At 44.7% G+C, this 144179-nt stretch overlaps 1 protein-coding gene across 1 annotated transcript; it reads right to left on the bottom strand.

Annotated features, from left to right (window-relative positions):
* Positions 1-46103: 46103 nt before the first annotated feature.
* Positions 46104-142926, bottom strand: STK11IP (serine/threonine kinase 11 interacting protein). Its single transcript, XM_082260938.1, has 25 exons — positions 142761-142926; positions 132648-132718; positions 129153-129352; positions 122699-122773; positions 119212-119307; positions 118336-118443; positions 116836-116907; positions 111289-111418; positions 111095-111198; positions 106605-106691; positions 106480-106524; positions 102292-102432; positions 102080-102158; positions 97325-97708; positions 90689-90885; positions 86653-86763; positions 78207-78408; positions 75741-76076; positions 72439-72554; positions 70715-70812; positions 70437-70615; positions 65715-65799; positions 63387-63466; positions 59483-59799; positions 46104-46513 (listed from the first exon to the last, which is right to left on the bottom strand). The coding sequence occupies exons 2-25, from the start codon at positions 132706-132708 to the stop codon at positions 46373-46375; spliced, it is 3444 nt and encodes a 1147-aa protein (XP_082117064.1). The 5' UTR covers positions 132709-132718; positions 142761-142926; the 3' UTR covers positions 46104-46372.
* Positions 142927-144179: the final 1253 nt, after the last annotated feature.

Here is a 144179-nt window from a genome sequence, read left to right as displayed (position 1 = left end):
AGCAGGTAAGGATGCTGGCTGTCTGGCTGGGCCGCTAGCCGGCCGTCTGTCCCAGGAGGGGGAAGGAGGGAGGGGGTGGTAGATTTGATTGCCGACCAGCCAGCTGTCCCGCCACTGGGGGGGGGAGGGGGTTGTGTTGGTTGTGCCGCCCCCCCCCCCCCACAAATTTTCATTCACCAGCCGCCACTGGGCTTGAACTATGCATTAATTCAGTATATCCTGACAGATTATCTACCCAAGGATAATAATCCCATGAGGATGACTGTGCAACATACTCTTTACATGTTATATTTTCAGGATTTGGTTTTGGAGCTGATTTTGGAATTTTACCGAGTTTACGCAACAATTTTCTTTCTCTAAGAACCTTTCTAGGAGGCTTAGGCGGATCTTGGAGTTTCCCCTTACCTAGTGATTTTCCCATCCTTTGGATGCTAAAAAGCGGTTATGCAAGCAGTTCCTAGGGTAGTGATAATCTGACGATACTCTTTGTGCTGGAGTAGCTGACAACACTCACGTAGAGCCTCCGTCAAAAACTTCTCAACAGCACATGCACAGCTATGGCTTAAATCGGACAGAATTCCGTACACCCCTAACACTCCGTCTCTCTCACTTGCCTTCACCTTCTCTGGGTCACGGCCGTTAAACTAGCCAGAGAGATGGTGCGTCTTGAGGAGATCTAGAGTACAAAAAATTCCAACATTTCATTTTAACAACAGCGCAATAAACAATCTAATAAAAGCACAATAAGCAATCTAACAAAAGCACAATAAGCAAAACATTCAAATCACACTTAAAGCGGTTGTAAACCCTATAAAAAAAAAAATAAAAAAAAAACAAAACCTGCAAGACAAAGGCATAATGAGCTAGTATGCATCGCATACTAGCCCATTATGTGTAACTTACCTTAAAACGAAGCCCCGACACGGACCCCCGGACATCGATGCGGGCGCTGCCATGATCCCTCGTCGTCTCTTCCGGGTTCGGCGGCTCCGGCGCGCTGATTGGCCGGAAGAGACGGCTCCGGCGCGCTGATTGGCCGGAGCCGCGATGACGTCACTCCCGCGCATGCGCGCGGGAGTGATTTTTCCGGCAAGCTCCCGGCAAGTTAATTGAAGGTCCCCCCGGACCTTCAGAGCGCATGCGCCGCTCGCGCGAGCGGCTGCATGCACTGTAAATATCTCCTAAACCGTGCCGGTTTAGGAGATATTATTTGTACCTACAGGTAAGCCTTATTATAGGCTTACCTGTAGGTAAAAGTGAAAAAAGCGGGATACTACCGCTTTAACAGGTTGAAGGGAGTATTCCTACCACTATTTTAATTTGCCTAGGCTAATAATCTGTCTGTGAGCTACCTCAGCTCAAACAAACCTATCTCCTGTGCTCCCACAGCACTAGGGTTCTTTGAAATGTGCCCACAATCTGTAAGGAACAACGGTGACATCCCGGGGGCATACAAGAATGTGGATGCGTGAATTCACTTATTCCCGTTTAATGGCAAACTTGCCTTCGCCAATGCGCATGCGCTTGCGCAAACGCACGCACGCATAGCGTCACGATTTGGCGCCATACGTGGCCTATATAAAGGTGACTGACACACTTGTTCCTTGCTGTCTTGTCTGCAGCTTTACCTGTACTCCTCATCCTGAACCTGCTGTATCCTTTTGACTTCCTGATTGACCTCCCCGCTTGTCCATTACTTCGTCTGCTTGCTGCCCGCCCTGACCTTGGCTTGTTCCTGTGACTACTCTCGTGCCTTATCCTTGTCGGCTTATCTGCTTCCGGTTCTGGATTTGTTCACCTCCTGGTGGGGCGACCCTGGGGACCGCGACCTGGTGTTCAGCACGCAGAAAAATCCATCCTCACCATCAGAGGCTCTGGTGAAGGCCTGCTGTCACTTACACTCTGCACCTCGGGCTAGCCCATGTCTACCACCAGTGTGATCTGTCCATGTTCCTGTTTTACCGGATCCTGCTAGGCTACCTCTGCACGTCAGGCTCAGTCACCAGAACCATTACACAATCAGGATGTCATAAGACAAGAAGTCTCACTTACCTCTGATGGCGAAGTCACATCCCACTTCTGATCACCAGTTCTGAAAGGTAATACCCCTTGGTAGGTACACTTCTGCTGGCCAGCCTTCCTTCAACCTGTAAAGAATTTTACGAGCACTCGGAAATAAGACAGGTATGGTTTCAGTCTGTATTGGACTGGATTCAGGTCAGGGCAGCTCATATACATTTCATAAAGGGGATGTGACATTACTTTCCCAGACCAACTAAAAACATACATATAATATTTAAGCACAATGGACATAACATATACATAGTAAGAAACAGATGTATACATAACAGGAAAGCAAACTCAGGAAAGAAACATTTCAGAATAGCAAAGTACTGTGCAACCAAAATATATTCTCACAACTCAGAAACAATGGGAGGAAATTTACATCCTCAACAGCAAAAAAGTCTAAGTTACAAAGAGAGAGATTTTCAGTAAAATAAAAAGTTAAAGCATAACTCCAATCATTCAATTAAGCATGAATATGTAACATTTAAATAAAACATAATTCCAACAGGCTCTGTCTTCCATTCCAGGCTCTTTCCTAGCCACCTCTCCACACGGCGGTGCAGGCTGTGCTCTCTCTCCCCCTACTCTTTCCTGTTAGTGCAGCTCCTGTGTGTCTGCTTGTTAATACTGGAGTGCTGCACTGTCAGGAAGGAGGAGGGGGAATGAGAACACAGCCCGCACCATGCCTCTCTCCTCCTCTCCTTGCTGCTTCCAGTATAAGGCTGACAGGAGTAGTGATGCTGTTGTCACTACTCCTGTCAGCCTTATAACAGAAGGAAAGTGCTCCCGTCCCTACAGTAAACCATTGTGCCCAGGGCAGCTGTCCCTCCCGCTCACCCCTTTCCCCGACCCCTCACTGCACCCCCTGGAGCCCAGCTCCAAACATTACACATTAAACAGTATATAGATCCTAAAACTGATCACCAGCCTTCCCTTCAGGCTTGCATTGCTGTACAGCCTCCTCTCGTGTACTGAAACTGCTAACTCTGATTTACTGCATACTGTGAGCTTATCACAATGTGCTTTAGAAGCTGCAGCAAGTCAAATAGAGCCCACCCCATTTCCTGGCTAGGGGACATCCAGCATCATCATTTCCTCCCCATCCTGATTGTCCATGGCCCACCCATTTCGTTCATTGGATTTCAGTTCATTCAATCATGGAGGCTTAGCATCACATGTGGGCGTTACCTAGAGCTTTTTGGAAGCCCCTCCTAAAAGCCATGATCTGCCTGCATTGCATAGAAAGACAGAGAGTCCCAGTAATGGCATCATTGGGTGTAAAATTAAATATGTAAAGAAAAGGTAAAAATGCCTTTCGCATGTTGATGTGGAAGAGAGGAATGGACCAGGGAAGGCACAATAAAGGTAGAAATAAATCAGGCAATCTTCTGGACAATCACATGACACTACAGGTCCTCCTTCTTCTGGTCCAACGCCTGCAGTGCTGGGTCCTTACTGCTGCATGGATTATTTCCTGCCATGTGATCGCTGCCGTTCTGTGAGCCCAGCTCAGTCCGATGACCCCATAAGGGGGTGTGTCTGTGACAATCTGCACTTACAATAAGTGTCAGAGTAATGGTGCTAATAATTCCAATAACAAACATTTATTATATTGCAGCTTAGCAATTCTTAGATATGATGGCTGCATTCATTTTCTTTATCAGTCTTTCTTTCTTCTATTTCCATCTAGTGATCCAGCCAGGATGTCTGTTGTTTTTCAAAAGAACAAACTCTGCAGCCGAATTCATCAGTTATAGAGATAAGACAAACCATTTATTTCTAGTAGGGGTGCTTTTATTTATTTATATAAAACCTTATATTAAAAAAATTATATAAAAAAAAAACAAAACTGTTTATTTTAACTGCTTATAAAGTGTGAGCTGGAGTTTGGCTTCAGTTTGTTAGTACAGTATATCTAAATTTGCTAGTACATCTAACACTCCCCTCCCCCAGACTGACAATGCTATTTTCATCTAGTAATCCAGCCAGGATGTCTGTTGTTTTTCAAAAGAACAAACTCTGCAGCCGAATGCATCAGTTATAGAGATAAGACAAACCATTTATTTCTAGTAGGGGTGCTTTTATTTATTTATATAAAACCTTATATTTAAAAAAAAAAACTGTTTGTTGTAACTGCTTATAAAGTGTGAGCTGGAGTTTGGCTTCAGTTTGTTAGTATATCGAAATTTGCTAGTACATCTAACACTCCCCCTCCCCCAGACTGACAATGCTGCTGTCTCCTGTGCTCCTTCATCCAGAGTAGGGCACTCTAATACAGGAGGTGTGTTACTGGCCAGATCAGCAGGTGAAAACAGAGGGGGAAAAAACCCTAAAGCCCCGTACACACGTGCAGATTGTCGGCCGAAAAGATTCGGCCGCCGAACGATCGGCCGATTGTAGGCTTGTTAGTATGATGCTCCCGACAGCCGACAGCGCACTTTCGGCCGAACAGAATCTGTCGTGCAAGCATTAAAATTTTTGTATGCCGACACCAGAGCGGCCGATTGTTCACCAGTCAGTACAGAATTCGGCCGACAGACAGCAGATTTGCAAGACTGGGCATGCTCAGAAAAGAAAAAAAGACAAGGAAAGTGAACCATCACATGACATCACTTCTGCAGTCGGCTGTTGTTGGCCGACAAAATTCTTGTGCAGTCTTTTGCAGTTTTCAACAGACAAGACAGCCCTGGACAAAAGACGGCCGATCGGTCGGCCGACGATCAGTACGTGTGTACGGGGCTTAAGAAAACGAATTCAGCCACATCTAATGATTGGTAAGGTGCAATAAACTAATTTTTTGGGTTTAATACGGCTTTCAGAGAGGTGAGTCTATGGGGGACAGCCCCAGAGAGGAGGTGAGTAGTGCAGCAAATGTTGATTTTTTTTTTTTTTTTTTTTTTTACATCTTGAAAATATTTAAAAAAAAAGGTCAGAGTTGAATTCTAAGGAGGAACTCCAACCAAGACAAAACCAAGGCTGATAATAAACGGTCTGATTACAGAAATGGATGACCCCATTTTTGGGCTCCACTGACGGTAATCAGCCTGTTCCTGTTCTCCGGGGTTTCCATCTGCTGTAAGCTCTCAGCTTCACACAGTGAGACTCTTTACCTTCATAGAATATCTCCCTGAAAGTCGGCACAGTCTGCCTCTCTCCTCATCTGGTGGGGGGATCTCAGTGGGTGGTGCTGAACTTTAGGGCAGAATCCTCTGTAACTCTATTATAGATGGATTGGCCATGCGGATGAAGAACGTGGATTTGGCAGACAGGAGCTCATAGAATAATCGCTGCGAGAACTTTGTTGTTCCACCTGACTGTACGTCTGAGAGATGCATTACAGTCTGCTGGCCGATCGCCCGCTAACAGCGCCACGTTTAACTCTTCTTATACCGATTTAAAGTGTAACTCCACTGGGGAAAAAAAAAAATAGCAAATAAAGAAAAAACAATATATCGTATACAATTGCGTCACAAATCATATTGTAATTGAATGTTATTAAAAATGACCTTTCCTTTTCAATCTGCAGCTGCTCTATTTTCTGAAAATGCAATATGGCCGCCTGGAGGTGTTCTGTAATGTATACTGACCACACCCCCCAGAAACATAATTTCCTGCTTTGTGATTGGCTCACCAATTTTCCCAGAAGTCTGCCTAAGGCAGGCCATAGACGATTCGAATTTCGTTCGAAAATCGTAAATGGCAGTGTTATCGAACGATTTTCGTATCGTTAGTGTGGTATGTAAAACGTTCGATTTTCGTACGACAGCAAAAATTCACATATCCAACATGTTGGTTTTTTTTGCGAAAATCGGCCGAATTTCGTATCATTAGTGGGGGAGTTGTATGATTTCGCCTAACAAAACACAGAACAGTAGGGAGTGTGTCCGGTAGAGATGTGGTTAAAAGGCACAAAAAATAGTGTTTTGTCGTACGATTTTCGGCTCACATTGATGGTACACTCGATGATGTGCACGAGTGCCGCTTTCGTTTATTGAACGATAAATCGTACGTAATTCGAATCGTCTATGGCCTGCCTAAGATACAATTCAGATTTCTGGCATCCCCTGCAACAAAAATGTAATTTTTAGTGAGATACTCCCAATAGGAACACGTCTAAAGGGATGCAGGCCCAGCAGATTTCCTCATTAGTGCTCTGCAGGTGCCACAGCTGATAGATAATTATGAAACCACTCCCATTAGACCCACTCAGCACAGAGGCACAAGCTGTGATTTCTTCAATATAATAAAAGGTAGGAATCTGCAACAAAGTTTGTTAAAATCCGTGTAATGTACAGAGATCACCCAGAGGGGAATGTTTTTTTCTCAACAAAAGTGGAGTTACGCTTTAAAGTGGTTGTAAACCTCAGACATGAAATATGAACAAAGCCAATCCCTCTATAGTGTGTACTTGTCTCAGTCCAGAGCATCCACAGCAAGTGTCATTTCTGTCTGCTGCTTTGGTCATCTGCAATCAGCATGAATCACTTCTGACAAGTTTTTCTGACACCAAGAGAAAAATGGTAATACACAATGGTAACAGGCGCTTTAGTCACATATTAGACCAGAGTCCATGGGAATGAAAAAGTCATTAATGGCACAGGGGAAGAAAAATGGTAACTGGGGAGTGAGCTCCAGTGCACAGCCTGTGATTGTCAGCCACAGCTCTGTTTCTGTGCGCTGTGTGAAGGGGGTGTGTTCCTTCCCTCCAATCAGCTCTCAGAGCTCTCCTCACTGAGCTTTGCAGTGTGTAATTTCATCTCTCCACTCCCTGTTTTCTGACAGCTCTGACAAGCTTTAAAAAAACTGAATTTTGAACAGATGTAGAGAAGATAGACAGGTATACCCTACGTACTGTAGGAGGATTTGTTTCATCTCTGTGTATTACCTGAGGCCAAGCACTTCACTGGGTATGTGTAAGAGTTTACCACCACTATAAGAAAAAGTAACAAACAAATTACAATAAAAGTAAATATAATATAATAAATCAGGGTTCGACAATCCCCGGGCGTCAGGTTGCATTTGCGACTAGAATTAGCGGCCTGGCGCCTGGGGTGCCCTGCAGGAGATGTCCTGTCGCTTTGCGCCCCCCCGAGTGCTCAAACTACCGCATCATCCGAAAATTGAGGCCCTGGCTTTTGGGCCTTTTTCACTGAGATGCTGCCAATGGGGAACTGGCGGCCTCTTGTGGTGGCCGGGAGTATGACAACAAGCAGTAACTAGGAATGCAAGGAATTTCCACTGCTTGTTCTCAATGCCTGCCCTTCTCCTTCCCAAGAGGTGGAGAGACGGAAGTTTTTGCAGTCTTCATCTGGCGCCCTTTGCTTAAAGGTAAGTGTGCAGGGAGTGTGGTTATTATTTGATTTTATTTATTTTTTTAAATCCCATTTTACACCGCTCTCTCCTGGAAGTTCAAGGATAATGTGTTCTATATATTTATGCACTTCTGCAAAAAGAGTGTAAGGGCTCTTTCACACGGGCGTTCCGATCAGATCCGCCTGTCAGTTTTTTAGGCGGATCTGATCGGATACCCCATTCAGCCCTATGGAGCAGCGGATGTCAGCGGTGACATGTCGGCTGACACCCGCTGCCATCCGCATCCGATCCTGTCCGTGAAATCCGGACGGATGGAAACCCTATTTTCCATCTGTCCTGGGGATCGGATCGGATGGGTTCGGATGAGAGCGGACAGGCGGTCCGATCTCATCCGATTCCCCATAGAGAGCAGCAGGGCTCTGACACCTCCCTCTCCGCACACAGTGCGGAGACGGAGCTGTCATCCGCCGGCTCAGCGGGGATCGGCGGATCGATCCCCGCAGAGCAGAGCACGGTCCGCAACGGAATGCGGACCGTGTGAGAGGGGCCTTACTTTAAAAATTGCATTTTGTAATCTCCTTGCAATGTGTTGATCTTTTGTTTTGCATTATAATCCCTTATTCACAATAAGAATCTTTTATGGAAAAAAAAAAAAAAAAAATATTATTTTTCATCATCTCCCTGCCCTGCCACACAGCCGATGGCCCCTTTCACACTGGCTTTCTGATCAGGTCCGCCTGTCAGTTTTTCAGGCGGACCTGATCGGACCCTTCAGTCTCTATGGAGTGGCAAGCCGCTGCCATCCAATCCTGTCCGTCAAAAACAGACGGATGGTGGTTCTATTTACCATCCATCCAGTGAATCGGATTGGATGGCATCGGATGGAAACAGGCGGTCCGTTTCCATCTGATTGCCCCATAGAGGGGAATGGGCTGTGTCTGCATAGCAGAGCGGACAGGACCTGTCATCTGCCTGCTCAGCGGGGATCAGCAGAGAGATCCCCACTGAGCATGCGGATTCTGCGTTTGAAAGGGGCCTAAGGTGGCATATGTTACTCTTGGTCACTGGATCTCCTATCGCCCCAACCTTGCTGCACTGTTTAAATTTAAGATCGGTTATTTTCGTTATTGAAAATAAAGCTTTGTTGTTAAAAAAAAAAAAAAAATGGCTCCTAACTTTTTTAGCTGGCTCCTAGATTCCAAACAAATTTGTCAAGCCCTGTAATAAATTATATATATATATACACACACAATATCTCACAAAAGTGAGTACGTCCCTCACATTTTTGTAAATATTTTATTCTATCTTTTCATGTGACAACAGTGTAAATTTGCTGTCCCCTCAAAATAACTCAACACACAGCCATTAATGTCTAAACCACTGGCAACAAAAGTGAGTACACCCCTAAGTGACAATGTCCAACTTGGGCCCAAAGTGTCAACATTTTGTGTGGCCACCATTATTTTCCAGCACTGCCTTAACCCTCTTGGGCATGGAGTTCACCAGAGCTTCACTGCCACTGGAGTCCTCTTCCACTTCTCCATGACGATATCACGGAGCTGATGGATGTTATAGACCTTGCCACAGATGCTCAATAGGGTTTAGGTCTGGAGACATGCTTGGCCAGTCCATCACCTTTACCCTACGCTTCTTTAGCAAGGTAGTGGTCGTCTTGGAGGTGTGTTTGTGGTTGTTATCATGTTGGAATATTACCCTGCGGCCCAGTCTCTGAAGGGAGGGGATCATGTTCTCCTTCAGTATATCACAGTACATGTTGGCATTCATGGTTCCCTCAATGAACTGTAGCTCCCCAGTGCCGGCAGCACTCATGCAGCCCCAGACCATGACATCCCCACCACCATGCTTGACTGTAGGCAAGACACCCTTGTCTTTGTACTCCTCACCTGGTTGACACCATCTGAACCAAATAAGATTATCTTGGTCCTATCAGCACGCGCACACAACTTCTCGAGGCCTGTTCTGAGTGGAACCTGTCCTGGTAAACCACTGTATGTTCTTGGCCATCGTGCTTCAGCTCAGTTTCAGGGTCTTGGCAAACTTCTTATAGCCTAGGCCAGTGATGATGAACCTTGGCACCCCAGATGTTTTTGAACTAAATTTCCCCTGATGCTCAACAACACTGCAGAGTACATAGCATCATGAGAAATGTAGTTCCAGAACATCTGGGGTGCCAAGGTTTGCCAAGGGATCCATGAATGCCGACATGTACTGTGACATACTGAAGTAGAGCATGATCCCCTCCCTTCAGAGACTGGGCCGCAGGGTAATATTCCAACATGATAACAACCCCAAACACATCTTTATGTAGAGCAACAATTCTTTTTTTCGAATCCTCAGAGAGTTATTTGCCATGAGGTGCCATGTTGAACTTCCAGTGACCAGTATGAGAGAGTGAGAGCGATAACACCAGATTTTACACACCTGCTCCTCATTCACACCTGAGACCTTGTAACACTAACAAGTCACATGACACCGGGAGGGAAAATGGCTAATTGGGCCCAATTTGGACATTTTCACTTAGGGGTGTACTCACTTTTGTTGCCAGCGGTTTAGACATTAATGGCTGTGTGTTGGGTTATTTTGAGGGGACAGCAAATTTACACTGTTATACAAGCTGTACACTCACTACTTTACATTGTTGTAGCAGGAAAAAAACAAAAGGTATTTAAAAAAATGTAAGGGGTGTACTCACTTTTGTGAGAGGCTGTGTATGTATGTATATATATATATATATATATATATATATATATATATATATATAGTACAATCAAGGGATCTTTCAGATTTTTTTTTTTTTAAATCAAACAATTTTCGAATTGTTTGGGAGTCAATTGTTCGAAAAACTAAATTTAAAGTGGTTCTCTGAGATCTCTGAAGACGTTATTTTGATGACGAAACGCGTTAAAATTGGAACGCATGCGGTGACGTCTGTCGCCGTAGATGGAACGCACGCCGGAAGTGATTGTGGTTTCGCTCCCCAGCCTTTACACAAGCTTTACGTAAAACAATCTTTTTCTTGCTGTGAATGCCTGTACAATCATCATTTTAATTGTTTTAGCCCAGGCTTGGGCAATAAAAGCATTAACGGAGTTCACAATGAGGAGTTTGGCCTCCTTCTTTATTACTGCCTAAGGTACCTGTTTATGGAATAAGGAGGCAGGAGGATTGCTGTTTGGAGGACATCCCACATCCGGCTACGGTGACTACATAAGCTGTTTTTGATCTTGTTGCTATAAGGCAAGCAGGATTAACAACTTCTGGTGAGTAGGTACTTCACGCACTTTATTTTGATTCACATGGACTATAATTGAGCACTAATTTTATTAATTTAAATTTTTTTATATATTTATATCACATTATTTAACCCATCATGGTTTAATGATTATGTCATATATATGCTTATTTATTTCTCTCTATATATATATGTACTTATATATATTTTGTATGAATTTATATAAATTACTATTTTTGTCACAATTACACGCATGTGATATAGCAAGCGCTATGGGAAGTGTGTTCTAGTCCCACTCAGTGTCTTTGCCTAGGTGGATTAAAGGCCATTAATCTCCTGCAGGCGGGAGGAAGCATTTCCTCAGTCTCCTCTCCCCGAGTGATCAGATTGCAACGTTGTAACTTTGTAGCAAGTCACAAGGTGAGAGACTGACGCAGGGGCTGATACGAGTCAAACATTTGTGTACACAGCCAAGAACTGCACAATCACCAGAATTTACATGACTGTGAAGCAGCATCTAAGTCAAAGAGGGACCCTGGATGATGCCTGAACAAAGAAGGCTCCGTCCTTCTGAAAAGTAAAGCAGATGAAGGCATGGTCAGGGGAGTACTGTGGCCCCTTCTATCACCTAAAATACCTGGCTGATCCTGCCTGACTATGTCCTCCCCTCTGTAAACTGACCATGGTATATCATGGCTGCTGAGCCCTGACACTGTGGTCAGTTTACGTGCCTCAGTCATCCGCAGCTCTCCTGTCCTCCTCTGTCCTCTCTCCCCCCTCCCTCCCAGCCTGTCTACTCCTGTGTCAGTGCCCCTCCCCTCCTGATTCTGTAGTTTCATTTAAAGTTTCATATCCTTTCTAAAGTCTGTTTAATAATCCTGTGTGCCCCTGTGTCTGTGTTTTATAAAAATAAGCCTTTCGTTACCAGTTTTTAGAGTGCCAATAGCCGCTCATGTGACCCTTCGCCTCTCTCCTCCTCTCCCCCTCCCCTCCTCCTCCCCTCGGCCCCGCCCGCTGCAGGCAGCTGTCAGACAGGGAGAGGAGAGAGCCGATGGGGCATGTGAGTGGCGCTCTGCCCTCTGAAAACTGGTAAAGAACGGCTTATTTTTTTAAAACACATACACAGACACATTGGATTAATAAACAGACCGGACAGGATGGTATAAAGTGGCTGAACAAATACTTGAAAGGGGAAGTTTGAGATTCCGCAGGGGGGGGGGGGGGGCACTTGTCTCTACCTGCGGACACCAATGTGTGAAAGTAAGAGAAAATCACAAATTTTGGGTTGTCCTCAGAAAAGTATTAGAAGGGAAATGGGGACACTGGTTCTGGTGACCTGGGGGTTCCCCTTATTTGCAGAGATTTCCTTTCACTTCCTGTTTGGCTATGGGACAGGAAGTGAAGGGAAATCTCCCCAATGGGACACAGATGGAAAAAAAATCTGACAGGGGTTATAACCCTCCTTTACTCCATATAATATGAAAAAAAAAAAGTTTTGCCTGTAGTTCAGATTTAAGTTCATCCATCCTCTGGCACTTACTGAGTGATGAATAGCAGAAGTCAGGGGAGTTCAGAGAGCTGAGCTTTCCTGCAATCTTCCATATCCTGCTCTGTGTTTGTTCAGAGATCCCCTATCAGTCCTCCCGCTGCTCCTCCATCATAACATCCCTTCAAATGAATTATGAAATATGCGTCTGTCTACATTCCACCCTTTACACCCCATTCATCAAGTCTGTATATTGTGAGATCTGTCTTCCGCTAGGACATCTTTATTCCTTTATGACATCGTCCATGGCACTGTACAAAGACGACAGGCACCCCCTTCACATTTTTCACTAGAGCTTACACTCCAATCTGCTTATTGTAATTTAGATACTCAAACTTGGGCAGCTTTGGGTTTAACCACATCTGGACCGGAAGATTTTCCCCCTTAACGACCATGCCATTTTTTTGCGATTCGGCACTGCGTTACTTTAACGGACAATTGCGTGGTCGTGCGACGCTGTACCCAAATTTAAATGAATGCCCTTTTTTCCCACAGATAGCACTTTCTTTTGGCGGTGTTTGATCACCTGTGCGGTTTTTAATAATAATTATTTTTTGTTTCATAAACAAAAAAAGAGCGACAATTCTGAAAAAAAAAAAATACTTTTTACTTTCTGCTATATAACATTCCCCCCAAAAAAATGTAAAAATCAGATTTTTTCATAATTTTAAGCCAATTTGTATTCTGCTACATATTGTTGGTAAAAAAAAAAAACAATAAGCGTATTTTAAATGGTTTTCGTCTACAAACTAGGGGAAAGATTTCTGTCTTTCTTTTTATTTATTTATTTTACTAGTAATGGCGGCGATCTGCGATTTTTTAGTGGGACTGTGACATTGCGGCGGACAGATTGGACCCCTAACTGACATTTTTGACACTTTTGGGGGGACCAGTGACATTACTACAGTTATCAGTGCTAAAAATATGCACTGTTACTGTAATAATGACACTGGCAGGGAATGGGGTTAATCCAGGGGCGATCAAAGGGTTAAGTGTGAGCTTAGAAGAGTGTTTTCTAACTGTATGGGGGAGGGACTTGTGAAATCAACACCGAGACCCAGGAGCGCTCCCGCCTTAGAGGTACGGCGGTTCGCGCAGCCGTGCCAGCCTGCCGCAGTAGATCTGTGGCAGGAGGTCGGCGAGTGGTTAAAGTATAACTAAAGGCAAATCTTTCTTTTAGTATTAGAGTGGAGAGGGATTAGAACCCTTGTCCAGTTTTTATTTCTGTCTGTCCCCCCTTAGGGAGATCCACCCTCTCTATTTGCACTGTTTCACTTTATCACTGAGAATAAAAGTGGAAGGAATTCCTAAATTTTGGATTGTCACCAGAACAGGTATAGAGGGGAAATCTTCCAATGGGGACACTAGTTCTGGTGATAACTAGGGATTCCCTCACTTTGCATGGATTTCCTCTCACGTCCTGTTTTGCCTATAGGCAGGGCCGCCATCAGGGGGGTACAGCCAGTACTCCTGTATGGGGCCCTGGCACATAGGGGGGGCCCAAACAGCAGGAAGATCAGTAGGATGACAGCATACCTCCCAACCTGGGCAGGACTGTCCCGCTGTACAGAGGCTTTGTCCGGCATAATTCTGGTGATAAATGTTAACTTCTAGCTCAGAAGGACCTGCATCAGTGGGAACATTTAGAACAGCCAGGGATTGGCTAACAAACCAGCTGGGTGTGCACTATGCAGCCACAATGAGAGACTGCACCTGTCAAATTCATGCTGTGATGTCGGTAATGGGCGGGACTGCTACTCAGACCCGCCCCCTGTGTCAAGCATTATGTGCATAGGGAAGAAGGAGAAGGAAGATATGGCAGCCAACAACAGAAAGGTATTTTAGAAAGGTAATTATGTGGAAGATGAGGGACCTTTGGGGAAGATAAGGGCAGAGGAGAGGTGTGTGTTTTGCAGAGGTTGTAGCAGCTGGGAAGAGGTGCAGTACAGAGGCATTTACGTACATTCGCTACTATGTACAGCTTGGTATGGCACTACTCCCGATTTTTAACATTGGCCTCAATGGAGAATCTTGGTCAACTTGGTATGGCACTGCTTCCTGTCTAACATTTGCATCTATGGGAAAAATTCTGGTCAGCTTAGTAAGGCACTACTCCCTATCTAGCACTCTCCTGAACCCTGTGCATAATGCACTCCAGAACCCTGCATTCTGTATTTAGCATTCTCCTGAAAGTATTACTGACCCCTGCACTCTGTACGTAATGCATTCCTGACCCCTGCACTCTGTACGGGGATGGGGTTGTGAATTTGTGGAGGGATTTGGGGGGTTGCGCTGTGAGGGGTGATTGGGAGGGATTTCTGCTAGGAAGAGGGATTGGGGGAGGGGGTGATAATATAATTTTGATATTTTCGGTGGAAGGGGGGGCCCTGTCAAGTAGGCTGTATGGGGCCCCAGGATTTCTAGCGACAGCCCTGCCTATAGGACAGGAAGTCAAGCGAGATCATCCCAAGGGGACACAGATAGAATTAAAAACCTGACATTGGTTATAACCCTTCCTATAAAAGTTTTGCCTTTAGTTCTACTTTAAGTCAGTTAAAGTAAAACTCCAGACAGATATACACAAATGATTGCAAGCAGTGTAAGTCCTTAAATGTGTCACTTGATAGCAGCTGTTTGCATTCTCCTGCAGGGCCAGGACAAGGGGTGGGCAGGAGGGATGGCTGCCCTGGATGCAATGGTTGATTGCAGACATTTGGGTGCCCTGAGCCTACCCCTAAGGGGGGGAGGGGGCGCGCAGTTTGGCGTCATTGCCCTGGGTGCTTGGTGGCGTTGTCCCGGCACTGGTTCCCTGTACAGCAGTAGAACATACCTCCCAACTTTTTAAGATAGGAATAAGAGTCACTTATTAGCAAAAGTATGTAGATGTAGGACACACCCCCTGCCGCACCCCCTCAAAGGAGAATTATGCAAGCAAAATGATTAATTAAACCCACAAGTATTTTTTTTTTACCACCACTACTCCTTTATGTTGGCTTTTGAAATTTACAAATGCAGCAATTTAGAAATAGGATGAAAGGTTTAGTGCTGGTGTAGCACCCTCCTAGGTAGGTGCTGGTGAGAAAGTATAGTTTGAGCCCTGTCTGCTTACCAGAAGAGCTGCAGGTAAATCTATATTGTTCTCTGCCTACCAGAGAGCAGGATCTGTTAGTGAGGTCTGCTCATTGTGCTCAGAGTGCAACTCATTCTGTCTAGAGAGTGTTTCACACTGGTCCAACAGGGAGGCATGTTGGACAGTGGGAGGAAACCTGAAAAATGGGTGCATGGGCTTTTGATACAGTCCCGAGGATTGGTAGAGGGAAAGTCACCCCAGTGCATGTTGGGATACTGTACAAAAGACAGGAGCACATGTGCTTGAGGTCTTCCGTTGGGGAGCGGAGAGCGCCAGAGGGAGGGGACGGCTGCCTCCTCCTCTGTAGAGGTGCCATGCGGCCTCAGGGGTCGTCCTGAGGGCTAGAAGAGTAGCAGGTAGGAGCTGAACCCAGAGGTCTAAGGAAGCTGATGGAGAGGGGAGACACTGGAGGACCTGTCTCTGCAGTACAGTGAGTACAGAAATTTGTGTCAAGGGGCCTGACCTGAGGGGGGCCACCCCTACTCCTAGGATAGTCAGTGGACGGGTGTCAGCGGGAAGAGGATGCTAGTGAGAGTGTCCTGAAGATAGATTATCATCCATCAAGTCGTCTTATTAGAGGGCAAAGAGAACAGTTTGGCTGTTCTATATTTTCAAGCAAAACTCTGAAGATAGTAGTCCTCAATGTGAATAGTTCAGTTGGAGTATTCCACTTTTCCCTTCTCCTATCCCAAATTATCAATAAACAACAAAACAAACAACACCCCTAGACTGTTCATTCATGTGACGAGCCATTTGGAACAAGGAGAGATTCAGAGACTTGTTCTAGCAAATATGTGTTGGTAACCAGGGGAGCCCGCAAAGACAATCTTCAGCAGTTCCTACGGGGGCAGTGCTACATTGGGAAACACTTTTTGATAGATAAGTAGTGCATTTTTCTTATACAACTATATAGACCAGAACAAAATGAGGGACAAATGAGGATGAAAGAGGGACGGAGTGACGTTGTTCCAAATTAGGCACAGTCCCTTGAAATCGGGGACAGTTGAGAGCTATGAGAATGCTCCTTACATTGGTCATTGTGAAGAATACTTGTTAAATTGTTGATCAGTGGGATTCATGTTCACTTACATTGGTGATTGGCAGAAGAATTTCCCCTTACATTGGTGGTCAGTGGGAGGAATGTCCCTCGCATTGGTGGTCAGTGGGAAGAATCTTCTTACATTGGTTGTCAGTGGGAAGAATACTCCTTACATTGGTGGTCATTGGAAAGAATGTCCCCTACATTGGAGGTCAATGGGAAGAATGCTCCTGTCACGATCAGGGGTCAAGCTGGAAGACCAGTAGCTATAGCAGTGGAAGCTCACACAGGAACCAGCAGGATAGGAATACAGGCAGGTCACTCTGGCAGATTACACAGGCTCACTTAAAGCGGAGTTCCGGCCTCAGAAACCTTTTTTTAACTAAAAGTACCCCTATAATACTAATCCATCGCCCTTTACAGAACCACTATTCTCATACTTACAAGGTGTACAGTATTGGATTTTAGTCAAAATCTTACTTTTAAAAATGCTATCTGGGCGCGGCCATCTTAGACGTGGGCATCTGAAGCCACAGTGTAATCTGCTGTGTCCTTCTTCCTGATTCCAGGGAGTGTTCTGGGAGTTCTTCCTGATTCCAGCCTCCTGGGAGTGATGACAAACAGCTCCCAGGATGCAATGCAAAGGTGGAAGTGATGTCGGTGGCCATGGCCACAGAGGGGGGAGAAGGAGGAAGTACAATCAAAAATGCCCTGAAAATAAGGTAAGGGACCCCTGAAAAAAAAATTGAAAATGCCCAATTGTTGATCAGCATAGCGAGCACTCCAGGAATCACTAAAGTTGCAAAATAGGCGGGAACTCCACTTTAAGGTTCGGAATCTAAGTACTAACCGGTCTTCACCAGCACTCCTGATGGTGGAGATGGATTTTGCTGCGTGTTAGCACCAGGTCACGGTCTTCAGGATCGCCCCACCAGGAGGTGAGCAAGCCAGGGTCCAGTAGCAGATAGGGATCAAGCAGAAGCATAGTCAAGGAGTAGCCAAAGGTCGTTAACGAGTAGTTGCAGGTTGGGATGAAGCAGAAGCGTAGTCGAGGAACAAGCCAAATGTCAATAACAGATGATAACAAAGATACGGACGGCATCAGGAGAGACAAGCGAGATATTGGCTGGTGAAGGCACAATATTCTGCCAACCAGGAAGTGCAGAGACATGGCTTAAATCAGGAAGTTCATGTGAGGAGCAAAGGGTTCAAGGTAATTAAGATTCACAGCAGGATCATTCAAGGATTTGTCCAGCGAACTGTCCAGCGAACTGTCCAGCGAACTGTCCAGCAAACTGTCCAGCATTCCAGGTAGCTCAGCGAGTAGAGTCATTACCAGACACAGTGGAGGGCCCAGGTTCAAGTCCGGGTCCTGACAGCTCCTTACATTGGTGGTCAGTGGGAGGAATGCTTCTTACATTGGTGGTTAGTGGGAAGAATGCTCCTTACATTGGTGGTCAGTGGGAGGAATGATCCTTACATTGGTGGTCAGTGGGAGGAATGATCCTTACATTGGTGGTCAGTGGGAAGAATGCCCCTTACATTGGTGGGTCAGTGGGACAAATGCACCTTACATTGAATATTAGTGGGAAGAATGCCCCATACATTGGTGGTCAGGGGGAAGAATGCTCCTTACATTGGTGGGTCAGTGGGATGAATGCATCTTACATTGAATATTAGTGGGAAGAATGCTCCTTCACTAAGTGAAGTTGCCCCAAGCAACCTCTGCAGGACGGTGGCTGAGAGGGGCCTCTCTAGGGTTAAGGTCTATGTTGCAGAGTCCGCCAACTCATAAATCTGTTGCAAAAACAAGTGCTAAATTTTCCTTAGAGCAGCTTTACATATTGTAGAGACGGTCAGGACTAGGGTCTTCCATGAAAAAAAAAAATCAACAAATATTCACTCTGGACTTTCACAAACAGGCCCCCAAAACTTTAGAAACTTTACAAAATGGAGAAATAGCAGGTTTCCGTAATGGTAGTGGTAGGAGGATGAATTCAAATTTCTTCTTTGGTCTTCCATTATCTCGCCCCCGTGTTCCTCAACCCACCCTAACCTCCCCCCATCAGCAATCCCTGTGGAGGTATTTCAGGGGGATCAAGGAAAGAAAGATTGATTTTTAAGAGTGCCCAGGGAAGGTTTGGTTTCTCAGTAACACAATCCAGGAATTCGGCTCCCACAAACATCAAGAACAAAGGAATATTTTTAGAATCTAAGAGAAAGCTCTGTGGGATTTTTGTCTTTACGGAGTTGTAAAATAAAGGGATTTGTTACATAAAGTTGGGCTGATACTGTGACACCTGACTCGTCATTCTCACCCAGATCCAGAAGTGTATAGTGCATTGTGCCCCAAGCAGGTATCACCTTACAATGGGGCCATTGTCTCCAAGACTGGAGGAAAACTTACACGGCATGTTCCAATTTTAAGAACTCGAACAACAGACATTTCCCTGTTATCATGGGCCAAAGACTATATGATACTCCTTGTTGAGACATTAAGTATCTGAAAGGTGAGGGATGGCGGGACAATGGCGCTTTTGTCTAGGTACCTCTCAGGTGTTTTGTTTTTTTGTAATGTTGATTTGTAGTGAAATTGGTAACATAACTTTTCCTGATATAGATATATACAAAGATTTGAGTGTTGAGCCGTACAAACAGAAACAATCTGGTGCTGGCTGCAAGGGACATTCCGCTTGTGTGGGATGGAAGGGAGGGCAGTAAATTCACGGAAAAATATTTGGGCTTGATAAAGAAAACAAAGCAATGTTTTTATATAACCCTTTCTAAAGCGCTGTAGAATTGAAAACAAAATAAAATGTGCAAAAATCTCCTAAAAATGTTTTTTTTTTTTTTACCATGCCAGTTGCCGAGTTATGGATTGTATTAGGGATCGACCGATTATCGGAGGTTACCGATATTGTCGTGACGTCATTGCGTATGTTGCGCCACGCACCTCCGCGCACTGTGACAGCTTCTGCCTTCTTAGGCTGCCTCCCTCAGCCTTGTCTGGAGTCAGGGAGTCTCAGGACAGTGAGTGTACAGTGCACACAGTGTGTTTAACACAGCCGCCCCATACATACAACCACCCACAGCTGCACGGTGCCAGCCAGCCAGCTACCCACACACCCACAGGCCTGTACCAGCCAGCCACAGGCCCTGGGCCTGTACCAGCCACCCACCACACAGGGTGCCAGCCAGCCACCCCACCACAGGGTGCCAGCCAGCCAGCCACCACAGGGTGCCTGCCAGCCAGCCACCCACCACAGGGTGCCAGCCAGCCACCCACCAAAGGGTGCCAGCCAGCCACCCACCACAGGGTGCCAGCCAGCCACCCACCAAAGGGTGCCAGACAGCCAGCCACCCACCCACCACAGGGTGCCAGCCAGCCACCACAGTGTGCCAGTCAGCCAGCCACCCACCAAAGGGTGCCAGACAGCCAGCCACCAAAGGGTGCCAGCCAGCCAGCCACCCACCACAGGGTGCCAGCCAACATTAACATGTTCAGTAACAGATTTGAGTCGAAAATTGTGTTTATTTTGCAAAACTTTAAATGTTCAAAATATCGTCCCATATCGGCCGATACTGATATGCAATGGCCAAAATATCGGCATCGGCAGCGAAAAACCGATATCGGTTGATCCCTAGATTGTATGGATTGACATTCTTCTTTAGACCCAGTCTATTCAGAGATTATAGTCACCTGCTGAATCCAACATAATTTTACTTCGGCTACTTGCAGTACACAGGATGTTTGTGTACAGTTGCATGACACTTCTCAGGGAAGTACTAACACTGACTGAGAGAACATGAAAACAATGGGGAGGAGCTAGCTAGGACTGAACTAACTAGCACACAACAGGCTGGGGGGATGATAGAGGGAGATACAAAATAAAATAAGTAAACAAGTTGTGGTGGGCCAAAACCTCCTCTAGATGTCAGAATACTACTAAACAATAATAATCTGATGCTGTTAAATGCAGTTCCTGTGCAATTCACATGCAGTTTTGTGAAGTGCAATTTCAGCCCTATTCATTTTGAATTGGCTGAAATCGCACCACACCAAAAGTAGAGCATGCACTACTTTTTGAAACGCACCACAACTGCATGGCATGGTACTTTAGCACCCTGTGATCCAGTGCAGGCAAACACAGTGCATTTGCAGCCTGCATTTGGGGTGTTGTTAGTTTTGCACTGACCCTCACAGCAGGTCGCAAGGGCAGTGCATTTCTCACAATGCATTCTAGTGTGAACGGGCCCTAAGTCTTAACTAATGAAGATGTGAATCCTAATTAAAGACATTTTGTTTGCTAAAAATTGGTTTTATATTTTTTCATCCTTTGCTACATCTCAGTGACACTGATGATTAACTAGAAGTAACAATTTGGATGGAGTATAGGAGCTATGGGATTCCCAGCTTGACTGAAAGAATGAATGGGACCTCATGTTCTCCTTCCTGGACACCATCAGTCTTTAGTGATCAAAAGCGAAAGTCTCTAGAGGACTAGGAGCTCTCAGCCCCCTTTGGAAAATTGCACAGTATGTTAGCTGCATAGAGTTTCTTCCCAAGCCAGCCCGATTCAAGCCTGAAGGCCGAGTCCCCCCCAGACCCACCGACAGCCTCCTCAGCACTCCATCTTCCATGCTACTCTCTAGCTGGCACGGCTCCACCATATTTAAGGGCTGACTCCGCCACCCTGCTAGGAAAATCTGCCTGGGAATTTGTCAATTTAGACCCTCCTGGTCTCTGCCCACTAGTTTCTAGAAGTTTCTCCAAACTTCTAGATCAGGGGTGTGAAACCTCCGGCCCACGGGCTGCATGTGGCCCGCACGATCCTTCTGTCCGGACCGCACAATCGCTGCGATCCGCCCCCCCCCCCCCGCCGCTGTGTCAGAAGGAGCCGATGGCTCCGTTCTGACACTGTGAACCTCCGAAAAGGGTGGACCCGAGGCACAGAGCAGTGCGCCTCGGGCCCGCCCATTTGTGTGACAATAGTGAATGAAAATTCGCTACTGTCTCACGGATCCTCCTCCTCCTTGGCCAATGTCATTGGCCGAGGAGGAGGCGGGACGCGGGAGGACTCGAAGAGACACGGGGACTGAAGAGAGGAAGCCGCCGCTACAACAGGTAAGTCAAGTGCACTGGGGCTTGGCACGCTGTTCACTCTGCATTGTGGTCAATCACTCCGCATTGAAATTGGGCACGCTATGGTCAATCACTCCGCATTGAAAGGGGGCACGCTGTGGTCAATCACTCCGCATTGAAAGGGGGCACGCTCTGGGCACTCCGCATTGAAAGGGGGCACGCTGTGGCCACTCTGCATTGAAAAGGGGCACGCTGTGGTCACTCCGCATTGAAAAGGGGCACGCTGTGGTCACTCTGCATTGAAAGGGGGCACGTTGTGGTCACTCTGCATTGAAAGGGGGCATGCTGTGGTCACTCTGCATTGAAAGGGGGCACGCTGTGGGCACTCTGCATTGAAAGGGGGCACGCTGTGGTCACTCTGCATTGAAAGGGGGCACACTATACCTTGATTACTGAAGGCCCCTTTCACACTTTTGTGACCTCAAAGTCACGCAGTTTTTTACAGCGTTTTTTGCCGCAAAGCAATGCCTATTACATTTATGCATAAATTTTGTACAGCCCCCGAATGATGTTACAAAAATCCAAATGGCCCTTAGTAGAAAAAAGGTTCCCCACCCCTGTTCTAGATCCTCTGTATTGCCATCCAGCCTGACCTGCAGTAACCCTGACCCAATTTCTGACTCACAAACTAACCATGAGTCATAACTTAAATTTGCCTGCACTAACACTAGTAACACACTAGAGCAGCCTTTTTCAACCAGTGTGCCCAGGCACCCTAGGGTGCCTTGAGGTTTCTTTAGGGGTGCCTTGGTAAAATGGGTAAAAACTGCCCAAAAATTGTTTTCAAAAAAAGGTTTTCATTGTGCACAATTACAACTTTCTAACTGCCAGCATCCTAATGACCATTGGCATAATCAGTTGATAAGGAGGATCTCAGTCACCTGCATAGCATCCTTGTTTGACCCTCCCCTGCCCCTCACATTAGTTGAATGATAGAGAAAAACTGAGGGAGAAGAGAAACATTGGAATACTAGTCAGTACCAGTTTACAAAAGTGTATTTGCTTTGGAAGAATAAATCACCTCTAACGTTGGGTGTCCTACTTGGACTTGTGGACGTTGCTGCATTATGTGAGACTATTTAAATAGTTTTTACATTTTAGAATGGGGTGCCATGAGACTGTCCATAATTTTTAAAGGGTGCCTTGACTGAAAAAAGGTTGAGAAACACTGCTCTAGAGGCTGCTACAGCTGCATGACATTTCTCAGGGCGGGTTTCCTGATGAGGACAACAGTGGACCATGCTTGTGTAATGTGTCTTGAATTGGTCACTTGTAGTCCAATAGGAAGTCTGCGTGACACCTGGGCACAGTTGGGAGATTGGGACAGAGTGCTGTCACTCTAAAACAGGAAGTGTATGAACAAGGACAAACGAGGAAATAAACACAGCTGCCATCTTGTTGACTGGCTGGTCTAGATCCAGGGACCCCACACACATTTTCAATTGATCTCACAAGGGCCAGAAAAGGACAACCAAAGGACCGTTGGTGGCCCGAGGGCCATACAGTGCATAGAGGTTCTTCCCAAGCAAGCCCAAGCCAAACCTGGAGGCAGAGTTCCTCCAGACCCACCGACATCCTCACCAGCACTCCATCTTCCACCTGACTCTCTTGCTGGCATGGCTCCATCATATTAAAGGGCTGACTCAGCCACCCTGCCAGGACATTCTGCCTGGGGATTGGTCAAGTTCTCTTAAGTATGCAGATCAGACCCTCCTGGCCTCTGCCCACTAGCTTCTAGAAGTTTCTCCAAACTTCTAGGTCCAGGGGGGCGGTACCAGAGACCTGCCTCTGTATAGCCATCCAACCTGACCTGCAGTAACCCTGACCCAACTTGTGACTTACAAACTAACCATGAGTCATAACTTAAGTTTGCCTGCACTAACACTAGTAACACACTAGAGGGTGCTACAGCTGCATGACACTTCTCATGGCAGGTTTCCTGATGGGGACAACAACAGTGGACCCTGCTTATTTCCTAAATTGGCCACTTGTAGTCTCAAAAGGAAGTCTGCGTGACTGACACCTGGGCACAATTGGGAGATTGAGAAAGAGCGTTGTCTCTCTAAAACAGGAAATAAATGAACAAAGACCAACAAGGACAGAAGCACAGCTGCCATCTTGTTGACTGGCTGGTCCTGATCCAGGGACCCCACACACATTTTCAATTGATCTCACAAGGGCCAGAAAAGGACAGCCAAAGGACCGTCTGTGGCTCGAGGGCCATACAGTGCCCAGGACTGTCTTTGTAGATAGTCAAACGTCTGTCTGAAAAAAACCATGAGGACTACACATCCACTTAGAGCAGGGGTAAGGAACCTTTTTTCTGCTAAGGGCCATTTGGGTATTTCTAAGATCATTCGGGGGCCGTACAAAATTATCAACTTAAAAATTAGCCTTTTATATTTGGTCAAACATTTAACGTTGGGTGTCCTACTTGGACTTGTGGACGTTGCTGCATTATGTGAGACTATTTAAATAGTTTTTACATTTTAGAATGGGGTGCCATGAGACTGTCCATAATTTTTAAAGGGTGCCTTGACTGAAAAAAGGTTGAGAAACACTGCTCTAGAGGCTGCTACAGCTGCATGACATTTCTCAGGGCGGGTTTCCTGATGAGGACAACAGTGGACCATGCTTGTGTAATGTGTCTTGAATTGGTCACTTGTAGTCCAATAGGAAGTCTGCGTGACACCTGGGCACAGTTGGGAGATTGGGACAGAGTGCTGTCACTCTAAAACAGGAAGTGTATGAACAAGGACAAATGAGGAAATAAACACAGCTGCCATCTTGTTGACTGGCTGGTCTAGATCCAGGGACCCCACACACATTTTCAATTGATCTCACAAGGGCCAGAAAAGGACAGCCAAAGGACCGTCTGTGGCTCGAGGGCCATACAGTGCCCAGGACTGTCTTTGTAGATAGTCAAACGTCTGTCTGAAAAAAACCATGAGGACTACACATCCACTTAGAGCAGGGGTAAGGAACCTTTTTTCTGCTAAGGGCCATTTGGGTATTTCTAAGATCATTCGGGGGCCGTACAAAATTATCAACTTAAAAATTAGCCTTTTATATTTGGTCAAACATTTAACTCACCCCTAATGTGATGGCTGCAACTGCTTCCCTTTGGTGAGGTGTGTGATGTTAGCTGGTATTGATGATGATGCTACTCCCAACTGGTTTTCCATGTCTGGAGCGCACTCGACTATTTGTGGTGGTAAGTTTTGAAAAGAACTGCTGGTGGGTACAGCTGGCTTGTACTGTGCTGTAGGTACTGCTGGCTGGTACTGCTGGCTCAGGCTGGTACTACTGGCTAGTACTGCTGTGGCTACTGCAGGCTCAGGCTGGTACTGCTGGCTGTTACTGCTGCGGGTACTGCTGGCTGGTACTGCTGTGGGTACTGCTGTCTCTGGCTGGTACTGCTGTGGGTACTGCTGTCTCTGGCTGGTACTACTTGTTCTGGCTGGTACTGCTGTGAGTACTGCTGGTTCTGGCTGGTACTGCTGTGTGTGCTGCTGGCAGAAAATGCTGGCTAGCAGCGGTTCTGCGCTGAAGGAAGAGGCGATGTTTCCTGTATTGGTCACAGGCGGAGTGCATTTGATATCACTCCGCCTTTGACTCACTCAGACTGTCAGAACGGAGCCGGAACTATACAGGAAGCATCGGCTCCGTTCTGACAGATCAGCTGAGAGACTCAGCTGCATGGGGGGCCGGACCAAATGACTTTGAGAGCCGCATACGGCCCCCGGGCCTTAGGTTCTCCACCCCTGACTTAGAGGAACATGTCCTCTCCGATGTCTTTACATCTGTTTTTTATTACTCATTTCATTTTTGAAAGCAGGAAAGAAAAAACAGCACAAACCTGTTCTTTTTTTTCCTTTTTTTTTTTATTTGGTAGACATGCAAATCAGCACCAGCATTTCATCATGCTCTTACTTTTTTATTATTACATTAAAATTGCAACATATTTCACCTTCAATCCAGCTCTTACAATGAGTGGAACAAGCGAAAAAAGTGAACTTGGTGCGGATTCCTCAATTTTTTGTACACATCATCCTACCTGTTCTGTTTCAAATGCCGCTTTCTGCATTGACATTCCCATAGACCCAGTCTGTCGGGACAGTATGGTCACCTGCTGACTTGGCACTATCCACAGGCAGCTTAAAGTGGTTGTAAAGTCAGAAGGTTTTTATCTTAAAGTGTAACTCCACTGTTGTTGGGGAAAAAACATTCCCCTCTGGGTGATCTCTGTACATGGAGGGACATACTAAAAGGAAAGACAGAAAATAATGCCCATAGACTTTAACAGGGAGATTGAATGCCCATAGAGAATAATGGAACACAATATTTAAATTAGCGACAGAACCTTTACATAATATCGAAAAAATCTTTAGCAAACATACTTTTCAATATCAGTGGCATTGTTTAATATTGAGATTAGGTGGGATTAATATTGTTTTTTATAGAGTGAGAAGGGTGAATGACAGAAGGGAATGGCTATAGACTATAATGAGAAGCAAAATATAAAACTCATCTACAGGATAACAAACTTTGTTGCAGATTCCTACCTTTTTGTTATTCTGAAGAAATCATTATTTGTTCCTCTCTGCCTCTGTGTTGAGTGGGTCTAATGGGAGTGATTTTATAATATAATTATCAATCAGCTGTGCAGCTGCAGAGCACTAATGAGGAAAGCTGCTGGGCCTGCATCCCTTTAGACGTGTTCCTATTGGGAGTATCTCACCAAAAATTAATTTTTTGTTGTAGGGGATGCCAGAAATCTGACTTGAACCTTAGAGCAGACTTCTGGGAAAAATGGTGAGCCAATCACACAAGCCGGAAATTATGTTTCTGGGGGTGTGGTCAGTATACATTCTGTGTACAGAACAGCCCCAGGCGGCCATATTGCATTTATAGAAAATCACAGTGGCTGCAGATTGAAAAGGAAAGGTCATTTTTTATAACATTTAATTACAATATGACTCGTGTCGCAATTGTATACGCTATATTTTTTGTATTTATTTGCTATCCCCCCCCCCATTAAAGTGGAGTTACCCCTTAATGCATTCTATGCATTTAGATAAAAAGCCTTCTGTGTGCAGCAGCCCCCCTCAGCCCCTTTATTACTTACCTCAGCAACTAATACTGTATGTGTAAAAAAAATTTTTTTTTAAATCTGCCTCCAAGCATTTTTATAATTGCTTTTGTTGTGGTAATCACTTCTCCATCAAAACCATAATCGGCCTTCATCCTCTTTGGGGCAGTGGGCTACTTACAGAGGAAGATGTAAGCACTATTACTATGAAGGTATCTATCCTCAGGACAACCACGCCTCTAGAGTGGCAGATGTTTATCTCCAGGACAACTAAACCTCTAGGAGTGGTGAATGCCTATCTCCAGGCCAACTAAACCTCTAGAAGTGGTGAATGCCTATCTCCAGGCCAACTAAACCTCTAGGAGTGGTGAATGCCTATCTCCAGGGCAACTAAACCTCTAGGAGTGGTGAATGCCTATCTCCAGGCCAACTAAACCTCTAGGAGTGGTGAATGCCTATCTCCAGGGCAACTAAACCTCTAGGAGTGGTGAATGCCTATCTCCAGGCCAACTAAACATCTAGCAGTGGTGAATGCCTATCTCCAGGCCAACTATGCTTTTAAGAGTGGTGAATGCCTATCTCCAGGCCAACTAAACCTCTAGAAGTGGTGAATGCCTATCTCCAGGCCAACTAAACCTCTAGGAGTGGCGAATGCCTATCTCCAGGCCAACTAAACCTCTAGGAGTGGTGAATGCCTATCTCCAGGCCAACTAAACCTCTAGCAGTGGTGAATGCCTATCTCCAGGCCAACTATGCTTTTAAGAGTGGTGAATGCCTATCTCCAGGCCAACTAAACCTCTAGGAGTGGCGAATGCCTATCTCCAGGCCAACTATGCTTTTAAGAGTGGTGAATGCCTATCTCAAGGCCAACTATGCCTCTAAAGTAGCAAATGCCTATCTCCAGGCCAACAAAGTCTCTAGGGTGCTGAATGCCGATCTCCAGGCCAACAACCCTTCTACGGTGCTGAATGCCGATCTCCAGGGCAACTACCCCTTTAGGGTTGTGAATACCTATCTTCAGGCCAACAACTCCTCTAGGGGGGTTAAATGCTGATCTCCAGACCAACTACCCCTCTAGGTCGGTGAATACCTATCCTTGGGCCAACTACCCCTCTAGGGCGGTGAATACCTATCCTCGGGCCAACTACTTCTCTAAGGGAGTGGATACCTATCTTATGGCCATCAATACCTCTAGGGGAGGGGAGGGGGGTGAATGCCTATCTCTATCTCAAGATCAACAATACCTTTAGGGTGATGAATGCCTATCTCCAGGCCAACAATGCCTCTAGGGTGGAGAATGCCATGGAGATGACGTCAACACCTATGGTACTGACAACGCTACTGCAAATTCTTATTATTAGCAACCCACCACGAGAAATAAAGAATTCACACCTTCCCTGGCAGGATCAATGGGTTCAGTATATATTCCAAACTCAAGAGGTACTTTAAGAAGCTTTAATCAATTGTAATAAGCAGGATGTCACTATAGGTTACGTTCTACTTTAAGCAAGCTGAGTTTATCAAGACAGCGAAGTTCAGGAAAATGGATGCCATATTATTTTTTCTGTCTTACCAGGTAAATCTTTTTACATTTATTTTATTTTAATCTACTAATATAATCACTATGAGGGCTTCAAGAAAGCTGCCAGAAGTTTAAAGGGCTTCAAGAAAGCTGCCAGAAGTTTAAAAAAACAAAAGAAATGCTTAACAAGTGCTTTACAGTCTTCAGACCAATAATGCTCCCATGTTTGGAGCCAAAAAAAGAAAAGAAAAACCCTTGTTGATCGGACTGTTATCTAATCATCACCAAGTTTGACTTCACATCTTCTCCTCTTACAGGAAGTCAAGGTTTAGGCATGGATAAGACACTGATTAGAAGGCTAGTTATCAACTGCAACATGTTTCCTATTTGTCATCAGCCCGAAACCCAAAACCCATCTCACCCGTCAAATGTTATCACCCAATGACCTTCCTTCTACAACAAGAATCTAACAGCTAATCCCTTTTAGCTTCCTCCCAACCACACATACACACATTTGGTTAAGTAGATGTAAACCCAATCACTATAATATCATATGAGCTTTAAAATGTTAAAGTGATTATAAAAGCTGCTTTATCAATTGAAATAAAAAGCATGGTATACTTACCTGTTCTGTACAACGGTATTGCACAGAGCAGCCCTGTTCTTTCTTTTCTGGGGTCCCCAGCTGGCACTCTCCTCTCCTCTTCACTGAGTGATCCCTTAGCAAGCTGTGTGGGTGGCACATGTGTGGGCTCGCTCCTGAATCAGGCTGCGTGCGTCCATAGACACACACAGCGTGGCTTGGCCCCGCCCCCCTCCTCACAGGAGTTGATTGACAGCAACAGGAGCCAATAGCTTCCGCTGCTGTTTCTGTGTCCTGTGAATGCTGGAAGAGAAGAGATGAAGCCAGGCACAGGGCAGGATCAAATCAGGGCTAAGGTGTTTGTAGGGGGGGGGGGGCACAGCAGGTTGTAAAATATTTTTTACCCTAATGCAGGGAATGCATAAGCCCCATGCACAGTGGACGTTTGGCTAATCTCCTAGAAGCCTTTCGGGCAGAAAAAAAAAACCTGAGGCTTGTAGAAGTATTTAAGGGTGGGTTCACACTAATGCAATGCATCGCATCTCCCTCGCAGGCAGTTCGTTAAAACAAAGTTAATGACACCCCCAGATTGGTTCGCAGATCGCAGCACATACTGTGAATTCGGACAGGGATCAGATCGCATGGGTGTGAACACCCATGCGATTTGATTCCAGTGCGGGGGCAAAAAAGGTTCCTGCACCTTTTTCGTGCAAATCCAATGAGAGATCAGCCATACAACTGTACGGCTGAATTTGCATCGCATAGACATCGCATGTGATCTGCACAGTAATGCGGTGATAATTACATGCCAAGTCTGTGTTCGCAATAGTGTGAACCCAGGCGTAAATCGGATGTGATTCAAAGCAGGGGTCCAGTAAGTCCTGGTTCTCCGTTTCAGGGACAAATCAGGCTAGAATTTATTGCCTGGACCTAAAACGGAACCAAAGACGCCCAGAACCCCTGTCATTGGCGGTCATTGCAATTTTTTATGTCACATGATATGTGCACAGCAGTTTTTCAAACACAATTTATTTAAAAAAAATACATTTTAATGAATTTTAAATAAAAAACAAATTTATAACCCAATTTTTTTGTAAAATATGAAAGATGATGTCACGCTGAATAAACGGACACCTAACATTTTATGCTTTAAAATTGCGCACACTTGAGCAATGGCGTCGAACTACGTTACTTAGAAATCTCCATAGGCGACGCTTTAAATTTTTTTTAACAAGTTACCAGTTTAGAGTTACAGAGGAGGTCTAGCATTGGAATTATTGCTGTCGCTCTGACATTAGCGGCGATACCTTACATATGTGGTGTGAACACCGTTTACATATGTGGGCGTGCTACGTATGCATTCGCTTTTGCGCGCAAGCACAGGGGGATGGGGGTGCTTTAAAAAAAAAGTTATTTATTTTATTACCTTTTTATTTTTACATTGTCCCTTTCATTTATTTCTTTTTTTCATTAATTTGTATCCCTTTTACAAGGAATGTAAACACCCCTTGTGATAGAAATAAGGCATGACAGGTCCTCCTTTTGGAGAGATCTGGGGTCAATAAGGCTCCAAATCTCTCCTCTTCAATGGAAAGTAAAGGATCGGAAAAACAAAAACAAAAAACTGTATCTGATGCTTTAAACAAAAAAAAAAAAATGTTTTCATCCGTCTTGAATCAGAAGATAGCGATGGGCCTCCGAGGCTATAGAGATGAGCAGAGGCCATCTTTCCCCTGCTTATCTTTATGGCCAGCCACCGCAACCGCTAATGAGCCAGGTAAGCTTGAGCACCACCGAAATGTGGGGGGATGGATCGGGGGTTGGGTTTTATTCCAGCAGCTATAACCACCTCAAAGTAATGATGTAAATTGCCAGTTAGGTGGTCGAAAAGTAGTTAAAAAATTACAATGTACAGCGGACGGGCAGCCACTGGAGGCAAGTCAACATGCTGGTACATCCCTGCCTTCCTCTGGGTTTCGGGCACACATGCACATGCGCACCCCCTGCTCTGATTGCGCACAGTTGGGAGCCTATCAGCAAGTCCCAGCCAATGATTTACGGCTGGGACCGGCTGATCAGCTGTGTACATTCACAGCCCAGAGCTCTGTGTTGAAATCACACACAAGGAGCGATCTGTCAGTGCTTTGCAGGGAGGAGAAATTGAGAGATCATTAGTAAAAAAGCAGCACACATTACACATAGTTACGCACATATTTAACCCCTTGCTCTCCCTAGATGTTAACCCCTTTCCAGCCAGTCTCATTAGTACAATGACAGTGCATATTATTATCACTGATCACTGTATTAGTGTCACTGGTGATGTCAGGGGCAGTTAGTCAGTTCCCCCCAGTGTCAGTTAGTGTCAGATTGTCCACCGCAATATCGCAGGTCCATTATAAGTCATTGATCGCCACCATTAGTAGTATAAAAAAAATAAAAAAATTACAGTATATATCCCATAGCTTTAAGGCACTATAAGTTTCATACAAACCAATTAACATACACTTGTCTAAATTTTTTTTATCAAAAACATGTAGCAGAATTAATTTTGGCCAAACTTTATGAACTAATTTGATTTTTAAAATGTTTGTACTGGATATGTTTTATAGCAGAAAGTAAAACATTTTCAGTCCTTTTTTTTTTTTCTGTTTATAGTGAAAAAAAAACAAAAAAAAAAAAAAAAAAAAAAAAAACAGTGCTGATCAAATACCACCAAAAGAAAGCTCTATTTGTGTGAAAAAATTATATAAATTAAGTTTGGGTACAGTGTTGCATGACCGTGCAATTACTAGTTAAAGTAGTGCAGCGCTGAATAGCAAAAAATGGCCTGGTCATGAAAGGGGTAAAATCTTCCAGGGCTGAAGTGGTTAAAAAAATGGTTTAGAATACATAGTACTTTTAAGGCCCGTACACATGAGTGGAAATTCGGCCGGGAACTTTCATCCGACGACCGATCTGCCGATTTTTGGCTTGTTAGTATGATGCTTCCGGCAACCGACTCCGACTTTTCGGCCGAAAAAATCCTGATGTGCAGACTATAAGATTTTTGTCGACCGTCAAAACAACGTCCGATTTTTGTCTCATTAGTACAGATTTCGATGGGGAAAAATCTTATGAGCAAGACTGGGCATGCTCAGAGACGAAAGAACACAAAGAAAGCAATCCAACACATGACATCACTTCTGAAGTAGAATTCTGTCGGGCGGGCAAATTTGTGTGCAGTCTAGAGCACATTCCAAACAACAGACACCACTCTGGACAAAAGACGGACGACCGGTCGGTGGAAATTCGTTGCGTGTGTACGAGGCTTTACTCTTGGACCTCTCCGCTGCTTTTGATACAGTTGACCACACCCTCCTCCTCAAAAAACTCAATTTGCTTGGTTGCCGTGGCTGCGCTCTCCGTTGGTTCAAATCTTACCTATCTCACCGCACCTTCAGTGACACTTACAACTCCACTTACTCCTCTCACCGTTGGGGTCCCCCAAGGTTCTTTCCCTGGACCTCTACTATTATCGATCTACACCTCCTCCCTGGGTCAGCTGATGGCCTCCCTTGGCTTCCACTACCATTTCTATGCTGATGACACCCAAATCTACCCCTCTACCCCTCAGTTTACCCCAACAGTCCCCTCCCGCATCACTGATTTACTAACAGACATATCAGCCTGGATGTCAGAAAACTTCCTCAAACTGAATCTATCTAAAACCGAGCTCATAATATTTCCTCTCCCCACGTGCCCCTTCCCCGGAATTCTCTGTCAAGATCAATGGAACAACTATCAGTCCTTCCACACATGCCAGGGTGCTAGGGGTAACCCTGGACTCTGATCTGTCCTTTCATGCCCACATCCAATCCCTGTCCAAATCATGCCGCCTTAACCTCCGCAACATCGCTAGAATATGCCCCTTTTTAACCAACGACGCCACCAAGCTTCTAATTCACTCCGTGGTCATCTCTCGCCTCGACTACTGCAACTCCCTCCTCATTGGATTACCTTTATATTCACCCCTTCAGTCCATCATGAATGCTGCTGCAATACTCATCCACCTTACCAACCGTTCAGTGTCCTCCACCCCTCTCTGCCAATCCACTCACCCAACGAAGTATAGTTTACAATGCCACCCGCAACTCTGCCCCCAGCTACATCACTAACCTGATCTCAAAACATCAACCAAGCCACTCTCTTTGGTCTTCCCAAGACCTCCTGCTCTCTAGCTCCCTTGTCACCTCTTCCTAAGCTTGCCTCCAGGATTTCTCCAGAGCTTCTCCCATCTTCTGGAACTCCCTACCCCAATCTGTCCGACTATCTCCTAATCTATCGATCTTTAGACGATCCCTGAAAACCCTTCTCTTTAAAGAAGCCTATCCTGCTTCTAACTAATAATGTTTCACTTTCTCCATCAGCTCATCTCCCATAGCTATTACCTTTTGTATCAATTGACCCTCCATCTTAGATTGTAAGCTCTAACGAGAAGGACCCTCTGTTTCCTTATGTACCAAATTGTATTGTATCTGTATTGTCTGCCTTGATTTTGTAAAGCGCTGCACAAACTGTTGGCACTATATAAATCCTGTATTATAATAATAATAATAATAATAATAATAATAATAATACATAGTACTTTAAGTGCCAGTCAGTCAGTTGGGGTTTTATGTCAACTTTAAAAATTAAGCACTAAATAGGATTTTTAAAAAGAAGCTAAAATAGTCAGCAAATGTTTCATGAAACAAAAACACCTGGAATATACTGAAGCAAAGCCTAAAATAGTTTGAAATGTACAAACGCGCAGATCTCTTCCCCATTAATGACTGTTGATGCTTCATCTCCGAAAATGTAGAACTAATGAGCACACTGTTTACTGATCCGGACCACCCGTCAGGGGTAATGGAAGCTGGATGTCCATTTGGTGAGGATCATTATTAGCCGTCACTGCTCTGTAAACAATTTTCTTTTCAAAGACAGGAAACTGAGTTTTGTTTCACATGATTAAAGTACTAGTATGTGTGTATATACAGTATCTCACAAAAGTGAGTACATCCCTCACATTTTTGTAAATACAGTACTTTATTATATCTTTTCATGTGACAACACTGAAGAAATTACACTTTGCTACAATGTAAAGTAGTGAGTGTACAGCTTGTATAACAGTGTAAATTTGCTGTCCCCTCTAAATAACTCAACACACAGCCATTAATGTCTAAACCGCTGGCAACAAAAGTGAGTACACCCCTAAGTGAAAATATCCAAATTGGGCCTAAAGTGTCAATATTTTGTGTGGTCACCATTATTTTCCAGCACTGCCTTAACCCTCTTGGACATGGAGTTCACCAGAGCTTCACAGGTTGCCACTGGAGTCCTCTTCCACTTCTCCATGATGACATCACAGAGCTGGTGGATGTTCGAGACCTTGAGCTCCTCCACCTTCCATTTGAGGATGCCTCACAGATGCTCAATAGGGTTTAGGTCTGGAGACATGCTTGGCCAGTCCATGACCTTTACCCTCAGCTTCTTTAGCAAGGCAGTGGTCCTCTTGGAAGTGTGTTTGGGGTCGTTATGTTGGAATACTGCCCTGCGGCCCAGTCTCCGAAGGGAGGGGATCATGCTCTGCTTCAGTATGTCACAGTACATGTTTGCATTCATGGTTCCCTCAATGAACTGTAGCTCCCCAGTGCTGGCAGCACTCATGCAGCCCCAGACCATGACACTCCCACCACCATGGTTCACGATAATATCCGCGCCAAGGAGAGATGCAATCTATTGCTAGATTTTTCTAGGAAATGGCTGCTGCCTACCTCTAAAATATGGACCAGTGGTCAATATTAAATCAATGTGGGGGAAGTGAGGTACCTGGCGCTGCCCAGTAGTAATAATATTAACGTGTGCTATATCATATATAAGGGGTTAATACATAAACATACATAAAGTGCAATATATAAACCAATAAATTATGTAAATGATTAATACATCAAAAAGCATATATTGTTATTGAGGTGACTTAGTGCAATAAATCAGTGCGCATCAATTTCATAAAGTGTACGTGCGCATATGCAAAAAGTGCTAATGGTGCTCTCAAAGTAATATAAAAAAATTATATAAACTGCCAGTTGATATCAATCATCACAATATATTTAAAGTGATTAAGTGCAATAAATCTGTGCAGCATAATTTACATAAAGTGCACGTGCGCCTGTGCTGCCATAATAGGTGGCACCTACTGGTGCTAGCAGTAGTATCCCAAACCACTAATAAAAATAAAAAATATTGAGAGTGGTAAAAATGGTCATTAAAATATACCAAATAATGAATAGTGAACTATAACAAAAACTAATAAAAATAGTGTGTGCAAACAAAAGGGATAGAATAATATACGTGCAAGTGATAGACTCTGACTGTGAAAAAAATGTGATTATGTATGGTATATGAAATAGAAAAATTTATATATCTCTAGTGAGAAAAATTCAATCTGATGGGTGAATAGAAACAGAAATAAAGTTCATATAAAGTCCATAAAAAAGTGCCAAATGAGCGTGGGCTATTGCGGTATTCAGCTCCGAGGGTGTTTTCCGTGGTGCTCCGAATATAAGGGTGTCAAGTGTGGAGACAGTGCTGCCCTTAATATCGACTATTGCCCGCACTCACCAGAAGTTTTCACCCCGACAGGGGTAATCAGCATATAACACCTAAATCTGTTCCCTGGTCCTGGGTGGTCCCATAAGCTGATCCCTTTATAGTAGCCGTATATGCCGCTTATATTATGTGCCCCTCGCGCTCACAAGCCGTGGGTCCAGGGTTCCATAAGGAGGAAGGAAATCTCGTATAGTGAAGTACCGTTTTAAATAAAATCCAATTTATTATTAAAAGACATAGTACTCACATTTTATCAGCAAACGTAGGCATAGAAAAAACATAGGGACCGCAAGACCCTCTTTAGCGGTAATTTCCGGGACGCTGTGCTGTCCAACCGCCGGATCTGCGTTCCACCAGTGCGGAAGTGACGTCGTTACGCTTGACGCGTTTCGTCATCCAATGACGTCTTCAGAAGCGTAACTACCGTCACTCCCGCTCCGTATAAAAACAGTGTAGTTACTAGGCAACCGGATGAAACATTCTCGGCCTAATTACGGGGAACATGGTCACTTGTTGCTAGGCAGAATTGGTGTATGTACAAGATATCTGATTGGTACTGAGGAAATCTGATTGGATATATAATGATTTCCTCAGTACCAATCAGATATCTTGTACATACACCAATTCTGCCTAGCAACAAGTGACCATGTTCCCCGTAATTAGGCCGAGAATGTTTCATCCGGTTGCCTAGTAACTACACTGTTTTTATACGGAGCGGGAGTGACGGTAGTTACGCTTCTGAAGACGTCATTGGATGACGAAACGCGTCAAGCGTAACGACGTCACTTCCGCACTGGTGGAACGCAGATCCGGCGGTTGGACAGCACAGCGTCCCGGAAATTACCGCTAAAGAGGGTCTTGCGGTCCCTATGTTTTTTCTATGCCTACGTTTGCTGATAAAATGTGAGTACTATGTCTTTTAATAATAAATTGGATTTTATTTAAAACGGTACTTCACTATACGAGATTTCCTTCCTCCTTATGGAACCCTGGACCCACGGCTTGTGAGCGCGAGGGGCACATAATATAAGCGGCATATACGGCTACTATAAAGGGATCAGCTTATGGGACCACCCAGGACCAGGGAACAGATTTAGGTGTTATATGCTGATTACCCCTGTCGGGGTGAAAACTTCTGGTGAGTGCGGGCAATAGTCGATATTAAGGGCAGCACTGTCTCCACACTTGACACCCTTATATTCGGAGCACCACGGAAAACACCCTCGGAGCTGAATACCGCAATAGCCCACGCTCATTTGGCACTTTTTTATGGACTTTATATGAACTTTATTTCTGTTTCTATTCACCCATCAGATTGAATTTTTCTCACTAGAGATATATAAATTTTTCTATTTCATATACCATACATAATCACATTTTTTTCACAGTCAGAGTCTATCACTTGCACGTATATTATTCTATCCCTTTTGTTTGCACACACTATTTTTATTAGTTTTTGTTATAGTTCACTATTCATTATTTGGTATATTTTAATGACCATTTTTACCACTCTCAATATTTTTTATTTTTATTAGTGGTTTGGGATACTACTGCTAGCACCAGTAGGTGCCACCTATTATGGCAGCACAGGCGCACGTGCACTTTATGTAAATTATGCTGCACAGATTTATTGCACTTAATCACTTTAAATATATTGTGATGATTGATATCAACTGGCAGTTTATATAATTTTTTAATATTACTTTGAGAGCACCATTAGCACTTTTTGCATATGCGCACGTACACTTTATGAAATTGATGCGCACTGATTTATTGCACTAAGTCACCTCAATAACAATATATGCTTTTTGATGTATTAATCATTTACATAATTTATTGGTTTATATATTGCACTTTATGTATGTTTATGTATTAACCCCTTATATATGATATAGCACACGTTAATATTATTACTACTGGGCAGCGCCAGGTACCTCACTTACTCCCACCACCATGCTTGACTGTAGGCAAGACACACTTGTCTTTGTAGTCCTCACCTGGTTGCCGCCACGCACGCCTGACACCATCTGAAACAAATAAGTTTATCTTGGTCTCATCAGAGCACAAGACATGGTTCCAGTAATCCATGTCCTTAGTCTGCTTGTCTTCAGCAAACTGTTTGTGGGCTTTCTTGTGCATCATCTTTAGAAGAGATTTCCTTCTGGGACGACAGCCATGCAGACCAATTTGATGCAGTGTGCGGCGTATGGTCTGAGCACTGACAGGCTGACCCCCCACGCCTTTAACTTCTGCAACAATGCTGGCAGCACTCATACGTCTATTTCCCAAAGACAACCTCTGGATCTGACTCTGAGCACGTGCACCCAACTTCTTTGGTCGACCATGGCGAGGCCTGTTCCGAGTTGAACCTGTCCTGTTAACCCGCTGTATGGTCTTGGCTACCGTGCTGCAGCTCAGTTTCAGGGTCTTGGCAATCTTCTTATAGTCAAGGCCAGTGATGGCAAACCTTGGCACCCTAGATGTTTTGGAACTATATTTCCCATGAAGCTCAACTACACTGCAGAGTGCATGAGCATCATGGGAAATGTACAAACCCAATTCCAAAAAGGTTGGGACACTGTACAAATTGTGAGTAAAAAAGGAATGGACTATTTTACAAATCTCATAAACTTATATTCTATTCACAATATAAAATAGATAACATATCAAATGTTGAAAGTGAGACATTTTGAAATGTCATGCCAAATATTGGCACTGCATCACATACAGGAATGCTACTGTAATGGAAATCACAACATGGGCTCAGGAATATTTTCAGAAAACATTGTCGGTGAACACAATCCACCGTGCCATTCGCCGCTGCCGGCTAAAACTCTATAGGCCAAAAAAAGAAGCCAAATCTAAACATGATCCAGAAGCGCAGGCGTTTTCTGTGGGCCAAGGCTCATTTAAAATGGACTGTGGCAAAGTGGAAAACTGTTCTGTGGTCAGACGAATCAAAATTTGAAGTTCTTTTTGGAAAACTGGGACGCCATGTCATCCGGACTAAAGAGGACAAGGACAACCCAAGTTGTTCTCAGCGCTCAGTTCAGAAGCCTGCATCTCTGATGGTATGGGGCTGCATGAGTGCGTGTGGCATGGGCAGCTTACACATCTGGAAAGGCACCATCATTGCTGAAAGGTATATCCAAGTTCTAGAACAACATATGTTCCCATCCAGACGTCGTCTCTTTCAGGGAAGACCTTGCATTTTCCAACATGACAATGCCAGACCACATACTGCATCATCATGACTGCATAGAAGAATGATCCGGGTGCTGAAAAGGCCAGCCTGCAGTCCAGATCTTTCACCCATAGAAAACATTCGGTGCATCATAAGGAGGAAGATGCGACAAAGAAGACCTAAGACAGTTGAGCAACTAGAAGCATGTATTAGACAAGAATGGGACAACATTTCTATTCCTAAACTTCAGCAACTTGTCTCCTCAGTCCCCAGACGTTTGCAGACTGTTATAAAAAGAAGAGGGGATGCCACACAGTGGTAAACATGGCCTTGTCCCAACTTTTTTGAGATGTGTTGATGCCATGAAATTTAAAATCAACTTATTTTCCCCTAAAATTATACATTTTCTCAGTTTAAACATTTGATTTGTCATCTATGTTGTATTCTGAATAAAATATTGAAATTTGAAACTTCCACATCATTGCATTCTGTTTTTATTCACAATTTGTACAGTGACCCAACTTTTTTGGAATCGGGTTTGTAATTCCAAAAAAACTGGGGTGCCAAGGTTCGCCATCACTGGCCTAGGCCATCTTTATGTAGAGCGACAATTCTTGAGGGCAGGGAAGGATTTGAATGTACAATATATATATATGGATTGCGCTGCATAAATTGATGGCGCTATATAAGTACCTGTAATAAATAAAATGATTTATTATATTGCAGGTTACTAATTCTTAGATGTGATGGCTGCATTCTTTTTCTATTTTATTTTAGGCTCTTTTCTTGCTGCCAGTAAGTCTGTAACTTTTCAACAGAACAAGCTCATCTGCAAACATAGTAGTTAGAGGGTCAAGAGAAACCATTTACTACTGACAGGGGTGCTTACAGTGGTCAGCTTTTATTTATTAATTCCCAAAGGGAAACTTTCTGTAGCTGCTTGTGTAACTGCAGTGGTAGCTGGTGTTTGGCTTCAATTTGTTAGTGTTTCTAAATCTGCTAGTACATCTAACATTTCCCTCCCCCCAGACCCATTGCTGTTACTGAACAGCGTTTCTGACCATAAGCGATCGGTCAATAGTTTAGGGCAGGGGACTCCAAATTTTCTAAACAAGGGCCAGTTTACTGTCCTTCAGACCTAAAGTGGTTGTAAAGTCAGAAGGTTTTTTATCCTAATGCATTCTTTGCATTAAGATAAAAAGCCTTCTGTGCAGCAGCCTCCCCAGCACCCCCTAATACTTACCTGAGCCCCCTTTCAATCCAGCAATGTCAAGGAGTCCTTTGGCCTTCCGGGACTCTGCCTCCTGATTGGCCGAGACACAGCAGCAGCGCCATTGGCTCCTGCTGCTGTCAATCAAGTCAGTTAGCCAATCAGGAAAGAGAGGGGGCAGGGCCGAACCGCAGCTCTATGTCTGAATGGAAACAGGGACCTGCAGCTCAGATTGGGTGCACCCATAGCAAGCTGCTTGCTTTGGGGGGGAACTCAACAGAAGGGAGGAGCCAGAAGCAGCGAAGAGGGACCCCAGAAGAGGAGGATCCGGGCCACTCTGTGCAAAACCAACTGCACAGAAGAGGTAAGTACAACATTTGTTATTTTTATTGTTTTTTAAAAACACGAGACATTACAATCACTTTAAGGTGGGGCCAGACTGTGACCACTGGGAGTAAAAAAGGTCCCGATGTCAGTGGGAATAAATAAAGCCCCATCACTGGTGTCATTGAGAAGAATTGTGTCCTATCATTGATGTCATTGTAAGGAATTGTGCCCCATGGTTGGTATCATTAGGCCCCATTGTTGGTGTTATTGGGAGGAATTGTGCCCCATCGATGGTTATATTGGGAGGCATTTTGCCCCATCATTGATGTCATTGGGAGGAATTGTGTCCTATCATTGATGTCATTGGGAGGAATTGTGCCCCATCGATGGTTATATTGGGAAGCATTTTGCCCCATCGTTGGGAGGAATTGTGCCTTATCATTGATGTCATATGGAGGAATTGTGCCCCATCGATGGTTATATTGGGAGGAATTTTGCCCCATCATTGGTGTCTTTGAGAAGAATTGTGCCCTTTCATTGATGTCATTGGGAGGAATTGTCCCCCATCGTTGGTGTCATTAGGCCCCATCAATGATTATATTGGGAGGCATTTTGCCCCATCATTGATGTCATGGGGAGGAATTGTGTCCTATCATTGATGTCATTGGGAGGAATTGTGCCTCATCGATGGTTATATTGGGAGGCATTTTGCCCCATCATTGGTGTCATTGGGAGGAATTGTGCCCCATCATTGATGTCATTGGGAGGAATTGTGCCCCATCGTTTGTGTCATTAGGAGGAATTGTGCCCCATCATTGGTGTCATTGGGAGGAATTGTACCCCGTCGTTGGTGTCATTAGGCCCCATTGTGGGTGTTATTGGGAGGAATTGTACCCCATCGTTGGTTACATTGGGAGGAATTTTGCCCCTTCATTGGTGTAAATGAGGGAATTATGTCCCATTTTTGGTATCGGTGGATACAAATAGTTCCCCAAGGGCTGGAAAAGCAAATGAAGGAGAACACCTGACCCCCAGGCCACCATTTGGAGAGCACTGGTCCATGAATATCCTGAGATGAAATTGTGGGAGATTGAGTGAACAGAGGAGCTCAGGAACAGGTTAACCTGCTCAGGAAATTGCTTTTTTCAGAATAGCACATTGAGCCAGCTCCCTGGATAAAGAAAACATCCTGGACACGCCACACGTGAAGGAAGCGCGTGTCCCTTCGAATGTCGCTTATTGTATTAGGCAGAGCAGGAACAAAAGAGGACCTGTCATGAAAACACAATGCAGGCAAGCACTTCATGTCCCCTCTACATTAGAATCTGATCGCTCAGATCAGCGGCAACTAACTTCCCTTTATTCCTCCGCATTCCACCCGCTAAAACTAAAGACGTACTTCCGAAGTGATTTTTGCTGGGTGTTTAAGAGGAGCTTTCAGTAACTTTACACGTGTGAATGAGTCAACCCCTGACATGTCACAACATTTACAACAGGATATACTTTTATCATTCAAAAGCCGTCCGCATGCTGCAGTGAGTGACTGCCTAGGCTTGGTACAGCGCATCCGGAAAGCATTCACAGCGCTTCACTTTTTCCACATTTTGTTATGTACAGCCTTATTCCAAAATGGTTTAAATTCATTATTTTCCTCAAAATTCTAAAAACAGTACCCCATAATGACAACATGAAAGAGGTTTGTCTGAAATCTTTGCAAATGTATTAACCACTTAAGCCCTGGAAGATTTTACCCCCTTCCTGACCAGGGGGTTTTTTGCGATTTTTTACTGCGTGAGTTTAACGGACAATTGCGCGGTCGTGCAACACTGTACCTAAACAAATTTGACGTCCTTTTTTTCACACAAACAGAGCTTTCTTTTGGCGGTATTTGATCACCTGTGCGATTTTTGATCATGCGCTATAAACAAAAAAAGAACGTAAATTTTGCAAAAATTAATATTTTTCAAATTTTCTTATATGAAATTCCCCCCCAAAAAAATGTAAAAATCAAAATTTTTTAAAATTTTCGGCCAATTTGTTTTATGCTACATATGTTTGGTAAAAAAAAAAAAATCACAAAAAGCGTATTTTGATTGGTTTGCGCAAAAGTTATCGCGTTTACCAACAAAGGGAAAGATTTTTGTCATTTTTGGTGTTTTTTTTTTTAACGAGTAATGGTGGCGATCTGCGATTTTTTTTTGCAGGACTGCGACATTGCGGCGGACAGATCGGACCCTTGACTGACATTTTTGACACTTTTGGGGTTACCAGTGACATTACTACAGTAATCAGTCCTATACATATGCACTGTTACTGGAAAAATGACACTGGCAGGGAAGGGGTTAACTGTATTGGAAAGGGAGGGGTTAAGTGTGTCCTAGGGGCGTGCTTCTAACTGTGATTGGCTGTGACTACTACTGTAAAAACAGAGATCAACGGTCCTACATAGTAGAACCGTCTGATCTCCATTTTTACACAGGGGAGAATGACAGGCGGCTTGTTTACATTAGCCGCCTGCCTTTCTCCCGCTCTACCGACGATCGCAGTGTGACCGGCGGACATCGGGTCCGCCGGTCGCACGCACGGACTCCTTAGTGAACGATCCGGGGCGGGCGTGCGCCTCAGCGGGCGTGCGCTCGCCCGCTATTGGCTCACAAGCCGGTGACAGGCTAGTGACAGTATATCTACTTGCGGCGGTCGGCAAGTGGTTAAAAATAAAAAACAAAAAAATCCCATGTACATAAGTATCACAGCCCTTGATCAATACTTTGTTGAAGCACCCTTGGCACCAATTACAGTCTCAAGTCTTTTTAAGTATGTTGCTAAAAGCTTGGCACACCTATTTTTGGGCAGTTTCTCTCCTTTTTTGCAGGACCTCTCAAGCTCCGTCAGGTTGGATGGGGAGTGTCAGTGCACAGCCATTTTCAGATTTCTCCAGAGATGTTCAATCGGTTTTAAGGCTGGGCCATTCAAGGACATTCACAAGGGTGTCCCGTAGCCACTCCTTTATTATCTTGGCTGTGTTCTTAGAGTCGTTGTCCTGTTGGAAGATGAACCTTTGCCCCAGTCTGAGGTTCAGAGCGCTCTGGAGCAGGTTTTCATCAAGGATGTCTCCGTAAATTGCTGCATTCATCTTTCCCTCAATTCGGACTAGTCTGCAAGGTTCCTGCTGCAGAAAAACATCCCCACAGCATGATGCTGCCACCGCCATGCTTCACTGTAGGGATGGTATTGGCCAGGTGTTGAGCGGTGCCTGGTTTCCTCCAGACATGATGCTTGCCATTTAGGCCAAAGAGTTCAATCTTTGTTCAATCAAGCCATAGAATTTTGTTTCTTATGGTGCGAGTCCTTCAGGTGCCTTTTACTAAGGAGTGGCTTCCGTCTGGCCACTCTACCATACAGGCCTGATTTGTGGAGTGCTGCAGAGATGGTTGTTTTTCTGGAATGTTCTCCTCTCTCCACAGAGAAATGCTGGAGCTCTGTCAGAGTGACCATCGGGTTCTTTGTCACCTCCTTGAATAAGGCGCTTCTCCATCGATCGCTCAGTATAGCCGGGTGGCGCGCTCTAGGAAGAGTCCTGGTGGTTCCAAATTTCTTCCATTTACAGATGATGGAGGCCACTGTGCTCATTGGGACCTTCAATGCTGCAGACATTTTTCTGTACCCTTCCCCAGATCTGTGCCTCCAAACAATCCTGTCTCAGAGGTCTACAGACAATTAATTGAACTTCATGGCTTGGTTTGTGCTCTGACATACACTGTTACCTGTGGGACCTTATATAGACAGGTGTGTGCCTTTACAAATCATGTCCAATCAACTGAATTTACCACAGGTGGACTCCAATCAAGTTGTAGAAACATCTCAAGGATGATCAGTGGAAATAGGATGCACCTGAGCTCAATTTTGAGTGTCATGGCAAAGGCTGTGAATACTCATGTACATGTGATTTTTTATTTTTAATAAACTTGCAAAGATTTCAAACAAACTTCATTCACGTTGTCATTATGGGGGATTGTTTGCAGAATTTTGAGGAAGTTAATAAATGTAATCCATTTTGGAATAAGGCTGTAACATGACAAAATGTGGAAAAAAGTGAAGCACTGTGAATACTTTCCGGATGCACTGTATGCTGACGCATAGAGAGTTCCCTTCACTGGAACCAAGGGGCCAAGCCCAACGCCTGAAAAACAACCCCACACCATAATCCCCCCTCCACCAAATGATTTGGACCAGTGCGCAAAGCAAGGTCCATAAAGACATGGTACATGGATCAGCGAGTTTGGGGGTGGAGGAACTTGACTGGCCTGCAGAGTCCTGACCTCAACCCGATTGAACATCTTTGGGATTAATTAGCGCAGAGACTGAGCCAGGCCTTTTCGTCCACATCAGTGTCTGACCTCACAAATGCACTTCTGGAAGAATGGTCAAACATTCCCATAGACACACTCCTAAACCTTGTGGACAGCTTTCCCAGAAGAGTTGAAGCTGTTATACCCGCAAAGGTCGGGCCAACTCAATATTGAACCCTACGGACTAAGACTGGGATGCCATTAAAGTTCATGTGTGTGTAAAGACAGGCGTACCAATACTTTTGGTAATATAGTGTAGCTTTAAATGCACTGGCCTGCAACACATGCATGCGATCTTAGTACACAGCAGTGGGGGCTTCACTTGAAGTGCATGCAAGTGTAGACAGATCCTACACCAAATATTTAACAGAAGCCTGCTAGTGAGACAAACCGGGAGGCTGCCATTGATGAACATTCTTTCTACACACCCTTGGAAGTACCAGGTCACATGCTCCTCCATTCCAGCACTGGGTATTTCCTGCAATATTAGAGGCCTAATAGAGAGGCATGAGACCAAAGAGAAGGAATGTTTCTAACTTGCTGACAGGAAGAGAGAGCAAAGTGACAAAAAGGAGTCATTTGTTGTTCTACTTCGCCTTTCACTGTCTAATTACAGGGTGGGGGCAGGTCTGGGGAAACCTGGGCTCAGAGGAAGTGGGTTGAAGAATGATCGTCATCAGACCGAGGACATCTAGCAGCAGATAAAAAGTACTCCAGGGAAAATCTCTGGATTGAATATTGCAGCAAAAGCTGCTTTTGTCATGTCATCCAGGGGCAGACTGACAGGTTTTGGCCCATGGGGCAAGTACAAACCAGAGGCCCATGGTGCAGCGACTCGGCCCTCCTCCCGCTCTCCCTTTTCCTGTCCTCCCCTTGACCCTCATTCCAGGCTAAAGCCCTACTCTAGGTACCCTCTAGTTACTGGCTGAATCCGGCCAGGGGGCGGCGAGCTGGGACAGCTCGGTTGGGGCTGGCAGGGGGGAGGAGAGCCTCCAGTGGGGAACTGAACAGACCTCTGCTCAGACACAGTTTACACCATCCATGCTGGTGGGGGGGGGGGGGGGGGGGGAGGCCTGCTCTCTTTCCTGGTCTTCAACCCACACTCAGTAGGTCAGCAGTGGGGACTTTTTACTTCTTTTCACCAGGAATCCTTTAGGCATGTCTGTGGTAGAAGCGGTGCAGCCTTTTTACAGGGCATCAGAGCGGTCCAGGGGGGCGATTGCCCCCCCCCCCTGCCTCTTTGCCCAGTCCTCCCCTGAAGTCATCTTTTAATGGGTTGTTCATTTTTAGCTTGTTGGAAGCGCTGCTTTAAATTTACTTTTTTTATTTTATTTTATACAAGCAGTGGAAGTACCTGAATTTGACTTAGTAACGGTCTCTTGCAATCCCAGAACAGTAGAACTGATTGGGAGAGTGAGGAGAAACGGCACAAGAATTCAGCTTTCTGTGGTGCAGCTTATGTGCCAACAGGGGACTTGCTGATAGGAAGAGAGAGCAAAGCGACAGAGCTCATCAGTCTACTGCTTCTCCTTTCACTGTCCAGTCACAGGCTAATGGAGACCTGTAGGTGCTGCTTATATGCAGCAGAGAAAACCAGGCCTCTTGCCCTTCCAGAAAGCATTGTTCTGTGTAAATCTCAGGACTGGATGGACAGAAATACAAAGTGGAAGTTAGTAAAGTGATAAAAAGTCCAGAAGGAATCCTGTAAAATGGGGTAGAAACTTTATTACAATATTACATTAAAATGGGAACATTTCAGAAATTAGAAAAAAAAAAACAACAACAATAGTGCAAAGTCTGCCGCATCTCCATCAACACTCTCCTGGCACAGTTTGGACGGGGTCAGTGTGCAGAACACTCTCCTCTCACAGAGTAAAGCTATAGGAGTCAGGGACACCAGCCTGCCACTGTACACACCATACTGGACACAATCCGGCTGTGACTCAGTAATCCTGTAAAACACTTCTCTATAGTGCTCTGCATTTCAGTCCAGGGTCTCATGGATAACCGGATTGAAGTGTATGTGATATTCAGCTTCCCAGGGAACGCGCAGCCACTCCACTATCTCTTTAGGAAGATCTGGGTTCTCTGTCCACAAAAGCCAAGCACTTTCCTTCTGCTGTGTCTGCAAATAGAAAACAAAGAACGTCAATGGATGGTGACAAAGACAGATCACAAAAACCATGCGAACGGAAAACATTTTAAGGCTCCTTGCATACAGGGCCATTCAGCTGCAGCGTGTCCGGGAGGGAAAGGTGCAGCTTTCAGTGTCTTGGGTTGTTCAGCTGCATGTCCAGGAGGGAAAGGTGCAGCTTCCAGTGTCTTGGGTCATTTAGCTGCAGCATGCATGGGAGGGAAAGGTGAAGCATTCAGTGCCTAGGGCTGTTCAGCTACAGCATGCACGGGAGGGAAAGGTGCCCCATCCAGTGTCTTGGGACGTTTAGCAGAAGCGTGCCCAGGAGGGAAAGGTGCAGAGTCCAGTGTTTTGGGCTGTGCAGCTGCAGCATGCTTAGGAGAGAAAGGTGCAGCATCCAGTGTCTTTGTTGGGCTGTTCAGCTGCAGCATGCCCGGGAGGGGAGGGAAAGGTACATTGTGTACAGTGTTTTGGGCTGTTTAGTTGCAGCGCGCCCAGGAGGGAGAGGTGAAGCATCCAGTGTTTTGGGCTTTGCAGTTGCAGCATGCCCGGGAGGGAAAGATACAGTGTCTTGGGCTGTTCAGCTGCAGGGTGCACGGGAGGGAAAGGTGCCCCATCCAGTGTCTTGGGACGTTTAGCAGAAGTGTGCCCAGGAGGGAAAGGTGCAGAGTCCAGTGTTTTGGGCTGTGCAGCTGCAGCATGCTTAGGAGAGAAAGGTGCAGCATCCAGTGTCTTTGTTGGGCCGTTCAGCTGCAGCATGCCCGGGAGGGGGAGGGAAAGGTACATTGTGTACAGTGCTTTGGGCTGTTTAGTTGCAGCGTGCCCAGGAGGGGGAGGTGAAGCGTCCAGTGTTTTGGGCTTTGCAGTTGCAGCATGCCTGGGAGGGAAAGGTACAGTGTCTTGGGCTGTTCAGCTGCAGCATGCCCGGGAGGGAAAAGTACAGTGTCTTGGGCTGTTCAGCTGCAGCGTGCCCAGGAGGGAAGGGTGCAGCATCCAGTGTCTTGGGCTGTTCAGCTGCAGCGTGCCCAGGAGGGAAGGGTGCAGCATCCAGTGTCTTGGGCTGTTCAGCTGCAGCATGCCCGGGAGGGAAAAGTGCAGCGTCTAGTGTCTTCTTGAACCTCGTCCCTCAACAGATAGGCCCTAAAACGCTGCTACCAATTAGGAAATTGTCCAGCTGCAGCATGCCATTCATTTTGACAAGCTGCCTGCAGCGGGGATGGATGTTGCACCCGTCCCTTCTGGGCACACACTAACATGCCAGGAGGGATACACTACAGCTGAATCGCCCCATGTGCAAAGGACCTAAAGTGGTTCTCAAGGAAAGTATAAAAATTGTATAATTTATCATTAATAAAGTATATTTTTATATAGTAATTTATTCACTAAAAACCTGCTACTATTAAAGTTAAAGATGAATTTCAAGAATTGGACAAAGTCTACCCGCTAAACCTGCAGCAAAGAAAGATCAGATCTGCCTTCCAGCCAGGGCTGTACTGTGTGGTAGAGCTGTATAAATCTTAGGATGGGCTGGACAGAAAAACTTCATTGCCAGGTTAAAAAAAAAAACCCCCATCACTTTCAGTCCTGTGACAACAATCATCAAGAACACAGAAGTTTCAATCAGGAAGTATTATACTGATACCAGGGATCCTATGGCCATCCAGCTGTTGCGGAACTACACATCCCATGAGGCATTGTAAAACTCTAACATTCACAGACATGACTAGGCATGATGGGAATTGTAGTTCCTGAACAACTGGAGGGCCATAGCTTGAAGACCCCTGTGATAGAAGGAGAAAGAGAGAGGAGCTCATCAGTCTGCTGCCTCTCCCTTTAAGCCCCGTACACACGTACCGATCGTCGGCCGAACGATCGGCCGTCTTTTGTCCAGGGCTGTCGGTGTCTGTTGAAAAGTGCAAAAGACAGCACAAGAATTTTGTCCGCCGACTACAGAAGTGATGTCATGTGATGGTTAACTTTCCTTGTGTTTTTTCTTTTCTGAGCATGCCCAGTCTTGCAAATCTGCTGTCTGTCGGCCGAATTCTGTACTGACTGGCGAACAATCGGCCGCTCTGGTGTCGGCATACAAAAATTTTCATGCTTGCAAGACAGATTCTTTTCGGCCGAAAGTGCGCTGTCGGCAGCATCATACTAACAAGCCGAAAATCGGCCGATTGTTCGGCGGCCGAACATTTTCGGCCGACAATAGGTACGTGTGTACGGGCCTTTACTGTCCAGTCACAGGGTTGGGGTGGGTGGGGACCTGCAAGTAAAAGTGAAACTGCAGCAGATAAAAAGGTCAGGTCTCCTCCCCTTCCTGACAGTGCTGTGGGGCAGAGCTGTATAAATCTCAGGACTGGGTGGACAGAAATAACAATTGTTTGGCAGGTAATACAACTCCCTTTGGTGTATGTAATGGTTGAGCTTTAATACAGACAATTAACATTTAGGTATGGGCCCACTTTAATGAGCGGCTGTGTGGATTTAGAAGTGCAGCTCTATTCAGGTGTCAGGTTCCTGCTAATGTTTTGCACTGCCAGGAATGTGTTAGTTCAAGATCCAAGACTTTCCACTAACTCGCGCTAATCGCCAATCACAACATCTTTCATCCCCCTGAATCCTGTACTCAGCTTATCTCTACATCCAAATTTCTCAGACTGGTCACTCAGACAGAGACTTGCCCTGGAATTTAAAGCTGTGGAAAATCTGTCTTCACAGCTTTCTGAATGTCAAAATATTCTCTCTGTGTTTTTTATGTCTACAGATAAGGCTGAATTACTTATCATACACGCAGAAATCTCATACTTAGAATTTAAAGTGATTCTAAACCCTTAATTGTTTTTCAATATAACATCCATGTTATTCTTACCTGCTCTGTGAAATGATTTTGCACACAGCAGCCCTAATCCTTCTCTTATGGGGTCCCCTGTTGGCTCTCCTGGCCCCTCCCCCTCTCCAAGCGCCACCTATAGCAAGTCTCTTGCTATGGGGGCACTCATGCGGGCTCGCTTCCATGCTGGCTCTGTGTCCATACATACGCAGAGCATATCTCGGCCCCGCCCCCTACTCCACCTCATGGGCGTGACTTCCTCAGAGAATCCCTCAGAGGAAGTCACGTGGGCATGACGAAACATGTTGGGGCGGGGCTTGGGTGACATCACAACATACATGCAAGACCAGTAACTATGCTGTATGGATACAACAGTATCCATTCAGCGCCACTCATGCACTACCCAATATATGATGTATAAAATGATCTAATCAAGGAAATTACTGCAAAAACCTAGCAGTGTCCCCACATACAAAGTGGAATAGATTGGGGTGAATGGTGTGGCGATATATCCAATTAAATTATTAAGCAAAAAATAATCGGAAATGTCAAAACATGCATTTCATTTCAATTCAAAAACAGTGGTATCATAAAACATTTAAATGATCAATGTGCTGAGTAAAACAATCGAAGAGACAATTCATAGGCCTCATCCATTAGAAAGGGCAAAGATTAAATATTATTAAAAAAAAAAAAAAAAAACGTCCAAGTGCCCTACTGGGCAGTGCACCCAATCACCACTGCTAGAGATTAAAAAAAAAAATGCAAAAATATAAAAGTCCCATCAGAAACTGTGTAGATGTCTTAAAGTAAATTGAAACAATTCCTTTAATTAAGTGATTTAAAAGCAATCCCGTGACCGGAAGGGACATCATCCGGCTTCTCCTGACACGTTGGGTCACAAACACGTGACTTTCAAGGACCCTTGAGAAGGACACATGTTTGACTTATGGTCGGGCCGAGACCGGAAGTTCAACGCTCTTACCATGCATGACCAACCTGCTGCCTGCTACACTCACTGGTGAGTGTATCTTTTAATCACCTGCCGACCGGCCACCGTGTATTTACTGCAGCAATGTGGTGCTATTGCGCAAAACGACGCACATGTACATCGTTTCGTTCAATAGCCACTAGATGGCGCCATCGTGCTGCCGGAGGCACGAGCGCACCGTTATTGGCTAGCGGAGATGTCAATCAATGGGTCCGGCAGACCCGGGATAATCCTTGGGAGAGGCAGATCACCATTCTGCAAGGGGACAAGATATAGAAATCTTGTGTTCCTGCTTGCACCAGGAACCAGGATCTCTGTCTTTCCCCAGGCAGTGTAAGCCCCCCCCGCCCCCCCACACAGTTAGTAAGCACCCCTTAGGGGCACACCTAACCCTTTGATCACACCTGATGTTAACCCCTTCCTTGCCAGTGCACTGATCACCGTATTAATGACACTAGTCCCCAAAAAATGTCATTTAAGCCCCGTACACACGCACAGATTGTTGGCCAACCGATCGGCCGTCTTTTGTCCGGTGTTTGTTGGTTGAAATGTGCTCTAGACTTGCACTGGACTTTTTTTGGCCAACAAAAACCAACTTCAGAAGTGATGTCATGTGCTGGTTTACTTTCCGTGTGTTTTTTCTTCTCTGAGCATGCCCAGTCTTGCTCATCTGATTTTTGTCGGCCGAAATCTGTACTGACTGAGGAACAATCGGCCGTTCTGTTGTTGGCCAACAAAAATTTTATAGCATGCACACCAGATTTTTTTCGGTCAAAAATTCGCAGTTGGTTGTCGGAAGCATCATACTAACAAGCCGAAAATCGGCAGATCGGACGTTGGCCAACAATTTACGGCCAACAATCTTTGCGTGTGTACAGGGCTTTAGTGTCCGATTTGTCTGCCACAATGTCGCAGTCCTGCTAAAAATCGCTGATCACCGCCATTACTAGTAAAAAAAAATGAAATAAAGATTCCATAAAAATATTGCATCGTTTCTAGACTCTATAAGGTTTGCACAAACCAATCAATAGACGCTGATTGGGATTTTTTTTTCTTTACCAAAAATTTGCAGCAGAATACATATTGGCCTAAATTGATAAAAAAAAAAAAAAAAAAAGAAAATCGATTTTTTAGATTTTTTTTATTGGCTGTGTTTTTTAGCAGAAAGAATTATTTTTTTTTTTTTCAAAATTGCCTGCCTTGTTTATAGCGCAAAAAAATACAAACCACACAGGTGATCAAATACCACCAAAAGAAAGTTCTATTTGTGGGGAAAAAGGACATCAATTTTATTTGGATGCAGCATCGTACAACCGCGCAATTGTCAGTTAAAGTAACGCAGTGCCGAATCGCAAAAAACGGCCTGGTCATTAAGGGGGTAAAACCTTCCGAACCAGAAGTGGTGAAAGAGGAACTTTTATTTTTTTTTAATTGATTTTTTTTTTTTTATTATAACAAATTTTTATTCAGAGTTCACATAAAAGAGGAACTTTTTTTTTATCCCCTCTTACATGTTATGTAGAGTTAAGGCCATACACACTATACAATTGTCTTTAGATTTTCTCCTTTAGATTTACCAAAACCATATAATATGAGGTCAGACCTAAACACTTTCAATTTGCATACAATCAGGCAGGCCCTTGCACTACATAGTTGAAGGTAAATCTAAAGGAAATCTAACAACAAAAGTTGTATAGTGTGTATCCAGCTTTAGGATCATTTCACACAGGCTTTCCTGTCAGTTTTTCAGGTGGATCTGATCGGATGCCCCATGCACCTCTATGGGGCAGCAGATGTCAGCGGTGACATCTCCACTGACACCCGCTGCTATCCGATCCGATCCTGTCCGTGAAATCCAGACGGATGGAAACCCTATTTTCCATCCGTCTGGGGGATCGGATAAAATCAGATGAAAATGAACAGGTGGACCATTTTCATCTGATCTCCCATAGAGGAGAGCGGCGATCTGACAGCTCCGTCTCAGCAAAGTAAGGGGGAGACAGAGCTATCATCTGCCTGCTCAGCGGGGACCGGCGGATTGATCCCTGCTGAGCAAAACAGAGTCTGCCGGGTGGAAATCCCGTGTGAAAGGACCCTTATCTTCAGAAAACATTCTCACCTGCCCAGCAAATCCAGCGTTGTCCTGCTGCCACAGACAGGGTCCCCCGACACCATCTTCCCTTCTCGTGTCATTGGGAGCCGGATGTCTCTTCTGGGCTCCTACAACTGATCCCCAATGCTGGCTTCTGCAGCCTCCTGGGATATGTAATGGGGATACCCTCCCTAGGAGGCTGTATAAGCAGGTACACATCATTCTTACCTAGGTAAGAATAGAGGCATGCATTTTTGGGGGCAGGCTGAAGTATTAAAAAAAATAAAAAACAGGAGGGGGGTTGCAAGTTTATCATGGGAGTGAAGGTTTCCTTTAAACATTCCCAACACCAGACCGCTCAGCTAGCTGCAAATTCTATCATTGTATCATACAATGATTCCAATCCCCTTCTTATCAAATGCCCCACGCATGGAAATCACAGCCTAATGGCATCAATTAGGCAGAAAATTTGCCAATGTGACAAAAAGTCCCCCCCCCCCCAAGGACTTGTATATCAGTGTTCAATCCACAAAGCTCATTATTATTCATTTATTTAAAGTGCAAAACAGGCAGCAGAAAGGTAAAGTGCGCAATCCTCTGTATAAAATGAGAACCTTTCAGGACGCTAATCAGGCGTGGAGCACTCCGAACATTACAATTTATTACGGAGGATTACGCACTTTAACTTTCCGCTGTCTGTTTTGCACTTTAAATAAGAGCTTTGTAACGTCTCTTAGCTTGCACAGGAATATCCTAAATCGCATATCGGATTAGGGCCGAAACAACCAATCAATTATGAAAATAGCTATCAACTATTTTTCGAATCAATTAGTTGTTCTGCATACAGAATGCATTATTTGTTTACATATAAGGAAATACAGTGCAGCACACATACATCTCAGTACACCCTCCATACATGTCAGTAAGTACCTGAACTTGTGAACGTGGGAGGAGCAATGCCTCATGGGACATGTAGTCCTGGGCAGGAAGTGAGTGGTTATAAAGGCAGATGTTTATTTACCTTGCTATAGGGGCACTCTATAGTATACTTTGTAGCTTGCTATTGGAGCACTCTGAAGGCAGGAGCAGCCAGAAATGTCAGTGGGGAACCCCAGAAAAGGAGGATCAGGGCTGCTCTGTGCTAAACCATTACACAGAGCAGGTAAGTATGACATATATGTTGTTTAAAAAAAAAGAAAAAATACACTTTAGGCCCCGTTCACACTGGGGCGATGCTACTTCGCCGGGCGACCTCACAGCGGCCGGCACGGACTTCATAACATTGAAGTCAATGCAGGTCGCTCCGGGTCACCCCAAAGAAGCTCCGGACCCTTTTTCTAAGTCGGAGCGACTTGTGTCGCTCCTATTAGAACGGGTCCACAGCTTCTCTGTGGAAGGCGACCTACGGCGACCAGGTCGCCTGACAGGTCGCCCCAGTGTGAACGGGGGCTTAAAGACTTTGTGCAGGGAAGATCAGCATCTGAACCCAGAGAAGGTGGAGGCTGATAGACTGGAGGTAATAGAAGGCATTACAATTACATTTAAAGAGTCAACTTTTACCAGTATTGTATTTAAAATGATCAGATCTATGGAAAAAAAAAAAAAGTGTCTCAGCTTTTAGTACTACTTTAATATAAAAGATTTATTACTTTATTATTACTTTCACTGTTTCACAGTATACATGAACCCCTTATAGTAGCAATTATCTGCTCTTTTCTTTTTTACTAAAAAGGGCTCATTTGTTTTTTTTAACCCCATTATGACAGATGATACAAAAAAAAAAAAAAAAAAAAAAAAAAAAAAGCATGTTGCTGCTACTAAATATCTTAGGCCTGGTTCACACCTATGCATTTTTGGTGCTTTACACTACAGTTCATCTAACATGGTTTCCTATGGGACACGTTCACATCTATGCTTTTTTTCAGCCGCTGCGTATTTGGAAAGGGTCAAGGACTTTTTTTCCATGCAAAATTGTGCTTTTTTTTTTGGTTCAATGGAGAAGCTGCAGAAAATCATGTGTGTTTTTGCCGAATTTTGCGTTTATCTGCCCAACAGTAAATTGGCCCAAAAAAAAAAAAAAAGCATAAACAATGCAAATTGCAAAAAAAAAAATTGCATGTGCAAAAATGCAGAACGCACATCAAAAAGCACTGCAGAAACTAATCAAAAGCAAACTGCATAGGTGTGAATCGAGCCTTAAGCTGGCCAAACGTATTGATTTTTGGACGAGAATTTTCATACGAAAAATCTTTCTACATTCACTGAATGAAAGAATGTCTTTGAAAATTTCACTTGCTTTTAACATTCAGTTTTATACTGTAATGAAGTTAATTTCTGAACGAAAACCACATACACGGTCTGAAAATTCCTTTGACCAAGAAGTTTTCTATTCTGCTCAATCAATATTTCCCATCACTGTGGTTGAAAACGAACGTTGATTTGATCCCACTAACTATTAGAAAATTGAACGAACATTCTTTGAATGAAGATTTTTTTGGAAGGAAGACTGTTTTTGTATGGCCAGCTTAGGTGACAGCAGGCACAGGTAAGTTTTATCCAGCCACCTGCCTATGACAAGGGAGTCCGTCATACATAATATATTATAGCTCGGTCTGAAAATCGGCAATTTAATTTCTTTTTTTTTTTAAACAAAAACTTTGATCGGAGTCTGATGATATTTACCAGATTCAACCTCTAACAGTATACCTCTTCTGTCTGTTATTGTCAGAGTGGATTAGAGATTTAGCTCCCCAACCATATATATTTGGTTATTTTTATTTACTACTGCATATAGATATTTAGGAATAAATTGCTATTTTTTTTTAAACTTTACATAACTAAATTATACACCTCACTATTTTTAAGGTTATTATCCAATTACCGTATATACTCGAGTATAAGCCAAGTTTTTTAGCACATTTTTTTGGGCTGAAAACGTCCCCCTCGGCTTATACTCGAGTCAAAAGGGAAAAAAAAAATGTTCCCAGCCGGCCTGATGTGCTCCGAGGCCCCTCAGGTTTAAAAATGGCGCCGCCCCGCGCCAACATGTCACTGCGCATGCGCCGCCGCCGCTCGGGAAAGGCCGTACACGTTCGGCTATTCCCGGGAACGTATACGAGCTTTCCCGAGCAGCGGCGGCGCATGCGCAATGACGTGTTGGCGCCAGGCGGCGCCATTTTTAAATCTAAGGGGCCTCAGGAACAGGTAAGAGACTCCTCCACAGCTGCACTACCTGCCGTTATGCGGGGCTGCAGGCATACTACAAGAGATGCAGGGCTGCAGGCATGGATACACCTGTACCATGCCCGCAGCCCCGCATTCTCTTGTACTATGCCCGCAGCCACGCATTCTCTTGTACTATGCCCGCAGCCCCGCATTTTCTTGTACTATGCCCGCAGCCCCGCATTCTCTTGTACTATGCCCGCAGCCCCGCATTCTCTTGTACTATGCCCGCAGCCCCGCATTCTCCTGTACCATGCCCGCAGCCCCGCATTCTCCTGTACCATGCCCGCAGCCCTGTATTATCCTGTACCATGTCCGCAGCCCTGCATTATCCTGTACCATGTCCGCAGCCCTGCATTGTCCTGTATCATGCCCGCAGCCCTGCATTATCCTGTACCATAACCGCAGCACTGCATTCTCCTGTACCATGCCAGCAGCACTGCATCTCCTGTACTATGCCCGCAGCCCCGCATTCTCTTGTACTATGCCCGCAGCCCCGCATTCTCTTGTACTATGCCCGCAGCCCCGCATTCTCCTGTACCATGCCCGCAGCCCCGCATTCTCCTGTACCATGCCCGCAGCCCCTGTTTTGGGTCTTGTGGTGGTCCAGTTGGATCCAGTAGCTGCTGCATTTCCCACCCTAGGCTTATACTCGAGTCAATCATTTTTCCCATTTTATTGTGGTAAAATTAGGGCCTCGGCTTATATTCAGGTTGGCTTATACTCGCGTATATACGGTAATCAAAACAATAAATCAGCCAACTAATCGATTATTAAAATGATTGTTAGTTGCAGCCATATGCTGGAATACATCAAAATCCTCTGAATTCCAGTTAACCTTTACTGTAACATAAAGTTACTTGGAAACGCTGGGGTAGACCGTTGTGTTCGTGCAGCCCATGCGTCCTAACTGATATCAATGGGACTGCCTGTATAGGGATGCACAGAACACCTGTGCTTCCCCATGTGGGTAAACATGGACCTCCATTGGCATATGCTTTACTACGCACCATGTGAACGAGGCCTGTCACCCAAAGTGAAAATGCCAGAATAGCCCCCCCCCCTCACATGAGTTTTCAACTATGTAAGCAGTATAAATTGCTGGCTATGCCCTTTTTGTGCCCCCTTCCTGCCTAAGTGCCCAAGGCAGCTGCCTTTCTGGCTTACCCCTCGGCCTGGCCTGAGGGGTAAGGCGGAATCTGAATGCTTCTTTAATGATCATGCACAATGAAAGGTTTGCTGTTGATGCTTTTAAACAAGTGTCTCAGGAGACATGCCCTCTCCTGCCCTACCATTCATTGATGAAACTTTCATCACTGTGAATGGAAGGGAGAATCCTGTGACTCATCAGACTCTTCTCCATTCACAGATCTTGCTACAGAGGTTACTTGCTTTCACATAGTCTGTCCCTAATTGCAATTTCAGACAAAACAATAGTGAGGGAGAAGGATAGAAAGGGATAAACCACTGTGTTGAAATTTCAGTTCAAAGAGGAACCTCACTCCCCTGCAACCCCCCTACTATTTATTCTTACCTTTTTTTCTGGGTTAACAACAAGCATAACTACCAAATCCAGCTGCTTTATGCAGGGATCTGTCACTCCAGTGCTGCTGGTCCCTCTCACCAAACTTCCCCCCCCCCCATCCTCATCCTGGCCTTTTGGGGACTGGCTGTCTCTTCAGGGTTCTTGCAGTTGGCCCCCTGGTGTCCCACATGTACCATCAGCAGCAAGAACCAGGAAGAGACAGACACCCCCTTGATGGTGGAGTACTCCGCAGCTTCAAAGGAAGTATCCCAGAGTGGCAGATACAGTATCCTTGCCTAGGTGAGAATCCCGGAAGTACAAGGAGGGTTTAAAAAAAATATATATAATTAAATAAAAATCTTAAGAGTAGATTGGGGGGGGGGGGGTAAGAGTGGAATGCAGGGAAGTGAGTGCTGTAACAAAGTGGCTCTAAAGCCAAAAGGTTTTTGCCCTAATGCATTCTCTGCATTAAAGTAAAAAATGCCTCACTACTGGTCCTACCCACCCTAACCCCTAAACACTTACCGGACCCTGCTCCAGAGCTGACTGCAGCACCACTTCCCTCACTTTCTGCCTTCATAGGAGAAACTCAGGGCAGCAAAGCCAGAGGCCCCTGCTGATGTCAGTCAAACTCCTGTAAGGATGGAGCAGGGACATGTTTTACTGGTGCCATGTGTGTCTATGGATGCACAAAGCCAGACTCAGGAAGGCATGTGCATGGGTGTCTCCTTAGCACCTGGCTTGCTAAAGAGGTGCCCAGAGGAGGTAGAAGCTGAAAGACCTGGTGGGGAGCTCCAGAAGAAGAGATAAGGGACATTTCTGTACAATATCGTTGCACAGAGCATGCAAGTATAACATCTATTATTTTATTGGGACAAAAAAATAATAATAATAAAAAGTCTTCAGCCTTTAGTACTACTTTAACAGTATCCTTCACCTGGAAACACCTGAACTCTGACTTTTGGCCATCTAAAGCAGGGGTCTCCAAATGTTCTAAAGAAAGGGTCAGTTTTCTGTCCTTCAGACCTTAGGGGGGCTGGACTGTGCCCAGTGGGGGTAGTCCCGACCTTTGATATTAGGGGAGAAATAGTTGGTTTCAGCGGGAGGAATTATGCCTCAAGAGCCGGATAAAGGCAAGCAAAGGGCGGCAGTTTGGAGACCACTGATCTAAAGACATATTTATAAAGCAGAAAATGGGACTTTCACTGCTGGTGAATTACTCATTCTCATTGAACCTGAAAGAATCACCTGCACTGAATGTTTGGTGAATATCAGATGGACTGCTTTCTAAATACTGTATATACACACACTATATATATATATATATATATATATATATATATATATATATATATATATATATATATATGTACATGTATATGTGTATATATATATATATATATGTACATGTATATGTGTGTGTATATATATATATATATATATATATATATATATATATATATATATATATATATATATATACACACATGTATATTTATATATATATATATACATACACACACACACACACACACACACACACAACTGTCTATATTTTCGTATCATAACAAAGACAGATGCCAGTGCTAAGGTTATTGTATCTTTGTGTATTACTGATGAAGGATCTTCGTGCATACTGATAAAAAAAAAAAAAAAAAAAACACATTTAAAATAGAGATGTTCCAGGTTCTGAGCTTAATGGTTACAAAAGCTCATCATGGCTCAAATTAATTGGGAATTCTTCACTCCTCCGACACCTTATAACAGCACTTGTAATCATGCACAGTTCTCCTCCTCCGCTCTGTTCCTTGTGCTGCTCTTATCTCCCCTTAATGAGGAGCGGAGCTGTGAGCTGCACTTATCAGGAGGGAGGTGAGCCTCTCTACTAACCTCTAACTGAAGGTCCAGCTGTGAAGATAAAATATATATAATCGACTAGATAAAGGCTATTATGTTATTCAGAGAGGAGCTGACGATCAGTAGGAAGACAAAAAGCAGGGAGGGAGGGAAAGTGACAGAACATAGAAAAGGAGGACAGGAGTGCATACAAGAGTCTGCAGTGAAAGGTCATTAAAGCTGGACTCCAGCCTTCCCATCAGTCTTGCACTCTTGTAAAGGCTCCTCTCCTGTACTAAAATTTCACTGCACACTGTGAGCTAAAAAGGTCAGCAGCCACCCCTAATTCTCTCAGCACAGCTTTGAAATTCTGTGATAGAATGAGGACATATGAATTTTTTTTTTGTTTTCAGGAGCCAATGCTGAGCTCTTCAGATCTCAATTAGGGTCTGTGGGTCCCATACCTCATTATAAAGATGGATGCGTAGATGCAGTGTTGCAGAGCTGAACAGGTGCACAGAGCTGATGCTGCTAATGGACTGCTTGTCCTTAACCTGAACTCTGTCCGCAGGCTCCTGACCGGTGTCTTTTCCAGCAGGTGAAGGACCGTGAAGCCACTGATGGGTTTCCTCCAGGATGTACATATGAGTATGGGTGAGCAGCAAACTGACTGCTGTGGCATTAGCAGCACCTTGGGCCAGTGCTGCAAGGGATGCGGTGTTCTGCGGAACTATGGTGTCATTCGCACATGAGTTTGCTGGTTTATCAGCTGAAACGTCCTCTGAAAGAGAGAGCACAGCTGGTTAGATATAGAAGATTATTTCATACTACTGAACAGGAAAATCCGATTGGTTCAAATTTGGCAGTGCAGTATGCATATCACCAATCTTTCATGCACTTCGGCACAAAATAAGAAAAAAACAAAACAAAATAGGCAACCCTGAATAAGATCTATTTAAAAATGACCAGCTTAAGTTTTCTTAATTACGTTAAATTTAGAATCTAAAAGCTACCCTTCTGAGGTGTAAATTTCCAGTGCTCTGATCTGTGTTGCAGTGCATCTTCCTGATGGGCCCTATCCCCAGATACAGAGGCGTAACTAGAACCTTCAGGGCCCTGATGCAAGAAACCATGAAGGGCCCCCCAGACCCCTGGCCGGGGCCCTTCCCTTCAAGCCCAGGGCTCTTTCCACTAATCCTGGGGCTCTTTACTCTCGTTGCATGGCCTTTTATTACGGTCCCGCAGGAGGATCCTTTCACAAGTTCTGCAGTGGGCCCCCTTCCTGCAATCTTGGGGACTCCCCACAGTGGTGCAATGCCAGGGCCCGGTCGCAAGTGTGACCTTCGCGATCCTGGAAGTTCACCCACTGGTTTGCTACTGGGCCCCCTGGAGCATGGGGCCCAGTAGCAATTGCAACCCCTGCAACCCCTGTAGTTACGCCCCTGCCCAGATACCTGGGACGCCATAATCTTGCTTAAAGTGGAATTTCAGTTTGTTTTGTAAAATCAGCAGCTACAAATACTTTTAAAAAACCAGTGCCTGGACTCCAGCGCTGTCAACTCGCAACTGGTTCTTCTTACTGCTTCAGGTTCCCGGCACCGCCATCTTGGATATGGGAGCCAGCTGTGGCTTCCTGAGGAACCACAGCTGGCTACCCAAGGAACCACAGCCGGCTACCCATTGCACATGCACAAGGTCACACGGCGCTTTAGGAATGGCCCTTCAGCCTCCTGGGATAGGTGAAGCAACCCAGGAGACTTTAAGATGGGAGAGGGGAGGGGGAAAAGAACACCATCCTCGCCTAAGTGAGTACTGTGGTTGTGGGAGCGGGCACTGATACAAATTCAAATTTATACTGTGGTAACGTCACACTAGTCCTATGCAAATTGGATTCTGTGCCTCCCCACTCTCCCTCCAGACTCAGACCTTGATTTCCAAATGAAAGTCAAAATTTTCCAGTCACTGATGATTTGGGGAGCCATGTCATCTGCTGGTGTTGGTCCACTGTGTTTTATCAAGTCCAAAGTCAGCACAGCCCTCTAGCAGAAAATTCTAGAGCATTTCATGCTTTCCTCTGCTGACCAGCTTTATGGAGATGCGGATTTCATTTTCCAGCAGGACTTGGCACCTCTCCACACTGCCAAAACTACCAATACCTGGTTTAATGATCACGGTATCACTGTGCTTGATTGGCCAGCAAACTCGCCTGACCTTAACCCCATAGAGAATTTGTGGGGTATTGTCAAGAGGAAGATGAGAGACACCAGACCCAACAATTCAGATGAGCTGAAGGCTGCTATTCAAAGCATAACACCTCATCAGTGCCACAGACTGATCGCCCACCAGCTTTGAAGACTGAGAACCGAGCAATCAAAGACTGCTGATTGCTCAGTTCTTAGAGCTCTGTGAGCAGAGAGATGGTATCTGTCAGTCACCGCTGTCTGCTGTGCCCCTCCAGCGCTCACTGGACTGCTGGGCTGTGGAGAGGGCAGGAGGGGGTGGCTCAGGCCCTCAGCGGCTCGCTGAGAGGCTGAGCCAGGTGCCAGTCTAGGGTTCTGGGTGGATCCCTACCATATGGTCGCAATCTTTCCCCAGCCTGGACCGGCTCTGTAATTTCAGCCAACAGCAGGCTTCAACCCACTGTCTGCTGAAAATGGGTCACAGGAGTGCAGTGCACTCCTGTGATCAACAGAAGTACAGCCAAACGAGCTTAACCCTTGCAGTGCGAGGTCAGCCCTTTTACAAGGATAGTCTTTAAATCTCCCCAGAGTTCAACTTTAGTATGAAATCTTTAGATTAATACACTGAACTGAAAATTTTTTTGACTTTGAAAAGAATGCTTAAAGCGTAACTAAAGTCCACAATACCGACCTCTGCTTCAACGTTCCAACCTCTGCTCTGGCATCTTCTTCCCATCTTTAGCCAAATGCCAGTCTTTGGCCTCCTTGAATTAGCCAGAGAGGGATGGCGCCACGCCTGCAGAGGAGTTCAGTCATTCAGGGGCGCTGGCACTGTCCTGCAGGCGCAGCCCAGTGTACATTTTAACCACTTCAGCCCTGCCCACCACAGTTTTACTGCAGCAGGCAGGCGCTCCTGGACAAAGTGACGTAGTACTACGTTGCTTGCTCAGGAGACTGTAGGGGGCGAGTGAGCGCCGGCAGCGCGCCCCCGCTCATTAGCTGGGGAGCCAGGGCATGTGACCGGCGGCTCCGATGACTGCCGGCCACTCGCGATCTCCCTCAGCAGACAGAGAAGGACAGACGGCTGATGTAAACACAGCCGTCTGTCATTCTCCCTGAAGTGATCACAGAGGCTATGTGATCCTGCTATATAGGATCGCATGACACTGTGATTACTTCACAAGCCATGCCCCCTGAAAGTTAGAATCACCCCCCTAGGGACACATTATTTAACCCCTTGAGCACCAGTACAGTTAACCCCTTCCCTGCCAGTGTCATTATCACAGTAACAGTGCATATTTTCAGCAATGATTACTGTAGTAATGTCACTGGTACCCCCAAAAGTGTTAAAAATGTCAGTTAGGGGTCCGATCTGTCCGCCGCAATGTCGCAGTCCCGCAAAAAAAAAAAAGGAAAAAAAAAAACCGCAGATCGCTGCCATTACTAGTAAAAAAAAAAAAAAACAATACAAATGACATAAATCTTTCCCATAGTTAGTAAATGCAATAACTTTGGCGCAAACCAATCAAAATACGCTTATTGTGATTTTTTTTACCAAAAATATGTAGCAGAAAACAAATTGGCGTAAAATGTTAAAAAATTTAGATTTTTTAAATTTTTTTGAGAATTTCATATAAAAAAATGTGAAAAATATTATTTTTTCAAAATTGTCGCTCTTTTTTTGTTTATAGCACAAAAAATAAAAATCACACAGGTGATCAAATACCACCAAACAAAGCACTGTTTGTGGGGAAAAGGGGACGTCAATTTCTTTTGGGTACATCGTCGTACGACTGCGCAATTGTCTGTTAAATTCACGCAGTACCGAATCGCAAAATAGGGCCTGGTCATTGAGCAGCCAAATCCTCCTGGGCTAAAGTGGTTAAAGAAGACTGTCAGCAGGCAGATAGGTTGATTTTATTGCAGAAGAGACATGCAATAAAAAAACTGCCGACTTGCATCATTTAATTTAACACTTTAGTTTTGCTTTAAACTAAAAAATGTATTATAGAGTGGAGCTGAAGTTTTAACAGCCAGAGCTTTATTATTACAAAAAAAAAGAAAGTTTTATTCAAACATAAATCTAATTTTTTTTTCTCGGTAGTGAAGGAAGCAGAAGTAAGTGGCCATGAAGATGTTATGGATGGAACCTCACAGGTGTAGAGACCTTGATTGATAAAATTCTTACCTTGCATGAAATACGCCAGCACATAGCGATAGTCACCCGGGCTCTGGCTTCCTTCTTCAAGGTTATCATGTAGGAGATGCCTGCAGCAGAGACAAGATACAGAAAAGGGCTGGAAGGCAGGTGCGATTCAGATAAAAAGGACAACACGAGCATCTATCACACCAATCTGCAGTTAAAGGCGAACTATAGTCCTATTTATTATTTATAGCCACCAATAAAAAAATGAACACCCTCATGTAAATAATCTTATCAATTACTGGTAATATTTTAAAGCGTATCCAAACCCTAAAACAGAACATAAGAATATATGGCAGCTTACCAGTCCTTAGATGTGGTGGCTGTATTATTATTCATTTCCCCCCTTTATTTTCACCCGGTAATCCTGTGAATAACATTTTCCGTCCTAGGGTGACAACACTCACTCACTGCACTTTATCTATGGAGGAGCAGCCTTGTAACCCTAGGACAGGACTATAGAACACCCCCACTCCTCAGGTGTCTGTAGTTCCAAGGGGAAAACTGAAAGGGATGATACCATTTGTTTGAAATGTCAGTTCAGTGCACAGAAAACTATAAAAAGGACACTAAAGTTCAGGCAGGATCAACGGGTGTTTTTCTGTAAGTGAAATAACAAAACCAATGCAGGCAACACATCTAAGGACTGGTAAGGCGCAATATAGTACACTGCTCAAAAAAATTTAAGGAAAATATTTAATCAGAGTATAGCATCAAGTCAGTTAAACTCCGGGAATTTTGATCTGGTCAGTTAAGTAGCAGAGAGGGTTGTTAATCAGTTTCAGCTGCTTTGGTGTTAATGAAATTAACAACAGCTGCACTAGATGGGCAACAATGAGACGACCTCCAAAACAGGAGTGGTTTTACAGGTGGAGGCCCACTCACATTTTTTCTCTTCTCATCTTTTCTGACCGTTTTTTCACTGGTTTTGCATTTGGCTAGGGTCAGTGTCACTACTGGTAGCATGAGGTGATACCTGGACCCTATAGGGGTTGCACAGGCATTCCAAATCCTCCTGAACGGCACATCAATACGTTCCATTGCCAAAAGATTTGCTTTATCTCCCAGCACAGTCTCAAGAGCAAGGAGGAGATTCCAGGAGACAGGCAGATACTCTAGGAGAGCTGGACAGGGCTGTAGAAGGTACTTACCCATCATCAGGACCGGTATCTGTTCCTTTGTGGAAGGAGGAACAGGATGAGCACTGCCAGAGCCCTACAAAATGACCTTCAGCAGGCTACTGGTGTAAATGTCACTGACCAAACAATCAAAAACAGACTTCATGATGGTGGCCTGAGGGCCCAACTTCCTCCGGTGGGCTCTGTGCTCACTGCCAAGCACCATGGAGCTCGATTGGCATTTGCCATTGAACACCAAAACTGGCAGATCCACCACTGGTGCCCTGTGCTTTTCACAGATAAGAACAGGTTCACCCTGAGCACATGTGACAGACTCAAAACGGTCTGGAGAAGCTGTGGAGAATGTTATACTGCCTGTAACATCGTTCAGCACGACCAGTTTGGTGGTGGGTCAGTGATGGTCTAGGGAGGCATATTCATGGAGGGACGCACAGACCTCTACAGGCTAGAAAATGGCACCCTGGCCGCCATTAGATATCAGGATGAAATCCTTGGACCCATTGTCAGACCCTACACTGATGCAGTGGGTCCTGGGTTCCTCCTGGTGCAGGACAATGCCTGACCTTATGTGGAGAGAGTATGCATCCAGTTCCTGGAGGATGATGGAATTGATACCATTGAATGGCCCCCATGCTCGCCTAACCTAAATCCAATAGAACACCTCTGGAACATTATATTTGGTCCATCCGACGCCGCCAGGTTGCACCTCAGTCTGTTCAGGAGCTCAGTGATGATCTGGTCCAGATCTGAGATGAAATACCCCAGGACACCATTCATCGTTTTAGAAGGAGCATGCCCTGACGTGCTCAGGCATGCATAGAAGCACGTGGGAGCCATACAAACTACTGAGGACCATTTTGAGTTGCTGCAATTACATTTCAGTAAAATGGACTAGCCTGCTGCATAATTTTTTCACTTTGATTTTCGGGGAGTCTTTGAATTCAGCCCTCTGTAGGTTGATCATTTTAATTTCCATCAAACGATGTGGCATCCTTTCATTCCTAACACATTACCCAGTCCATATCAGTATAGATATCCAACATGATATTTTTCCCCATTGAGATTTAATGGGTTTTCAAAGTGTTCCTTTAATTTTCTTTTTTTTTTATTGGGTTAGGATATTCTTCAAAAAATGTGTGTGGTTGTCTAAAGACAATATGAAAAGTTTACTTACCAAAGACGATGACCCTGCATGACTCCCTCCTCGATGCTGTAGTCCAGAGCACTGCGATAACGTGGGGGAAGCTCAGACATCGCATCTGCAATTCAGAAACCAATTTATATTTCTTCTAGTGTTCAAAAGGAATGTTTAGTAATTCCTGTGCTTTTTTTTTTTTGGACATGCATATAAAAGAGATCTAGTTGATAACCTTGTCAATGTGGGGGTTATTTACTAAGACTGGAGAGTGCAAATTTGGTGCAACTCTGCATAGAAACCAATCAGCTTCCAGGTTTTATTGCCATAGCTAAATTGAACAAGCAGAAGTTAGAAGCTGATTGGCTACCATGCACAGCAGCAAAGAAGTTTGCACTCTCCAGGTTAGTAAATCATTCTGTGTGTGTTGAGACCTAAGAGACCCTGTCACCTACTTAAAACATTGCAGATAAAAGCACATAAAAATCAAGCATTTTAAATGCTTACTTGCAGTATTTTTCCTTTCCATAAATTATTTTTTTATTTACGTGTCTGGGGTTACTAGAGGTTTTGACTAGTCCAGGAAGAGTCAATTCCCAGCACAGCTCCTCCTTACTTGCATCTTATAGCCCCTTCCTCCTATGGGAGTGTCTAATTACTGTCTGTGTCGGCTCAGCTCCTCCCTTTACCTCCATACATAACCTTTTATGTTTCAGTTGGGGGGAGAAGCAAAAGGGAATACTAGAACCGGGATATGCAAACTGTGGCCCTCCAGCTGTTGCAGAACTACAAATCCCATGAGGCATAGCAAGACTCTGACAGCCACAAGCATGACACTCAGAGACAGAGGCATGATGGGACTTGTAGTTTTGGAAAAGCTGGAGGGCCACAGTTTGCATATCCCTGTACTAGAGTGTCACTTTGGTGACAGGTCTGAATCAGCTGGCATCACATCAAAGATGGCAGCACCCAATTGCAGTCACGGGCTACAGGTAAGGCTTTTACAAGTAAATAACAAGGATAAAATATATTTTATTTTTTTTTATATTTTTACCTTTAGTTCCCCTTTAACCACTTGCCAACCGCCGCACGACTATCTACGTCGGCGGTCAGCCCCTCACAGGCAAATTGACGTAGGGCTACGTCACTAGCTTGTGAGGGTCTAGGGAGCGAGCGCGCGCCGCCGGAGGCCCGCTCCCGTGTGGTCACGGACCCCCCCCCGCGCGTGTGACCGGCGGACCAGATGTCCGCCGGTCACTCTGCGATCGGCGGGGGAGAGGGAGAAAGTCAGACGGCTTGTGTAAACAAGCTGCCTGTCATTCTCCCCTGTGTATGAAGGATGATCATACGGTTCTACTATTTAGAACCGTCGATCACTCTTAATAGATCTGAAGCCACAGCCAATCACAGTAGAAAGCACGCCCCTAGGGACACACATAGCCCCTCCCTTTCAAAAAAAGTTAACCCCTTCACTGCCAGTGTATTTTTACAGTAACAGTGCATATGTATAGCACTGATTACTGTAGAAATGTCACTGGTAACCCCAAAAGTGGCAAAAATGTCAGTCAAGGGTCCAATCTGTCCGCCGCAATGTCGCAGTACCGCAAAAAAAAAAAATCGCAGATCGCCGCCATTACGCGTTAAAAAAAACCCCGCAAAAATGACAAAAATCTTTCCCTTTGTTAGTAAACGCGATAACTTTTGCGCAAACCAATCAAAATACGCTTTTTGCGATTTTTTTTTACCAAACATAGGTAGCATAAAACAAATTGGCCAAAAATGTTAAAAAATTTAGATTTTTACATTTTTTTTGGGGGGAATTTCATATAAAAAAAATGTGAAAAATATTGTTATTTTTGCAAAATTTACGCTCTTTTTTTGTTTATAGCGCGTGATCAAAAAATCGCACAGGTGATCAAATACCACCAAAAGAAAGCTCTGTTTGTGGGAAAAAAAGGACGTCAAATTCGTTTAGATACAGCGTCGCACGACCGCGCAATTGTCCGTTAAAGTCACGCAGTGCCGAATCGCAAAATACCCCCTGGTCAGGAAGGGGGTAAAATCTTCCGGGGCTTAAGTGGTTAAAAGGAGAAATATGGCCACAGTACTTTTAGCTATACTTCTCCTATAGATCACAGAAGTGCACTTAGTTTTGTACTCCTGTGACCTAGATGTTGCTGTCAGCAGTGGTCACAGATCCGGTCCAGGCTCTGTAGAGATTCCCAACAATAACGTCGGGATCCATCCAGATGCCTGACTGGCAGCTGTCTCAGGCTCTCAGCAGCACCTTGAGAAACTAAACCAACTTCTGGTCGGGCATCTGGGTGGATCCTAACATTAATGTCGGGATATGTGCAGAGCCTAAACCGGATCTGTGAGGTCAGCAGCTCCTGCCCCATCCACAGCCTGGCGTTCCAGTGAGCACAGGAGGGGAACAGCAGAGAGCTGGTGACTGACAGTCTATGGGTCTCTGCACACTGAAGACCAAGAATTTAGCAATCAGCAGTCTTTGATCGCTCAGATTTCAGTGTAGAGTCTCCAGGGGACAGATTCTGCATCCACTTAGGTGAGAATTACTTTTTCTTGAATCCTGCACTTCTCTTTTTAAAGGGACTCCATCGTCAGAAGAATATTTGCCACCAAAAATCCTTTGATTTTGTGGAAGGATTTTTATCTTGAGGCGATCCTTTAAAGCAGAACTGAAGGTCAAAACTAAAAAATGAACAGCAGGCAGGATCTTTATTCCAGAACACACACTCTCTGTCCCTTCTGCAATAAAAACAAACCTACCTGTATGTTTCCATCTTCTTTAGAATGTACACGGAGCTGCACATGTGCAGCTTGGTGCAGAGATGGCATTGCGCATGCATGCAAATGTCATTCTACACAGACCAATCACAAGACAAGACAGCCAAAAACCTGGCACCCTAAAGAAGCCTGGGAGACTATGTCAGTGTCAGCAAAGGAGCTTGCTGACATCAGATCATAGGAGCAGACTCAGCAGAGATATTTCCATAGGAGCAGAGATATTTGCAAACTTTAATTTTGCTTTAACCCCAGTTTAAACTGTTACATCATATGTGATCCGCACAGTAATTGCACCGCATTCCTGTGCAAATCACATGCGATTCTGTGCGGATAATTTTGTATGGCTCAAATTGCACCGCATCCGCACAAAAAAGGTGCAGGCACCTTTTTTTTTTGCTGAACTGGAAACTGTTTGCATGGGGGTTCATACCCATGTGATCCAATTCAGACAAACGCACTGCGCATTGTGACCTACGTTTGGGGTGTCGTTAACTTTTAATGGACACCTGCAGTACATTGCATGAACACAGTGCGACTGCTATGTGGTGCGATGTGGGAAACGCATTCCTGTGCCTTTCCCGCATCGCATCAGTGTGAGCGGGCTATCCACTCTGGCTAGTCCCAGATTTGCTTTAACCACTTGCCGACCGGTCACGTTGACCGTACTGCGGCAAAGTGGCTCGATTCCGTCCAGCGACGTAGACCTACGTCGCTGGACTCCTCCCCCTGTAGGCGGCGCGCCCGCTGTTTTCAGTCACAGCGGGAGTCGGGCCAGGGGAGGAGCGGCGGCGATCGCCGGGGAATCCAGTTTGGAGATCCACCCGCTTGTGTAAACAGAGTGGGCGGATCTCCTAAGTGACAAGGAGTGACAGATTGCAGTGTTCAGCATAGCTGAACATCCGATCTGTCCTTGTGTCACTCAGTCACCTCCCCCCACACACGTCAGTAAGCTCCAGGCATACATTAACCCCTCCCTCTCCAATAAAATGAACCCCTTCCCTGCCAGTGTCATTTTTACAGTAACAGTGCATATTTATAGCACTGATTACTATAGAAATGTCACTGGTACCCCCAAAAGTGTCAAAAATGTCAGTCAAGGGTCCGATCTGTCCGCCGCAATGTCGCAGTCCCGCAAAAAAAAAAAAAAAAAATCGCAGATCGCCGCCATTACGCGTTAAAAAAAAAAAAAAAAAAAACACCAAAAATGACAGAAATCTTTCCCTTAGTTAGTAAACGCAATAACTTTTGCGCAAACCAATCAAAATACGCTTATTGTGATTTTTTTTACCAAACATAGGTAGCAGAAAACAAATTGGCCAAAAATGTTAAAAAATTTAGATTCTTACATTTTTTTGGGGGGGAATTTCATATATAAAAAAATTTGAAAAATATTGTTATTTTTTCAAAATAAACGCTTTTTTTTGTTTATAGCGCAAAAAGTAAAAATCGCACAGGTGATCAAATACCACCAAAAGAAAGCTCTGTTTGTGGGAAAAAAAGGACGTAAATTTAGTTTGGGTACGGCATCGCACGACCGCGCAATTGACAGTTAAAGTCGCACAGCGCAGAATCGCAAAAAGTGGCCTGGACGTAAGACAGCAAAATCCTCCGGTGGTAAAGTGGTTAATGGACACCTGTAGTAGATTGTATTAACATAGTGCGACTGCTATGTGGTGCGATGCGGGGTGTCATTAACTTTTCATGGACACCTGTAGTAGATTGCATGAACATAGTGCGACTGCTATGTGGTGCGATGCGGGAAACGCAGCGATTCCTGTGCCTTTCCACCATTGCATCAGTGTGAACCGGCTATCCACTCTGGCCAATCCCAGATTTGCTTTATTAAGGATGCAGCTAAAATTTTTCTGTATGTCATGGCTTCCATTTTCATTACTTTTTTAAAGGATTTAAACTAAACACATAAAAAACAAGAATGTCCTTGGTTGTCCTCACCCAGAACGTTCTGTGCGAATGCTGTGCTGTAATGGCAGTTCCTGGTCAGCAGGGTGTAGGCCGCCTCAGGGGTGCCGAATCCTAGATGTAAGGTCTGTTTCTGCAGTCCAATGTGCAGGTGGGTGAGAGAAGTCAGATTCTGTTCCTCTCCGGGGCGCAGCCAATCACACGGAGGGCCGCTGTTGCAATACATATCAGTGTCAGCCCATTATATATTCAGCATAATAAAAAAGGGACAATATCCCACCAGGCCCTCCATGCCAATACAGTTTAGGTACCTAGTTTCTCCAGTTATCTCCAGAAAGTAGATTTTCCGATTGGAAACCACAACCAGAGCCCAAAACGCCCCCTCTTTCCCAAAACGAACAACAGGTACCTAAGCCAGACAGGAAGATGAACAACGATGGGTTAAATGAAACAGCAAAACCACAACTGATCACCCAGTAGTATAAAGAGGCCAAAGACAGATCAGATGAATGTCTACTGGCAAGCTTATACATAAACATGTATGCTGAGTTTACCACAGCATACATGTTCAAGCAAAGGGAAAGAGTGAAGAGAGGTGCAGTCAGACCGCTCCAAATGCCAACTTAAAGTGTTATTAAACCCACAACAGTAAAATCAGTCTGTATATGCAGTAAAGCATGCTTGTAGAACCTAAGTGGCTAATCCTCTGCATTGTGTAAAAAGGCTGTTTGATCCGGTCTTTTCTGATCCTCCCCTTCTTCAACAGTCCCCAATCCCTCTCCTGATAGAACCGAGTCCTAGGAGGCACTCTAGCAATACACACCAAACCGAGCATGTGCAGAGTTTTTTTTTTTTATCTTGGGAGGGTGCATGTGATCAGCACAGGGCCAATCAGCACTGTCCAGGCAGAGGGTCAGGGGTCCCGCAGCCTCAAAGGACAGGTAGAGGAGAATGAAAACTCCTCCTACAAGCTTTAACCAGACACGAATAGAAGTCACAAGACTTCAGTATACTGCTGATGAAAAAAGGAATTTAGCAGTTTAGATTTACTAAAATAATTGCATTTCCACATTAAGTTTACTGTGGGAGAGCAGATATAGTGAATGCAGAGTCCTGGGTTTAGTAACATTTTAAGAGTAGAAAGAAAGGAAAAGTTTTCAAACCTGTAATGTCCATCAGACCCATTAAGGCTGAACTCTTTATTAAATGCTTACATTGGTCCAGCACGGCAATCTCACCCCTGAGGGTCCGCTGGAGAAGCAGACAATACCTGTAGTAGTTAGTGCTACTACAGAGATAGCTGCAATCTTCCAGGTCCTATGCCAAAGATGCAACGCCACTGCCCCTACTTTCCACCAATGCAAGGTGCTCTATAGTGGCAGTGCCAAGCGATCAACCCATCCCTTGTGGTCAGTGTGCAGTGGGGCAATTGCTCAGAACAGGACCTGGACGATTGCTGGGATCGCTATAGTAGCATAGAGTACAGTTATTGTCACCTTCCTCAGCGGCCCCTCTGGTATGAGATAAGCATACAATGCACCAAGCTAGACCAATGCAAGTATGCAATAATGATCACACCAGGAATTCAGCTTTAAGGCTGGTGGATGGGCAGGTTTGCAGTTAGTTTCTGGAGGCCTGTAATCTGCCAACACCATATTTAGCACAATTGGTTGCAAAGCTAGCCATAGACAGATCGAAATTCAGCAGGAACCGGACAGATTTCAATCCATCTATGGGCAGGCTGGTTGTCCTAAAGTTGATCGATAGACTTCAGGACAACCAGGCTGTTGTTTTTTTATTGGATCACTGCAGGTGACTACAGCGGCCAGCAGTGCTCATTGTATTTGGATGGTTGGGAAACCTCTCGCTGTCAGAATACAATAGTACTGCGGAAGGGTTTCCCCCATTTACACATTCAATCAAGCAATTTTCTTTCCCTTTAACACATGCTTGAACAAAAGAAAATTGCATAATGTATAGACAGCCAAAAGCTATGCAGAACCTGACCTAACCTCCCCAAAAAACAAGGCCTCACCTTCATATAACATTGGAATTCCTCCATCTCCCCACCTAGGATCTCCATATCGAGATACAACTTTAGACGGTGATCAACTAGCCGGAAATCCAGAGTCTGATGTGGGCTGACAGAGGCTGGAGAGACACACAAGGAAGTGAGAAAGTATCGGGCACAACAATAAATCAATACATGCAATATTACCATCTTCCCAAGCAAGACAAAATCAGATTAGCAATAATGACATTAAAACAGACACAAATTTATATATATATATATATATATACACACACAAAAAAAATAAAAATATTAATATACACACACACACATATATATATATATATATACACACACACACATACATACACACACATACATACATACACACACGCATGCATATTATATATACACGCATGCATACACACATACACACACTGCTCAAAAAAATGAAAGAAACCCTTTGAAAAGACATCAGATCTCAATGGGGAAAAATATCATGCTGGATATCTATACTGATATGGACTGGGTAATGTGTTAGGAATGAAAGGATGCCACATCTTTTGATGGAAAAGAAAATCCACCTACAGAGCGCTGAATTCAAAAGACACCCCGAAAATCAAAGTGAAAAAATTATGCAGCAGGCTAGCCCATTTTGCTAAAATTTTATTGCAGCAACTCAAAATGGTACTCAGTAGTTTGTATGTCCCCCATGTCCCTGTATGCATGCCTGACAACGTCTGGGCATGCTCCTAATAGGACGATGGATGGTGTCCTGGGGTATTTCCTCCCATATCTGGACCAGGGCATCACTGAGCTCCTGAAAAGACTGAGGAGCAATCTGCCCCAGAGGTGTTCTATTGGATTTAGGTCAGGCGAGCGTGGGGCCATTCAATGATATCAATTCCTTCATCCTCCAGGAACTGGCTGCATACTCTCGCCACATAAGGCCGTGCACCAGGAGGAACCCAGGACCCACTGCACCAGTGAAGGGGGTCCGACAATGGGTCCAAGGATTTCATCCAAATATCTAATGGCAGTCAGGGTGCCATTGTCTAGCCTGTAGAGGTCTGTGTGTCCCTCCATGGATATGCTTTCCCAGACCATCACTGACCCACCACCAAACTGGTCATGCGGAACAATGTTACAGGCAGTATAATGTTCTCCATGGCTTCTCCAGACCCTTTCACGTCTGTCACATGTGCTCAGGGTGAACCTGCTCTTACCTGTGAAAAGCACAGGGCGCCGATTCTGGTGTTCACTGGCAAATGCCAATCAAGCTCCATGGTGCCCGGCAGTGAGCAAAGGGCCCACTAGAGGACGTTGGGCCCTCAGGCCGCTCTTATGAAGACTGTTTCTAATTGTTTGGTCAGAGACATTCACACCAGTGGCCTGCTGGAGTTCATTTTGTAGGGCTCTGGCAGCGCTCATCTTAGATCTCCTTGCACAAAGGAGCAGATACCGGTCCTGCTGATGGGTTAAAGGGACCTTCTACGGCCCTGTCCAACTCTCCTAGAGTAACTGCCTGTCTCCTGGAATCTCCTCCGTGCTCTTGAGACTGTAGTGGGAGACACAGCAAACCAACTGGCAATGTCATGTATTGATCTGCCATCCTAAGGGAGTTGGACTGCCTGTGCCACCTCTATAGGGTCCAGGTATCACCTCATGCTACCAGTAGTGACACTGACCCTAGCCAAATGTAAAACCAGAAAAGTCAGAAAAGACGAGTAGGGAAAAAAATGTCAGTGACTTCCACCTGTAAAACCATTCCTGTTTTGGGGGTTGAGTCACTGTTGCCCCGCCAGCCCTGTGCATCAACATCCCCACTGGCTAGTTGGGGCAGGAGCGCACCGGCGGAGGTGTGCGCTTGCCCCCCCAGCACCACGCACACAACCGACTTAGTACTACGTCGGTTTGCGCAGCCGAGCCTGTCTGGCGCAGTAAAACTGCGGCGGGCGGTCGGCAAGTGGTTAATATTGTAAGTCGCAGGTAATGTAATAACAAAGCTTCCTCCAGTCTTCCTCCAGTTGTACAGGCTCTACTCCTGTACTGAAATGGCTTACTCTGATTTCACTGCACACTGTGAGCCTTTCAGAACCTGCAGGTAGTCAGCTAGAGCCCTCCTCATGTCCTGGCTGCAGGAAGTCCAGCATCATCTAGCTCTTTTCTTCCCTAGCCTAAGTGTCTCAGGCCCACCCCTTTGATCCAATGGATTTCAGTTCTTTCAAACATGGAGGCTCAACATCACATGTGGGCGTTACCAAGGGCATTCTGCATGGGCAGGAACTCACACTCCTCCAAGTCAACATTCATCCATCCAGGCATTTTGATATTTGCATTATCTTTCCCCAATGTCAGCCCATCACTTGCATCGGAGCTGAAGGTTCCTGACTGGGGTACTGAGGCTGGGTGCTGTGATGTTTACAGGAAGCCATGTACAGCATCCTGCAGGCCCCTCCCACCAGCCATCATTTACCTGCATTGCATAGTGAAGCACTGAGACCTAAGGATGAGGCATTGAGTATAAAATAAAATATGCATTAAAAACAAAGTTTTTTTTAAACTTTTATTAGCATCTAAATAAGGGGGGAAAGGGAAGAATTAAAGAACGCAAACTATAAGCAGATTAAAGTGATACTAAACACACTGTTTAATTTACATTGCCTTCTATTTCTGTATATGGATGATTGCACTATTTAAAAAAAAAAATTAATAATTTTAAGTAACTTTTTACTTATCGAAATACAGCTGTGTTTTAGTCTTAGAATAGGAGGGAGGTGAAGCCTCTGCCAATCTTCATGCAATATCCCACCCCCATTGTGTTTAGCTGCTTAGGGAGCATGGAGGTGGGAGGAGGGAGTGACTGTTATTTACCACTGTGTATACACCCACGTGTGACTCAGTAGTCACATGGGCTGCTCACTGAAAACTGAGCATGTGCAGAGCTGCCACCACAGCTGCAAAATCCCTAGCTGAAATGGGGACATGGAAAGAAGGGGAGACAGAGAACAGCAGGATCAACCAGGTTTTTTGCATGTGGGTTCAGTGACACTAACTTTAAAGCTTATATAAGGTTATCTTGATTGGGTTTAATGGCATAATTCTTTGTAATCACTCAGGTTCCTATGTTTCATATGCCTGCTCCAGCAGTTCCTGAGAGTGCCGAATATGAAAATGATAGTTGGATCAGAGACAGGAGTATGACTTATTACAACTAATTTGTGCATACGATGAGATACTACACATTCCACATCCGTACTGTTCTAGCATTGCTTTATAAGCCCACAACAACATACAAACCCCTATAAAAGTTTTGGATAACTCACTTGGACTAACTTGCCAGTTGTCCTGGAGAACCATGCTATTCTGTCTGGCCGGAGGGGTCGCAGTGAGAGATCCATAACTTCCGGTCGGGCCGGTAACGTTGGCATCTGATATGGTCGTGCTGTTCAATATGCTGTCGCTGCCACCCAGACAGCTGCTGCCTGTTCCTGAACTGTCTCTTTCATCTCCACCCAGATAGAACTTTTGCCCCCTGCTCTCAGCGCCCTCTGGTGGCAGGTCACTGGGAGAGGATTGGGTTGGCGTGCTAGAGTAGCTGGTGTGGTCTACCGGGGCCAGGATGACGTGGAAACTCCCACACGACGGGCAGCCGGTATGATCTGTAGAGACACAGAGAACAATGCACTCAGTCTCATATAAAATGACAGTTTTGCGCAACCTGTAATTTCCAAGCCTGCAGATAAATAACAGATTATGTTACTTTTCACAATGGTGGATCCATAGTCACATGTGATAGAAAGCCAGAACCATCGTAATTATATGACGCAGGGATAGAAGATAAGAAATGTAAAGATCAGAGGACAGTATTATTTAGTGGATCATTGCTATTAATAATAATTGCTGGTTCACCGGAGGAACTCAGAACTTAAACTTTCTTTGTACAATGAAGCAGCAGTGAATAACATTTGTTAAAACTGAACTCCACGATCCAAACCTCTGTGTACCCTTATCTCCTTGTTCCCATGTACATTAAAACAACATTTTTTTTAAAGGGTAAGTTCGCCTTTAGTAACAGGTTACACCCAGATTTAGGGTGAAACCTCTTACCGGAGAACACCTGCCTGTGCCCATTCAATCCCCCCGATAGTGGGCAGGGGATCTTCTTCCCACACCCATTGTCACAATTTAAAAAAGAAGTGTGACTCCGCCCACACAGCCTCATCATTCATTCACAGCGATCGTTGAATGAATGGTCTGTCATTGCGGCTGACGGAGTGCAGTTTCCAATGACTTGCGAGGGTGCTAGTGAGCAGCACGGGAAGGAGCTGTGGCCAGGCATGAGATGATCTCAGAGGGTCAATGACCCATGAATGGTAAAACACTGACACTATGAGGGTGTATGTAGGAGGTGTTCCTTGTTTCCTAGTAAGCAGCCACATAGCCAATCACGCACCACCTAGCAGCCAATAAATGCCCATGGGGAGGTCACAAAGGGGTGCTGTAACTACCTACGGAAGGAAACGGGATGTAACCACGTCACTGCTACTTTCTCTAAACTAAAGAAAAAACAGAAACACGACTGGGAGCCTTCACAGAGATCATAGCGGTGCCCAGTCACAGAAAACAAAAGTTGCCCTGCACGGGCTTAAAGCATATTTCCACTTTTGCAGTCAAATTTGGAAAATCCTAATATACACTATATTAGCAAAAGTATTGGGACACCTGCCTTTACACACACATGAACTTTAATGGCATCCCAGTCTTAGTCCGTAGGGTTCAATATTGAGTTGGCCCACCCTTTGCAGCTATAACAGCTTCAACTCTTCTAGGAAGGCTGTCCACAAGGTTTTGGAGTGTGTCTATGGGAATGTTTGACCATTCTTCCACTGATGTGGAGAAGACTTGGCTTGCAGTCTCCGCTCTAATTCATCCCAAAGGTGTTCTATCAGGTTGAGGTCAGGACTCTGGGCAGGCCAGTCAAGTTCCTCCACCCCAAACCCGCCCATCCATGTCTTTATGGACCTTGCTTTGTGCACTGGTGCGCAGTAATGTTGGAACAGGAAGGGGCCGTCCCCAAACTGTTCCCACAAAGTTGGCAGCATGAAATTGTCCAAAATGTCTTGGTATGCTTATGCCTTAGGAGTTCCCTTCACTGGAATTAAGGGGCCAAGCCCAACCCCTGAAAAACAACCCCACACCATAATTCCACCCTCCTCCAAATGATTTGGACCAGTGCACAAAGCAAGGTCCATAAAGACATGGATGAGCGAGTTTGGGGTGGAGAAACTTGACTGGCCTGCCAGTCCTGACCTCAACCCGATAGAACACCTTTTGGGATGAATTAGAGAGGAGACTGCGAGCCAGGTCTCGCAGAATGGCCAAACATTCCTATAGACACACTCCTAAACCTTGTGGACAGCCTTCCCAGAAGAGTTGAAGCTGTTATAGCTGCAAAGGGTGGGCCAACTCAATACTGAACCCTACGGACTAAGACTGGGATGCCATTAAAGTTCATGTGTGTGTAAAGGCAGGCGTCCCAATACTTTTGGTTATAAAAGTGTATATTTGGTATGTGTTGCCATTCACACAACATGCGTGAAATTTCTTTTCTAAAAATGATTTCTTACATTATAGATATTTCTCAGGGGAAGATCTCATGGCTGACACCACGTTTTTTTGCACAATGTCTGAGTGACTGTGTCCTAATACAGCCCAAAGAGGATATAGTGTTTTCCCTTCTACCAGTGGATTGAATGACATGAGTGGATGCATAGTGGTCCTATAGTCACCTGAGTGGTTATTGTGCAGACCATGTGACATCTTGTCCTGAATTTGCCCATCCCCCTCAGCGCTGAAGACCACGCCGCTGTCGTCCTGGTGGATGAATTCAGTTTTGCACTTGAGGCACTGCAGTTTGGGAGGACCTTCTTCCCCCTCAGCGATGAGTCTTAGGTTCTCTTCCAGAATGGGATTCAACACATCCAACAGTGTCTAGATGAACAAAACACAATGTGATTTAAAGCAGTATTAAACCCAAAACCACAAATGTAATATATTGCAGTAGTGATGCACTGAAGTTTCGGTCACCAAAAATTATCATAGGTCATGAAAAATGCATCAGTAACGCAACACGGGTGCATTTTCAATGCATTTTCCATTCATTTCAATGGGGAGGTGCATTTTGTTTTTTAAAGCAGCAGTAAACCCAAAGATTTGCCAGTTAAAAAAAAAACAGTTACATTTCTGGCACATTCCAGGAATGTAACTGTCACATTGGTTGTGCTCTCAACCAAACTGTCAAACCATCCCAATGGCTGCTGTCCTAATTTATCACATGTGCAGCATCATGGCAGTTGAAGATTAAACAGAGGCCAAGATGGCAGCTTCCTCAGCTGAAAAGGATAGGAGGGTTTACTTCCACTTTAACTGACCAAATATGCACCAAAAGTGCAGCAGGCAGGATTTTTAACACCGCTTCAATAGGTGTCAATAATATTATTTAACCACTTACTACTCGCCCGCCGTCAAAGGACGGCGGAGCGGTGTAGCTATTATCCTGGGACGCCGTCATATGACGGCGCACCAGAACAGCCTCTCTTGCTAGGACACGGCGCGTTCCCGATCTCGGTAAAGAGTCAATGACATGACTCTTTACCCATGTGATCGGCTGTGTCCTCTTCCTCACAGGGGAGACAAAAACAAGTAATCAGGGCACCTTCTCCCGTGCCACCAGAAGTGACGAGCAGGGCCGGTGCAGTGCATTGTGGGACTCCGACGTCACCGAAGAGGACACGGAAGAGGACGCTCTGGCTTCAGCTGCCCACATCTGAGATGGCAGCGCTGGACAAGACATTTTCCAGGTAAGTATTTCTTCTAAAAAGGTAAGTGAACCCGGGGACAGTTCAGAGGCGATCATTACTTAAATGCACTAGCCCTGACTGTCCCGGGGGTATTTTTATCGAATAATTTTTTTTCAAGCTGGAACTCCGCTTTAAGTGACTCATTTTTCAAATATGTTTGAATCCATAGTAACCATTTAGTACTAAAAGAATTTAGGGAATTAGTGTTGCAAGATATCACTCCTTTATATATACGATGAAGATTAACTCTATGAGCAACTTCTGATATGTCGGGGGCTAGGTCAGTTTACATTTTTTTACTGATCACAAAACGAGAAGCGATGAGGATTTGTGAAATGATAGTGCGTCGCTGTACGGGGAACTTCTCTATATGGAGATTAATCTGTTCTGGACTGCCCCACGCACATATACTGCGGCAGGGCCGCCCTCCTGTCTGAAATCACCTACCTGTACGTCATTCCGTGCACGTGGTCTGGGGCGCGCAATGCCAGAGGCCTGCTCCTGCTGTGATTGGACACGCTGGTCCGCAGACCCGATGTTCGCTGGCACCGGGAGATCGTTTGTGTGAGAGAGGCAGAACGGCAGTCTGCCTATGAAACAAGACAGACCACCGTTCCGTGAGAGGGGAAGATGGAGATCCTGTATTTCTGCTAAGCAGGAACACAGATCTCGGTCTTCAAGCACCTCCCACACACACACAGTTAGCAAGCAATCCTAGGGAACACATTTATCCCTTTGATCACCCGATGTTAACCCCTTTCCCTGCCAATGTCATTAGTACAGTGACAGGGCACTAGTAAGTTACTAATAAGTGAAGAAACAGGCTGAAAAACTCGGCTTATACTCGAGTATATACGGTACCTGATATCAGCCTCTGGAAACCCCTATACAGCAGAGCTGAGACTAGGAGAAGAAGAAGCAGCACAAGAAACCAGTAAATTGTGTTTCATTGCCCATGCTAACAAGGAAAACATGGAGAGGAGAGGAGATTGATAGAGAGATGAGCTTATCAGCCTACTAATTCTCCTCTCGCTGTCCAGTCATAAGGGAGGGAAAAGACCTGTAAGTGCTACTAAACTATAAGAGAGTAAAACCAGGTCTGATACCCTGCCAGTCAGGAATGTACGGTGTGAAAGTGCAGTGTGAATCTCAGTACTGGATTGACAGAATACAAATCCTTTGGTAGATAAAACAGCTCCCATAAGGCTTCATTCACACTTGAGCCTAGCGTTTTCACGCGTTTTTTTACCGCGATTTTACCGTGATTTTCAGGCGTTTTTGGAGGAAGGCATTGCCTTTGATCAAAAAAGCTGGTAATCAGCCCAAAAAGAAGCTCATGTACTTTTTTTCAGCTACAGGCGTTTTGCTTCAGGCGTTAAAACGCTCAGATGTGAACAGGGGCCATTTAAATGAATGGGGTTTTACTTGTTGGGCGTTTTGGAATGTTTTTTCTAGCGTTTTTTGGAGCTGAAAAACGCTCAAAAACGCCCAGGTGTGAATGGAGCCTAAACGGGGGAATGCTCACAGTGTAGCATTATGGTGGAAAGTCCCACAGCCATTTGCACTCAAGCATGTTTGGGTTGCAGACCAGTTGACTCTGCGGAGTAGTAAAAGAAATAACACGTGTGTGCATAAAGCTGTTGGTGGAAAATGAGAAACAGGAAACTGGAGCGGTGAATTAATATACAATTTTGCAAGAAAATTTGCAAAACAGCAAGTGAAACTTTAGCTCTGTTACAACAGGCTTATTGTGAACATTCCATAAAGAAATCAAGAGTTTTTGAATGGCAAAGGCGGTTTTAAGGAGGGGAGGGAAGATGTCAAATATGATGCAAATGGGCAGACAAATGACAGGAAAGGACGGACGCAGGAAACTCTTGTATATGCTCCATGCATCACAAAGGGATAGTTCACTACGAGTTCAAAGAACATGGTACAATGGTCAACCAACATTGTGACTTGGAAATTCTGAAAATGTTACAGAAATCTGTTTGGAGGATAAGATCGCAACTCTGGCCTGACAAAAGCACTTTTCCACCATGACAATACTCCTGCACAAACAAGAAGTCAATTCCTGGAATTAAATGGTCACACTTCATGTCTATTTCACCTATGTATTGAGTTTGCCTGTAGTTCAGCTTTAAAGAACTAAGAAAAGGACCAGATACATCAAGAAAATCAACCTACTGCCTTTAGGAAACTTTCCAAAAATTTGAAAGAAAATTATTTTCAGAATGGAGTTGAAAGGTCAGGGTTTAGGAATATAAATTTTACACAGGATGACATGTCCAGGCCGGTCATCAGGATGGAAGAATGCATGCCAGCAAAGAGGTGCGTGCAGCTTTGAACTTCGCGAACCATTACATCTATTCTACCGGCGGTGAAGGACGGACATGTAGCTGCTTGTGCGGCATAGCTCGGTGCCTTCACATCCCAACCTACAAAGGTCACCAGCTTTCTTCTGCCAGCTAAACACGGCTTTACACTTCATATATTTATTGAGTGATATTATCAAGTTTAAACAGGACTTATCTGGAGATCTGCATTGCCTGGCCCAGATGTTTATGGTGTATTGGAGTGTATGGAAGTATGAAAATAAGAACTGACAGACAAAGAAGGACTCCGCCAGGTTGCTGTGGATGGAAGGTTATGTTTGCACAGAATGCGATTTTGTTTTCATTTGAAAAAAATCCAAGTTTTAGTGAACATGATAAAGATTATGACAGCCCGCAACTCCTATAAATAGACGGTATGACTGTATACTAGAGCTGCACGATTAATCGTATGAAAATCGCGATCTCGATTCACCCCCCCTGACGATCTAAACCGGACATATGCTCGATTCTTTGCATAGCTGAGGGAGCAGAGAAAACAGCTGTGGAAAACTCCCAGTAACTATAAACAAAATGATTACATTGTATCTTTCCTCCTGCAAACGCCTATCAGCATTTTTAAGTCTCCCAGTAACTATAAACAAAATGATTACATTGTATCTTTTCCTTCCCTCTGCCAGGGAGAAAGGAAGTTTAACCTCTTAAAGACTAGACCTTTTTCTGACACTTGTTGCTTGCAAGTTAAAATCAGTTTTTTTTGCTAGAAAAGTACTTAGAACCCCCAAACATTTTATATATTTTTTAGCAGAGACCCTACAGAATAAAATGGCGATTGTTGTAATATTTTATGTCACACTGTATTTGCGCAGCAGTCTTTCAAACGCAATTAATAAACTTTAATGAATAAAAAAAAAAAACGTAACAGTAAAGTTATCCCAATTTTTTTTTTGTTACACAGAGAATCGTGATCTTTATTCCAAGCTAAAAAATCGTGATTCTCATTTTGGCCAGAATCGTGCAGCTATACTGTATACCACTTTAGTGAAGTATTAAGAGGAGAAACCTCAGTCAATGCTTCCCTGGAAATGCAGACCATTGTCCGTACAAGCAGCAATGTCTTCTGGGTAAATTCCATTTTTACATGGCAGTCCCATTGCCTTCAGAAAAGATGGGCACACTTTGAAAAACTCCTCATCTTAGAGTTGAAATACACAATTTTATTCAAGTACTCACGCCGCGTGTAAAAAAATTATACAGTATCTTTTCATGTAACAACACTGAAGAAATTACACTTTGCGACAATGTAAAGTAGTGAGTGTACAGCTTGTATAACAGTGTAAATTTGCTGTCCCCTCAAAATAACTCAACACACAGCCATTAATGTCTAAACCGCTGGCAACAAAGTGAGAACACCCCTAAGTGACAATGTGCAAACTGGGCCCAAAGTGTCAATATTTTGGTCACCATTATTTTCCAGCAATACCTTAACCCTCTTGGGCATGGAGTTCACCAGAGCTTCTCAGGTTGCCACTGGGGCCCTCTTCCACTCCTCCATGACGACATCACAGAACTGTCGGACGTTAGAGACCTTGCGCTCCTCCACCTTCTGTTTGAGGATGACCCACAGATGCTCAATAGGGTTTAGGTCTGGAGACATGCTTGGCCAGTCCATCACCTTTACCCTCAGCTTCTTTAGCAAGGCAGTGGTTGTCTCCGAAGGGAAGGGATCATGCTTTGCTTCAGTATGTCACAGTACATGATAGCATTCATGGTTCCCTCAATGAACTGTAGCTCCCCAGTGCCGGCAGTACTCATGCAGCCCCAGACCATGACACTCCCACCACCATGCTTGACTGTAGGCAAGACACACTTGTCTTTGTACTCCATACCTGGTTGCCACCACACACGCTTGGCACCATCTGAACCAAATAAGTTTATCTTGGTCTCATCAGACTACAGGACATGGTTCCAATAATCCATGTCCTTAAGCCCCGTACACACGTACCAATTGTCGGCCGTAAATATTCGGCCGCCGACCGATCGGCCAATTGTAGGCTTGTTAGTATGATGCTTCCGACAGCCGACAGCGCATTTTCGGCCGAACAGAATCTGTCGTGCAGACTTTAAAATATTTGTTGGCCGTCACCAGAACGGCCGATTGTTCGCCAGTCAGTACAGAATTCGGCCGACAAACAGAAGATGAGCAAGACTGGGCATGCTCAGAGAAGAAAAAACACACGGAAAGTTAACCATCACATGACATCACTTCTGCAGTCGGCTGTTGTTGGCCGACAAAATTTGTGTGCAGTCTTTAGCACTTTTCAACCGACAGGACAGCACCGTTTCGGCCGACATTCGGTACGTGTGTACGGGACTTTAGTCTGCTTGTCTTCAGCAAACTGTTTGCGGGTTTTCTTGTGCATCATCTTTAGAAGAGGCTTCCTTCTGGGATGACAGCCATGCAGACCAATTTGATGCAGTGTGCGGCGTATGGTCCGAGCACTAATCAGTAGTTTGTATGGCCGCCACGTGCTTCTATGCACGCCTGACAACGTCAGACGACAGATGGTGTCCTGCAATATTTCCTCCCAGATCTGGACCAGAGCATCACTGAGCTCCTAAAGAGACTGAGGTGCAACCTGGAGGAGTTGGATGGAATGAAATATAATGTCCCAGAGGTGTTCTATTGGATTTAGGTCAGGCTAGCGTGGGGGCCATTCAGTGGTATCAATTCCTTCATCCTCCAGGAACTGGCTGCATACTCTCGCCAAATGAGGCCGGGCATTGTCGTGTACCAGGAGGAACCCAGGACCCACTGCACCAGCGTAGGATCTGACAAAGGGTCCAAGGATTTCATCCTGATACCCGATGGCAGTCAGGGTGCCATTGTCTAGCCTGTAGAGGTGTGTTCATCCCTCCATGGATATGCCTTCCTAGATCATCACTCACCCACCACCAAACTGGTCGTGCTGAACGATGTTACAGGCAGCAGAACGTTCTCCACAGCTTCTCCAGGCCTGTTCACGTCTGTCACATGTGCTCAGGGTGAACCTGCTCTCATCTGTGAAAAGCACAGGGCACCAGTGGCAGACCTGCCAATTCTGGTGTTCAATGGCAAATGCCAGTCGAGCTCCATGGTGCCGGCAGTGAGCACAGGGCCCATTAGAGGATGTTGGGCCCTCAGGCCGCCCTCAAGAAGTTTGTTTGTTTGGTCAGATACATTCACACCCGTGGACTGCTGGAGGTCGTTTTGTAGGACTCTGGCAGTGCTCACCCTGTTCCTCCTTGCACAAAGGAACAGATACCGGTCCTGCTGATGGGTTAAGGACCTTCTACAGGCCTGTCCAGCTCTCCTAGAGAAACTGCCTGTCTCCTGGAATCTCCTCCATGTTCTTAGACGGTGCTGGGAGACACAGCACACCTTCTTGCAGTGGCACGTATTGATGAGCCATACTGGAGGAGTTTGACTGCCTGTGGAAGCTCTATAGGGTCCAGGTATCGCCTCATGCTACCAGTAGTGACACTGACCCTAGCCAAATGCAAAACTAGTGGAAAATAGTCAAAAAAGAGGTGTAGGGAAAAAAATGTCAGTGGCCTCCATCTGGAAAACCATTCCTGTTTGGAGGTGGTCTCATGGTTTAGCTGAAACTGATTTACAACCCCCTCTGCTACTTAACGGACTAGATCAATATCCCAGGAGTTTAAATTACATGATGCTATTCTTTGATTAAAAGGTGCTCCTTTCATTTTTTTTTTTAGGTGTGTGTGCGTGCGTGCGTGCGTGCGCGTGTGTATCACACACTATATTGTCAAAAGTATTGGGACACCTGCCTTTACACACATGTGGACTTTAATGGCATCCCAGTCTTAGTCTGTAGGGTTCAATATTGAGTTGGCCCACCCTTTGCAGCTATAACAGCTTCAACTCTTCTAGGAAGGCTGTCCACAAGGTTTAGGGGTGTGTCTATGGGAATGGTTGAACATTCTTCCAAGAAGCACATGAGGTCAGGCACTGATGTTGGAGAGAAAGCCTGGCTTGCAGTCTGCGCTTTAATTCATCCCAAAGGTGTTCTATCGGGTTGAGGTCAGGACTCATGTGCATGCCAGTCATATTCCTCCACCCCAAACTAGTTCATCCATGTCTTTATGGACCTTGCTCTACTCTATTTCAAACTGAAAAATGTTTGGCTATGCACGCACTGGATTATGCCAAATTGCCAATATCTATTATCCGTCAGGATTTTAGGGACTTCAAATGATTTGCAGTTCAAAAAAGGAGAAAATTATTTTTGCCCGTAATAAGCAAATTACATTCTTGCAGCCCAGGTGCAAAGTGTGAATCAAAGGTTCTACCGATTTCTAGTTAAAGTGGTAGTAAACATCAGACATGAAATATGAAAAAAGCATATCCCTCTACAGCAGTGATGAAGAACCTTGGCACCCCAGATGTTTTGGAACTACATTTCCCATGATGCTCATGCACTCTGCAGTGTAGTTGAGCTTAATGGGAAATATAGTTTCAAAACATCTGGGGTGCCAGGGTTCCCCATAACTACTCTAGTGTGTAGAATCCAGAGCACTAAGTGTCATTTCTGTCTGCTGCCTCCTTCCTCTGCTATCAGCATGAGTCACTTCTGACAAGTTTTCCTGACCCCAAGATATAAAAAGGTGACAGTGGAGGGATCGCCAGCACACAGGAACAGAGCTGAAGCTTTTAATCTCAGTCTGTGTGCTGTGGTAAAGGGGGTGTCCCTTCCCTCCAATCAGCTCTCACTGAGCTCTGCAGAGTGTAATTTTAGCTCCCTCCCCCTGTTTTCTGACCGCTCAAACAAGCTTTATAAATTCTACAATTCGAACGGCTGTAGAAGAGTGAACATTGTAGATAAACGGGTACAACTTACGTAGGATGATTTGTTTCATCTCTGTGTACCACCTGAGGCCAGTCACTTCACTTTACATTCACTTTAGTAGCTGCGATGTCAGACCCTGCGAATGCTAAAGTTGGTTCATAGTATTTTTGCATTGTCTTGCTATTGGCTCACCTTTATGGAGATCTCAGATGTGTTGTCCAGTACCACGTAGCGGGCACACTGCTTTTCCTCACACACCGAATGAAAGAACAGCGCCAGCACAGGAAGCTCTTGCTCTTCCCCCTAAAAGAGATAAAGTGTTTTTAAAGTAAAATGATTGTCGAAAACTAGAACCACAAATATCTTAGTTATATGCCCAATACACCCAACCATCCCAGCTTCCAACACCTTTCCCCCACAACAAATCCTGGTCGCCTGCCTATCTCATGGGTTTCTCTATCTCCTCTATCCATCTGCTCAAAAAAATTAATAGAACACTTTTATTGAGAGTATAGCATTAAGTCAATTAAACTCCTGGGAGATTGATATGGTCTGTTAAGAAGCAGAGGGGGTTGTTAATTAGTTTCAGCTGCTTTGGTGTTAATGAAAATAACAGGTGCACTAGATGGGCAACAACAAAAACAGGAGTGGTTTTACAGTTGGAGGCCACTGATATTTTTTCCCTACTCATTTTTTCTGACTGGTTTCCACTAGTTTTGCATTTGGTTAGGGTCAGTGTCACTACAGGTAGCATGAGGCAATACCTGGACCCTATAGAGCAGGGATCCTCAAACTACGGCCCTCCAGCTGTTGCGGAACTACACATGCCATTAGGCATTATAAAACTCTGACATTTATAGATATGACTAAGCATGATGGGAATTGCAGTTCCTAAACAACTGGAGGGCCAAGTTTGAAGATCCCTGTTATAGAGGTTGCACAGGCAGTCCAACTCCTCCAGGATGGCACATCAATAGGTACCATTGCCAGAAGGTTTGCTGTTCCCAGCACAGTCTCAAGAGCATGGAGGAGATTCCAGGAGACACACAGTTACTCTAGGAGAGCTGGACAGGGCTGTAGAAGGTCCTTAACCCATCAGCAGGACCGGTATCTGCTCCTTTGTGCAAGGAGGAACAGGATGAGCACTGCCAGAGCCCTACAAAATGACCTCCAGCAGGCCCCTGCTATGAATGTATCTGACCAAACAGTCAGAAACCGAATTAAAGAGGGTTGGCAAACTTACAAAATCTGCAGGGGATAAATATTTTCCCCACTGAATGTGTAATATATATATATATATATATATATATATATATATATATATATATATATATATATATATATATATATATATATACACACACACACACACACACACACACACACACACACAGTATATATACACACACACACACACACACACACACACACACATACACATACACATATATATATATATATATATATATATATATATATATATATATATATACACACACACACACACACATACATACATACACACACACACACACACACACACACTTCAAAAAAATTAAAAGGAACACTCTGAAAACACATCAGATCTCAATGGGGAAACATATCATGCTGAATATCTGTACTGGTATGGACTGGGTAATGTGTTGGAAACAAAAGGATGCCACATTGATGAAAATGAAAAAACTCAACCTATAGAGGGCTGAATTTAAAGACTCCCCGAAAATCAAAGTGAAAAAATTATGCAGCAGGCTAGTCCATTTTACTGAAATTTCATTGCAGCGACTCAAAATGGTACTCAGTAATTTGTATGGCCCCCACATGCTTGTATGTCTGCCTGACAACAATGGGACATGCTCCTAATGAGACAATGGATGGTTTTCTGGGGTATTTCCTCCCAGATCTGGACCAGGGCATCACTGAGCTCCTGAACAGACTGAGGTGCAACCTGGTGGCGTCTGATGGACCAAAACATAATGTCCCAGAGGTGTTCTATTGGATTTAGGTCAGGCGGGCATGGGGGCCATTTAATGGTATAAATTCCTTCATTCTCCAGGAACTGGCTGTATACTCTCGCCACATGGGGCCAGGCATTGTCGTGCATCAGGAGGAACCCAGGACCCACTGCACCAGTGTGGGGTCTGACAATGGGTCCAAGGATTTCATCCCAATACCTAATGGCAGTCAGGGTGCCATTGTATAACCTGTAAAGGTCTGTGCATCCCTCCATAGATATGCCTCCCCAGACCATCACTTACTGACGGCTTCTCCAGACCCTTTCACGTATGTCACATGTGCTCAGGGTGAACCTGCTCTCATCTGTGAAAAGCACAGGGCGCCAGTGGCGGACCTGACAATTCTGGTGTTCAATGGCAAATGCCAATCGAGCTCCACTGTGCCGGGCAGTGAGCAGAGGGCCCACTAGAGAATGTTGGGGCCCTCAGGCCACACTCATGAAGTCTGTTATATGATTGTTTGGTCAGACATTCACAACAGTGGCCTGCTGGAGGGAATTTTGTAAGGCTCTGGCAGTGCTTATGCAATTCCTCCTTGCACAAAGTAGCAGATACCAGTCCTGCTGACGGGTTAAGGATCTTCTACAGCCCTGTCCAACTCTCCCAGAGTAACTGCCTGTCTCCTGGAATCTCCTCCATGCTCCTGAGACTGTGGTGGAGACACAGCAACCCATCTGGCAATGTCATGTATTGATGTGCCATTCTAAGGGAGTTGGACTGCCTGTGCAACCTCTATAGGGTCCAGGTATCGCCTCATGCTAGCAGTAGTGACACTGACCCTAGCCAAATGCAAAACTAGTGAAAAACAGTCAGAAAAGATGAGTAGGGAAAAAATGTCAGTGACCTGTAAAACCATTCCTGTTTTGGGGTTTGTCTCATTGGTGCCCATCTAGTGCACCTGTTAATTTCATTAACACCAAAGCAGCTGAAACTGATTTACAACCCCCTCTGCTACTTAACTGACCAGATTAACATCCCAGGAGTTTAAATAACCTTGATAATATACTCTGATTAAAAAGTGTTCCTTAATTTTTCAGAGCAGTGTATATTCACTTATTCTCCTGCATTAGTCACCACTCTTTCCACAGCCTGCTGACTGAACAATAAAGGATCTGCAGAAAACAGATGAGGTAATTCCTGTTCCTTCACAATTTAAAAATCATTATGTTCCAGTATTAGACTGTCAAGATAATACAAACTGATAAAGCCCTGACTGGCTCAAACTGCTGACCGCGTCTCTCCCCAGTATAAGTGATGTAGGAGATACATCCTTGGAAATGTGTTAAAATACTTTTAGGGGGTTATGTCCTAATTCCACACTTAGTCAGTACTGGGTCAGTGTTCTGATTTAAAGCTGAACTCCAGGAATTCAGACACTTTGTACAATGTGCTGGAATACTAGGGGTTAAAGTGTTACTAAACCCAGGAACCTGCAGTCACTATATCTGGCCACCCACAGTACACAGAACATGGAAATGCATTTATTTTAGTAAATATAAACTGCTTAATACCTTTTCTCATCAGCAGTATATAGCAGTCTTGTGACTTCTATCAGTGTCTGGGTAAAGCTTGTAGGAGGAGTTTTCATTCTCCTCTGACTGTCCTATGAGACCCTCTGTCTGGACAGTGCTGATTACATGCACTCTTCCAAGATCTCTAGTGTGGGAACCTGGCTGTGACAGCTTGTGACTTCACAGCCGGGTGCGCACTGCACATACACAAGTCGTGCTGCGCTGTGAATGGCTGGGCAATCTTCTGGGACCTGTGACGTGTCCCAAAAGATTGCAGGGAGGGAGAGGAGAACTTCTGCTTGAGCCGCCTAGACAGCCTGAGCGGAAGTGGGAGCGGGTACCTGTCAAATCTAAGAACATGCTCCCCCCCCCCCCCCAAAAATGATATGCCAAATGTGGCATGTGAGGGGTCAGCAGTATTTAAAGTGTAAGTTCCACTTTTGGATGTAACTCTGCTTTAACCACCGTGTGTTCTACTCTGCATACCTCGCCATAGTCTCCTGTTCTTGAAAACACAGAAATGGTTTCCTGTAGTTACATTATGGCCCTGCAGGGTGACTGCTAAACCCTTCTGGGTTTTACATGGCTGGGTCATTACCCATAATTCCTTGTTATTAGCATGACAGAACAGAAGCTAAACTGCCACAAAACACACAATTCCACCTGCAGACTGAGCCCAACCTGAAGCAACCCGCCTCTGCTTACATTCCAGTCCCACAGGGTGAAGGAGGTCTGAATATCCCGCAAACTTTGAAGTTCCCTCCGGAGCAGAACCCTTCCACGTTCCAGATCGATCTCCAGGAGGTGCTGGCGAGTCACACGAACGAAGACCCATGGCCAGTCAGGGTTACGTGGCTGCCCGTTCAAAATAGGGCACACGGTTACTGGCAAGCACAGGGCATCTAGGGAGGTAAAAATAAAAGCCATGAGAAGAAAAATAAATTAATTAGTTATCCTTTAAAGCAGCCATCCCCAATTTTTCCACGGACCGAAGTTAAGGGTTAGATATAGCCTGCCGCCAGATACAGTCTGAATTCACACTGACTTGTGATAAAATGCAGTAAAAATGGATGTACATTTCCATCCACTTTATGCGCATTTTAACTAGTTGCCACCTGCCCTATAGCAGATTTCCGGCTACAGCCGTTCTGTGCAGAATCATATTATATATATATATGAGATAAATCTATCTATCTATCTATATACACACGAGAGATAAATCTAATTTATATCTAAATATATATATCTAAATATATATATATATATATATATATATATATATATATATATATATATATATATATATATATATATATATATATAGAGAGAGAGAGAGAGAGAGAGAGAGAGAGAGAGAGAAAAATTTATATTATATTATATATATATATATATATATACACATACATACATACACACACACACACACACACAGGATTCTGCACTTCCGGGTAGGAGGTGTGCGCCGCTTCTGCGGTGATTAATCACAGCAGAAGCCTAGTATATATATATATATATATATACACACACATGCATACATACATACACACACACAGAGACAGATATATATATATATTAGATTGTAAGCTCTTCTGAGCAGGGCCCTCTAAATCCTCTTGTGTTTTATTGTATTGTATATGTACTGTCTCCCTCTAATATTGTAAAGCGCTGCGTAAATTGCTGGCGCTATAGAAACATTAATAATAATTATATATATAAATATCCATGAAGCATATAATGGTTGCTGAGTGATCGATAAAGAAGTCTTGTGTTTCATCACACAACGAGTTTCCAACCTTTCGTGTGTCTTCACCCTGAGAATATTATGGACTCATGAACTTTAAGGCTTTATATCTATTCACTACTTTGTTAGGCTGCTAATAATTGCCATATACCTTCAACCTCGTCAGAGGCGGTCTTTAGCGCTGCTAGTGTTTATTTGGGCTAAGGCTCTTATACGCACCTTTTTTATGTTATGATTTGAGTATAGCAGCTGCTTCGCTGGTTATATAGGCATATGAGTACATCTTGCTGCATTGCTAGATATACAAGGTTGATCCTAGGAGTATTGCACACACATGAGCGCTGAGTGGGTGGGATAAGGAATATTGTTTCTTTCTTGCTCCTTTCGTATATATATATACAGTTTGTACGGAAAGTATTCAGACCCCCTTAAATTTTTCACTCTTTGTTATATTGCAGCCATTTGCTAAAATCATTTAAGTTCATTCTACTTCCTCATGAATGTACACATAGCACCCCATACTGACAGAAAAACACAGAATTGTTGACATTGTTGCAGATTTATTAAAAAAGAAAAACTGAAATATCACATGGTCCTAAGTATTCAGACCCTTTGCTCAGTATTTAGTAGAAGCCCCCTTTTGATCTAATACAGCCAGGAGTCTTTTTGGGAAAGATGCAACAAGTCTTTCACACCTGGATTTGGGGATCCTCTGCCATTCCTCCTTGCAGATCCTCTCCAGTTCTGTCAGGTTGGATGGTAAACGTTGGTGGACAGCCATTTTTAGGTCTCTCCAGAGATGCTCAATTGGGTTTAAGTCAGGGCTCTGGCTGGGCCATTCAAGAACAGTCACGGAGTTGTTGTGAAGCCACTCCTTCGTTATTTTAGCTGTGTGCTTAGGGTCATTGTCTTGTTGGAAGGTAAACCTTCGGCCCAGTCTGAGGTCCAGAGCACTCTGGAGAAGGTTTTTGTCCAGGATATCCCTGTACTTGGCCGCATTCATCTTTCCCTCGATTGCAACCAGTCGTCCTGTCCCTGCAGCTGAAAAACACCCCCACAGCATGATGCTGCCACCACCATGCTTCACTGTTGGGACTGTATTGGACAGGTGATGAGCAGTGCCTGGTTTTCTCCACACATACCGCTTAGGATTAAGGCCAAAAAGTTCTATTTTGGTCTCATCAGACCAGAGAATCTTATTTCTCACCATCTTAGAGTCCTTCAGGTGTTTTTTTAGCAAACTCCATGCGGGCTTTCATGTGTCTTACACTGAGGAGAGGCTTCCGTCGGGCCACTCTGCCATTAAGCCCCGACTGGTGGAGGGCTGCAGTGATGGTTGACTTTCTACAACTTTCTACCATCTCCTGACTGCATCTCTGGAGCTCAGCCACAGTGATCTTTGGGTTCTTCTTTACCTCTCTCACCAAGGCTCTTCTCCCCCGATAGCTCAGTTTGGCCGGACGGCCAGCTCTAGGAAGGGTTCTGGTCGTCCCAAACGTCTTCCATTTGAGGATTATGGAGGCCACTGTGCTCTTAGGAACCTTAAGTGCAGCAGAAATCTTTTTGTTACCTTGGCCAGATCTGTGCCTTGCCACAATTCTGTCTCTGAGCTCTTCAGGCAGTTCCTTTGACCTCATGATTCTCATTTGCTCTGACATGCATTGTGATCTGGAAGGTCTTATATAGACAGGTGTGTGGCTTTCCTAATCAAGTCCAATCAGTATAATCAAACACAGCTGGACTCAAATGAAGGTGTAGAACCATCTCAAGGATGATCAGAAGAAATGGAAAGCACCTGAGTTGAATATATGAGTGTCACAGCAAAGGGTCTCAATACTTAGGACCATGTGATATTTCAGTTTTTCTTTTTTAATAAATCTGCAACAATGTCAACAATTCTGTGTTTTTCTGTCAATATGGGGTGCTATGTGTACATTCATGAGGAAAAAGAATGAACTTAAATGATTTTAGCAAATGGCTGCAATATAACAAAGAGTGAAAAATTTAAGGGGGTCTGAATACTTTCCGTACCCACTGTATATATATATATATATATATATATATATATATATATATATATATATATATATATATATATATATATATATATATATATATATATATATTCTGCACTTCCAGGTAGGAGTTGTGTGCCGCTTCTGCGGTGATTAGTCACAAGGCCAATGGATGACCACCGGCACCCGCTGATCGGCGCCGAGACACACTGGATGGAGCTGTGCATATATAAACAAGGCTCCGTCCTGTCAGAGGGGATATGCTAGATTTTGTTTCACTACAAAGCATGGAATAAAAACCAGCACATCCATTAGTGAAAGCAGCACATAGTGCACACAAAAACACTGGTTAGTAGCGATGGGCTCGGGCGTGTTGGAATCAAGCCCGCCAGGAAGCCAGCACTGCACATTGCATATCACAGGCAGCGTGTGTATGTGCAGCTACCGGTCGGGAAATGCTCACTGCCTATGATTGGCAGTGTGCAGTGACTGCTTCCTTCCGGGCTTGATTCGAACACGCCCAAGCCCATCACTACTGGTTAGGTACACACCTAACCCTCACCCTAGCTGTTTAACCCCTTTCCAAACAGTGTCATTAGTACAGTGGCCGTGCACATTGTTAGCACTGATCAATGCATTAGTGTCACTGGTTCCCACAAAGTGTCAGTTAGTGTCATATTGTTTGCTGCAATATCACAGTGCCACTATAAGTGGCTGACTGCTGCCATTGCTAGTATAAAAAATAAATACAAACTCCAGTATATATCCCATAGTTTGTAGACGCTATAATGTTTGCATAAACCAATATACGCTTACTGGGATTGTATTTACCAAAAATATGTAGCAGAATACATAATTGGCCTAAATTTATAAAGAAATTTGATTTTTTTTACATTTTTTTTATTGGATAGGTTTTATAGTGGAAAGTACAAATTTTCATTATTGTAGAGCGTCGCGCAACCGCATAATTGTCAGTTAAAGTAACGCAGTGCCGTATAGCAAAGAATGACCTGGTCATGAAGGTGGATAAATCTTCCGTAGGTCAAGTGGTTAACGCACATTGACTTGCATCGATGTGCGTTTTAGCCCACTTGTAAAATGCAGGTCAATGCATAGACACAAACAATAATTGTTTTTTATGTGTGTCCTGTTCACACTACAACATGTAAGCATTTTAATGCAACACAGATCAATGCAGTTGTAGTGTGAACAGGGCACAAAAAACACTTTTGGGTTTATTTAGTAAAAGAAAGTACACTTGGAAGTGCAGTCACTGTAGATCTGAGGGGGGCATGCAAGGAAAACAAAAAGCAGCATTTTAGCTTGCACATGATTGGATGATAGAAATCAGCAGATCTTCCCCTCAGATCTACAGTGACTGCACTTCCAAGTGCACTTGTAGAGCACAGTGGATTTGCCTTTATTAAATCAACCTCTGTCTAAGCGTTGACCTGCATTTTAGAAGTGTGCTTAAATGCAGATTGTTGCAAGTCAACGTGCATTAAAATGTGCATTAAAATGGGTGAAAACCCCAAGTTTACCCCAAATCAGTGTGAATTCAGCCTCACTCACACAGTGTGCGGTGACTGTTTTACAGCATTGTAAAACGTCTATCAGCACAAGGAAACACAGGAGACAATTGCTTCCTAGGTGTACCATTCACAATGAAATGCAGCCCATGGCACGAGATGCTGCATTTTATCGCAGAGCACCATGCCAAATTTCATGGAAATGAACAGCAGCACAGTGCATTGCACTGCTGTACATTGCCATGAATGAAGTGTACGTTTTCTACACTTCAAATAAAGTTTAAAAAAAAAACAAATAAAAAAAAAAAACAAAAACAAAAAAAAAACGGGAAGATGTGGGATGCACTGAATCACAAACCATACTGCCCCCTACAGCCGCCGGAAACAGACAACTGCCAAGGCAGTAAAGCACTCTGGAAGCTCTCCGTTTCCATGTGAATGTGTGGAGCCATGGACTGGTAACGGTACACGGCCCAGGGGTTGGGAGCCTCTGCTGTAAAGGGAGATCTGAAACAAACTTACTATACGACTTTACAGAGTCTGCTCTGCCAAGGAGAGAATAAAAGTAAATTAAGAAAAAAATAGGCAGGGCTGCACTATTATATCTTAGTTTAAGAGTGAGAATTCGTTTTTACTGAAGACTGGTTCTCTTTAAGGGTTAGAAAAGAAACCCTTATTTGTTTTGAATACAGTGGGAAGGGTTGGAACCTCTGATGGATTTTTCTTGCTGAGTCTTCCTATTGGGAGAGATTTGCCCTCACTTCCTGTCAGGACAAGAAATTAAGGGGTATCTCTACAACAGGGGCACAGACAAAAAAAAAAAAAAATTAGAACACTTAGGCCACTTTCTCAGGGGCTTTCCGTTCAGGTCCGCCTGTCAGTTTTTCAGGCGGACCTGATCGGATGCTCCATGTACCTCTATGGAGCAGCGGATGTCAGCAGTGACCTGTCAGCAGACATGGAGCAGCGGATGTCAGCAGACATGGAGCAGCGGATGTCAGCAGACATGGAGCAGCGGATGTCAGCAGACATGGAGCAGCGGATGTCAGCAGACATGGAGCAGCGGATGTCAGCAGACATGGAGCAGCGGATGTCAGCAGACATGGAGCAGCGGATGTCAGCAGACATGGAGCAGCGGATGTCAGCAGACATGGAGCAGCGGATGTCAGCAGACATGGAGCAGCGGATGTCAGCAGACATGGAGCAGCGGATGTCAGCAGACATGGAGCAGCGGAAGTCAGCAGACATGGAGCAGCGGATATCAGCAGACATGGAGCAGCGGATGTCAGCAGACATGGAGCAGCGGATGTCAGCAATGACATGTCAGCAGACATGGAGCAGCAGATGTCAGCAGACATGGAGCAGCGGATGTCAGCAGTGACCTGTCAGCAGACATGGAGCAGCAGATGTCAGCAGACATGGAGCAGCGGATGTCAGCAGACATGGAGCAGCGGATGTCAGCAATGACATGTCAGCAGACATGGAGCAGCGGATGTCAGCAGTGACCTGTCAGCAGACATGGAGCATCGGATGTCAGCAGAGATCCGATCCTGTTCGTGAAATCAGGACAGATGGAAACCCCATTTTCCATCCGTCTGGAGGATCGGGTCGGATGAAAATGGACAGGCGGTCAGTTTCCATCTGATCTCCCATAGAGGAGAGCGGGGATCTGACAGATCTGTCTCTGCAAAGTAAGCAGAGATGGAGCTGTCATCTGCCTGCTCAGCAGGGATCGGCGGATCAATCCCCGCTCCCCGCTGAGAAAAACGGAGTCCGCCGAGCACACTGCTCATGTGAAAGGAGCCTTAGGAAGGGTAATCTCCAACAATGTTCTACTTACTGTCAATCCTTATCTCAGTGATACCCACCCCCATTTTCTTATACAGGTGTCACACAGACAGGAAGTTAGACACAAACTCCTCTAAGGGGCCTCAGAAAGAGATAAAAACCTGAAAAAATTTGGACTCTACCCACAAGGAACTGCACAATGCCCGCTGTACTAAATCAATAAAGGGGCAATGTGACCGTATCTTTTTAATGAGCATGCACACCTTACCTTCTATAATCTCCTCCTCCTCCTCTTCTTTCTTTTCAATCTTCTCTGGCTTCCACAATCCATCCTCCAGGACATCCTCTATCTTCTCCATCAGCAGATCTGCGGTTGCAGAGACTGTACTGACCTCCGGGGTGGGAGGTCTAGCTGGACCTGGGTTCGAAGGGACAGGTGACAAGCTGTCTGTTCTGCCAGCTGTCTGTATTATTGTCGGGGATGACTTGCTTTTAGTGAAAGGCTGGGAAAATACGGGTCTTACGGGACTCTCACTGCAGTTTCGGCCTTTGCTAAGCTCCTCCTCCAGGTGAGCGCGGTACTGCAGCCAATCGTCGCCAAACTGTTCACGGAAGCTATCTGTGCGCTCAATGTCTTTCTGGTGCTGCAGAACTGTACAGGGAGATAAGAGTACCAATGAGTGGATGCAATAGAAGGTAAAAGTAGTACACAACAAAGTTTGTGGAGACTTGACCATCACACCTGTCTGAGTTGGTTAGACATTGTATTCCAAAACAATGGACATTGAAATGCCCCCGGGACTATAACAGCCTCCTCTATTCTGGAAAGGCTTTCCACAAGGTTTTGGAGTGTGTCTGTAGGAATTCTATTGATGGTGGATGAGAAGACCTGGCTCCCAATCGGCGGTCCAATTAATCACAAAGGTGGTCAGTATGGTTGAAGTCAGGGCTCTGGGCCGACCACTCTAGGTCCACCACACCAAGCTGGTCAAACCATGTCTTTATGGAGCTGGTTTGTGGACAGCTGCTCAGGCATTGTGGAATAGAAAAGGATCTTCTCCAAACAGGGTTGGAGAACTGTCTATAATGTCTTTGTATGGTGTAGCATTACCAGTATCCTTCACTGGACACACCTTAAAGTGGTTGTAAAGGCTGAAGATGCATTAGAGCATGGGTGTCCAACCTGCGGCCCTCCAGCCATTGCAGAACTAAAAGTCCCATGAGGCATTGCAAGGCTAACAGTTGCAAACATGGCTCCCAAAGGCAGGGACTTGTATTTTTGCAACAGCTGGAGGGCCACAGGTTGGCCACCCATGCATTAGAGTAAAGAACCTTCTGTGTGCTGCTCCTCCCACAGCCCCCCCTAATACCCACCTGAGTCCCCTCTGGATCCAGCAATGTGCACGGGAGCCTCTACTGTCCCGGGTCCCTCTTTCCTCATTGGCTGAAACACAGAAACTGGAGCTATTGACTGACATTGCTGTCAGTCACAGCCAGTGAGCGGGTGGTGGGCCAAGCCACAGCTCCATGTGTCTTATGGATGCACAGAGTGGGGCACGGGAGGATGCACACACCAATTCCCTCATAGCAAAAGGGAGGAGCCAGGAGCGCCGGTGGGGGACCCGAGAAGAGGAGGATCTAGGCTGCTCTGTGTGAAACCATTACTCAGAGCAGGCACGTATAATATGTTTATTGATTTTGAAACTGAAGCTTTAATATTGCTTTAATTCAATAATTTGCAGGCCATATAGTAGGTGTGAGGGTCAGGTGTTTATAAAGTGTATATAAAACTTTACAAACAAAAAGGATGGACAATATTTGTTAAAGATAAGAACTCCAGGATATATACCAGCTACCATTACTGACTTCTTTATGAAAAAGCTAACTGCCTGGCTGTCATCCTGATCTACTAGGTTAAGTACTTTAAGACTAAAAGACTTAAAAAAAACTTAAACCCAGGATCCTGCATTCATTATATCTGCTCTAAAAGACAAAAAAAAACAAAGCTTTATTATCACTTTATGAACTAGAATATGCAAAATAATTACTAATACTTCATCTAGGTGAAGATTTTAAAGTAAATATTTCAAAAGAGAAAAATTGGGTCTGTCATTTCTGAAAAAGCTAGTTGCCCGAGTAAAGTCAGAAGTCCATGCTTCTAGGTCAGTGGCCTAAAGGAGTCTCCAAACTTTCTAAACAATGAGCCAGTTAACTGTCCTTCAGACTTTAGGGGGGCTGGACTGTGACCATTAGGAGTAGAATTTGTCCTGGTGTCAGTTGGAGTAAACAATGCATCTTTAGCATTAGAGGGAGAAATAGTGCCCCATTATTGGAGTCAAATGGAGGAATAGTGCCCTATCATTAATGTCAATGGAGGAAATAGTGCCCTATCATTAGTGTCTAATGGGGGAAATAGTGCACTATCAGTGTCAAATGTGGGAAATAGTGCCCTATCATTAGTGTCAAATGTGGGAAATAGTGCACTATCATTAGTGTCAAATGGGGGATATAGTGCACTATCATTAGTGTCTAATGGGGGAAATAGTGCCCTATTATTAGTGTCAAATGGGGGATATAGTGCACTATCAGTGTCAAATGTGGGAAATAGTGCCCTATCATTAGTGTCAAATGGAGGAAATAATGCCCTATCATTAGTGTCAAATGGAGAAAATAGTGCCCTATCATTAGTGTCAAATGGAGGAAATAGTGCCCTATCATTAGTGTCTAATGGGGGAAATAGTGCCCTATCATTAGTGTCAAATGGGGGAAATAGTGCACTATCAGTGTCAAATGTGGGAAATAATGCCCTATCATTAGTGTCTAATGGAGGAAATAGTGCCCTATCATTAGTGTCTAATGGAGGAAATAGTGCCCTATCATTAGTGTCTAATGGAGGAAATAGTGCCCTATCATTAGTGTCTAATGGAGGAAATAGTGCCCTATCATTAATGTCTAATGGAGGAAATAGTGCCCTATCATTAGTGTCTAATGGAGGAAATAGTGCCCTATCATTAGTGTCAAATGGGGGAAATAGTGCACTATCATTAGTGTCTAATGGAGGAAATAGTGCCCTATCATTAGTGTCTAATGGAGGAAATAGTGCACTATCATTAGTGTCTAATGGGGGAAATAGTGCCCTATCATTAGTGTCAAATGGGGGAAATAGTGCACTATCAGTGTCAAATGTGGGAAATAATGCCCTATCATTAGTGTCTAATGGAGGAAATAGTGCCCTATCATTAGTGTCTAATGGAGGAAATAGTGCCCTATCATTAGTGTCTAATGGAGGAAATAGTGCCCTATCATTAGTGTCTAATGGAGGAAATAGTGCACTATCATTAGTGTCTAATGGGGGAAATAGTGCCCTATCATTAGTGTCAAATGGGGGAAATAGTGCACTATCAGTGTCAAATGTGGGAAATAATGCCCTATCATTAGTGTCTAATGGAGGAAATAGTGCCCTATCATTAGTGTCTAATGGAGGAAATAGTGCCCTATCATTAGTGTCTAATGGAGGAAATAGTGCCCTATCATTAGTGTCTAATGGAGGAAATAGTGCCCTATCATTAATGTCTAATGGAGGAAATAGTGCCCTATCATTAGTGTCTAATGGAGGAAATAGTGCCCTATCATTAGTGTCAAATGGGGGAAATAGTGCACTATCATTAGTGTCTAATGGAGGAAATAGTGCCCTATCATTAGTGTCTAATGGAGGAAATAGTGCCCTATCATTAGTGTCAAATGGGGGAAATAGTGCACTATCATTAGTGTCTAATGGAGGAAATAGTGCCCTATCATTAGTGTCTAATGGAGGAAATGGTGCCCTATCATTAGTGTCAAATGGGGGAAATAATGCCCTATCATTAGTGTCTAATGGAGGAAATAGTGCCCTATCATTAGTGTCTAATGGAGGAAATAGTGCCCTATCATTAGTGTCTAATGGAGGAAATAGTGCCCTATCATTAGTGTCTAATGGAGGAAATAGTGCCCTATCATTAGTGTCTAATGGAGGAAATAGTGCCCTATCATTAGTGTCAAATGGGGGAAATAGTGCACTATCATTAGTGTCTAATGGAGGAAATAGTGCCCTATCATTAGTGTCTAATGGAGGAAATAGTGCCCTATCATTAGTGTCAAATGGGGGAAATAATGCCCTATCATTAGTGTCGAATGGGGGAAATAATGCCCTATCATTCGGGTCTAATGGGGGAAATAATGCCCTATCATTCGGGTCTAATGGGGGAAATAGTGCACTATCAGTGGCGTTAAATGTGGGAAATAGTGCCCCATCATTAGTGTCAAATAGGGGAAATAGTGCCCTATCAGTGTCAAATGGAGGAAATAGTGCACTATCAGTGTCAAATGGAGGAAATAGTGCCCCTTTGCTGATGTCTGTAACAGGAATTATACCCCATTGTTTATGACAGTAGGAGGAATAGTGCCCCAAGTGATAAAGGCAAGCAAAGGGCCACAGTTTGGAGACCATTGGTCTAAAATATTAAAAGCAAGAGTGTTAGCATGACAGCAAAGCAAATAGCATTTGTAGAATAAGAAGCCTATGACGATGGCAGCATTCAATCAACACAGAAGATGGAGGACATCTAGTGGTGAAAAGAGATCACTACATCAAGGAGTATTATAGAACTAGTCAATATTGCTTCAAGAGTTGCTGTTTTGAAAACCTCTTCGTGGGACAATTTTGAAAAGAAAAAAAAATGACTCCAGAGTTAAGCTTAAAAACAAACGCATTTATCTGCTATGCACATGTATTTCTCTGCTTAGTAAACTGGTTTAAGCTACAAAAAGGTGCTTTTCACTGGAGCTTGAGACCAGCCATACTGACAGGTGAACTACAGCAGGTGTAATATTAACCCCTGTTTATACAGAGCCTTCTGACAAGGGAAAAAAACATAACAGAAATCGGCCAGCACATTTATAGACTATAGACAAACTCTATACCCCACAGCCACAAGAGGGAGCACTGAGACAAGTATATAGAAGGAGTATTGCGAGATACACATACCCACTACTGGCTGACTCCTTGGCTCACGCTCACACTCGCTGTCACTGGGTTCCGAGATGCTGGCTCTGCGCACTTTAACCTGAGTTAAATGAGAAGAATGAAGTCAACTGGAGTAACTATAACAGATCAAACACATTTATGGAAATGCTATTGGCAGTAATAAACCCTTTCTATGGTGCTGCTTTGTTGTCATCACCACTGCAACGCCCCACCTTGGATTTTTTGCGGGGGATCCGGGTGGCGATCCTCTCTGGGGCAGAACAGCTGTCGCTCAGTTCCCCAGTGCAGGAACTCTCGGTGGCCGAATTGCAGCATTGTGGCAGAATTATCCTCTCTCTGTTCATTTGTGTAGTCTGTGGGAAAAACAGAAGTGATTTTAGAGCAAGAAGAAGCAGCTTTCAAAAATGGCCACAACACTGATTGTAGAAACTCATCCTCCCAAAAAGAGGATTTAGATTTTTTAGAGACATATACACACATACAAATCAAGACACAAATTGTGTAAAACAAGTAATGTTGTTCCACACTTGCTGTGGTACTACAGTAAGGATACAGGATGAACGCCCCCCCCCCCCCCAAATTTTACCTGTCCACGTTGCTGGTCCCTTTATAGTAGGGTCCAGGCTTCACTCGTCATAGTCAGCATACCCTTGAAGAGGGATGACTACGGCCCTGGGCCTATATACCCATATTATATGTATGTGTGGGTGTGTATATATCTCAGATTGTAAGCTCTAACGAGAAGGGCCCTCTGATTCCTACTGTATTAAAGTGTATAGAATTTGTATTGTCTACCCTCGAGTTGTAAAGCGCTGCGTAAACTGTTGCCGCTGTATAAATTCTAAATTTATATATTATATATATATATATATATACACACACACATATATACATACATATACATACACACACACACACACATATATATATATATATATATATATATATATATATATATATATATATATATATATATATATATATATATATATATATATATATATATATATATATATATATATATACATACATACATACATATACATACACACACACACTATGTCTCACGGAAGTACGTACACCCCTCACATTTTCGTAAATATTTTATTCTATCTTTTCATGTGACAACACTGAAGAAATGACACTTTGCTACAATGTAAAGTAGTGAGTGTACAGCTTGTATAACAGTGTAAATTTGCTGTCTCCTTAAAATAACTCAACACACAGCCATTAATGTCTAAACCGCTGGCAACAAAAGTGAGAACACCCCTAAGTGACAATGTCCAAATTGGGCCCAAAGTGTCAATATTTTGTGTGGACACCATTATTTTCCAGCACTGCCTTAACCCTCTTGGGCATAGAGTTCACCAGAGCTTTACAGGTTGCCACTGGAGTCCTCTTCCACTCCTCCATGATGACATCACGGAGCTGGTGGATGTTAGAGACCTTGCGCTCCTCCATCTTCCATTTGACTATGCTCCACAGATGCTCAATAGGGTTTAGCTCTGGAGACATGCTTGGCCAGTCCATCACCTATACTCTTAGCTTCTTTAGCAAGGCAGTGGTCCTCTTGGAAGTGTGTTTGGGGTCAATATGTTGGAATACTGAGCTGTGGCACAGAGGGAATCATCCTCTGCTTCAGTATGTCACAGTACACATTGGCATTCATGGGTCCCTCAATGAACTGTAGCTCCCCAGTGCTGGCAGCACTCATGCAGCCCCAGACCATGACACTCCCACCACCATGCTTGACTGTAGGCAAGACACACTTGTCTTTGTACTCCTCACCTGGTTGCCGCCACACACGCTTGACACCATCTGAACCAAATAGGTTTATCTTGGTCTTATCAGACACATGACATGGTTCCAGTAATCCATGTCCTTAGTCTGCTTGTCTTCAGCAAACTGTTTGTAGGCTTTCTAGTGCATCTTTAGAAGAGGCTTCCTTCTGGGACAACAGCCATGCAGACCAATTTGATGCAGTGTGCGGCATATGGCCTGAGAACTGACAGGCTGACCCCCCACCCCTTCAACCTTTACAGCAAAGCTGGCAGCACTCATACATCTATTTCCCAAAGACAACTTCTGGATATGACTCTGAGCACGTGCACTCAACTTCTTTGGTCGACCATGGCGAGGCCTGTTCTGAGTGGAACCTGTCCTGTTAAACCGCTGTATGGTCTTGGCCACCATGCTGCAGCTCTGTTTCAGGGTCTTGGCAATCTTCTTATAGCCTAGGCCATCTTTATGTAGAGCAACAATTATTTTTTTAAAATCCTCAAAGAGTTCTTTCCCCAAGAGGTGCCATATTGAATTTCCAGTGACCAGTATGAGAGAGTGAGAGCGAAAACACCAAATTTAAACACACCTTCTCCCCATTCACACCTGAGACCTTGTAACACTAAGGCCCCTTTCACACTACGTCAGTTGTCATCCGTTTTTCGTCAGTTGTTATCCGTTTTTCGTCAGTTGTTATCCGTCTTTCATCCGTTGTCATCCGTTTTTACATAGAGATGCATTGATGTCAGTTTTTCATCCGTCAACGGATGGATGAAAAACGGACAGCGTGTGTGAAAGGGGCCTAACGCATCACATGACACCGGGGAGGGAAAATGGCTAATTGGACACCAGGAAAACGTAATTTGTGATGAAACGCGTCGGGTCACGGCGTGCTGACGTCACCTGCATTACCCGGAAGGACAGGCAGAGCGTTAGGCCGGCTTACATCCTTTTCAGCGCATATTGATCTACATTGTGTAAGTGGATTACTTTTATATTTCTTAATAAATGAAACTGGTTTACACTATGGAGCCCCTATTATTATTTTTCCATATTGTGGCTGTTTGGTGACCTCTGGATCTGATAGTGCGGGACGAGCGTGCCATACAAGTGGACCTTACTGCCCTCCCCCCTTGTCAGTGAGTGCGCTCTCGGGAAGTCTCCTGCATTTTCACTGTCGGATGTCCTGTAGACCCTTATGAACATTGGTGTACCTAGATTACCTTAGTGGTTGTTTGGCTCCATTACCTGTGCTATCTGGTAAGCAGATTTGCATGTGGTGGTGGATTTGTGCACAGGCGGTGGAGGACAACACATCACGTTTCTGCATTTTACGCAAGCATTGATATACTTTAATCACCATTTCACTCATTGGGACTTTTTCTTTAGCTATTTATGTGACAGTTCATCAATATATTATTATTGATCACATGGACATTTTTTTAGTCACAAATTTATGTGTCACTTAAAGCGGAGTTCCACCCAAAAGTGGAACTTCCGCTTAAGGGAGTCCTGACCCCCTGACATGCCACATTTGGCATGTCATTTTTTTGGGGGGGGGGGGGGGGAGCGGGTACCTAGTTTTGACAGGTACCTGCTCCCACTTTCGCTTGGAGCGCCGCGGCGCCCTGAACGGAGGTTCTCCTCTCCCCCTCCCTCCCTGCAATCTTCTGGGACACGTCAGAGGTCCCAGAAGATTGCCGGCCAATCAAGACGTGATGCGCGACTCGCGCATGCGCAGTGGGTACCCGGCTGTGAAGCCGCAAACTGTCACAGCCGGGTGCCCACAGCAGTGATGCCGGCGCCGAGGGAGAGGATCAAAGCTTCGGGCGGCCGCATCGCTGGACCGTTGGACAGGTGAGTGAATGGCTGGAACTCCGCTTTAATACTGCACGCTCGTGTATATTGGTTTGTGTTTTCCATATTTAATATTTTGACATTCACGTTTCACTTTATCATCATTTTTTAGTGTAGCTTGTATTATTATAACTCTTATTTCTGCTATCTCACTGGAAGCTGCAGCTTATTTATTTAGCCACTAGCGCGGTTATACTTTTATATACACACATGCAAAACACTACTAGTTATCCAAATCAATTCTATTACATAATTACAAAAACACTAATATTAGATCCTCAAGTTCATCAATGATAAAAACATTAAAAACAACCATAATGGTCTCCAGCCTCAGCCCACCAATAATCAATGCATTTGAAACTATCAGCACCAGATCAAATAATCAAACTCTATAAATGTCACGGCTGCACTTTTGTCAGACGGCATCATTTTTTTTTTTGATCAACACGAATATGTTGCAAGCAATTTTAAAGTCTCAATAATATGGCAGGCACAAACATTCTTTAGTTCCCCTCAACCTCACCCCCCCCCCCCACCTACTCCGGGTCAACAGAGATATCTCACACAGGAACCAGTCAGCCAGGTTACTAGCACTGCCAGGAGCTCAGAGTCTAAAAGCACTCAGAACCCCTCTGAAGAGCAGACAGATTTTCCAATGAAATGAGGAATTGGCTACAAGCCCAGTGAACATTATCTTAAGACTTTGGGCAGCCTAAAAATGTTAGGTTTAATTACATATTATAGAAAAATGTTCCAAGACTCACCATTACTTTCTCCAGTTCTGATATCTGCTCTCCATCCAGTAAAACCTGACAACACCAAGGAAAATGTTTCAATACAGGAAGTTTTCCCATCCACAACCCCACTAACAGCATTTTCTATCACTGACCTTGTCAGAGGCTTTACGGGACAGATGTTGGGCGGTCAGTGCTCGGTGTTCTGGGATGTAGCACAGAGGGTTTCCCTCCAGGAAGAGCTGCAAAGCAAACAAGAAGGAAACGCGGTTAGCGAGGAGTTGTGTGCAGTTATGCATCGCTGGTCGTACGATCATTGCGGTTCTTGAGGATAAAATGGATTCTCAACCATTGGATTGTATATGGCATGGGGTCCTTCCGCTGGTTCATCAAAATTATGTAAAACTTTAGGAAATAATTATATCAGGTGGACCTTAGCATTTATTCACAAATATAGGATGCTGGTAATAATTGTGCACATTTCAAGAGCTAGTGGCCAACTAAGACTTCATGAAGGTTTTTGAAAATCCTTTAGGACAGTGGTCCTCAACCCTGGCCCTCAGGGCCCACTAACAGGCCAGGTTTGCAAGATAACTGATGTATACATCCCAGGTGATATAATTTGCTGCTCAGTGATTGCAGTACTCTAGTCTGCATCTCTCCAAGGTAATACTTAAAATCTGGCCTGTTAGTGGGCCCTGAGGACCGGAGTTGAGGACCACTGCTTTAGGAGACCCAGAATCAAAAATCAATTCTCTACAACAGTAATATACAAACCTCAACAGTGATTCATGACTCCTACCTCCCCTCCATTCCATGCTGCAGCCTCTGTCATTCACTTCCGTATCTGGCATTTCAGTTAGTGTCGCATGCAGGGCTGCTATTAGAAATAATGGGGCCCTGTACAACCTACCTTTTGGAGCCCCTTTGACCCGCCCTTGACCCCACCCGTGGCCCTCCTCTGTCCCAGCTTTGAACATGTAATAGAATAAGACATGACAGGTCCTCTTTATGGAGAGATCTGTGGTCTATTAGACCCCAAATCTCTCCTCTAGCCTTCAAAACATCTGATAATAATGATAATTCTGCTCCTATAGGGCTTTAGAAAGCCTGGATTGTTATTTTGCAGAAATGAAGTGTAAAGGTGCCCAGGCCCCCCTGTTAAGATTACATGGCTGGGCCCAGTACAACAGGACTGGCTGTACTGCCTTATCAGTGGCCCTGGTTGCATGTCTGTGTACCCAGCTGGTTCTATCCTCTGACCCCTATATCATCATATCAGGAATGAGCAGTGACACAAGGGTTGAAAAATGGAGCCACAGGATGCATGGTGGACACAGGCATCTGACACACCTGGAAGTGTCAAATGCCAAAGTGACTAATGAAGGTGGCAGTGCTATAAAGGTAGTAGACCTGGACAGCTGGAGGGCTGAGTATACCTCTTCTCTTGCAAGAAACTGGTGTTTTGATTTGACATTTATCACTTGAGTACCGGGCACTTTCATCCCCTTCCTGCCCAGGTCAATTTTCAGCTTTCAGTGCTGTCGCACTTTGCATGACAATTGCGCGGTCATGCACTTGTACCCTTTGAAATGTTCATGATTGTTTTTTGAAATTGTGGTATTTAATCAACAGTGGGGTTTTTATTTTTTGCTAAATAGACAAAAAAACACCCACAATTTTGAAACGAAAACACATTTTTGTTTGTTTCTGTTACAAAAACTTGCAAACAAATAATTGTTCTACATAAATTTAGGCCAAACCATTTTCGGTTACATTTCTTTGGTGAAAATAACCCAATTTGGTGTTTATTTTTTAGTCTGTAGGAAAACACAAGTCCACAACTATGGTATATATGTCTGATAACCGATCAATCCTGATACACTAACACTGACTGGACCGAAAATGTCAGGACAGTACAAATGACCCCCCAAACAACCCCTTTTTGGAAAGTAGACAGTCCAAGATATTCAGCAAGAAGACTGGCAAGTTTTTGAAGTTGTCATTTTTTTGTCACAACTTTTTGGAAAATTACTAAAAAAAAATAAATGTTTTTTTACATACTGTCAACGGTGCAGTATAGTGTCATTATATAATTGGTGTTGCGGTGATCAGGGACACTGATCGTATGTGAAAAAAAAAAAAATTATATTCTTTTCTACTTTTAAAAAATTCTTTATTACAGGTTTTATCCTTTTTTTAGTTTTTTTCTTAAAACACTGACCATAGCAATACAGTGTTACTATAGTTACATTGCATTATTCTAGGGAAGTGTTTTTTTTTTTTGTTTACACGCATTATGATTGCTTATACCAGTGAATTTCACTATTATAAGCAACCCTTTTTACTGAATGAAACCGATTCATTCAGTGTGTATTTTTGTGATTAGCCACAGCTAATCTCATGGTACATATGGGCTGCGATTCGCCCTATCTGTACTATGTGATCACTTTGACCAATCAAAGCTAGGAACACAACTGTACACATTGACAGGCATCAAAGGAAGCTATCCATTGTTTAGGATTGTCATGTGATCTGCTGTGATAGGTCACAGCGATCACATGGTACTGGCAACGACCCAGAACAGTGATCCGTCATCAGCTGTGTCCGAGCTCCAAGAGTAGAGGGTCTGTCCCATGAAACGCGTCCGCCATCCAATCGGGTTAGTCCTTTGATGAGCACACCGCGTTCTGCTGGAGTCTGATATTTATGCACACTGCTTTTATCTGCTTGTTAGCATCCATTTGTCTTGGTATACGAAATAGGTTCGTCAATGGTAATGCATGAGGTGTTTGTGCCCTCCTGTGTGTTTTTTTTACAGTGTATTGAAGATTTCCCAGTCTGAGGAAGGCCGCACCTGAATGGGGCATTGCTCATTGAAGCATAGCAATAGAAAAACTCTGGATTTAGCGCTGGAGTGTTTTTGGAGAGTTTTGACATACTGTTACGGCTGATTGATGCATATACTTAAAGCGGAGTTCCACCCTATTTTTACACTTTACACCATCAATGACATTAAAACATCCTGAAAAAGAATTGGATAATTATTTTTTTTTTTTTGTTTCACTTACCTTATTTTTAATGAAAATTAACTTACCTTCCTTCCACTTCCTCCTTATGCAGCCGTGGCCCCCGACGTCACTTCCTCCTTTGCATTGACTCCTGGGAGATGAGAGTCATCAATCCCAGGAGTCAATGCGCCTGCACTGGTGTCCCTCGTCACTTCCGGTTAAGGCGCGTCATTTCCTGCTGAATGAATGAGAACAGCTTCTGGGCATGCGCAGAACCAGCTGCGGGATGACGTGTCTGCCCCGGAAGTGACGTGGCAGGGCATTCTGGGACTCTGAAATCCAGGAAGAGGACACGAAGAGGGACATTGCGGCTTCAGCTGCCCACACCGCAGATGGCAGCGCTGGACAAGAAATTTACAAGGTAATTAATTCTTCTTACAGGTACACTAAACAGGGGACAGTTAAGAGGCTATTGTTGCTTAAATGCACTAGTCCTGACTGTCCTAGGAGTATTTTTATCTAAAAAATGTTGGCCGGAACTCCGCTTTAAAATGGTTGTAAAGGTTTGTTTTTGTGCAAAATAATCATGTTATACTTACCTGCCCTGTGCACGGGTTTTGCACAGAGGGGCCCAGATGCTCCTCTTCTGGGGTGCCGGGGCGTCGCTCCTGGCTCCTCCTCTTCATAGGGTGCCCCCACAGAGAGCCGTTTTCCATCAGGGTACCCGTGCAGGCGCGCTCACGAGTCCCGCTGCTGCGTCAATTGACAAAGACAGCGGGACCCGGCCCCGCCCCCCGGGTCACTGGATTTGATTGATGGCTCCCACTGCTATCAATCTATCCAATGAGGACCAATTGACACAGACAGCGGGACCTGGCCCCGCCCTCCGGGTCACTGGATTTGATTGATGGCTCCCACTGCCATCAATCTACCCAATGAGGACCAATTGACACAGACAGCAGGACCCGGCCCCGCCCCCCGGGTCACTGGATTTGATTGATGGCTCCCACTGCTATCAATCTATCCAATGAGGACCAATTGAGACAGACAGCGGGACCCGGCCCGCCCCCTGGGTCACTGGATTTGATTGATGGCTCCCACTGCTATCAATCTATCCAATGAGGACCAATTGACACAGACAGCGGGACCCGGCCCTGCCCCCCGGGTCACTGGATTTGATTGATGGCTCCCACTGGTATCAATCTATCCAATGAGGACCCAAGACAGCAGCTGGAGCCACTGGGCTCGTGCTCGTCGCTGGAACGATAGGGTTCAGGTAAGAATAAGGGGGGGAGGGGTTGTGGGGGACGACAGCTGCAAAACCAAAGGATTTTCACCTTAATGCAAAGAATGTATTAAGGTGAAAAAGCCTGAGACTTTAGAACTCCTTTAATAAGGCCAGGGATATGTATAAAGGGGCAAGTCTTAACAGCAGCAATAGGAGACCAATATGGCAGCAGGCACATGGAGCTGCACAGCCACAACTGTTGGTGAGCAAGACGGTAACAGCGGCTGGGGAGCAACAAGCGTGCAGCCAGTGGACCACACCATGGCAGCATTAAGGTTTTCTAATGTGTAAACCAAACAAGTTATATTCAAAAACAACCCACTCAAAGCAAGTGTATCGACTTTACCTCTTTCAGGTTATGGAGCCGAGCTAAACAACTGAGCTGTGAGTGATGGGCCAGCACGTTATAGGACAGATTTAGGTGCTGAAGGTTTAAGAGATGTTCAAGTCCTGTGTATGGAAAACACAATCAGAGAACTTTCATGAATGTGCCCTTATTAAACACACATACAGTTCACACATGCGTACATAGAGACTGACCTCTGGTGCTGGACAGCTTGTTGTGACTTAGGATAATAGTGTGGAGCTGTACGCTGGACTGTAAGCTGAGTTCTGGGATGGACTCCAGTAAATTATACCCCAGATTCAGGTGCTGGAGCTCAGAGAGAATCTAGAACCCAAGAACACATGTTAAATGTTATATTCATCCAAAAGTCATAATAATAAACAATGACAACTTGAACCATTAGGAACCAAGATATGCGTGTGAGCCGCTCAGGCTTTATGGGAAAGTCTTGTGCCCACCGCTGTGAGTGCTGGCCGGGAAGGGAGCTTGTCTATGCTCCAGGCAATGGTAGAGAGTGATAGATTTTCCAGAAGCCCATCCCCATGGGTAAGCTCCAGTGAGCGGATCCAAAACGCGTTGGGATGTGGCCTGGAGGTCCAGGTTGAGACTGCCGTTCACTAACACACAGCAGGCTTTGACTTGATTTGCGGCTTCTGGGACAACTACAACCATTAGCTTGGCTTGTTTTTTTATTTCTTGGGGATTTTAGTGGCAACATCCCTATTAGGACAGTGGTTCGCAACTCCTGTCCTCAGGACCCACTAACAGGCCAGATTTTAAGTATTACCTTGGGGAGATGCAGACTAGAATACTGCAATCAACGAGCAGCAAATGATATCACCTGTGATGTATTTCAGTTATCCTGCAAACCTGGCCTGTTAGCAGGTCCTGAGGACAGCAGTTGAGAACCACGGCTTTAGGAAGAACTCTAAGGCCTCATGTACACTGCTACTTGTATACGGACGTTTAGGAGCAGTTGGGCGTTTTTTTCAGAAGCCCCTGAACCCTCCTATATGTTATCTTATCTGTCCATGTACACAGAGTCATTTACAGTCATTTAGAGGCAGTTGAGTTCAGAGTCGTTTTTTGGAAAGCAATTATTTGCGTTCAGGATGTTCAGAACGTGTGTTTACCGGCGTTTCAAATGCAAAACGCGACCAAACACGATCACCCGCGTTTAGTGCTTGCACTTTTACTGTTTAAAGGGGAATGATTTTTTGACCTCTAAAAACGGATCAGAGCGCAAACGCAGCTGCAAACGCGACACAACGAACGTTTTAAACGTCCTTTACATAGCTGTTAAATTCCAGCGTTCAAAGGACTTTTTAAAACGTCCCGTGTACATGTAGCCTAATGGCTTTTTCACACGGATGGACTCCGCCAGCAGATCCGTCCACTGATCCCCGCTGAGCATCCGGATGACAGATCAGTGTTCGCTCCGTTTATGCAGAGCGGACACAGCCCGCTTTCCACGATGAGTGTTCAGATGTAAACGGACTGCCTGTCTGTTTACTTCCGTCATCAAAGAGGCATGGGGAACGGATGCCCCATACATCTGTGTTTAGGGGATAGGATCGGATGTCGGAGGGTGTAAACGGATGCATGTCAGTTTACATCCGCTGCGCCATAGAGGACAATGGATCGGTCCGTCCAAGTGAAAGGTGCCTAAATCTAAATCATATTATGTATACAGACTGCAATAAAGAAGCTATTAAAGTTCCTAATTATAATTATTTCAGCTGTTTCCAGTTCCCTGACCCTGGGAAAGATCATAGAATAGGCTAAATAGAATGTTTTCTTCAAAGAGAGAAAGTTTGAATGGATTAGAGTTCCCCTGCTAAAAATGGTGGTTGAGGCTATTTCATTGAAAGGGATGATTTCGAAATTGTATAAAAATATCCATTTAAAAGTATTGGAAAAGGACTCCCAGTTTACTAGTAGGAGTAAATGGGAAGAGAATGTGGGTGTAATAGCAGATGCCCCATGGCAAGATGCGATTGCCTCAACAGATTTTTTGTCCTCATCACCAGCCCAAAGACTTACACTTATTCATAGGGCATTCTACACACCTAAAAGATTATTCCAGTTTGGGCGACGGCCAGATGCTTCCTGCCCTAGATGTAGGGTCGCAGTGGGAGATCTGATACATATGCTATGGAGGTGCCCCAAGTTATATAGATACTGGGAAAGGGTACTAGATAAAATAAAAACGGTTTATAAGCTAAACTTGCAACTGGACCCACTACTGTGTTTACTGGGACATCTGGGGCAGGATGTGGGACCAAAACCCAAACGGATTGCAGTGATGAGATGCCTTTATCAAGCGAGAAAGGGAATTACGTCAAATTGGATAAGATCTAAACCTCCCTCAATAGGAGAATGGCAGAGAAGAAAAAATAATAGAATTGAGAGGGAAAAGATACTCTATAAGAGGCGGGTCAATATAAAAGGATTCAAAAAAATCTGGAGAGTTTGGATTGAAACCTTCGGCCGTTACCGGAGGTTGAAAATGTATAGTAAATCTGTGCTGTGGTTAAAATATTAATGGTTGGGGTGGTGGTGGTGGTTGGGGTGTTGGTGGTGGTGGTGGGTCAATGTGCTATATTGTTATATTTGTAAAATTCTTTATGTAATGTATGGAAAGTTTGTATTTTGGAAAAAGATTAAGAAATGTAAATAAAGATGAATTGAAGGAAAAAAAAATAGAAACTTCAGCCATTTGTCTGAATAAAGAAATGTAATACTAGCAGATACATAAATATTGGTCAGCACACCAAGGATCTTGCACAGCAGTCTGAAGAAACTTTTTAATTGCAAAAGGATCACATCAGGATAGGTGCCACGTTTTGGAGTCACACAGGACCCCTTCGTCAGGCACATGCCTGACAAAGGGGCCCTGCGTGACTCCGAAACGTTGCATCTATTCTGATGTGATCCTTTTGCAATAAAATGTTTCTTCGATTGGCTGTGCAAGATCCATAGTGTGCTGGCGAATATGTATGTATGTGTGCTAGATCCAGTGTCCAGCTGGTGATCGCTGCTGCACCCACAACTGATGTGCCTATATCCAGGAAGGTGTGCGATGGGAATATGAACTATTATGTAATACTAGCAGTCATGTATATTGGAATGAAAATGTTTATAGGTAGGATGCGAGGGGAGGACAAGTTGGACAAGCAGACAAACAGTCCTCTTTATAATCACAGAAACATAGAAATGTGACAGCAGAAAAAGACTGATTAGTCCATCGAGTTTGCCCATTTTTGTTTTGTTTGTTAACTTTATTGTCAGAGTATAGATCTAGGTTTGTCCCAAGCGTGTTTAAAGCCATTTACTGTTGACTGTCTCACTACCTCTGCTGGTAGTTTATTCCAAGCATCCACTACCCTTTCCGTAAAATAATACTTTCTAAGATTAGTTTTGAACTTTCCTCCAGTTAGTTCATGTCCCTGTGTTCTTGATTTTGGTTTAATATTGAAAAAACTGCCCTCCCGAACCTTATTTACCCCCTTGATGTATTTAAAAGGTTTCAATTATGTCTCCCCTTTCCCTTCTTTCCTCCAGATTGGTCATATTAGGATCCCGAAGTCGCTCTTGATAGGTTTTCTCTCTCAAATCTTTCACCATTTTTGTTACCCATCTCTGGATTCCTTTTTGTCTTATTATCTTTCTTTAAGTGAGGTCTCCAGAACTGGACACAGTATTCTAAATGAGGTCTCACTAAAGATCTATATAGGACAGCTATGTCCAAACTATGGCCCTCCAGCTGTTCAGGAACTGCAATTCCCATCATTGCTAGTTATGTCTGAATGAGATTTGCAATGCCTCATGGGAATTGTAGTTCCTGAACAGCTGGAAGGCCATAGTTTGGGGACCCCTAATATAGGGGAATCAGAACCTCCTTCCTCCTGATGGTAATCCCTCTAGTGATGCATCCTAGAATTCTGTTCACTTTTCCCACTGCCTGATCACACTTTTTTCTAATTTTGTAATCATCTGAAATAAGTACCCCAAAAAATGTTTTTTTCTGTAGTGCTGGCTAACAATGGATGGATACATAACCGTCTTCAAATGTTTACTTCATATATTACAATATTGGGGGTACAGTGTTGGCCAGAACTAGAGAGGAAAACGACCTGGGGTTACTTATTTGAGATGATTGCAAAATCAGCAAAGTTTGGCAAGGCAATGGGAAAAGCGAATGGAATTCTAGGATGCATCACTAGAGGGATCACCAGCAGCAGGGAAGGAGGTTCTGAATCCTTTGTATAATACATCAGGGGTGTCCAATGTTTGACCTTCCTGGCCCACATTAGAAGAAGAGGAATTGTCTTGGGACACACATATAATACAATAAGAATAGCGATGTGCAGAAAATGTCAGACAGATCACAAGTTACCGATATAGATAATGTACCCGAGTAATAAAACTTCATTATTTTTTATTATTATAAAAGTAAAAGAAGGCAACCTAAAATGAATGTGATATTTGATACCGTCTTTTGATAAACAAACCCATCAATATCTGGTCTGATGGATATAGTAGCAATTCTCAATGTGCTCATCACATATTTTGGTTCTAATTTTGCCCTTTCTGTCCTTCATCATTGAAAATAGTTGCTCACAAATATTGGTGCTGCCAAAAAACAGATGGCATGAATAAGGCGTGATTGTGAAGAGTGAGATTTTTTTATGGTAAAATAAAAAGGTCCAGTAAAGAAACACTGTCAAATTTTTTTTATCGGCCACATGTGTACGCTAAGTGTAAACACATTTTTACAAAAATTCCACCCCTCCAAAAAAAAAAATGTTTAAAGTAGTTCTAAAGGCTCAAGGTTTTGTATGCATGAAAGTAAAAAACCTTCTATGTGTAGCAGCCCCCGCCCCCGATTCTCATCTGAGCCCCGTTGCAATCCAGCTATGTGCACAAGAGTCTCAGCTTTCCAGGGAGGCTCCCTCATTAGCTGAAACAGCAGCAGTAGCCATTGGCTCCCGCTGCTGTTAATCACAGTCAGAGAAGAGAGATGAGGAAGAGCCGAGTTGCGGCTCCGTGTCTGAATGGACAAGCAGAGCAGTGAGTCAGGTGCCCCCATAGCAAGCGGTTTGCTCTGGGGGCACTCGGCAGGAGGGAGGGGCCAGGAGCACCGGTGTGAGACCTGAGGAGGATCGGGGCTGCTCTGTTCAAAACCACTGCACAGAGGAAGTAAATATAATAGGTTTTTCTTTTTTTTTTTTTTAATTGGACGTTAATATCACTTTAAGTAAGTTTACGACTTTGTGTTGGACTGCATTCATAGCCGTCTTGGGCTGCAGGTTGAACACCCCTGATATAGATTTTTATTTAGACCTTAATTTAGAATACGGTGTACAGTTCTGGAGACCTCACTTACAAAAAGATATTGATAAGACAAATTGAGTCCAGAGATGGGCAAAAAAAGAAGGGTGAAAGGTCTGGGGGATAGAACCTATCATCAGGAGAGACTGCAGGAACTTAATACCGGTATGTACAGTTTGAAGATTGAAGACTTTGAATACAAAAAAAGGGGGTGAATAAGGTTCAGGAGGGCAGCATTTTCAATATGAGCCAAAGATCAACAACATGGAGACACGACCTCAAGCTAGGAGGAGGAAAGCTCAAAACATTTGCCACATTTGTGGGTTGCTCAACAATTATTTCTAGCCGATTGCTATTCAGACAAAGCAACCTCCTAAACTTTGCAGAAAAGGGGTGAAATGCCGTACCTTTAAATGTGGGCCGCAGTCTTTGATGAAATTGCGACTTAAGTTTAAAGACCTCAGACTGTTCAACAATTCCTAAACAAAAGAACATTAAGTTATAAGAAAACGATTACATTAAGGATAGACAAAATTAGAGTTAAAGCCAGACTACAGCTTCTAAATGTTAAGGGTAGATTTAGACAGGTGCTTAAATCTCCCTTTCCTCTGAAGCCCGATCCACGTTCAGATTGCACTGCAGAGGTTACTGACAGGCGGAGAGGAAGCGATACGACGTCTCCTCACCCCACCTGATTTAACTCCGTGTTGGAAGACATACGCAGTGCATTGCACGCGGTTGCAAGGCACTTGTGGCGCTTCTCCATTTACTTGAATTTTTAGCGCTCGGTCGCCGCCTGCCGATCGCTAGAAAATCAGGTGAACCTTGGCATGGGTGCGAAGTGAAGCATCACGGCATGTAAACACCCCCATCCGCTGCCTATTGCATCTTAAGGGGGTGGTTGGCGGGTGGAAAAAACACGTGTCAACCACGCATTTTTGCCGCTCCTCAACTGCAAGTCTAAACGAGGCCTAATATCCTCTGCAGAAATTCTGCCCGGTTCTAGGGTGAATGACAGTATCACTCAACCCTTCTTCATTGCCCAGGAGTCATGGCCCCATGGCACAGGTGGAATATAATAAAGCGTCTGAAAAGACTAAAAAATGAAGCTGTACAGGATTGGGCTTTCAGGACACTCAATGCCACTGTGCTGCTGTTCCTATGCATCATCCCTACCAACTGCTTACTAATGTCACAGCAAAGAAAAAAACAAAAAAAACCTTGAGCCTTTCTATAAGACCCCAATACGTGCCTTCCCCTTCCTGACCGTAGGCTTGCCACTCCCACTACAATATAATATTAGAATCGCAAAAAGCCTGCAATTCAAGCAGCAGAAAAATTCCACTATAAACCACTAAAGTGCAAATAAGGAGTACATAATATAATTATAATACTGTGCTTTGTCTCAACAGATCCTTCCTGTGCCAATACGTATATAAAGTGCTATATTATTAAAGTGCATTCAAAATAAATATCTTAAAGTGCTATATATACGTATTGGCACAGGAAGGATCTGTTGAGACAAAGCACAGTATTCTAATCATATTATGTACTCCTTACTTGCACTTTAGTGGTTTATAGTGGAATTTTGCGCTGCTTGAATCGCAGCCTTTTTGCGATTCTAATATTATATAGACTTTTACCCTGCAGGGTTTGGAGCAGCAGCAATTCTCTTTTATTAAGTTTAATTGGCGCGAGTGTTTATTTTCTTACTCCCACTGCAAGCATAAGTTCAACCTGCAGCAAGCAATTAAAACATTCTATGGATCTCTCTAGAGCTGTTAAACCACATACTGCGGCACTGCGAGTACAAATACTATACACCTGCGTCTCCACAACCTTCTCCAGCTTATACATTTTGATGGAATACTCTTAAAAGTCATGTCGCCTAGTATTAGGGTACTCACTAGGGACTGGTCCAGGCTGTGGATGTTGTTGTTGCTGAAGTTGAGTGTGTGCAGTTCCAACCAGGGGAGAGCTGAACTCAGATCCCCACCACAGGAAGAGATTACCTCCTGCCAAGTGATACAAAGTCACAAAATGAGTACATTCTGAGAACACAGGAAAGCAATTGTTGATGTAAAAATACTATCAAGGAAACAAGAACCTCTGCTTCGCTATTTCAAATCTGTTGCTGCAATATGTCACAGGCCATCTAACAGGGTCAGTGAGCGTGTACTGAAACCTGCGCTGTGTAACTTTCTCCGTCTCAGCTTCCTACATCGCCTATTACTTGCAATTGTCCACACACAGCTAATATCTGCACGACTCAGTGGCCAACAGGGGGACATGCACATCTAAAGGGGTGCCAAGGATGCGTTCTCTCATATAATGCTCAGACTCAGAGCAGAGCAGGGCAAAACTGGAGCATGTGCAGAGAGAGTGGCAATGCTGAAGATGGAGAATCGGCTGGAGCAGCATTGCCAATCTGAATAAAGAAGTAGAAAGAAATGACAGGATCAACCAGGTATTCAACTATTCAAGAATATGGTAACGAAAGAAATGTTGTAGACCTAGTAAGGGAAAATCATTTTGGATCCAATGACAAAAAGAAAAAAGCTTAGTTTACAGACATCCTAAAAGGACCATTACTGGGAAAAATATATTCTGGTAAATGTATGGGGTTAATACTTGCAATGATAATATTCAGTATATGAATTTATTTCAGAGGCTTTAATAATTTTACTATACATATGGATCTAAGGAACTAGTATTGGATTTCTAAAAATCAGACTTGCTGGTATATTTAAATTTATGCCAGTGACAGTGTGCCCCCCACTTACCTCTATGCTGGTGACACATTCTGAGCAGGTGAGTACCTCCAGCTGTGAGTAAACCCCTCGCAGCCCCCGCAGGCAGTGTGGGGGGAGACATTTTAACTGCAATATGAGATGATAATCAGCACTAATAACAATCAACCTTAGTAGCTCCTACATTTCTATCTTCATAAATATCCTTTAAAGCTCATCTCTAGGCAAAAATCTATTTTATTGTACATTGAGGTCAGACATTCTCTATCTGGGTTCTGTGTAATCCTAGGGTTTTCCCAGGGGGTCCCGAGAATTCCCGGAGCGGTGGCTGATAATATAACCTATAATATGATAGGACCATAGTTTCAGGGTCAGTGACACTTGGCAGTCAGCGGCATAATACCAATGATCTTTTTAGCCATTTGTAAGGGTGACATTCTCCCCACTGGCCACCTATATAAGGGGGCATTCTTCCCAGTGACCACCAATCATCTTTTTTGCCACGCGTGTAAGGGGCATTCTCCCCCACCGGCCACCAGTGTAAGGGGCATTCTCCCCCCACTGACCACCAATGTAGGGCCATTTCTCCCACTGACCATCAGTGTAAGGAGCATTCTCCCCCCACTGACCACCAATGTAGGGACATTTCTCCCACTGAACACAAAAGTAAGGAACATTCTCCCCTCACTGACCACCAATGTAGGGGCATTCCTCCCACTGACCACCAATGTAAGGGGCATTCCTCCCACTGACCACCAATGTAAGGGGCATTCCTCCCACTGACCACCAACATATCGGCATTCTTCTCACTGACCATCAATATAGGGGCATTTTCCCCCACCGGCCACCAATGTAAGGAGCATTCTCCCCCACCGGCCACCAAAGTAAGGAGCATTCTCCCCCACCGGCCACCAATGTAAGGAGCATCTCCCCCACCGGCCACCAATGTAAGGAGCATTCTACCCCACCCGCCACCAATGTAAGGAGCATTCTCCCCACTGACCACCAATGTAAGGAGCATTCTCCCCCACCGGCCACTAATGTAAGAAACATTCTCCCCTCACTGACCACCAATGTAGGGGCATTCTCCCCCACCGGCCACCAAAGTAAGGAGCATTCTCCCCCACCGGCCACCAATGTAAGGAGCATCTCCCCCACCGGCCACCAATGTAAGGAGCATTCTCCCCCACCCGCCACCAATGTAAGGAGTATTCTCCCCACTGACCACCAATGTAAGGAGCATTCTCCCCACTGACCACCAATGTAAGGAGCATTCTCCCCACTGACCACCAATGTAAGGAGCATTCTTTCCACCGACCACCAATGCAGGAAGCATTCTCCCCCACCGGCCACCAATGTAGGAAGCATTCTCCCCCACCGGCCACCAATGTAGGAAGCATTCTCCCCCACCGGCCACCAATGTAGGAAGCATTCTCCCCCACCGGCCACCAATGTAAGGAGCATTCTCCCCCACCGGCCACCAATGTAAGGAGCATTCTCCCCCACCGGCCACCAAAGTAAGGAGCATTCTCCCCCACCGGCCACCAAAGTAAGGAGCATTCTCCCCCACCGGCCACCAATGTAAGGAGCATCTCCCCCACCGGCCACCAAAGTAAGGAGCATTCTCCCCCACCGGCCACTAATGTAAGGAGCATCTCCCCCACCGGCCACCAATGTAAGGAGCATCTCCCCCACCGGCCACCAATGTAAGGAGCATCTCCCCCACCGGCCACCAATGTAGGAAGCATTCTCCCTCACCGGCCACCAATGTAAGGAGCATTCTCCCCCACTGTCCCCTGATAACTTTGTTGTACCAGCAGTATCTCAAGACTGAAAACTTATTTTGGGGGGTTCTTTAGGGTAAAAAGGCTGATTTAGCCAATATGTTACCCTTACCTGGAGTATATTCTAATTACTAGAGTCTACATGTTCTCCCTGTGCTTGCATGGGTTTCCTCCAATTTATTCCCACACTCTGAAGACATGTTGTTAGGATAACTGGCTTTACTATATGCATATATGGGGTAGGAACTTTAGATTGTAAGCTCTGAGGGCAGGATGCAGATGTACAATATGCAATGTGCAGCGTTAATTGAAGGCGATATATAAATGCTCAAAATCCCAAAATGTAGGATGGGTATTGAGGAAAAAAAAATAAAATGAATACCCGGAAATGAGCTTTAAAATATATTACCATTTCCATACCGGACCTATTCTGGCACTCCTCTCCTACATATGTTCTTTTAGCAGAGACCCTAAGGAATAAAAATGGTGGCCATTGCAACTTTTTATATCACACGGTAACTGGTCCTCTGTTAGCTCTATGGTAAACTTCTGCTGCTGGCAAAATAATTCTCCGGCTTGCCAATTGCACGAGCAAGCTGGTAAAGGCACAGGAGGGTAGCAGGTAGGTGGGGGGGGGGGGGGGGGGGGTGTCCACTCCTGCCGCCTTAAAAACAATCATAGCGGCTGCTCAGTTTTTACATGATAGAGAATCGCCAGCAGAAAAATAATATTTCTGAATGATGCATGCAGCTGCACCCATTATTCAGATTTTACCACTTAAACTCCAGGACGTCATATGACGTCCACCTAAGGAGAAATAGTTAAAGTAGAATTCCAGCCTCAACCCAACTAGTCTTAAAAATGCTCCCTCCCTCCTTCCTAACACCTTTGCTGACTAACCTGAGTAAAATAAATAAATAAATGTATACACACCAATTTTAAGCCTACTTCAGTCTGGTCACATGATCCTGTGGCAGCTGCAGGGGAGAGGAGAGAGCTCCCTGCAATGGTTGGAATCCCTCGAAGTGGTGACATAGGTTTTCTATGGCCCATCTGTTGTCAGTGATCCCTCCTCTCCCCTGCAGCTCTCTCTGGTTGACACAAAGGAGCCAGATCACGTGACTGGACTGAAGCTGGATAAAAATAGGTATATACATCTTTTTTTTTTTTACACAGGTTAGTCAGCATAGGTGACATTAAGACTAGTTAGGTTGAGGAAATGAAAAGGGACAATTCTAGGACTATAAAAAGGTGCTTAAAGTATCAAAAAATATTCATTAAATATCAAAAAAAGTACATTTAAATCCAAAAAAAAAATGTATATGCAAAATATTATATATATATATATATATATATATATATATATATATATATATATATATATATATATATATATATATATATATATATATATATTATGCACTTTTTTTTTTGTCATATTTATGAATATTTTTTGATACTTTAAGCACCTTTTTATAGTCCTTGAATTGTCCCTTTTCATTTTCTATATTTATGGGGATGTTGGTGCTATAACTACTTGATCATTGGTTCCCTTCACAAGTTTCTATATAGTTTGAGGCTGGAATTCTGCTTTAGCTGAAATAGGTAAAATTCAGGTATTTCATAGAAATTTATACATTTTACCAACGTGAGTGCATTGCAAAATCCTGCAGAAATAAATAATTGTTCTGATTTTCTGTGGAATAATGAAGGAATGATCAAAGAAAACCACTCACCTCTAAAAGTTTTAAGGACTTAAATGGAAAAATATTCACATCGCACTGGCGGGGACATTCCTCAGGGTGAATAAGCTGGAAAGGAAAAAAATAAATAAAAATTCACAAATCATTTTCCCTGGCATGTAACACATTGTAAAAGTTGTTAAATGCGCCAAGGAAAAAAATTCTCAGATTTTTAAAATGCAAATTCACCTTTACAGGTAAAATGAACATGGGAAATAAGACTTTATACCCTCCGGTATTGGTTGTACGGTCAGTGCGCGGTCCGGGAATTTGAAATCCCGGCTCTCCTATCTCTTCATTCTCTAGAACATGGGTGTCCAAACTTTTGGCTTCTCTGGGCCACATTGAGTGTAGAGAAATGTTCTCGGGCCGCATATAAAATATATACTATAGTTAAGGTATATAAGTAATAAAACGCCGCTGCGCCCTTCCCGAGCTGCCGTGCCCCCCCCCCCCCCCAGCACTAATTTAACACAACTAGTGGATGATGCCCTCCAAGGCAGCCTCTGCCTAGAGTTAGTTGGAAGCCGCAGTGGCCGTGCCCCTGACTCAACTTCCTTCCTCCCCAGCAAATAAATAAAAAAAATGGTCATTGGGCAGTGGGCCGCATTGCTGCGGTTCAGGGCCGCATGCGGCCCCCTGGCCGCAGGTTGGACATGCCTGCTCTAGAACTTCAAGAACGGATCAGAGCAGCTGGAACTGACCAATCAGAAGCGCTCTGAGCTGTCCAGGAAGCCTTGCAGAATGAAGAGGGAGAACAGCGAGGATTTTAAATCTTTGGACTGCAACATCAGCTGCATGGGCACTGACAGCTCATCGTCTACAGGAGGTAAGTACAGCAGGGCCCAGGGGGTGGGGGAGGGTGTATAGTGTTAGTTCACCTTATTATTTTTTCTTTCAGGCTGGATTCACACTTTGACATTTTTGTCCTCTGCATTAAAATGGTTTTAAACCCTCTTATATCCCCAGCGAAGTCAACAGCCTCAGATGATACAGAGATAAAACAAATGAACATTTTTTTTTTTAACCACTTAAGCCCCAGCCCTATTTTGGACACTTTTTGTTCACAAGTTAAAATCAGTATTTTTTCCTAGAAAACTACTTAGAAACCACAAACATTATATATATATTTTTTTTAGCAAAGACTCTGGAGAATAAAATGGCGGTCGTTGCAATATTTTTTGTCATGCGGTATTTGCGCAGCGGTCTTTAAAACGCCATTTTTTTGGAAATTTTTTGAAAAATAAAAATCACATTTCACTGCATTTAAAAAATACTAAACCGTAAAGTTAGCCCATTTTTTTTTGTATATTGTGAAAGATGATGTCACACCGAGTAAATAGATACCCAACATGTTACGGTTTAAAATTGCGCACACCCGTGGGATGGCGACAAACTACGGTCAATAGAGATCTCAATAGGCGACGCTTTAAATTTTTTAACGGTTACCAGTTTAGAATTAGAGTGTAGCTCTTTTTTTAAATTATTGCTCACGCTCTGGCGATCGCAGCGATACCTCACATGTGTGGTTTGAACAGCGATTTCATTTGCGGCTCGACTTCCGTATACGTTTTTTTTTTTCGTGCGCAAGCTAACGGTGACGGGGGTGGCTAAAATAACTTTTTTTCCTATTAATTTGTTTTTTTTTTTTTTACTTTATTACAGGTTTTTAAAAAAAAAAAAAAAAATGTGGTCAATTTTATTGCTGTCACAAGCAATGTAAACTTCCCTTGCTTCATAAACAACATTGAGGACGGGATCATTAGTTCGATATCAGTTTTTGCAGATGACACAAAATTGGGCAGGGCAATAACTGCACAGCATGAAGCAGATATCCTACAGAATGACCTGGACAAAATTACAGAGTGGGCAACGACTTGGCAAATGAGGTTTAACGTGGAGAAGTGTAAGGTTTTGCACTTGGGGACTAGAAACATAAAATCACAATACACGTTAGGAGGGGAACCCTTGGGGGAATCAAAAATGGAGAAGGATCTGGGAGTCTTGGTTGATGATAGACTAGGCAACTGCATGCAATGTCAAGCGGCAGCTGCCAAGGCCAGCAGAATATTAGCATGCATAAAGAAGGGGATGTATTCCAGAGATAAGACTATAATCCTTCCACTTTATAAAACTCTGGTCCGACCGCATCTGGAGTATTCTGTCCAGTTCTGGTCGCCAGTCCTCAGGAGGGATGTGTTGGAGCTGGAGAGAGTCCAGAGAAGGGCAACTAAACTAATTAGGGGGTTGGAGGACCTTAATTATGAAGAGCATCTGCAATCGCTTGATTTATTCTCCCTGGAGAAGAGACGCCTGAGGGAGGACATGATAGCAATTTTTAAATATTTCAATGGGGATCTCAGCTTAGAAAAAAAGCTGTTCAGTCGAAAGGATTGCATGAGGACTCGGGGGCATACAATGCGATTAGAGGAGAAGCGTTTTAACCTCAGGCAACATGGGGGGTTCTTTACTGTTAGGGCTACAAGATTGTGGAATTCTCTACCACAAGAGGTGGTTTCTGCGGGAAGTATGGTGGCTTTCAAAAGACTATTAGACTTTCATCTCAAGGATCAGAACATTCAGGGGTATGTGAGATGATTACAGCCACACACACCTACACAGGTTGAACTGGATGGACTATTGTCTTTATTCAACTTCACCTACTATGTAACCAATATGCAGTGACAGGTACTCTTTATGGAGGGATCGAGGGTCTAAAAGACCCTAGACCCCTCCACTACACTTTCATGTATGCAAAACGCCAAAAACTGCATTTTTGCATACGGCCGTTTTTTTTAAATCTGCCGCCTTTTGCAGCACAGTAACCCGGAAGGGACGTCATGGACGCAGACTCCGGGTTACGTCATCGGAGACTCCATCCGGCCGGCGGGCTCTTTTTCCTACTGACCAATGATGGGGCACTATTCCACCCACTGGTACCAACTGAAGGGCCCTATTGTTCCCATTGATACCAATGCTGGGGCACTACCCCTTTCCCTGATACCAACAATGCAGGGGTACTATTCCACTCATTGACACAAATGGTGGGGCACTATACCTCTGACTGACACCAATGATGGGGCACTATTCCTCCCACTGACACCAATGATGGGGCACTATTCCTCCCACTGACACCAATGATGGGGCACTATTCCTCCCACTGACACCAATGATGGGGCACTATTCCTCCCACTGACGCCAATGGTGGGGCACTACTCCTCCCACTGATGCCAATGGTGGGGCACTATTCCTCTCCCTGACACCAATGATGAGGCACTATTCCTCCCACTGACACCAATGATGGGGCACTATTCCTCCCACTGACACCAATGATGGGGCACTATTCCTCCCACTGACGCCAATGATGGGGCACTATTCCTCCCACTGATGCCAATGGTGGGGCACTATTCCTCTCACTGACACTAATGATGGGGCACTATTCCTCTCCCTGACACCACTGATGGGGCACTATTCACCCCACTGACTCCAATGAAGGGGCACTATTCCTCCCACTGACACCAATGATGGGGCACTATTCCTCCCACTGATGCCAATGGTGGGGCACTATTCCTCTCACTGATGCCAATGGTGGGACATTCTTTTTTTCCTATTGATACCACGACATTTTCTACTTCAACTGGCCACAGGCAGACCCCCTCCAAGTTTGAAGGACAGTAAACTGGTGCTTTGTTCATAATGTTTGGAGACCCCTGGTATAGAGGATAGTGCAGGTGTTATGATATACACTCACTACCCACTTTATTAGGTACACCTTGCTAGTACCGGGTTGGACCCCCTTTTGCCTTCAGAACTACCTTCATGCTTCGTGGTATAGATTCAACAAGGTGTTGGAAACTTTCCTCAGAGATTTTGGTCCATAGTGACATGGTAACATCACACAGTTGCTGCAGATTTGTCGGCTGCACATCCATGATGAGAATCTCCCATTCCACCACATCCCAAAGGTGCTCTATAGGATTGAGATGTGGTGTGGAGGCCATTGGAGTGCAGTGACCTCATTGTCATGTCGAAGAAAGCAGTGGTGAGATGATTGGAGCTTTGTGACATGGTGCATTATCCTGCTGGAAGGAGCCATCAGAAGATGGGTACACTGTAGTCAAAGGGATGGACATGGTCAGCAACAATACTCAGGTAGGCCGTGTGGTATAAACAATGCTCAATTGGTACTAAGGGGTCCAAAGTGTGCTAAGAAAATACCCCCCACACCATTACACCACCACCAGCAGCTTGAACCGTTGATACAAGGCAGGATGGATCCATGCTTTCATGTGGTTTTCCCCAAATTCTGACCCTACCATCTCAATGTTGCAGCTGAAATGGAGACTCATCAGACCAGGCAACGATTTTCCAATATTCTGTTGTCCAATTTTGGTGAGTCTGTGTGAATTCTAGCCTCAGTTTTCTGTTCTTAGCTGACAAGGAGTGGCCCCCTGGTGTGGTCTTCTGCTGCTGTAGCCTATGTGCTTCAAGGTTTGAAGTGTTGTGCATTCAGAGATGGTATTATGCATACCCTGGTTGTAACAAGTGGTTATGTGAGTTACTTTTGCCTTCCTATCATCTCAAATCAGTCTGCCCATTCTCCTCTGACCTCAACAAGGCATTTTCCTCCACACAACTGCCGCTCACTGAAGATTTTCTCTTTTTTGGACCATTCTCTGTAAACCTGAGAGATGGTTGTGAGTGAAAATCCCAGTAGATCAGCAGTTTTGTAAATACTAAGGTTAGCCCGTCTGGCACCAACAACCATGCCACGTTCAAAGTCACTAAAATCCCCATTCTTCCCCATTCTGATGCTCGGTTTGAACTTCAGCAAATCGTCTTCACCGCGTCTAGATGCCTAAATGCATTGAGTTGGTGCCATGTGATTGGCTGATTAGTTGATTGTGTTACCAAGCAATTGAATACCTAATAGTGGCCGGTGAGTGTATAATCAGCTGGAAATGTCTTAGCTGATTGGTCAGGTTTAGCTCTGACTCACAGCTCGTGTTGGACAGCTGCTGAGAGTCCGCTGCTTCTACACAGAGAGCAGTGGTCCCCTCTGCACCTGAATGCCAGGGGGAAAAGTCTTGGCTTGAGCTCTATTCAATCTCTGAGTCTGATTAAAACAAAAAAAAAAAAAAAAACATGTTAAGTACATTGTCAATTGAAAAAATTGGATAAATGAAGGTGTGTGAAAAACAGCCGGTCCCTAGTTTGAAATACTTACCCACCAGTCTGCTAACAAACCAAAATAAACCTGTCTAACAATAGTTAAAAGCAGGGGTTTAGTTAACACATATTTGCAAATGCATGTGGAAGCTGCAAGGCCGACGACAAGGCACCCTGCGTTTCATGCAGAACCTAACACTCCCAGCTGATCACATTTAGTTTGCACCCCATGGTTTTTTATACAGCCATGCGTTTTTTCATTGCCAGTCATGGATTGGAGCAGGTGGGGGAGGATTGGGCGGTCTCCAATCCCACCTGTTTCCAATCCATCTATTGGCAAGCATGTACATCCTTTTGTGGAGACACTTGGACACTCAGGTTGAGCAGTGTTATTTAGTGTTAGGTTCTGCATGAAACGCAGGGTGCCTTGTCGTTGGCCATGCAGCTTCCACATGCATTTGCAAATATGTGTTAACTAAACTCCTGCTTTTAACTATTGTTAGACAGGTTTATTTTGGTTTGTTAGCAGACTGGTGGGTAAGTATTTCAAAATTAGGGACCGGCTGTTTTTCACACACCTTCATTTATCCCATTTTTTCAATTGACCATGCACAGGGATGGAGACACTGAGCAGTGCTCGCCAGTTCTCACATAAAGTCCCAAATTGCCAATTTTTTGTAACATGTTAAGTACATTTCTGCACTATAAACACATTCCTTCATGCTTTTTCTCTTTAAAAACTGCTGCACGTTCCTAAAAATACCAGTTGATCCTGCCAGAAATCCACCGAGTTGCTATCTTCTGATAATAAGCTGACAACGGTGTCATTAATTCTCTTACCCCCGAAATCCCAAGTATAGTTTCAGGCCTGCCCAGTTCTTTCCTTCTGAGCTACAGAACACCTCTCTCTAGGGCAGTGATGGAGATCTTTGGCATCCCAGATGTTTTGGAACTACATTTCCCATGATGCTCATGCACTCTGCAGTGTAGCTGAGCATCATGGGAAATGTAGTTCCAAAACATCTGGGGTGCCAAGGTTCGCCATCACTGCTCTAGGGTATGAATATGAGAAGTGGGGGAGGTGTACTACAATCCAGCAGAGGAAAGCTGGGCAGGGCTGACAACACTGCTGGGAATTTCAGTGCAGCAGTGGCAGTTGTCAACTCAAACAAAAAAAGTTAAGAGCTCACCAATTTTCTGGAAGATCAGTGGGTATTTCCCTGCACTTGCAGCATTTTTATAGACAGATATTTTTTTTTAAAGTGAACCATGTTTGTACCTTCAGACCTGGAGTTTTCTGCAAGAGATCGAGCACAAACTGTGAGCGCAGAACGGCCCCGCTATCCGTAGGGTGGGCCGGAAGTGCCTGGAACCCAGACCCTGGACCCCGCGGGAAGAGCTGTTCAAACAGACGGGTGACAACTTGTAGGTTTGGGGTGAGAAGGGTCAGGCTGTGACTTCCGTCCAGCACACCGTCCCCTGAAACAAAAACAGACAGATACAGTTAGATCTTCAGCATGCCATGTATCCAACAACCAGTGCAAGGGGAAGTAACCAACATCAGCCTAGAAGAATGAATCTCCTAAAGACAACCTCCAGCCTTCAGTCTTGGCACAGTTGTAGCAGCTCCTCTCCTGTACTGAAATTGCTGACTCTGATTTCACTGCACACTGTAAGCTTTTCACAATGTGCATTAGAAGTTACAGCAAGTCAGAAAGAACATGCCTTATTTCCTGGCTGGAGGATACCCAGCATTATCTAGCCCATTCCTCCCCAACCTTACTGTCCCTAGCCCACCCCTTTCATTCACTGGGATTTCATTATTTGTAATCATGGAGGCTCAGTCCCGGTTCACACATATGCGATGCGGGAACCCTGCCAATCTACTCCGAGTTCCCACATCGCATTTCCAGCTCAGACAGTTCACACTGCCATATGCGAATTGCAGGGGGGTGTCAATTCAAAGTTAACGACACCTCCATATCAGTTCACATATTGCAGTGCGAACTGACATTCGGACATGAATCAGATTGCATAAGTGTGAACCACCATGCGATCCGATTCTGCTGCGGGTCCTGTGCGTGTTTGTGCCGAATCAGATGCAAATTCAGCCACATAATCTGTATGGCTGAATTTGCATCGCACAGACATCGCATGTGATTTTCAGAGCAGTGCGCTCCGGATCATGCGATGTCTGACATTGCACTTATGTGAACCCGAGCCACAGTGTCGCATGTGGGCATTATCTAAAGCGGTCTGCATGTCAATACAGCCTGCCTAGGAATGGCCCTTCCTCCACACTGACACCCACTCATCAAGGCGATTTGATCTTTCCCAGGAGTCATTCCTCTACCTGCATTACAGCTGACGGCTCTTGACAGGAGTCAGGAGGGCAGGCCGGGTGCTTGTGTCTATGTAGCACCCTACCCACCTCTCCCACCAGCTATTATCTGCCTGCAATGCATACACAAATCACAGAACCTAAAATAAGGCATGTCATTAAATAGAAAGGTTTTATTTGAAAAAATTGCATTAGCATGTGGAGGAGGTGGATGGAACAAGAGAATGCAAACTAGTTACAGATTCAGCTTTAAATAGACTGACTACAGCAAACTGAATTCTGTAGGCGGGCTCATATGGTCTGTGAGAATTGTGCAGAGCCCTAATCTGCAATTATTCAGAACTAAACCTCATTACATGTGCAGCAACGGGACTTTCGCAATTTCCACAAAAAAAAAAAGGGGAACAATCCCTCTTCAGTGATGACGGGATTATCCGACATAGCTGCTCATATACACATTATATATATATATATATATATATATATATATATATATATATATATATATACACACATACACATATACATACATACACACATATAATAAATTATATATACACACAATATATATATATATATATATATATATATATATATATATATATATAGTGTGTGCGTGTATATATATATATATACACACACATTATATATATGTGTGTGTGTGTGTGTGTGTGTGTGTGTGTGTGTGTGTGTGTGTGTGTGTATATACACCGATATACTGGCCACCCAAGACAAGCCCAACTAAGGAATTTCTTGAACTCCTGTGAGCCGTTTGAAAAGAACGGCTCTCCATGTCTAATTTAGAGAAAAGTGACAGTGTCTCTAACCACTCGCCGACCAGCCACCGTACTAATACCGCGGTAGGTCGGTTCTATCCCGCTAACAATATACCTGCACGTCGTTTCACGGGACCGCTAGTGGGGGCGCGTGCACGCGCCGCTTGGCCACAGGGGGAGCCAATCAGTGGGTCCAGCGACTGCGATTGCTGCCAGGCACCTGCGATTGCTTGCTGTGGAGACAGAACGGCTGTCTTCCGTTGTAATCGCGGCAGACGGCTGTACTGTCAGTTATGAACACAGGGATCCTGTGTTCCTCTTATTTAGGAACGCAGGTCTTAGTGTTCATGCAGCATGCCTTTCCCCACACAGTTAGAAAGCACCCCCTAGGGACACATTTAACCATTCGATCGCCCCTGGTGTTAAACCCTTCCCTGCCAGTGTCATTAATACAGTAACAGTGCATATTTTTAGCACTGATTACTGTAGTAATGTCACTAGTCCCCCCAAAAGGGACGACAATTTCAGTTAGGTGTCCGATCTGTCCGCCGCAATGTCGCAGTCCCGCTAAAAATCGCAGATCGCCGCCATTACTAGTGAATAAATAAATAAAAATGACATAAATCTTTCCCCTAGTTTGTAGACGCGATACCTTTAGCGCAAACCAATCAATATACACTTATTGGGATTTTTTTAAACCAAAAATATGTAGCAGAATACATAGTGGCCTAAAATGATGAAAAAAATTTGAATTTAATTTATTTTTTTAATTGGGAATGTTTTTTAGCAGAAAGTAGAAAATATTGTTTTTTTTTTTTTTTTTCAGAATTGTCGCTCTTTGTTTATAGCCCAAAAACGAAAATCACAGAGGTGATCAAATACCACCAAAAGAAAGTTCTATTTGTGGGGAAAAAAAAAAGGACAGCAATTTTATTTGGGTACAGCGTCGCATGACCGCGCGATTGTCAGTTAAAGTAACGCAGTGCCAAATCGCAAAAAATGGCCTGGTCATTAAGAGGGCAAAACCTACCGGTCCAGAAGTGGTTAAGGATGTCAGCGCCACTCTCTGCATCATTATACTGGGAGTGCAGGGCACTGTACTGGTGGGGACAGGTTCATGACACCTTGCACTCTCTGTATGTATATACTCCTTGTTATTCAACCCAGAAACTTAGGACACCTAGTGGCAGAAAGGTTAAACTGCAGTGGACAGCAATGTAGTGGAGGTTAGTTTTGCAGCCTGATTGTGTGTGCAAGAATCCTAAGAGGAACTTACCAGAAAAAACAAATTAGCCTGGCACTGGGCTTTAAAACCACCCCCCTACATAATGCTCACCCTCTGCTTCTTTCACCATCTCAATTCCATGGTATGAATGCTTACTGGGAGCTATGATGTTACCCTTCTGTCATGTCATAGTGCTTGAGCCTAAATGACTGGTGACTAGACACAAGTGCTACATCATGGAAGGAGGCCACATGCTCCCTTATACTCTGAAGTAAATTACCAGGTATTTGGTGCCAGCAGCTATGGAAGAATGATTGGCCCAAGAGCTGAAGTACTTTGGTTGATGGTCCGGAATTGGAATCCTTTACCAGTCTAATCTATGTTTAGATACCATACTGGATCTTAGAGCGCAGGAAGCACTGAAGTACTTACCATGGTCCTGCAGAAGATGAGCAAGAGCCTGAACCATTGACTCTGGATCCTCAGTCCTCATTTAGCGGAAGCTGGAAATGACCAAAGAACAGAATTAGGATTCACAATGACAAACGCTTGCTTCATATACATGCACATATGCATTTAAAAGCTTTACATGAAAGTGATTGTTCCGATTTTATTGAGCAGTAAGTGAGATCATTTAGATGTAACTGATAGAAAACGGTTTCATACCTCTGCAAACCAAAGCAGATCTGCAGTATCAAAGCTAGGATGGCACGCCGAGATCAGTATCAAAGCTAGGATGGCACGCCGAGATCAGTAGCAAAGCTAGGATGGCACGCCGAGATCAGTAGCAAAGCTAGGATGGCACGCCGAGATCAGTAGCAAAACTAGGATGGCACGCCGAGATCAGTATCAAAGCTAGGATGGCACGCCGAGATCAGTATCAAAGCTAGGATGGCACGCCGAGATCAGTAGCAAAGCTAGGATGGCACGCCGAGATCAGTAGCAAAGCTAGGATGGCACGCCGAGATCAGTAGCAAAACTAGGATGGCACACCGAGATCAGTATCAAAGCTAGGATGGCACGCCGAGATCAGTATCAAAGCTAGGATGGCACGCCGAGATCAGTAGCAAAGCTAGGATGGCACGCCGAGATCAGTAGCAAAGCTAGGATGGCACGCAGAGATCAGTATCAAAACTAGGATGGTACACCGAGATCAGCATCAAAGCTAGGATGGTACGCCGAGATCAGTATCAAAGCTAGGATGGCACACCGAGATCGGTATCAAAGCTAGGATGGTACACCGAGATCAGTATCAACTATCAAAGCTAGGATGGCACACCGAGATCTCCTACTAAACTCACTAGAAGTCCAGCTTGTCAGGTAGAAATGAACGGTGAACAATGATGATATCAATGATGTAAAACCAGCCCTAAAGTGATTGTAAAGTCTGTTTTTTTTGTTACGTAAAAATATCAAACATGTTATACTTACCTGCTCTGTATAATGGTTTTGCACAGAGCAGGCTGGATCCTCCTCTTATGGGGTCCCACGCTAGCGCTCCTGGCCCCTCCATGCAGTTGAGTGCCCCCAGAGCAAGCAGCTTGCTATGGGGGGCACCCGAGCCGAGCCGCTGCTCCCTGTGTTCATTTAGACATGGAGCCGTGGCCCGGCCCCCTTTCTCTTCTTATTGACTGACTGACTGATTGACAGCAGCTCAGCCAATGAGGAAGGGAATCCCAGGCATTCGAGACACTGCTGCAACATTGCTGGATCTAGATGAACCTCGGGTAAGTATTAGGGGGTGCTGAGGAGGCTGCTGCATACAGAAGGTTTTTTATCTTAATGTATAGAATGCATTAAGATAAAAACCTTTTCACCTTTACAATCACTTTAAAGGCTAAGTTCGCCTTTGGAACAGGTTACATTTTCTACCCGTATTTTGGGTGGAACATGTAGCATGTTCCAAGCTCTTATCCCCTCTCCAGCCCCCTGATCCATCCTCCCTGTCACAGCAGGCAAAATGGGGGCTCTTTCTCCCCACACCCACTGTCACCTTTTTTTTTTAATTTTTATTTATTTACTTTTATCAAAGTCATGTGCAGAAAATAGAAAAAACAGTGCGCCACGCAGGGTGATACACACAAGAAAATATCAACCCCCCTCCCTAAGCAGGTGCACCACCACACATGAATATCACAATAATTAGAATATATGCCTCTTCATAGGATAATATTTACCTCAACATTTGTATAGAATTCTAATCTGTTAATTAGTGGTGCACTATTTTCGGCCTATCCCATTTAGGCCGAAAACGGGCCTATCCCATTTCGGCCGAAAATAGGTGTACAGTTTGTTCCTCCGCCGGGCGGTGGCCGCTTTAGTCACACTGGTTGCTAGGATGGCCAGCCGACTGGCGTCTAGCAACCAGTGACATCCCGAGGACCCAGAATGCAGAGCGGAGGAGGATCTTCCTCGTCCTCCTCCGTGCCTTTTCCATAATGGCTCCACCCACCTCCTCCCTTCATGTGCTATGTGCTGCCGCTGTGGAAGGTAATCTGGCTGACTGCTGCTTGATTTCTCTCTCTCTCAAGCATCTCTGATTGTTATTTTCTGCAAGTCCCAGCATGTTCTCTTGAGTCACTGTGGCTTGTTTTTTTCTGGATATCAAATGTTCAAACTATTTTAAAATCATTTGGGGAAAAAAAAAAAAAAAAAGTCATTTTCGGTTTCGGTTTTCGGGCCAAGGGCATCCTGAATTTTCGGTTTCTGTTTCGGCCCAGAATTTTCATTTTGGTGCATCCCTACTGTTAATGTATATAATAGCAGTAGGGTTCATCATCTTATCAAGCTATAGTATTAGAGTTTTCAAACCAGACCCTAAAAAACCCTATCAAACCTTCCAGGGCAACCTCTATTCAAATATGTAGATTTATACAAATGGTAATATCTTATTGACCAACCTCTTCCAATAGAGCAGGGATGGTGATCTTGTTTTTTTCCAATGTAAAATGATCGCTTTACGAACATAAAACAACAAACTGATAAGCGTATGCGGAGGCCAGGCGGGTATCAATTCCCCCACTAATCCCAGCATACAATTTGATATCGTTTTAGGCATAATCATATTTGTAACTTCCCTAATACAGCTCACCACTTCCTCCTAAAATTCCTGGACCCTAGGACAATGCCCAAAAATATGGTCAAAATCTGCTGGTGAATGGGTACAACGCCAGCATTCTGGTGATAAGACAGGATACACACCCGCTGTCAGTTAAGCTGGCCATAGATGGCTCGAATCTCGGCTGGTTCAGCAGGGACTGGACGAGATTTGAACCATGATTGATCAACTTGGGTACAACCAGTCTGTCAGATTTTGGGATTATTGCTAGTGGTTATTATAGCCGCTAGCAGTAATCACTGTGTTCTCCCGGTGGGGACAGCTTCCCCATGGTGGGGACAGCCAGCCTGTGGTTGCAGGAAAGAAAAATTGCTCTGTGAATGGCCAGCCATACATTATACAATTTTCCTTTAGATTTACCAAAACCATTTAATATGAGGTCAGTCCTAAACACTTTCAATTTGTATGCTGTCAGGCATGCACTTACATCACATAGCTGAAGGTAAATCTAAAGGAAATTGAATAACGTAAGGTCAGCCTTAATTAAAACAGTGCAGCTGTGCAGGGCTCCACCCACATAGGCCGCATCATTCATTCACAGATTCCTGTGAATGAAAAAACTACAAGTACCATCTACCTCTGCAGCAGATGGACCCGTCGTTTCAATGGAATGCGGGAGGGCACTCATAAGCACTCTCCTAGTCCATGGACATGTCCTCCGGCCTTCAAATAGAAAGCCCGTACAGAGGAACATGTCTGCAGGAGCCCACATTGCACCGGTGATCTACTGATCAGAAGTGTAATCAATTCCAGGATGCTGCAGGAAATATATTGAAATTGCACATTTTTATTTTTCTGCAAATAGATCTGCATCTTAGCCTTTACTATAATAAGTAGATGAATCACAAATCTTCTTAAAACATGAATACAACCAACATAGGCATGCACACGGGATGTGCCTCCCCCCCCCCCCCCCCCCCGACAGTGCTGCCAGCCGCTCTCCTCTTGGGAACGGGGAAGGGGATGGTAAATATTAAATTACCGGCCGCTCTTTTCTGAATGAATACAGGGAGTGATCTGTACTATCAACTCCTGTCTTCATTTTTAACGGAAGCATAGTAAACTAGGTTTACTGCAGGCTGCAGAGAAAGGGACTGGAGAATCTTGGTCCTTAGTTTCTTTCTCTGTCTCCAAAGAGCAAAAAAAAAAAAAAAATTGTAAAAAAAAAAAAAAAAAAAAGTAAAAAAACTACTGACACCATCCTCTGCCCTACCAACACCAATTTTTGCTCTACTGACACCGTCCACTGCTCTGCTGATATACATGCATGTGTTTGTGCTCTGGGGTGCACACACCTATGACATCCAACTAATCAGAGTCCACTTCTTTTTTTCCATAGGTGAAAAAACTCCACACCAACAAAACGTGAGGACCTCCGCCTTGCATAGGAAATTCACTCACCTTTATTCAGCCGCTTTTTCCCAAGACAGTCACAAAGCGTTTGTGACTCAGGAAAACACTCTGATTAGGTCATTATTAATCCTCTGGCTGTAGACTTAAGCTGGCCATACATGGATTCAGCGACTACAGCAGGGACCGGGCAAATTGTGATCCATGTATAGATGGGAGGTTGAGGAAAAGTCGCTCTGCCGATCATTTGGTATACAACTGCCCAATGAGTTTTCTGTCACTCGATCATCACCGCAGGCTATAGCCAGCAGTGAATATTTATAGTCGGGAAGTCTCCCCGCCATCAGAATACAAGAGCTCAGCGGGAGGATTTTCCCGTCCACATCGAGTGCATGGATGGGGGCAGCAAGTCAGTCTTTTCCATTCAACCCACTGCTTGGAAAATAAAAAAAAGACCCATGTGTGGACTGCCTTACACGGATCAGCCATAACATTATGACCACTGACAGGTAAAGTAAAGAACATTGATTACAACTGGCACCTGAAAGTGGGTGGGTTATATTAGCCAGCAAGTTAACATGTTATTATTACAGGTATTTATATAGTGCTGACAATTTACACAGCAATTTACATATATATTATACATTCACACATGCATATACTAGGGCGGATTTAGACAGGATCCAATTAACCTACCAGCATATCTTTGGAGTGTGGGAGGAAACCGGAGTACCCGGAGGAAGCCCACACAGGCACAGGGAGAACATGCAAACTCCATGCAGGTGGTGCCGTGGTTGGCATTCAAACCGAGGACTCTACTACTGCTATGTGGAAGTGCTGACCACTTAGCCACTGATGTTGTCCCTGAAGTTGATGTGTTGAAAAAATGGGCAAGAGTAAATATTTTAGGGACTCTGACAAGAGCTGAATTATAATGGCTAGAGAACTAGATCAGAGCAAATCCAAAATTGCAGTTGTTGTGGGATGTTCCTGGTCCGCAGTGGTCAGGACCGACCAAAAGGAAGGAAAACCACCGAACCGGGGACAGGGTCACGATTGGCCAAGGCTCAATGATGTTTATGAGGATCGAAGGATGGCCCATGTATTCTGATCCAACAGAAGAGCTACTGTGTATCAAATTGCTGAAAAAGCCTTTTTCTGGAACATCTTATTGAAAGAAGCCACTTCAGATGAGCTTCTCATTGGTCAGCATAGACAAAAATCTACACTTACTAATGAGAGCTTGTCATTGCAGGCATTATGATGGATACTCATTCTGGGGCTGTGTATTGTGAAGTACGGATTGCTACACAAGCACGGCCGCTATGTACAGCGAGGTACAGGGAGGGTGGTCAGGACATTTAGAGTATTATTTCATGAAAAGGTGACCTTACCATTTGAGGCAAATTGCCTTGTTCTTGCATTGGGCAACACAGGCCAGTGTTACTGATGGGAACGAGCCCATAAAGTGGTTGTAAAGGCTGAAGGCTTTTTACCTTTAAGCATACTATGAATGAAGGTAAAAAATCATTTGTATGCAGCAACCCCCCCCCCCCAATACTTACCTGAGCCCCTTCTCCATTCAGCCTTGCCTCTCCAGGGACTCCATCGGCTCATGCTGCAGTCAATCACAGCCAGTGAGCCAATCAGGAGATAGAAGAGGCGGGGCTGAGCCGCAGCTCCATGTGTGAACGTACACACAGCGCCGCGGGTCAGGAGCACGCCTGCTGGCTATGGCGGCACCCAGAAGGAGGGAGGAGCCAGGAGTGCCGGCAAGGGACCCGGGAAGAGGAGAATCCGGGCTGCTCTGTGCAAAACCATTACACAGAGCAAGTAAGTATGACATGTTTGACATGTAACGAGACTTTATTATCACTTTAAGCAGTACATAGACAGAGTGATTTTCTTTCCTGCAACCTGTGGTTGCAGGAAAGAAAATAGCTATATTCCCTAATCAACACAGCCATTGTGTTCTCCCAACAGGGGAGCCACCCCAACTGGGAAACACAGTGATCCCTGCTAGTGGCTATAAAAGCCATTAGCAATAATCGCATGTAAAATCAGACAGGCGGGTTGTACCCGAGTTGATCGATTGATAAACATAGGTACAGTATAGGCAGGATGAGATTCAAACCGTCTATGGTTGGTTTTAGAGAAGAGGAGGTCACCAGGTACAGACACCGCTAGGCAATCTCTCCAAAACTATCCAGTCAATCTTCCTTCTGACCCCTCTGCATATACCATAGAAATCTACAGTCAGGGGTCAGCTTACTTCTAGAAATCGACGGTCGGGGGTCAACCTACTTCTAGAAATCTACGGTCAGGGGGTCAGCCTACTTCTAGAAATCTACGGTCAGGGGGTCAGCCTACTTCTAGAAATCTACGGTCAGGGGGTCAGCCTACTTCTAGAAATCTACGGTCAGGGGGTCAGCCTACTTCTAGAAATCTACGGTCAGGGGGTCAGCCTACTTCTAGAAATCTACGGTCAGGGGGTCAGCCTACTTCTAGAAATCTACGGTCAGGGGGTCAGCCTACTTCTAGAAATCTACGGTCAGGGGGTCAGCCTACTTCTAGAAATCTACGGTCAGGGGGTCAGCCTACTTCTAGAAATCGACGGTCAGGGGTCAGCCTACTTCTAGAAATCGACGGTCGGGTGTCAGCCTACTTCTAGAAATCTACGGTCAGGGGGTCAGCCTACTTCTAGAAATCTACGGTCAGGGGGTCAGCCTACTTCTAGAAATCTACGGTCAGGGGGTCAGCCTACTTCTAGAAATCTACGGTCAGGGGGTCAGCCTACTTCTAGAAATCTACGGTCAGGGGGTCAGCCTACTTCTAGAAATCTACGGTCAGGGGGTCAGCCTACTTCTAGAAATCTACGGTCAGGGGGTCAGCCTACTTCTAGAAATCTACGGTCGGGGGTCAGCCTACTTCTAGAAATCTACGGTCAGGGGGTCAGCCTACTTCTAGAAATCTACGGTCAGGGGTCAGCCTACTTCTAGAAATCTACAGTCAGGGGTCAGCCTACTTCTAGAAATCTACAGTCAGGGGTCAGCCTACTTCTAGAAATCTACAGTCGGGGGGTCAGCCTACTTCTAGAAATCTACGGTCGGGGGGTCAGCCTACTTCTAGAAATCTACGGTCGGGGGGTCAGCCTACTTCTAGAAATCTACGGTCGGGGGGTCAGCCTACTTCTAGAAATCTACGGTCGGGGGTCAGCCTACTTCTAGAAATCTACGGTCGGGGGTCAGCCTAGGACCATAGGAATGTCATGGAGTTTGTTGATCTGGAAGCTCATACAGCTTTATCACACAGATAACGATTTTCTCTATTTTGTCAACACTAACTCATTTAAAAAAAGTTAGAAAAACAGAACTTTGCCTCCCTTAGCAAACACCTCATTTCTCCCAGGAAGTGTGGAGGGATCAAGCAGCTTTAGAAATAAGACGAGCTTCTCTGACAATGAACTGAACAGTCTGACCATCTCTGCACAACCTGCTGAAACGTTTTGATCCCAAACTTTTATGGACCCATCACCAATATAAAGAACCCAATAAAATTCTGCCAGGCTTATTCATAGCTCGCTATCTTAGGCTCCATTCACACTTGTGCGACTTGTCATGCAACTTTGGAAAACATAAAGTTGCATGACAAGCAGTTCCCCACGTTTTCCATTGATACCCATTCATATATGCACGACCTAAAATTGCAGCAACTGCAAAGCAGTTCATGCACTACTTTGGTCTGACTTTCATGCAACTTGAGGACCATAGACTTCAATCTTCACCCTTTGGAAGTTGCATGAAAGTCATACCTGAATGTTATACAATGTAACTTGTGTGCAACAACTGTCCATTATCACCAAAGTCATATCCAAGTTGTACCCATCCAAAGTCAGCGGGAGAGGGAATAGTGCCCCCCATCTCCAGGGTCAGCGGGACAAGGAATAGTGCCCCCCATCTCCGGGGTCAGCGGGACAAGGAATAGTGCCCCCCATCTCCGGGGTCAGCGGAATAAGGAATAGTGCCCCCCACCCCCGGGGTCAGCGGGATAAGGAATAGTGCCCCCCACTCCCGGGGTCAGCGGGACAAGGAAGAGTGCCCCCCATCTCCGGGGTCAGCGGGAGAAGGAATAGGGCCCACCAACGCCGGGGTCAGCGGGAGAAGGAATAGTGCCCCCCCTCTCCAGGGTCAGCGGGACAAGGAATAGGGCCCCCCATCTCTGGGGTCAGCGGGACAAGGAATAGGGCCCCCCCATCTCTGGGGTCAGCGGGACAAGGAATAGTGCCCCCCATCTACAGGGTCAGCGGGAGAAGGAATAGTGCCCCCCATCTCCGGGGTCAGCGGGAGAAGGAACAGTGCCCCCCATCTCCAGGGTCAGAGGGACAAGGAATAGGGCCCCCCATCTCCGGTGTCAGCGGGAGAAGGAATAGTGCCCCCCCATCTCCGGGGTCAGCGGGAGAAGAAATAGAGCCCCCCATCTCCGGTGTCAGCGGGAGAAGTATAGGGCCCCCCATCTCCGGTGTCAGTGGGACAAGGAATAGTGTCCCCCATCTCCAGGGTCAGCGGGACAAGGAATGGTACCCCCCATCTCCGGGGTCAGCGGGACAAGGAATAGTACCCCCCATCTCCAGGGTCAGCGGGAGAAGGAATAGGCCCCCTCCCCATTTCTGGTGTCAGCGGGAGAAGGAATACAGCCCCCCCCCATCTCTGGTGTCAGCAGGACAAGGAATAGTGCCCCCCCCATCTCCGGGGTCAGCGGGACAAGGAATAGAGCCCCCCATCTCCGGGGTCAGCGGGACAAGGAATAGAGCCCCCCATCTCCGGGGTCAGTGGGACAAGGAATAGGCCCCCTCCCCATCTCTGGTGTCAGCGGGAGAAGGAATACAGCCCCCCCCCCATCTCCGGTGTCAGCAGGACAAGGAATAGTGCCCCCCCCCCCCATCTCCGGGGTCAGCGGGACAAGGAATAGAGCCCCCCATCTCCGGGGTCAGCGGGACAAGGAATAGAGCCCCCCATCTCCGGGGTCAGCGGGACAAGGAATAGGGCCCCCCCATCTCTGGTGTCAGCGGGAGAAGGAATAGGGCCCCCCCATCTCTGGTGTCAGCGGGAGAAGGAATAGGGCCCCCCATCTCTGGTGTCAGCGGGACAAGGAATAGGGCCCCCCATCTCCGGGGTCAGCGGGACAAGGAATAGGGCCCCCCATCTCCGGGGTCAGCGGGACAAGGAATAGAGCCCCCCATCTCCGGGGTCAGCGGGACAAGGAATAGGGCCCCCCCATCTCTGGTGTCAGCGGGAGAAGGAATAGGGCCCCTCATCTCTGGTGTCAGCGGGAGAAGGAATAGGGCCCCCCATCTCTGGTGTCAGCGGGACAAGGAATAGGGCCCCCCATCTCTGGTGTCAGCGGGACAAAGAATAGAGCCCCCCATCTCCGGGGTCAGCAGGAGAGGGAATAGTGCCCCCCATCTCCAGGGTCAGAGGGACAAAGAATAGTGCCCCCCATCTCCAGGGTCAGAGGGACAAAGAATAGAGCCCCCCCATCTCTGGTGTCAGCGGAAGAAGGAATAGAGCCCTGGTGGTTATCTTGTGAGCAGACACAACAATAGTCCTTCAGACTCTGCGTTCATAGGACAGGTCCCCTCTCCTAGGTCTTGGAATGTATGTGTACATACACACACACATATATATATATATATATATATAACCCCAGTGATTACATGTTACTCTGTATAGCACTATAAGGGTGATTGCATTATAAATACCTTTGCACATGTTGATAAGGAATGGAGGTGTCAGGTCAGGGGGACCCAGAAGCACACCTGCAGGTGGTATTGCACCCCTCATCTCCTGATCCTAGAACACCACACTGTCCTTGTTTCTGGGACTACAGACTAAGGAGGATGCCATTACTGTGATGCCATTAGACTCCCATTCCTCCCCCATCTCAGGCCAGGAATATGTGAACACAGCCATGCAGATCAGTCCCATGCTATGAACCCTCCTGAGCAGTCCTATGATGGATCACATGACACCAGTAATACAGACCACAAAAATACAGACATTCAGCGTACAATTCCTTACCCAGAGCCACACGTTGTCGTGCTCCCTCTCGGGTCACCTCCTGTTTGCTGTGTCTCTAATTCCTTTCCCTTCCCCCCCGGCTACTGGGCAGTACACGGGGTCAGTGTATGTTTGCCAACACTCCCCACTTCCGGGTTCCAAGTCTAATAGAGGGGAGTGAAGCCACAAGGCATTACTTCCGCCTCTCGGTTACCATAGAGCGCGGAGAGAAGACAGAGAGGCGCTGAGGGGAACTGATAAATACCATAGAGATGTCTGTAAGGATCAGGTAGCAATGACTAGGAGGACTGGAGGTTGATTTGTATTTTGTAACCGCTAGTCTGAAATAAGACACATATATAGTTAAATTGTATCTAAACCCAAAATGAAAAAGTAAACATGTTGCTGCTTTCTGGTCCTTAGATGAGTTGGCTGCATTTATCTTCTTTTTTTTTTTTCAAGTTTTATTATTTTCTGGTGGTCCTGCTAAACAGTCCTAATGCATAGCTTCCAACTGTCCCTGATTTTGAGGGACTGTCCCCCTGATTTGGAACAAAGCCCCTCTGTCCTCCTCATTTGTCCCTCATTTTGATCTGACCTGTATAGTTGTATATAAAATGCACTTTTTATCTTTCAAAAACTGTTTCCCAGTGCTAAACATTTCATCCCATTTCTAAATTGCTGATTTTTTTAACCAAGCCCCAGGCTTATTTTTGACACTTTTTGTTTTCACGTTAAAATCAGTATTTTTGCAAGAAAACTACTTAGAACCCCCAAACATTATATATATATTTTTTTTTTAGCAAAGACTCTGGAGAATAAAATGGCAGTCATTGCAATATTTTTTGTCAGGCGGTAATTGCGCAGCAGTCTTTCAAACGCCATTTTTTTTAAAAAAAATTACGAAAAATCACATTTTACTGCATTTAAAAAAAGCTAAACAGTAAAGTTAGCCCATTTTTTTTTGTATATTGTGAAAGATTATGTCACGCCGAGTAAATAGATACCCAACATGTTACGGTTTAAAATTGCACACACCCGCGGAATGGCAACAAACTACAGTCAATAAAAATCTCCATAGGCGACGCTTTAAATTTTTTTAACGGTTACCAGTTTATCAGCCCAAACATTCCCTGGTGACGAGGCCGAGTTCCATCTTCCACCGCATATCGCAGCCGCTACCACAGATGCTGACTGCCGACTGTTGGAGGGGATAGCCGGCTCCCTTCTCTCCTCTGATCGGTTATCAAGCTTCGGACTGCTGCATACGAATGGATGGCACCTCCCAGAGGAATTCCTTATGTCCGTGACTCAACACAGCTTTATGACTTTGATTTCTAGTGAGTTACATTACTTTTGCCTTGTTATTATTAAAGATTGTCTGCACTTAGAGCGCTCTCTCTCTTACTCTTTTGACCAGTTTAGAGTTGGAGTGTAGCT

The sequence above is a fragment of the Pelophylax lessonae genome (assembly GCF_965119305.1).
Source record: "Pelophylax lessonae genome assembly, chromosome: 6".
Taxonomy (NCBI): Eukaryota; Metazoa; Chordata; class Amphibia; order Anura; family Ranidae; genus Pelophylax; species Pelophylax lessonae.
The sequence above is the reverse complement of the archived record's forward strand: the minus strand, read 5'-3'. Positions and strand labels throughout refer to the sequence as shown.

Bases quoted from the DNA above. Each gene is read 5' to 3' on its own strand.
- STK11IP (XM_082260938.1), bottom strand. From the start codon at position 132,708: ATGAGGACTGAGGATCCAGAGTCAATGGTTCAGGCTCTTGCTCATCTT. The intron at 102,159-102,291 runs GTGGGGCGTTGC...CATTTAACTCAG, and splicing joins TCCCCCGCAAAAAATCCAAG to GTTAAAGTGCGCAGAGCCAG. The intron at 70,616-70,714 runs GTACCTAAACTG...GTATTGCAACAG, and splicing joins GAGATAACTGGAGAAACTAG to CGGCCCTCCGTGTGATTGGC.